At 45.1% G+C, this 121,896-nt stretch overlaps 1 protein-coding gene across 1 annotated transcript; it reads right to left on the reverse strand.

The window, feature by feature from the left end:
* Positions 1–37,004: 37,004 nt before the first annotated feature.
* On the reverse strand, positions 37,005–119,178 carry PLPP3 (phospholipid phosphatase 3). The gene is made up of 6 exons (XM_055305404.1): positions 118,692–119,178; positions 77,293–77,450; positions 62,983–63,263; positions 62,473–62,530; positions 51,519–51,695; positions 37,005–38,940 (listed from the first exon to the last, which is right to left on the reverse strand). Exons 1-6 carry the CDS (start codon positions 118,828–118,830, stop codon positions 38,815–38,817), a joined length of 939 nt encoding a protein of 312 aa, XP_055161379.1. The 5' UTR covers positions 118,831–119,178; the 3' UTR covers positions 37,005–38,814.
* Between the last annotated feature and the right edge of the window lie 2,718 nt (positions 119,179–121,896).

The raw sequence follows: 121,896 nt of genomic DNA on the forward strand, positions 1-121,896 counted from the left end.
CCCCCAAGGGTTTCCTTGGTGAGAAGCCTCCTCTCCCAGGGAGTCCTGAAGAGACAGATCTGGGCATAAAGTCATCTTCCCACTGGCACAGGAAGCCTAGTGCACTGTCGGGGGCCCCCGCAGACCTGCGATCCCAGCAGTGACACATCTGCTCTACCCATCCTCTGAAACGGAGGGCACTGCCTGCTGTGGGATGGGTGATAATCACAGTAGCTGTTTATACCTGTAGGGCATTTACTTTGTTTTAGGCCAGGCACTGTTTGAAAGACTTTCCATATATCATCACAAAACCCCATGTGGTGTCCTCTGTGAATATTCCCATTTACCAGATGAGAAAACAGAGGCGCAGACGGTTTAAATAAACTACCTAAGAATACTAGGACAGTGAGCAGCAAGGCTGGGTCAGAACTCAGGTGGCAGGTGGCTCCTGAAACCACTCACTTAATCTCCTCATTTCATTTCTGCCTGAGCTGGAAAGCCCCAAACTACATCCCCTACTACCCCTCATTTTGAAAACGAAGACACCGAGGCCCAGGGAGTGGGAGTAGCTGGCCCCCTCGAACTCTGACTCCCAGCCCAGTGCCTCTCCCACCTCTGTCACTACACCCCCTCTACTCTTCCACAGAACTCCCTCCCTGGCTGGAAAGAGGCTGGGTTTCTTGCTAACAGCTCGATTATGCTAGGGTGAGCACTCCACTCCAGGAAGCCAGTTTACGGGACATTAAAGTCTCTTGCTAATGACCTATGTTCCTCACATTCAAACTGGAGCTTGGCCAGGTGCTCCAGGCAACCCCTTGTAGGAGTCGTGAAGCTTTTGGCTGGGGAATAACCAAAGTCAAATATTTCCAGAGACAGGAAAACCCCTAGGGCCCCATTCCTCAGCTCCTCCACAGCCCACAAGGAGGTTGCTCCGAAACCAATGGAAGATACTTTCTTTTCCTTCTGACATTCTCATGGATGACACCTGGTTAGCCCAGGCTCCATGACCTCCTAGTCGCTCTCACCCTGCACTTACTCTGTAGGTGAAAACCATTACGAGCTTTTGGAGAGGAGATGTTTTTATCCAAACTCCACACTGAACCCATGGGGAAACAGGCCAGCAAGGACACTGGGCCAGCTCCCACCCAACAACAACCAGAGGCAGACTGGAAAACCAACCAGTTCGCTCTGAATCCTACTTCACATCACGCTGTGTAGGGTCCTCCCAGCCCTGCGCCCAGGAGTAAACACTTGCTAAAGGCATCTTATATTATCCTTAAAATCCTAAACAGTTGTAGATATCTGTTCAAAAAAAATGTATTTGTAGGGACACCTGGGTGGCTCAGAGTTTGAGCGTCTGCCTTTGGCTCAGGTCATTATCCTGGGGTCCTGGGATCAAGTCCTGTATCAGGCTCCCTGCATGGAGCCTGCTTCTCCCTCTACCTGTGTCTCTGCCTCTCTCTGGGTCTCTCATGAATAAATAAATAAAATCTTTTTTAAAGATTTGTAGAAATAAAGGAAAAAAGTCATTCAGGGAATAACTTGTCTCCCTCCTCCCTCACCTAATTTGTTTACTCAGGATGACTGGGCCAGTCACCAACCTGTCCCCTTCCCTCTCCTGGGGGCTTGCAGGAGGTCATGTAGGATCTACCAGTGAGTTCAATGAACTTTTGTTTGTGAGTCTTCAGCTTACACAATGTTTCACATTACATTTTCCAACAACCTTGTGAGGTAAACACAAGCCTCTTGCAAGGGACAGTAGGGCCTGTAGTGTCTCCACGGGACACCGGAGTGAGATAAGCCAAGAGCTGGAGCCCAGACCCAACACACACAAGCTGTGGGAGCTCAGCTCACTTATTCAGCTTCTCTAAGCCTCTATTTTCCTCATTTATTAAACGCACATTATACCCACCTCACAAATGTGTGGGGGGACTGAATGAAATAAAGCGCCCAAAACACAACAGCACTCATGAGATGTTAATGATGAATACCCTCACATCCTCTGTGGCCAAGGACCACATTACCAAAAAGGTAGTTAACCCCGGGGTTTGATAACCCTGGGGTTTAAGATGAGCGTCAGATGGGTCTGATGGATTCCAGTCTTAGTGGGAGCTGGATATGTTCAGGCTTGGCACATCACTCTGATTAATCTGAGTGAAGCCAGGTCTTGTGAGGGGGCTACTGGGAAGATGTATGATTTTTTTCTGTCAGGTGTGAATGCAGAGAATGCAGATGTGGAGGTGCCAGGGGCCATGTTGGCACTATATGGAAACTGAGAATGAAGCCAGCAGGGAGAAAAGGCGGCCCAGGAAGGGAATACAGGTGGGGTCCTGATGACATCCTCTGAGTCGTCCCTATACAGCAAGTTCTCCCCCAGGGCATTGAAACTGTATGAACCCATGTATTATTTTTGGGTGGGAGAGAAGGTCTACAGATTCACCAGATCCTTTCAGAGAACCCTACGGATTCACCCACTGGCCCCCAGGGTTGGTGAAAGATCAAGAGAGGCTTCAGCCTGCTGAAAGAGAAGGGTTGGATGATGTCACTGGAATGAGATACACAGGGTACTTTAGGGAACTGTGGAAAAGCTGGACTTCTTAAATTGGATAGTGAGGAGGTAGGTGTTTTTGGTGCTATTCTTTGTGCTTTCCAAGTATGAAAAATTTCACCAAAAAAAATTTTTTTTAACTCTATCTAAAGAAGTATATTGTTCAGAACAACTTTTCTGGAGAGGATGTGGCAACACATACCAATTACAATGCACCAATTTATTTATCAGTTTCATTAATTACATTACCAACTCAAGATGCACAAACATTTTAGCCCTAAAATCCCTCTTCTTATCCTAAGAAAATATTAAAATGTGCACAAAGATTTATGTTTATCATTTGAATAGACAAGAAATTGAAAAGAACTTCTGAGATTATCAATAAGAAACTAAGTAAATTATGGTAAATCCTCACGACAGAGTATTTATGTAGTCATGAAAAAAGAGTAGAGTAGATTTTCAATGTACCGACAGAGAAAAATATCTATACTATAAAGTTAAGTGGAAGGGGTAGGAGAGAACGGTGTGTCATTGAGAAATTGCAGAAGACCTCGTCATAGTAGCTTAAAATCACAGGGAATTATGCTCCTATATGAAAGAAAGCCTGAAGGACAGTCCAAAGTGGTATGGCTTTTCCTTTAAGTTGTCAATAATTCAGACACTTTTTTGTGCTTTCCAGTGTGTGGCTCCCAGCAGCAGAGTCCCCTTGAGGTCTCAGATGACTGCTGGAACTTTACCTTCACATCTGTTTTGTAGGCCAGAAGGAAGCAGGAAAAGAGCAAAGAGCCATGCCTCCCACCTGAATTAGCCTCTTTTTTTTTTTAATTTATTTATTTATGATATTCACAGAGAGAGAGAGAGAGAGAGGCAGAGACACAGGCAGAGGGAGAAGCAGGCTCCATGCACCGGAGCCCAATATGGGATTCGATCCCGGGTCTCCAGGATCGCGCCCTGAGCCAAAGGCAGGCGCCAAACCGCTGCACCACCCAGGGATCCCTGAATTAGCCTCTTTTAAGCGACCTTCTTGGTGTTACACAATCTGCCTGCTTCTCTGCTATTGGATGGAATTGGGCACATGTACACACCCTGGCTGGAACGGAGACTGGAAAATGTAGTTATTCCAGGTGACAATTTGCTCAGCTAAAATTCATAAATAAATAAATAAATAAATAAATCTTTTAAAAATATTAAAATTCAAGGTTCTGTAGTAGGGGTGTGTGTGTGTCTACATGTGTATGTAGAATGCAACATACATGTTTACATGAATAGAGAATAAAGTCTGGAAACATATACATAAAACGAAACATGACTATGTCTGGGAAGTCAAATTAGAGAGTATTCTTTCCCTTGCTACTTCATATCACCCTGAATTAATAAATTATTTTCAACCAACTTAAGTTTAGAATCAGGAAAAAAAAAAAAAACAATGAAGATACCTCAATACCGGGAAAAAAAGAAGAAATGGTGTTAAAGTCCCATAATGTGAACTTGAGAGTGCACTATGTAATTAGCAACAATATTTTATGCCAGGATTTGAGTATATACATTTATAGTCATGCACTTATTAACCATTCTTAGAGCCCTTAGCTAATCGTACACCTGCTTAAGAGAAAGACCAAACAGTGTAGACATCTTAGAAAATCTCTTTTCTGAGCTGAAGAAATTAGACTCTACTGGTGATATTCTCATCATGACTGAATGAAGATTTCCTTTTATCAACATTTCATCTCCCCAGGAGATTCATTCAATGAACATTAGTTGAGTGCCTACCGGGGGTCAGGCAATTTAGCGGGCTCTTTCAACTTGTCTTACTTCATCCTTCACAAAAACTGCCGGGTAGAAACTCTTATTCCATTTTATAGATGAGAAAACCAAGCCTGAGAGAGAAGACTTGATCTTATGTGGCTCAACACTAGGTCTAGCTGACCTCGAAGCTGGTCTTTTTTCTGCTCACTGGGGAGTTCCTCGGAGCTAAATCAGCCCCAGTTGCTCCCCCTAGAGACCCATGGATGACCAAGGACAAGTAATCCTCACTGAGCTCCTTGTCTCCTACCTTAGGAGCCTCAGAGTGGGAGGCTTTCTAAAATTAGGCTGATCGCTTCCTTCCCTACCGCCAGCCAGTTTTAAATATAGGCTCTCCTATCCATCTTCCTTACTCACCATGTTTCCTCCAAACTTCATGGACCATCAGGCCAGCAGTATTTTTCCAACTGCCCTTTTAACTTCCTCTGGCACTCTGGCTTGTTACTCATTTTGGACCCAATGTCTTGTGAACACATCAGTGGTCTCCCTTACCTAACTGTCAGCCCTGACACAAGTCAGAAAGAGTCTCCCTATATTAGTCACCCCTTAGGGATGGGGCTGTTCATGTCATGTAGCCCATTCCATGTCAATGTGAGTGAATTTCCTGGAGGCAGCAGGTATGGTAGACAGAGCTTAGGCTTTGGGTCCAGAGACACCTGGGTTTGAATCTACTCTGTTCGATATTTCAGTCCCGGTTTATTTATGTCTAAAAGGCAACTAGGCAATATATCGTTTCCAGGCTGCGTGTGAGGCCTATTTGAGCTAAGTATTTTATCACCTGGCCCCTGGAAACTGCTTGATAACTTTTGTTGTTTCTTCCTTCCAGTTTTCTTGATTGAAAATGCCCCCAAATTCTCACTTTATAGCTAAAGAATATCAACACCAATTATAATTATGTCAATAATTATATAGCATAACAGTCAAAAGCACACGCTCCAGGACAGACTGCCGTCTGAATCTCAGCTTCATCACCAGGTAGCAAGGTGAGTGTGGACATTTACTTAAACCATTTGAACCTCAACTGCAAAATGAGTTTTATGACCAAACCTACGTTGGGAGGTTAAATTGCTTAGAATAATGCCTCACTCATGTGTAAGCACTCAGTTTCCGTAAGCTATTATTATAGTTCTCCAGCACTGAGCTCTTGCTAAATGCCAGCCTCTGTGTTCAAGCCCCACGTATTTGCTCTCATTTCGACAACACCATACATCATATCATCCCCAGCTTTGGGCTGGGGAAACGAGACTCACAGGAGGAGGATGACTTCCCCTGGATCCCACGACTGGTAGGTGGCAGAGGCTGCATTCGTGTCGGGGCCCTTTTCACTGCACTATGACTTTATCTCCCTCTGACTTCCAGCTCATTCTCCAAGGAGCCCCCGTGGCTCCTTTGCAGTTTCCTCTCCTGATATCTCAGGGATTTTTCCACATTAATCTTGGTTTCCTATGCTATTTATGTTCTGTTACCTTGCCATGCTGTATCAGAAGAGTTGATTAATCAGAAATTGTGTCTCAGTGGTTATGACCCTGAAGGAAATGTTCCAGAACACCCGCCAACCCATCACTGATCTGAGTTCATGAAGGACAGGCTGTTTATCAGAGGGCAGAAGGCAGCCTATTGTTGAGATGTAAAGGAAAGATGACCCAGTTAGAGCGCCTCATCCAAGACTTGGCCTCCGAGACCTGCTGAGTAAGCAGCTGCCCATGTGGCCCTCTGTACCCTCTGTAAACAGGATGGTGCTAGACCAAACTGCTGACATGTAGCTCCCCTGCTCTATGAAGGGGGTCTTCCAGGGGCACAATGCATCGACCTAACAACCTGTAGAAATTAAGATGACAGAAGCTACTTCTGATGAGTGTTTCCCACATGCCAAAGAGGAGGTACGCATACCTCCTGGGTGTTAGCTCTCACCAGACCCTTCCTCGCTCTTGAAGCTCCAAGAAGCCCAAGCAAGCCAGAGCTCCCTACCCACTGCCTCCCACTGCCCTCCGGGTCCCCAGCAAGCTAATTCTTGCCTCTGTGCCTTTATCCAACCATTCCTTCGTTTGACAAATACATTTTGACTCTCTACTATGTGTCTTTTGTGGGTTGAATTATACTCACCTAAAATTGATATCTTGAAGTCCTAATCTCCAGTATCTCAGAATATGATCTTATTTGGAAATAGGGTCATTGCAACTATAACTCGTTAAGACGAGGTCACCTTGAAATAGCATGGACTCCTAATCCTATATGAACTGTACCCTCATAAAAAGGGAAAACTTGAACATAGATGCACATGGGGTAATGTCGAACAAAGATGAAGGCAGGGGGCAGGGTGATATATTTACAAGACAAGAAACACCAAAGACTGCCCACGAACCACCAGAAACTATGGAAAAGACATGCAACTAATTCCTCCTCACAGGCCTCGAAAGAACCAGCACTGCCTATGTCTGAATCTAAGACCACTAGCCTTCAGAAACATGAGAAAAATAAGCTTCTGCCACTTGAGCCATCAAGCCTGTAGTATCTTGTTATAGCAGCCCAAGCAGACTAGTCTAGCATCAAGCTCAAGGCAATGGGAAACCAGGCTGAACAAGACAGAGGAGTCCCTGCCCACATCGGGCTTACATTCCAACGCAGAGGTTAGACTGTAAATCCACAAAAATACATTTCAGGTCATGACAAGTGATGTTAAGGAAACTAAAGTAGGGTAAAGGGATAGAGAGTGACCAAGGTGCTCAGCATTAAATGCCTGTGAGGAGGCAACATTTTGAGCATAAGCCTGGAAGAAGTGTGGGAGCAAGCAATGAGAAATTATGAGGAAAGAACATTCCATGCAGCCCCTCTGTAGGGTGGTCCACCTCTGCTGTGCACCTCTAAAATTCACAGCCAACTGACTTATCCTACAAGACTCCATTCTAGTGCCATCTCCTCCAAAGTGACTCGGCTGACCTGCAGGCTAAATAGGATGTGCTCCCATTGGGGCTCCCAGGTACCTCAAGTAAAGGGCTCTCCCACATGGTTTTATAATTAGGGGGTATAGTTTGTGTGTCCCTAGAGAGTTGGTGTCATCCCTGTGCCTGCATTGAGCTTTCAGGGAGAACAGAGCCATCCATGCATTATTCATTGCTGCCTCTCTACACTCAGCACAGAAACGGTGAAGACATTTGCTTCGACATGGATGGAACTGGAGGGTACTATGTCGAGTGAAATAAGTCAATCGGAGAAGGACAAACATTATATGGTCTCATTCATTTGGGGAATATAAAAAATAGTGAAAGGGAATAAAGGGGAAAGGAGAAAAAATGAATGGGAAATATCAGGGAGGGAGACGGAACGTGAGAGACTCCTAACTCTGGGAAATGAACTAGGGGTGGTAGAAGGGGAGGTGGGCGGGGGATGGGAGTGACTGGGGGTGATGGGCACTGAGGGGGGCACTTGATGGGATGAGCACTGGGTGTTACTTTATATGTTGGCAAATTGAACACCAATAAAAAATAAATTTATTTTTAAAAATTAAAAAAAAATAAAAAGAAACGGTGAAGAACAGGTGTGCAGTACAAGTTTGCTGGATGGATGAATGGATGGAAGAACAGGTGTGTGGAATCCTGTCCTTATGTCACTAGGGCCTTACAAGATAGTTACTACTATACTCATGGAGCAGATGAGCAAATCTGGGTGTCCCTGAGGAGGGACCCTGCCTATTCATACCAACGGCACAGCAGGCTGCCATTCAACTGACCTGAATTGGTGAAACAGCAGCCTGGGCAAAGCCACCAGTGAGGCCCATGCTCCTTAAAAGTGCACAGCCTTGTATAGTTTACACTTTGATAGTTGCACTTAATCCTCACAACTGCCTGAAAAGTATGCAAACCGACGGTCTTTATCTGACAGGCAGGATGGGAGATGTACAGGGTTACCCAGGGTCTCACAGCCAGTGAGTAAGGACTCCTGACCCCCTGCTCTTTCTATTCCTGGTGCAGTTTCCACAACTGACTGACCACGGGAACCGTACCTTATGTGCTCAATCACAAGAGGACCTGCATCCAGTCCAGCCTCTTTGTGGATGGGGAAGATGGGGCTCCAGGCTCACCATCCTCACCCTCAGGGCCAACCTCATTCCCTTTATTCCCAATAAATACCAGGGGGACACTCCTCTGTTCCAAGACAGCAGGAAACACCCGCCCTTTAAAACAAAATATACAAAAAGCAAAACAAAGAAAGAAAAAGGAAAATCATTATCTAGGCATAACCCTAAAATCCATTTTTCCCTGAGAACCGCACTTTATTTGTCAAGGCCCCTTTCCCTGGAAGACCTTAGCTCTCCTGAAGGATGGCATTGGAGGAGAGCAGACTGAGGATGGACCCACCAACTACAGCAGCCCCTTCCACCACCCCTCTCATGACAAACATGTAGAGGTGGACAGAAGTAACTGCGGGAATGGCCAGAGTTCGAGAAACTCCTGGCTCTCTGACATGGATAGGGGGTTTGCCTCATGTCCCAAATGGCCCAGCATTCCCTGCAGGAGATGGCAGAGAGTGAATCAGCGAAGGTCACTAAGGTGTCTCCTCAGTCTGAAGATCACCATGACTTCAATCTTTGCTGCCCGTGTGGCTAAACAGCCCTCTGTTCTATCCTGGGCCTCTGGGCCCACGTCAAGGGTATGGTTTCCACCTGGAGAGGTCAAGGTGAGGTCCCAGAGCTTCAGTCACCTCCAGTCCCCATGTAAAAAAAAAAAAAAAATCTTGTAATCTTAAAAAGCATTTGGAGGTATAATATCTCAAAACTGGTCTAAAATTGACTGTTCTTATCACCTGCAAACTTACTTCCACTCCTGTGTGCTCAGTAAACATCAATATTTACCTATCCCTAACCTAGGAAAACAACTCAGCATCTTCAATTCATCTCTGCATCATTATCATGTTCAAGTGATGAACAAAGGCAGCTGACTCTACTGGAGCATGTCTCCCCAGTGTCCCTTCCTGTCCGTTCCACATCAGGTAGAGACTTTGCTAGGCAGTTGGGTCTACGTACCCTTCTGGAGTTCAGGAAAGCACTTGTCTGGATAAGAAATATCATTTGGCAAATCACTGCAATGGGAAAGTTCCCCAGAGTGTGGTCTAGGGTGAGATAAGTAGTGGAGGAAACCTTGAGCAACACTGGCATTAAAAGGTGGGCAGAGAAAGACAACCCCATGCAAGTGACAGAGGCGGAGTTGCCAGAGAGGTAGGAGCTGCTTCTTCAGAGAATGATATCAACCAAATCAAGGGAAGACTGCATTTCCAGAAGAGTGACATGGTTTCCCAATTCAGCAGTCATGATCACATTTCTTCAGGGATGGGCAAGGCCCTTTATAATCTTGCCTCTGCCTACATTTCCCACCTCATCGCCTCACACTGTACATCCCAGTTTGCCTGCATGTTCTACAATTCCCTGACCAGGGGTGCCTGGGTAGCCCAGTCAGTTAGGCATCAGCCTTTGGCCCAGGCCATGGGATGGAATCCTGCATCAGGCTTCCTGCTCAGCAACAAGTCTGCTTCTCCCTCTGCCCCTTGCCCCACTCGTGCTCTCTCCTTCTCTCTCTCTCAAATAAATAAAAACTTTAAATCAATCAATAAATCTACCAATCAATCCCTGACTATGTCTTGCTATTTCACCCTCCCTCACCACCACTCCCCCATTATCTTTGCTCAATCATCCCCTCTACCTATGAGGTCCACATCTACTCACTGAAATGGTCATCAATCAAGTGCTATCTTGTGCTTTTCCTCCTGTAAAGCCTTCCCCTTGCCTGTACCACGCCAGCAGAATGAGGTCACACTCCCTTCTGTAGGCCTCCATTCTTCTGTGAACCTGGCTTTTATATATTACCTTTAATGCTATATTTTTATTCCCATGCTTGAGTTGTCTAGGGGCATGGGCTCTCTTATTGATTTCGCTAATGCCAAGACCAGGTCACGTAGTCTGGCATAAAGTGAGAAGCCCATACATTTTAGTGAATGAGAAAGAATGAAGGACTTTGCAAATCAACATCACTCAGGGAATAAATCAAGAGAAGTGCAAAAATCAAAGTATGCTTAATTAAAGGTTCTCCTTGGTTGGGATCTGGTTAACTCAGGTTTTTCTTAAGAAATACCTTAGTTAAATAGTGCACAGGATGCACTAAGTGAGTTTTGCCCTGGCCCTATATAAACTCCTGAACATTGTTGCAAATGAACCAATCTGGGTGGGAGGGAGCACCTTTGTAGAGAAACATCCGTTTGTGTTGAGGCTGCCAAACTGCGTTTCCCTTGCCCCGGTGCACCGAGGGTGTCTCATAAATGTTAAGTAATCATAATGACCATGCTCAAGGGGTGTCAGTGGTCATAAAATCTAACTTTTATGGATGATTCCCTGAGTCTCCTGGTGGGTGGTTAGAAATCGAGCAGGCCTGATGGCCAGAGGTCTCCATACAGGCTGCATCTGAGAGACCTATAAGCTTGGGTGGCAGGAAGGGGATCCAATCACAAGCTGGGACGCCCAACCATTGATTGATTGAGGAAGGCCACCCACACTGAGCCTTCTGGAATCCATTGGTGAGTCATGGGCCAAAGGATTATGTCTTCAATATGGGCCATTGGGCCTGATATCGAGGCATTTCCTGCTTACAGCTTAGGGGAGCTATCCTTAATGAGGGTGATGACCTGTGGGTCCAAGAAATAGCTAGATGAGAGGAAAACCCTCGTCTCACTTACCCCTCATGGGGCATAGCTTCCTAAGCTTTTTCTGATTGTATACTCTCCCGTGGACCTTAGTTTACTTTCTTTCATTCATGACACCATTATTTATCTGTTGTATTCATTCTTTCCATGGACATGAACTAAGTACCTGGGCTCGATGTTAGAAGTATAGAGATAAATAAGACATGGTTCCTGCCCCTATTGGATCAACTATAGGAGATAAGAAAGATACCAATTTTCCTGTAACGTATTCACTATATATAGCCATAGAGGTATATTCAGAGGGAACAATGGTGACCAGAGAGGGGATATTTGTAAAGGATGAACAGTGTTCCACCAGACAGGTAAAGGGGAGGAAGAAGGGGTACCAGGTATCCAGGAGGGTGGGGAGGCATTTGAAACAGATATTAGAGTGAAAATAGGTGTCAAAATAGGGGTCATGAGCAGGACCTCCACGTGCATAATTCCAGGTGCTACCATTCATATCAGCTCCTACAGTCATGTGGTATATGATCAGCTCCCCACACCTCAAAGCAGGAAACCTGAATTCAATTCCTGGCTCTGCTTCTAACTAGCTATATGATGCTCTGAGACAGTGTCCTTCCTGCTTCTCAGTCTCTTCGAGTTCAGAATAAAGAAGCTGGACTGGATAGCTTCCAAGTATCCTCCTCCCTCTAGAGTCCTCTATGAATCTATGAGTCCAAGCAGAGCTGAAATGACTTGGGGGTTAAAGCTTGTCCTTTGGGACTGAATGAGGTACTGTCCTTGGAAATGAGACTTTAATCTTCCCCCAAGTCTTGATTTGTATATAGGTTGATTAAACACTGTTGCGTAGACTATTCACACTAAATGGAAAAGTAAGGATCACTTAACTCAAGTGGTCCCTTTTTGAAAAGGTGAGACAAAGGACCAGAGATAGCAAATGATTCACCCAGAGGTAAACAGCACATTGGATCAGGACCAAGAATCAGGTCCAGAGTGTTCTCTGCACCAAGCTTGACCCTGACTCCCTCTGTAATGGAAGAGCACCCAGTTGATCAAACCTATAGATCTAGGGCCATAGCACACCTCCACCTGACATTTCTTTGAAATATGAGACTTCCAAATCCTTTTCCTCAGAAGTAAATTCAAATCTATGTATATATCTGAGTTACTTTAGACATGGCCAAAATATTTCAAACACCATCCATCCCAACACTCAAACAAGAACTCAAGTGTGATCCTAGCTCCTCCCTCTCTCTCCTATAGTCTCTTGCCAGATCCAAAACATGTCCCATCATTGACCTGTTCCAGAGCCACACCCTCTCTTCCCTGAGCTACTACATTAGCTGGCTAATTAGTCTCCCACTCTCCCATGCAACTTCCTCCATGCAGCCACCGTGACCGTGGTGACTCTTCTCTGCGCTGGGAAAGCCAGGGACACTCCCATACCTGCCAGATATAATCCAAACTCTGTAGCGTGGCATACCACACCTTTTGTGATTTCCTACCCCCTCCTGTCTTCATACTCCACAAGGTGCATGAATATTACTTAGGGGTCTGCAGCTATGCCATGCTTTGTCTGGTCTTTGTACTTTTCCTCAGACTGTTTCCTATGCCCAGAAAGCTTCCCCCTCCTCAAATCCAACTGCCTGGTATACCCCTCCTATACTAGTCTGCTCCAGGTGCAAAATATCACAGACTGAGAGATACAAAAAAACAAACTTTTATCTCCTCACCGCTTTGAAGACTAAAATCCACGATCAAGATGTAGGCAAATTCAGTTTCTGATGAGAGCTCTCTTCTTGCTCAGGGACAGCCACCTTGTGACCTCACGTGACCTTTCCTCTGTGTGTGCCTGGGAAGAGAGCTCCGCAGGATCTCTGCCTCTTCTTACAAGAACACCAATCCTATTGGAGTAGGGTCCTACCCTTATGAACCTCATTTAACCTAATTACCTCCCTAAAGGTCAGACCTCCAAACACAGTTGCATTTAGGGTTAGGAATTCAATATATGAGCTTAGGGGAGGAGGATAAAATTCAGTCCATAGCACCTCCTTATAGCTCTTATCTCTATGAATTAGCATGATTTATTTTCACATCTCTCTCCTCCACTGGCTTCTGAGTTCTCATGGAAACTTAGGACGGTCTCTGAATCCTTATGTCAGAGAGGACTGATCCAGGTTTTGTGAGACCTGAGGCTTATAAGATGTGATGGGCCCTCACTAAGAAAAGGAGGAAAAATTAGGTACAAAGTGAATTTAGAAAGAGCCCGTGCAAGTGAGGGACCCCAGAATTAAGCTTTATGGCTTCACAGTGTGTCTGCCTCTGGGCTTATGATACAAAGCCTCACTGGGTGCTAGAAAGACCACAGGTTGGGCTGCGTTCCAACTTCTCCTTTCTTTTTGGGAAGATAGGTTCATTATCTGCACCTCGGTATTTCTGCACATCTAAAATGGGTCTGTAATACCCACTGTGTGAGGTCTTTTGAAAACGTAATTAGATAATCTGAAAGGATCTTAAATATTTATGTGCTTACTGCCTGTGTTCCCAACTGCAACATGTGCTCTGTGAAGAAGGGGTCTTGCCCTGGTCACTGCTGAATCCCAGCATTCCATGATGGTGCCCTGAAACGGCTAGATGCATGACAACATTGTTGACAGCAAGAATGTGGTACTTGGTAGTCCCTAAAAGACTGGTGCCTGGTACCCACCGGTAAGTTTTCCCCATTGAGGCTATTGCTATTATTTGTGAATCTTAGTTAAATGAATAAGGAAGACACAGAACATACCAGTGCTCAGAAGACAAAAATCACTCTATGCCAGACTCTGGGGAGCATTATGATTCAAAATTTTTTACTGCCCTATATGTTTTTAAAGCTAGAATAATAAAATATCCGGAAGGAAGAAAAGGGAGGGAGGGGAAAAAGGAAGGGAGAGAGAAAGTGAGGGTGGGGGAGAAAGGAGAGAGACAGGCAGAACGACACAGAAAACCCTCTAGGCAGTGGGCAGAATCAAAATAGGAAAGCCCCAGAAATTTGACATGGTTTCTCTGGAGACTAAGGGCATATTTATTCCTTGTGCAGCAGCTACCTCTGCACCCTCCAGGGAGTAGAAGGTGCTGATGGGTACTCTCCAGTGGGTTGATGAAGTGGGGGCAGGAGCAGCCTCATCAGACAACCTTGAATCCTGCCAAGCTCCAGTCTCTTGCAGCTTGGAGCTGAAAAGCCAATCCTCCAGCTTAGCTCTGAACTCTTCACCCCAATCAATTAGGAGAAATCCCATCAAAAACCCCAAGCAAGTCTGCTTGGCCTGACCTTCAGGATTCAAGCTAAAGAGACATTGCTGCCCCTGAAGAATCTGTTGTTTTTAAATGGCTCACGTTTCCGGTTGAGGAATTCAGAGAGAGGTAGACTGAATCCCAGCACTCAAGAGCTGAGAGGGACTTAGCACTCATGGAGCACACAGCCTGTCAGGGTCACAGAGCCTCACTAGCGTTGTAGGGAGAAATCTAAAGCAATCTGGCTTCCTACACAGACCATTTAATTCTCACACTTGACCGTGTCAGTAACTCTGACTCACAGTTCAAGAACAAGAATGCGGCCTTGGCCTCACAGACCTTGTTTCATTTCTCACTCCACTTCCCAGGCACCGTGTGAATCTGAACAAGTGGCTTCACCTTTCTCGGGCTCCATTTCCATTTCACCCTCTGCAGGACGGACAATGGTATTTATCGCACACTCCAGTTGTTTAGATGAAGCAGGATGGCATATACTTAAAAGTAGGTACTTTTAGTGCTGAATCAGTGGTGATTTCTCGCCTCCTATCTTCCTCCCCCTTCCCTCTACTCCTTTCCCACTTTGTTCCCAGCAGGAACCATGCTGGACATAGAGTGGGTGCTGGGTCCTTGCTCAAAGGAGTTTCCATGTCTAGAAAACATGAAGGTGGGAACACAGGGCCTCCCCAGACCTCTGCTCCCTGACCTACTTCTCAGCCAGCACACGACTGTCTGTGTAGCCAGGCCGTGGGCCACACTGCAGGAACACCCAGATAGATGTCCCTTCCCTGTCCTCTAGGAGCTCACAGAAGACTCTAGCTGAAGACAAGGAAGAAAAAAACCCACAGTAAGCATGAAAACACTGTAAAGAGTTCAGAAGTCATGCAGAGGCAGGGGAAACAGCCACCTCAGGGTCCCACGATGAGAAGGTCCAGTGGCGGGGGGGGAACCCAAGAACTGCAGTTCTCCTTGTCTGACCAAAAAATTAAAAAAAAAAAAATGGTAAAAGGAAGTAGAAGTTCACCAGTCAGGGCATACTATTTCTAGGCACCACATATTCTGAAGAGAACCTGGTACATACCAACCCCAATGTGTATTTAGTGCTCTGGATCCTGGGATTATTTGGGCTGGTGGGAAGGAGAATAAAATCAAAGGAGATCGAAAAAAAGAAAAAAGAAAGAAAGAGGAGAAGGAAAGAGAAAGGAAGAAAAGAAGCAAAGCTACCTTTGGTTTCACTTCTATGTACTCAGTCCCAGACCAGGTCCCTTCACTTATTCACACCATGAATGCAAGTAGAGAGAGGGATGGAGGAGGAAGAGGGAAGGGCAGACGGAAGGAAGAAACCTGTAAGGTAGATAATGTTTTCTTTGTAAACATGAGGGTAGCAAAGCCGGGAGATAAAATGCCTTGCTTAATATCACACAGCAATAAGCAGCGGAAGCAGGACTGAAAGCCAACGAGGCCTGACTCCAACGCTCCTGTTCCTGTCAGGGTGTGCTGATGCCTGGGGCAGAGTCTATCATATCCCCCCACTGAGGGCATAAATGTAAAGGGACAGTCTCAAAAGCCAGGACATCATGAGTATAGGAATATAAGGAACAGAGACAAGAGCCCTTCTATGTGCCCAAGGAATCCCACCACTCCTATGACTGACTTCTCCCCTCGCTACAGAGTTAATCCTGGGCAAACTGTCTAACCTCTCTGGCCCTGTGGTTGCCTGTAAAGTCATCCGATGAAGGAGACTGGATTAGCTAAACTCTTGAGTTCCCTTACAACTTGGAGTCCTTAGAGTCTACTCACAGAATTTCATACCTAGAAAGGACTGTAGAAATTAGTTTTTCTCAAGCTTGAGAAATGGCTAGATCTGTGGCAGCAATCTCCATTTGGCCCCTTTATCTGTTTTTTTGTTTTGTTTTGTTTTTGCATAGTGAAAAAAATTTTAGGTGGCCACAAGGGATGCCCAGCTAAAGAGATTTCTTGGCCTCCCCTGAAGGTAGGGATGGACACATGACTGAATTATGGGCAGGAGATGTGAAGAGAAGTGATGTGTGCAACTTCTTCCCTTAAAAGGAAATGGTAGGCTCTTGCCTTTCCTCCTTTCCTCCTTCCTGCTGTTTGGAATATATATTTGATGGCAGGAATTAGGGCTTCCATCTTGGATCAAAAAATGGAAGCCATGTGTCAAGGAATACAGAGCAACATATGGAAAAAGCGGAGGTCCTGATGCTTAAAAGCCATCATTCTAGTCCTGGGGCATCTATCTGAAATTTATAGATAAGAGAAATAAATCTCTACTTGTGCATGCTACTATCTTCTAACAAATACATCCCTTTTTAAAGAAAAAAAAATCATAGATTACCCAATTTGGGAAACACATTGCGTAGAAAGAGAAACAGGGAACATTTTAGATGTTTTTAGAGTGCCATATATGCCATATCACACATATAAACACCCAGGGGGCCACTGAAATCTCATGTGAATAGACAAAAAGGGGTGAGGGAGGGTTATCTAGATAATCCAGATTATGTTTATATTGAATGGAGAGAGGGTTGGCTCTTCATTTCATGTATATGTGCAATTATAAAAATGACCACAAGACTTTTTAATTGCCCTCATTTAATTGCCCTACGTTAAGCCCAGGGACCAGAGGAGCCAATTTAGAGGGAAAATGTTCAATCCAACTGTTTCAAATGGAATTCCGCTATGACTCTGAGGCAATATCTGGTAGTGCCAGGAATCCTGAGAGAATGAGAAAGGACAAGGAACGGTTGAACCAGCAGAACTTCAGGCCCCCAAACCTGCCTCAACCATAGCACCACTGCTTTTATCTGGTTTATATATATTGGGGTTCCACAGAAGAGTTCAAAGGGCTCTGTTGTTCACATTTCAATAAGTGAAACCTTCTGGTTGATAGAGAAAGGAACTAGTATCCAGAAAGAGGAAGTGACTTGCCCACAACCGCACAGTGAGGAAGAAGCCAAGTTCCCAAGCCTCACGATCAATCTCTCTCACCTGAATCAGACCCACTGAGCAGACCACACAGCTTCTAACCTGGGGACAACCTGACAAGACCTCCTCAAGTTCCTCAGCCCACTCTTACCCCAGAGATAGAGCTTCCCATTTGTTCATAATTTTCAAGTGACTCTCTCATCTCCACTGGTATTTCAGCCAGAAGAGAGGGAGTCTTTGATCGCAGCAGGTGGTCACAGTCTGAGGATGAGTTGGTGAATTCCCATACAGACCCCAGCAAGTCACAAGTCACCCAGCCTGCTCAGTTGACCCAGAGAGAGATTTCTTTCCTGGTCAGGATGGGTGGTAACAGCAGATGGAGGAAGGTGTCACAGTCCCTGCACCATTGGTATCGTGACCAAAGGTCACTTCTGTCCCAAAGGTAGGATTAGGTAGGTGCCTGGCTGGTGTCAGGAACAGGCCTCCAAATGCTTGGGCCACACAGATTAAGATTAAAAGTGTTTATTCATTGAACGATCCATGAGTTCCCAGTTCTTAAATGGCTCTTACACACACTATCTCATCATATGCAATGCTAGAGGGAAGGTCCCATATGATATTGTCATAGATAACCAGAGGCCCATCAGGATCTCACTAGAATGTAAATTCCTCCAGGGCAGGGGACTGGGTAGACCTGGTTCGCTATTACTTCCCTCATGTTTAAACATTAAATTTAGAGTGACTACTCACTGATTGTTTGCTTCATGAGTGAATAAGTGGCTCTGCCAATCCTTCCAACCTAGTCTCTTCAACTTCCCTGGGGCTCCACTCACTCTCCCTTCTAGTCACACAGAACACATGCAGGTCCGCAAAGTGAAGGAAGCCTTTTCCCAAGCCTGCAGCTTTTATACGTGCTCATTCCTCAGCCTGAAATGGACTCTTCCACCTTTACCTTCTACTGGACCTTTACACGTCAGTCTCGACATTCAGGGCTGCAGTGGTCAGATCTACAAGCTGTTGACAAGGCAGGAGTGACCAGCCCAGGGGGTGGCTGGAAGCACAAATATCTGCTTGGGCTGTTTACCAAGCTGTGCACTCTGGCATGGGGCTGCCATTTGCCCAGAAAAAAAAGGTGAGAGGCACCTTTTTCAAATGTTCATGAAGGTTCCATAAAGGTTGTCATGGCCCTGTTGACACGAGTTCCTCCAGGGGGCCTTTCCCCACACCCCAGAGTAGTTTAGGGCCCACTCACAATGTCTGGTCTTGTCTGTTTTCCCCTTGAGGCTGTGAGTTCTTCCACTGTAGGGCTGTCTTGTTAGTTGTCTCATCCATTAGGACCGTGCCAGGCCCACCGTCGGGGTTCAAGAAATGTTTATTGAATGACTGAATGAATAATGACTGAGCTCTAGAGAAGGAAGCCTTTTGCAAGGTCACACAGCCAGGAATTGGCAGAGGTGGCTTAAGGTCCCCAGACCTCCTGGAATCTAGTCGAGAGCTGCCTTCCACAGTAGAAGCCCTCCTTCTAAATATCCCTTCTAGAAGCCAAGCCTTCAGAGACACCTAAGTTAGCAGTGAAGACAAGCCAGAGGAGCTAAATTAATTTTGAAAGGTCTCATGCATCTTATTCACTAGGTCAGTGAGGGTTACTCGTGAAGAGAAATACTTGGCGAGGGAGGGGGCTCATTTTTCCACCCCCAATTCATAACTCTATTCGTCACTCTTCACCCAGATTTAAGAGGTGCTAACTGAGTTCCAGCAGGCCCCATGCCTCCAGTGCAGACTGTCCTGACCGGGCTTTGCCCCTTTGATTCTTAACCTGTAAACCTAAACCAAAGTTGCTTTACCAACTTGCTTCTCTAAAGGGCCCCAGAGCTAAAAGCATCTCACACTTAGGTTTTCGCGGATAATGTGATCCAGATCCCCTGAGCACTTGCAGCAAGGAGAAAGTAAGGAGGAATGCAGAAAATTACCACATTGGCAGCCAGGACACCCAGGTCCCTGTCTTGTTTGGGCAGGAAATTCCTCATGGGAAAAGCGATATTTGACCACATAACTGGGCCAGGAATAGAGCTATTTTGCCTCCAGAGGCCCATATCCCCAAGGCAGAGAGTCGGAAAGATGTGAGTCAAGGGAAGGAGGGCTGTGATTGCCTCTCTAGCTCAGGTGGGACTGTGCTAGTTGGAGCAGAGAGACCTCAGGCCTGGTCTCCTGTGCAGGCTCCATCACCTTCTCCCTCTGACCTTGGGCAAGTCATGGAACATCTCTGAGCCTCAGGCCCCCCTCTGAATACATATTTCTACCTTGAAAGGTTTTTGCTTGTTTTGTCATGCCCGTCTTTCCTTATCTACTTCACTTATCTCTACAGACAAGAGTAGTCAAGAACCTGGGCTCTGGGCTGAGATTTGCAGTGATTTTGGGTAAGTCACTTCTGTCTCAATTTTCTCCATTGCAAAGCAGTTGTAAAAAATATTGCATTTTGCCCAAATACCTCGTGGAGTTGTTCCCAGAAATAAAAGAAACTCAGATACATAAAGTACTTATCTAGTGTGTGAGCTACTTTTATAGGGTAAGTCTGACCATTAAGTTATTACGAAACCTAGAGCACAGTGTAAAGGGCAGAGAACCTGCATTCTAGGCCTACTTTTGTCGCTTTTGTTCTGTGAACCTAAATAATTCCTTGCCCTCTCTGGGCCTCCATGTATTTCCTCAGTGAAATGAAAGGGTGGAGGCTCCCTCAGGATCTTCTAGTCATTCCATTCTGTGGGGCCTGATATCAGGCCCTTGGAACCTGCTGCTCCCTGGGCCTGAAGCATCCTCTCTGCTGTGTAATTCCCTACTCATCCTCAGTGACCAGGTTCCACTTCACTCGCCTGAGGATACTTCGCTGAGTCACGAAGAAACCATCAAGTACACAAAAATGACCGCTGGCATCTTCCCTGGCCTCCAGCATGCACCAGATAGAGTACTTACTACTTTGCTAATCATCGGTTTCTCTCCCCTCCCCACCCAGTAGAGTTGGTACCCCCTGGAGGGCACTGGCGCAGGTGCCCAGGCCATGACAGCAGACCTGCATCAACCCGAAATCTGTCCCTACCACCTAGAGGATGGTGCATCACTTCAACCCTTATCTTAGAAAAAGCAGACTAATATCTAATCATAGGGTTGTGAGGATTCCCTGCAGGAACTGCTACGAGCTGGGGCACCACAGAGTCACTTCAAAGGGCTGGAAAGTTGCCTTTCCCTCCAGAAAGGTCCCACGGGTGCAGCCTGGAAATCCAAAGCCTCCCGCCGCCACGCCTCCCCGACGGATAATCCACCGCCGCTAAGACTTGGTGTTCAGGGATCCCTGGGTGGCGCAGCGGTTTGGCGCCAGCCTTTGGCCCGGGGCGCAATCCTGGAGACCCGGGATCGAGTCCCACGTCGGGCTCCCGGTGCATGGAGCCTGCTTCTCCCTCTGCCTGTGTCTCTGCCTCTCTCTCTCTCTGTATGACTATCGTAAATAAAAAAAAAAAAAAAAAAAAAAAAAGATTTAAGACTTGGTGTTCAACCACCCTCCCGAGCCCGGTCCTCTCAAAACCGAGGCCTGGCTGGAAGCGCCGGGCCGCTCCCCGGGGCCCGTGCCTGCCCCGCCCTCCTCTGCCCCCCGGAGGTCCTGCGGTGACCGGTCCCCGCGGCTGCACGCGGCCGTCCGCACTGGGGTCCAGGAATCCGCACGCGGCCTCCCGCACTCGGGTCTAAACCGTGTGCGGGGGATAAAAAGCAGGGAATTGGGACCCAGCAGGCCCGGGAGGGGGGCGCGCTAGGAGCTCCCCGCGGGTCCCCCCCACCCCGGGCTCCCAGTCACCGCCTCCTTCGACCTCCCACCCGCTGAGCGCACGGTCCCCGGGGGCCTGGGAAAGAGGGCAGAGGAGGTCGCCCCTATAGTGCCACTATTTTATATATATATATATATATATATATATATATATATATATATATAATTATAAAATATAGTTATATATTATATGATCTATATATAATATATATAGATTTATTATTAATATATATAGAATTATATTAATATATAGAGAATATATAGAATTATATATTAATATATATAGAATTATATTAATATATAGAATTATATTATATAATTATATAATCTATAATCTTTATATTATATGTAACATATAATCTATAGTGCCACTCACGTCCCCCCGAAGTCAGAGATCCTCCACACGGGAAAACGACGGCAGGGCCTATTACACAAAGGAAAAGGAGAACTGGATCATCACAAAGTGCTCTTGGGAGGGAAAAAAATGTATTCATATGTATATTCTATAAAAACCCATACTCCACCCTGAGAGGTCCAGTGGTGCGCTGTGGTCCTCACTCAGCCGTGAGCCGCCTTGGCTCCTTCCGCAGCTCCGAGGCCAGGCTCCATCACCTTCAGGGCCCGCCCCAAGCGCAAGGCCACTGCCACCCCCCAGGCTGGTTAGAGCCCACCTCCCTCCCGCCCTGACCCGCGGCGGCCCCAGGAACGCGGCTCCGGCTCGGAGCACGCCGCCTTGCTGACCCATACGTTCCTGTCCCGAGCTGCCAGGTCCTACCTCCTTTCCCGAGGGGCTGCTGCTTCCCTCTCCCTCTCACCAGCCCGGCACGGCCTCCCGCACTCTCACAGCGGCTCTTCCAGCCCGGGCTTGACCGCGGAGGTAGACGCAGGGGGTGCCCCCCGGGGGTCTGCAGGGGGCCTGGCCCTTTCCTAGGCCTCGCCTGCTCTGGGACTCCCTGGCCTCTGGTACTGTCACCCGCACCCGCAGCTGGGCCTCACTGTCTCAATCCTTCCCGCGGGCACACACGTTTTCTCGTCTTTAGAAACAAAAGCAAACTAAAGCCAAACCAGAAATCAAAATCTTTTCTGGTTCCCTATCTTCTTCCAGCTTCCTACCCATTTCTCCACACCCTTCCCCTTTATTTAAAAAAGATTTTATTTATTCATTTGAGAGAGAGAGAGAGACAGAGAGAGGTAGAAGCAGAGTCCTTGCTGAGCTGGGAGCTTAATCCAAGAAACTAGAGAAAATGACCCCAGCCCAAGGCAGGTGCTTAACCATCTGAGCCCCCCCCAGGTGCCCCATCTGCACCCTTTACAGATTAACTCATCAAGCACGGTCTCTGCCAGTAGTATTCAAGTTTGTTTGCTTCACCTACCCCCGAAAGAATATGAAAAAAATTATGGAATCTAAAGCACATTTTTTTTTAAAGCACATTTTTAAGTTAGAATCTAAAATTGTTCATTGTAGGACAGCCCGGGTGGCTTAGAGGTTTAGCCCCGCCTTCAGCCCAGGGCAGAATCCTGGAGACCTGGGATGAGTCCCATGCCGGGCTCCCTGCATGGAGTCTGCTTCTATCTCTGCCTCTGTGTGTGTGTGTGTGTGTGTGTGTGTGTGTGTGTCTCATGAATAAATAAAATCTTTAAAAAAATTGTTCATTGTATGTTTATGATCTCATCCACCCCTGAATCCCAGTCAGGTAGATATATGCAGATATATATATGCCATGCATAGCTTTTAGTTTACATGAATGGCCACCAGGAATTTCCCAGCACTCTCTCAATGTCATTCGCTTTTAATTATTTTAATTAAGAGAATTCTGTAATTGCACGATAGAATCTGATGTTTATGCAGTCATATGAACTTTCTCATAAATAAATTCACAAATCTGGAAAAAATATTCATTTTAAGTTTAAATAGTTGCAGACATGGTAATTAATGGCGATTTGTAGATATTGAAATTATAAAAGTATTTTTTAGGTGTATCCAGCTGAATTTAAATATAGCATTCTGATGCTACATTTATTTGAAAAATAGATGAAAGAGCAGAAGAATCAGAAATTTAAAAAATAAAAATAAAAAGAAATTTTATATACTTCCTTTCATTCCTTGAACTCACGTTTTTATTCCATTTACCTCCACTCCAGAATCTTAGCCTAGTGCAGATTATTTGACTGAAAGTCTTTTATTTATCACTATACCATGTATCTAACAAAAATGTGGATATTAATAGAAATGTAAAATGTTCTTTTTCCTGTATCCATGTAATTCTAAATATTAAAAAATTCCATCTGAATTATAATAATTATGAATAGTGCACAATTGACCAGACAACAAATACATAATGGATTTTTAAAAATCTTAAACATATAAAGTAAAATTTTATTAGAAATGAATCTCAAAATGAGATATATAAGGATTTTCTTTACTCAGTTCATGTACCCATTGACGTATATTTATTGCTAAAATGGAACAAGGCTAAGCATCAATTCTGTCCCTATTTTTCATGTTTGCAGATGTTAGCACTGAGAAGGCTTACTCTCAAAAATAAGTACGTGGGGAAAGAGTTTGTTATAGGAATGTGACTCAATTCTTTGAATTCCTTCTAAGGCATATTCCAAAAACCACATAGTGAACTATCATCAAAAATTATTTTCAGAAGTATATCATTGGGTAACAAATCACAGGCTCAGTTTAGGGCAATGTGAGGCTCCTATTAGACACTTAGCCAGAGATGTCAAGGGAATGCACTTTCTGTCTGCTGTGGTGAAAACAGTGGAACTCTTGGCAGCCTTAGGATGTGAGAGGTGGCTGCAGAGGCTCACTCTGACCCTGACCTGACCCTGACCCTGACCCTGGCCCTGACCCTGGCCCTGGCCCTGATCTTGACTGCCAGTGGAATGGGAAGAGCACTGAACTGGAGTTAAAAGACTTGGATTCTAGTCACAGAACCTTGTCTCTGTAGGCAGTGTGAGCTTGCACAAGTTATACAACCTCTCTGAGCCTCAGCTTCCTTTCTCCCTTCGTGGGAGTCCACAAAATCTGGAAGCAGGAGGAACTATCACTGGGAATAGACTTTTATGAGATCTTTAACTTCTCGGGAGAACAAAATAACACAGATCCAGGTATGGCTGAATCACCAGCCACACACTCTGAATTTTATTATTAATATTTTTTTAAACTTTTAAATGTAGTAAGATATACATAATATAAAGTATATCATCTTAACCATTAAAATTTTTTTTAAAAATTTTATCTATTTATTTGAGAGAGAGAGAGAGAGCACATGCAGGAGGAGCAGGCTCCCCTCTGAGCTGGGAGCCCCATGAAGGAATCAATCCCAGGACCCTGGGATCATGACCTGAGCCAAAGGTAGATGCTTAACCGACTGAGCCACCCTGATGCCCCTCATCTTAACCGTTTTTAAGTGTACAATTCAGTAGTGTTGAGTATATTCACAGTACTGTACAACCAGTTGCCCGAACTTTTTCATCTTGCAAAACTGAAATTCTATACCCATTAAACAATTTTCCGTTCTTTCCTCTCTCAGACCCTGACAACCACCATTCTACTTCTTTCTGTTACTTTGACTATTTTATATAACTTATATAAGTGAAATCATACTTTGTCCTTTTCTGATTGTTTTATTTCATGTAGCATGATGTCCTCAAGGTTCATTCATTTGTAGCATGTGTCAGAATTTACTTCCTTGTTAAGGCTGAATAATAGGTATGTACCAACTCTGACCAACTCTCCAACTCTGACTGAGATAGGATTTTTTTCTTTTCATTTTTTTAAATATTTATTAATTTATTTGAGAGAGAGAGAGAGCAGGAGGAGGGGCAGAGGGAGAGAGAGAGAAAATGTCCAGCAGACTCTCCAATGAGCATGGAGCCCACACAGGGCTCAATCTCATGACCCTGAGATCATGACTCAAGCTGAAATCAAGAGTCAGATGCTTAACTGACTGAGCCACCCAGGCGCCCCAGAGATAGGATTTTTTCAATTCAAAGAACACTTACTGATCACCTACTACATTTCTGTATACACATCTGTATATGATATACTAGACAGATATAAAGTTCACAGTCTACTATAGACTTGAAAGTTGACCTATTCTCCTATCTTATCTTCCATCAGTGAAGCCTATGAGCCAGAATATCAAGTTGATACCACAATCTTAGTATTCTAATTTGGGGCCCTGAGACTACCTAGTTCCATCCTCAGCATACGATACATCTCCAGATCCTTCCTCACATTAACTCAAACCTCTGCCAATCTTTATTCACTATCTTATATTAGCTGCATAAGTGTCTGTATCTCCCATGAGATTGTAAACATGTTTGCAAATAAGGAGTAAATAAGAGGGGATCCCTGGGTGGCTCAGTGGTTTAGCATCTGCCTTCGGCCCAGGGTGTGCCTGGAATCCCAGGATCAGGTCCCACATCGGGGTCCCTGCATGGAGCCTGCTTCTCCCCCTGCCTGTGACTCTGCCTCTCTCTCTGTGTGTCTCTCATGAATAAATAAATAAAATCTTAAAAAGAAGAAGAAGAAGAAGAAGAAGAAGAGAGAAGAAGAAGAAGAAGAAGAAAAGAAGAAGAGAAGAAAGAAGAAGAAGAAGAAGAAGAAGAAGAAGAAGAAGAAGAAGAAGAAGAAGAAGAAGAAAATACTATTTTAGTTTGCATCTCCAGCACTTTACGTGGCACATAGAAATATTTAATAATTGTTTTTTGTTTACTCCTATAGTTGGAAAATCCCTTACTTATTTGTTCTAAATTATTCAACTAATTCAAGATAATTCAAAAACTACTGCTTGCCTTTTTGAGCCAGGCTCTGTTCTAGATGGACTGTCATCAAGAACAAGACAAGCTTGATCCACACTTTTTTTTTTAAGGTTTTATTTATTTTTTTCATGAGAGACACAGAGAGAGGCAGAGACATAGGCAGAGAGAGAAGCAGGCTCTACACAGGGAGCCTGATGCAGGACTTAATCCCAGGATCATGACCTGAGCCAAAGGCAGACGCTCAACCACTGAGCCACCCAGGTGCCCCTCGATCCGTACTTTCATGGCACATTCTGGTTGGGGTGTGGGAGAACCAACAATCAGTACAATACCAGGCCCTGATTAGAAAAGAGTGCTAGAATAGCAATGGCCTGGCTTTATACTGACTTATACTGTTGGGGTCAGGAAAGTTGATTCTGCAGAAATGTTAGTTAGGCAGAGACCTGAATGACAAGAAAGAGCCAAGCAGGGGAAGAACATAAGGAAGGCCATTCTGGCAGAAGGAACAGAGAGTGCAGAGGTCCTGAAGCAGGCAAGTTATATTGATGCAGGTTAAAGTCATATCACTACTATTTTAGAGACAAGACAACCAAATCTATGAGAGAGACAGTAATTTGTCCCCCTCTCACAGAAGTGGCGGCTACGTTGGAAGTTAAGTACAGACAGAAAAATCATATTTAAGGGGTTTTCAGACATTTATCAAAGCAGTTCAATCCCTAAACTATGAAAAAGAAGTAGCCTGACAGACCTTGATCCCCCGTAAGCCTACTTCTCACTCCACACTCCCCCACGGGCCATGCATCCCATTCACTGCTTGTGGCTTTCTCCACCTCCACTATGCCCAGATGGTTGTCCATCATCTGCACCAGTTGTTGACTTCAAAAAGTCTATATCCAGCCCAGATGTCTGCTCTGAGATAGAGATTCTAGCCCCCAACAGGAATGCAAGCTCTATTTTGTTTTGTACATTGCTACATGCCAAAAACCAAAACATCGTCTGGCACTATTGTAGATACTCACTGAATGTTTGTTGAAGGAATGAATGAATGAACAACCACACTGCAGAACCTATTTTTCTGTTATTCATTGCATGTGATCACTCACCCTCCCATAAACACCTGAAGTTCCACATATCCAAAGCAGACTTTCTGATCTCTGCTACTCTGTCCTCCAAACTGCCCTCTCCCTGTCTTGTCTCTCTTGGAGATCAGTACACATTCCACCTGATTGCCCAAGTCAGAAACCTGATTTCTTCTCTGTGATTTCACCCATATCTAATAGGCAGTGAGATCCTCTCAGTTCTAGCTCTTGATATTTCTAGAATCTTTCCCTGCTTATACATATCCCTTCTGGGTATGTCTTGACAAACAAAATCTTATCCTTCTCTCTTGGATTAATATAAGAACCAACCAATTGTCTCATTTTTTTTCTTTCTCTCCTACATAAATCTCTATTCTGTACAATGTCTATAAGAGTGATAATCTTAAAAATATTTTTAAATATAAAAAATATTTTAAATATAAAAAATATTTTTAAAATGTAAAAGCTACATAGTCACTCTAAAGATATGGAAGGTATGGAAAAACAAAAAACAGAACGGAAATTACCAATAACTCCACTACACAGAGATAAAATCTATCTATCTATCTATTTATTTATTTATTTATTTAGGTATAGTTTCTTCCTTCCTCCTTTCTTTCTTTCTTTTCCTCTCTCTTTCTTTTAAACCAAAACCAGAACCATTGAATTTAAGCTCTGAATTCTTCTTTTTGTGTTGCCATTTTATTATGAATGTTTCCTATACCTTTCACTGTTGTCAAATACATTTGAATGCTTTAAAATATTATATCAGTTGGATGTATCATGTTGTATTTTTTTAAAGATTTTATTTATTTATTCATGAGAGACACAGAGAAAGGCAGAGACATAGGCAGAGATAGAAGCAGACTCCCTGCAGGGACCCTGATGTAGAACTCAGTCCCAGAACCCCAAGATCATGACCTGAGCCAAAGGCAGATATTCAACCTCTGAGCCACCCAGGTGCCCTATCATAATGTATTTAATCATTTTTCAATTATTTAACATTTAGGTTGTTTCTAATCTTGTTATTATAAACAGTCTTCAATATGCATCTCACACATAAATTTTTGCCTTTATCTCAGATTACTTCCTTAATGATAAATTCCTAGAAGTAAAATAATTCGATCAAATTATATGAATGTACTTAAGGTTCTTGACACTTTTATCAAGTTGCCTCAGAGTAACTTTAAAAAAATACAAATCTAATCATATTATTCTCTTTATTTCTTAAGGTTTTATTTTATTTTTTTAAAAAGATTTTATTTATTTGAGAGAGGCAAAGACACAGGCAGAGGGAGAAGCAGGCGCCATGCAGGAAGCCCGACATGGGACTGATCCCGGGTCTCCAGGATCACACCCTGGGCCGAAGGCAGGCTCTAAACCGCTGAGCCACCCAGGGATCCCCCATTTCTTAAGGTTTTAAAAAACGATTTATTTATTTGGGGCAAGGGGAGAGGGGCAAAGGGAGAGGGAGAGAGAATCTCCAGCAGATTCCCTGCTGAGTGTAGAGCCTGATGCAGGGCTTGATCTCACAACCTTAGGATCATGACTTGAGCCAAGACCAAGAGTCTGACGCTTAACCAACTGAGCTACTCAGGTGCCCCTTAAGATTTTATTTTTAAGTAATCTCTATACCCAATGTGGGGCTCCAACCTACAACCCTGAGATCAAGATTTGTATGCTTTATCAACTGAACCAGCCAGGTGCCCCATGTTACTCTTTTTCTTAAATCTCTAAAGCTGGAGTTCAGAAAATGGTTCAGACTTCTTAGGTAGGTATACAGTACTGCATGATTTGGCCTCTACTTACCTCTCTTACTTCAGCTTCCACTACTTTCATGAATGAATCCTTCATTTCAATCATATCAAATGGTGTAACAGCTCATTACATGTGTCAGACCTCTGGACAAGGTTGTCTGTGTTCTCTGCCTAGAACACCACTAAAACGCTTTTCTTCTAGCTACCTCCTACATGTTGTTTCAAATATTAGCATTAAGCACCACGTCTATAAGATATAACAAAATATCTTCCACTTGGGGTGCCACTTGGGGCTCTACTGGAAGAGTGTGTGGCTCCCGATCTCAGGGTCATGAGTTCCAGCCCCACATTGGGTGTAGAGATTGCTAAAAAAAATAAAATAGAATCTTCACTTAAATGCTTGCACCAAATCAGACCTTATGCTAAAAACTCATGTCATTTAATCAGCCCATTCCACATAGCTATATTGTCAGCAGCATCCAACTGAAGAAATGGAGGGTCCATTAGTGGGTGGCTTCTACTGTTGAGTGGAAGAATGGAGACTCAGTCCCAAGTCTCCCTGCTTCTAAGTCTATGTTCTTTATCACTGTGTGTGATTTGCTTCCTCTCTGAACTTTTTGCCTTTTAGATTCCTCTCCTCTGGGTTTCCATAGTATCCTGGGCTTATGTCTCTTTCTGTTTGTCCATATATCTATCTCTCTCACTAGACTGTGAATTCCTTGAGGGCAGGAACTATGTCTAAGTCACAGGGTAGGAGCTCAATGAATAGTCCTTGAATGAATGAGGAATGAATCAACAAACACTGGTTGTACTCTTATAACTCTGACCTTGGTTTTCCTTAATTTCCTTTGCTGTCACTGATGATGACTTTATGAGCTTGTCTCCTTGGGGGATCACCACTCATTTCCTCTGATGTCTTGATTCATGCTGGGGTCCCCCAACCGAGCAGAGGTGACATCATGGTCATGGAACTCCTGTGCCAATAACGGTGGACCCCCAGACAGCGTCCCATGAATCAAGCCAAAGGAGAAAGATGTCGAGTGGCAGTGCTGGTAGAAAGTTTCTGTTTGCCCACACATGCCAGAGTAATGAGAGGAAAAGAAGCACAGAAATAGAAGGCAGAGGCTTAATGGGATGGAAAGAGGCCCCTGCATGTGGCAGGAACTGGCCTCAGAGGATTACAAAGAAAATGAAAAGTGAATATTTGGCACATCAGCTTCAACTGGCAGGAAAGAGATCAAATCCACAGGGACCACTGTCCATTGAGGCTGTCCCATTGATGTCAAAATTCATTCCACTCCTCCTCCCAACACCCTAGATGCAAAAGCAATACAATGTTTCCTTAGGTAGAATGGATTCCACAACACCCCCCAGCCCCAAACAGGCACCTTCCATAGGGAGAGTTTCTGACTGAGTGCTGTTTGGACCACATTTTCCACAGTTTGGTCACCAGAGTGGCAATTATCCTTTATTTCCCCTCTCCACTGTCACCGCAAACATCACAGCATCTCCACAAATGCCACCTAACAGTTTGTATCTCCCACTCAGCAGGAACAGAGTGAACATGGACGTACGTATATTTGGATGCGCTCACACATACTTGTATGCATATCCAGAGAAACACAATCATGCATTTGCAAATACATATAAGTACTTGCACATATAATCACACACACACACAAGTTCCATATAAATAAGCTGCAAGAGGGACTCTCTAGTCATCTATTGGATTAAAAAAATATTTAGGGAGTTTCTACTCTGAAAATATTCTCTCTCTCTCTCCATTGAATAAAGTATAATAGTTCCATGCCCCCATTAATCCATGGACCAGATCAATAGAAGTTCCCTAAATCTGAAATGAAAGAAAAGTATAAAACCAAGGTAATACCTTGAGGCTGAGGTTGATGTTGGAGAGGTAGGTAGAGGTCAAACCATGCAGTCTTGTGTATCTAAGAAATCTCAACTCTTTCCTGAAACCCTTTCTTAGAAATTTTGAAAAGAGAATATAATTAGATTTGCATAGCCCAAGGCCTATGAAATCCCTGGGACTCCCTCCTGGCAGGAGCAAAGACAAAACTACTTTTATTTTTAAAGATTTTATTTATTTGTTCATGAGAGATACAGAGAGAGAGAGGCAGAGACACAGGCAGAGAGAGAAGCAGAGAGAGAGAAGCAGGCTCCATGCAGGGAATCTGACATGGGACTCGATTCTGGGTCTCCAGGATCCCGCCCTGGGCTGATCCTAGGCTCCAAACCACTAAGCCACCCAGGCGTCCTGACAAAACTACTTTTAAAAGACCAAGACACATGGGATTCCTACAGAAAATACAAGCCCCACTATATAGATAATCTCTGGATAAAAAATTATAAACAACACATGTTCCTTCACGTAGATACTGCAAAATCACAATGTTGAGTATTTAGAGATTATAAAAATACGTACTATTTGATAATTTTAACATATATACATATTTAAAACTCATAAAACAGTTCTATACACTACTCAGGAATGCATCCATATAATGGGCCAACTAAGGTCTGACTTGAAAGGACTAGCATTCAGGATAATGGTTAACCTTTGGGACAGACTGTGGAATAGAGAGACTGAACTTAAATTGTATCTTAATAGTTTATTTTTAAATTATAATAGTATTTAATCTGGAATAGGGAAAAATGCAAATTTGTTATATCTGAGGAGTAGGCCCATGATTTCTGTATTTTGTGCTTTGGGAAGCTCCCCCTGGCTCTGTGCGGAGGAATTTTTATGAGAATGTAGGTGGAGGAAGGACTATTGCAGGAGACTAAGAAAGAGTTAATGAGGGCACTTGATGGGATGAGCACTGGGTGTTATGCTATATGTTGGCAAATTGAACTCCAATAATAAAAAAAAATAAAGAAAGAAAGAGAAGAAAGAAGAAAGAAAAAAGAAAGAAAGAAAGAAAGAAAGAAAGAAAGAAAGAAAGAAAGAAAGAAAGAAAGAAAGGAGTTAATGAGGCCTGGCCTACAGCCTACGTTCATAGGAGTGAAAGGAAGGGATGAGTTTGAAAGCTATTTAGGAAATAAAATTGCCAATATACCACCAGACTTTCTCTTTTTCCTTTGGTCTTTACTTTTTTTTTTTTTACAAACTTTCCTTTTTCCCTTTTCAGAAGTATGACATAGCAAGAGACAAATGCATAAATCATAAGTATACTGCTTAATAAATTTTCACAAAGTGACCACCACCCAGGTCAAGTCGTCTCCAAGCAGTATATTCACAAAGGTAATCACAAATCTGACTTCTGTCACCAGATGAGTTTCATTTGTTTTGTTTTGTTTTTTAAACACTGAGTTAAATTTATTAAAACAACAGAGACATTTAGTTACCACACATCATAAGAGTCTAGATCCAGCTGGTTTCAGAACTGATCCATCCAGGGCATTGGGTCAATGGCTCTGTGAGGTTCTGGCTTTTTCCTTAGGGCTGGCAAAGTGGCGGCCATAACCCCAACCATTGTACCCTCACTAGACAATGCTGGAAGGAAGCAGCAATAACCAGGCTAATGAATGTCTCCTTAAATGCCTTCCTGTTTTCTCAAATACGTTAGAACATGAGCAGCTGCAAGTTGGCTCGGAAAGCCAGTGACCCTCTTTTTTAGACTCTATGATGGAAGATAGGTTAACAACGACCTTCTTAGGTTGGGTGCCACTATGACAGTCAAATAATTTCCTTGGTTCCCAACTAGGCCAAATCAATGTTATTTCACTCAGCCTAAAGCCCTCAAGGTACAACTACGTTTTTACAAATGACAGAATTTCCTCCTTTTCCATGGCTGGATAATATTCCATAATATATATATTCCATATATATAATATTCCATATGTATTCCACAACTTCTTCATCCACTGACAGACACTTAGGTTGTTTCCATGTCTTGGTTATTGTAAATATTGCTGCAGTGACCTGAGGGTGCAGATATCTCCTTGACATAGTGTTTTTGCTTCCTTCAGATATCTTCCCAGAAGTGGAATTGCTGGATCATATGGTATTTATTTTTATTTTTGTGAAGAACCTCCATGCTGTCTTCCACAGTGGCTGCACCATGTTGCATTCCCACCAACAGTGCACAGGGGTTCCTTTACTCCACATCCTCGACATAAGAAACAAGTGTTTCCTATCTCTTGTTTTTTGGAAGCCAATCTAATAGGTGTGAGGTAGTATACCACTGTTTGCATTTCCCTGATGATGAGTGATGCTGAGCATCTTTTCATGGACCTGTTGGCCATTCATATATCTTCTTTGGGTAAATGTCTAGTCAGGTCCTTTGGCCATTTTTTAATTGGGTTATTTGGTTTTTTACTATTGAGTTGTGTGACTTCTTTATCTATTTTGAATATTTATCCCTTAACAAATAGAGGATTTGTAAATATGTTTTCCTATTTCATTGGTTGCTTTTTCATTTTATTGATAATTTCCTTTGCTGTTTTGAACTTCGTAAAAATGAACTCACAGTGTGTTTTCTGCTGGGCCTGGTTTCATTGACTCTTTAGTCTTTCTGTGAAATTTACTCATAATGCTGTGCATAATAGGGGTTTGTTTCCATTGTTAAATAGGATTCTTCATGTGATAATTTAATTATCCCCGACTGTTGAAGAGAATTTGAGTTGTCTACAATCCTAGACAGTGCATTTGTGAGCATTCTTGTACATGTCTTTTGGTGAGCCTACATACATCCTTCTGCTGGGTGTATATTTAGGAGAGGAATTTCTGGGGGACAGGATATGTGTATCACTGGCTTTCATAGATGCTGCCAACATTTTCCAAAATGGTTGTACCATTTTACCTCCCCACTTGCTGTGCATGAGAATTCCAGTTTTCTTGTGTCTTCACCACTTTGTACTATTAGGTTGCTTTTTTTGAAAAAAAAAATATAAGTTAAAAAAGGATGTCACAAGTATGTAGTGATATCTGATTGTGATTTTAATGTGCATTTCCCCATGACTAATGGAGTTCAGTATGCTTTTATGTTTATCTCTCATTTGCATATCTTCTGTTATGAAGTTGTAAAAAATAAAGATTTTACTTATTTGAGAGAAATAATGAGATAGGGAGCAGCAGGCAGAGGGAGAGGGAGAAGCAGGCTCCCCACTGAGCAGGGAACCTGGTGCAGGGCTCTATCCCAGGACTCCGGGATCATGACCTGAGCTGAAGGCAGACACTTAACTGACTGAGCTACCCAGGTGACCCTTCTTTTTCTCTTTTTAAAGATTCACTTTTTTAAAATTATTTTGAAAGAGAGAGTGTGTATGCTTTTGTACACATGTGCATGAATGCAAGCACAGGGAAGGGGGATAGGAGCAGAGTGAGAGGGAGAGAATCTTAAGCAGTCTCCTCACTGAGCATGGAGCCTGACAGAGAGCTTGATCCCAGGACCCTGAGATCATGATCTGAGCCAAAACCAAGCATCAGGCACCCAACTGACTGAACCACCCAGGCACCCCTCTTTTTCTTATTATTATCTACAAATTGTAATGGTGTCAAAACTACCAAGGCCCCCCTGTTACTAACATTCATCTGTCATCTCTGGGGCTATTCCTTCCACATCTTCATTTAGAAAGATGTGGGGAATCCAAATGTGATTGTGTGCACTCAAGTGCTTTTGAACACTTGCAAAGTGCTGTTAAAGGCATGATTACCATCACTGGAAAGATTCTCAGAAGTTGGCATTTTTTTTTCAGGACTGGATATTCTAGAAGGGATATTTATATGAGGTGGGGAGAAGGTCCATATGGAGGGCCTCAAAATCTTTCTGATTCATTCATGTTCCCAGAACACTTTATACAAGTCCTTCCTCCCCCTATCACACCGCCATTATTTGCCACTCATTTGTCTCTTCTTCTAGACCAGCATTTGGCAGGGCTCTTCGTTGATTTTTTTGGAGTAGGGGAGTGATGCAAATAGGCTTCAGCCCAAGGTAGCTCCTTAGGGAGACCACTCTCTGATAGGACAGGTTCTCCTGCTGACACCTCTCATAGCTTCCTCTTTCTTCATAACACTCTTCTTGGGGTGCATAGGGGCTTAGTCAGTTGAGCATCCAACTCTTGATTTCAGCTCAGGTCATGGCCTTAGGGGCGGGAGAGCGAGCCCCATGTCAGGCTTCATGCTGGGTGTGGAGCCTGCCTAAGAGTCTCTCTCTTCTCCTCTCTCTGTTCCCCACCCCACTCTCTGTCTCTAAAAAACAAAACCAGAAACACTTATCTTAGTTTTTAATTACAAATGTGTGTGATTATTTGATTTTATACTTTCTCCCCTACCCTATAAGCCCCTTAAAACTGAGACCCTGTTCCTTGTGTCCACTACCCTACCTTAAGTGTTTACTTGTGCTCAGCACAGTAGGTAATCAACTCTAGTCAAAAAGGAATTGAAATGGTTTGGATCTGAATCTGAGTTGCCCCGTACCATGGCTTGGCTCCAACTTCCTTAAGTCTCTAGGAAATGGGGTTATTTTTTCTTGAGACCAGTTGAGTCTGTCAAGTGCTACTGGAAAGTCATGATGGGAAGACTGAGGAATTAACAGTATGGGGACACTTGGGGTTTGTTCTTGGGTCCCTCCCCTAAATCTGCTATGTGTTCTCCTTCACCCCCAGCAAGTTATTTTGTCTATCTGGACCTCTGTTCCCCTCGATTTGAAGGGAAAATCTGGACTCTGACCTCGAGGATCTCCCTTGCTGCATCCTGGGACCCAAAGGCACATTTCAGGTTACAGGAATATGCTGGCAAAGAACTGAGTTAGTATCAGGGCCTGAGTGGGCTTGCCTGAGTGAAGAGCAGACTGACCGGGGTCTGGGTGGCAGGAGCTATGACGCACACCAGTTTATTCCCAGGCCCTGAAACCAAATGAAGTTTGCCTAGTTGGACTTTGAAATCGTGTGTTATCCACGGCTCCTTTTGTCCTTTCATTTTCTCTTTCGAACAAGAATGTCTGTGTTATTCTATGCCTGTCCCACACCGAAGTTTGGGAGCAGCTGACTTGTTTCACAGGCTTACGGATGGAGAGCAATTATGCCTCAGGATGGATTAAACCCAGAATCTCATTCTTACCTGGCTTAGGTGATTTAGTTTAGATGATGAGATTCGAGTCTCTGAAATTAGAATTTAGATAAGATTTGGGGTTGGAGTTGATGCTGTACTGTGTTGAAACGTTGTGGGATGTTGGGATCCGGTGAATGTATTTTGTGTGTATGCTGGATGTGAATCTTTGGAGCCTGGAGGGGGAGCTGTGGTAGGCAGCATGATCCCCACCCGCCAAGAAGTCCGTGATCTAATCCACGGGGCCTGTGCATCTGTTACACGACATGCCAAAGGGGAATTAAGGAGCAGATGGAATGAAGGTTGCTAACCAGCTGAACTTAACACAGGTAGAGAGAAGCCCTGATTATCCAGGTGGGCCAAACATAATCACCAGGGCCCTAAATGAGGAAGCAGTGGCAGAAGCAGAGGACCAGAGACAGTGGAGTGAGAAGGACCTGGCCCAACACTGCTGGCTTTGAAGATGGAGAAAGAAGGCCACAAACCAAGGGAGGCAGATGACCTCTCGAGGCTGGAAAAAACCCGGAAACAGCTTCGGCCCATAGAGCCTCCAAAACTGTCAGATAATATAAATCTGTGCTGTTTTAAGCCACTACATTTGTGGTAACTTGCTACAGCAGCAATGGGAAATGAATACAAGTCCCAGCCAGCAATTTACTCCTCTAGGATCTTAGGTCGTTTCATCTTTGCATTCTTTTGCCTTCCTCATTTCTCAAAATAAGAACTGCCATCAGGATCGAAAGTGACAGGCAGAAGGGCCTGGCACACAGGTGCATGATGAATTTGACAGTTCTAGCGTCCCCTCTTCCCCCAGGCAGGGCAGACACAGGGAGAGAAAGCAAGGGCCAACTGGCCTTCCCCGGGAGCACCCTCTACCCTCCACCCTCCTTCCTTTGATGTGTAAAGGGCTCCCTTGGGAGGTCCCCAAGCACACCTTATCTGGAGCAGTGCTCCTTATCTGCCTTTGGGGTACCCACAGCTCCTCCCTCATTGACAAAACCCCTTTAGAATACAAAAGCTCTTTAGAAAGGCCTGAGACAGAGCAGAGCCAGAGCCTCTCTGGGCAAACAGGCTTTCATAGATGAAAGAGCAACTCAGACAGCTTTGGCTATCCAATGGTCACTGGAAGTATCGGGAAGGGTGCCCCGAGGTGAGGCTGGCCCATTCAAAGAACTCCGATCACTGATCACCCGTGATCCCACTTCCTCCTACCACACATCCGAGACGGCACATCCCTCGAACATTCCAGGATTCGGGCTCCTTTAAATAGTTGTGTTATGAGCTTTTATTTAAAAAGCACATTTAATACAAGTATAGTTTCGCAGATACAAGTTTTCACTTTGTATTCTACAAAAGTCTTTGAATATTATTCTCTTTACAAAATGGAACCTTACAAAAATACTGACAATTTAATGTTTTTATACAGTCTTCTCTAGTTGTAGTTATTTCTCTCATTGTAAAACAATGTCTACCACAGAACTACGATATTTTAGTTGATATTAAAAAAAAATTAACTCAATGCTTTTTTAAGCAGCTAATGTAAATAACACAGGTCGAGACACAGTTTATAATCATAGTGGATATAGCTAAAATTGTTTCAGAAATAATATCTTACATAGTTAACTTTTAATGTTTTATACATTATTTATATAATATTTATATATAAAAAATCATAGCTTGCTAGGAGTTGAAATGAAAGGACGGCTTCTGTGGTAAGGATGTGCATGTGGTTGATCCTTGTGGTTACATTTAGCCCTTTGAAAGGTCTGCATCCGCGATCGGAAAGCCTTTCTTCCTTCCCCCTTTCCTCAAAGGTTCAGTAGAAAGGATCCCTGTCTACTGCCTAGAGTGGGGCCTGGCTCGGAAGGACACTTACAGATAGAGGATGAGAAAAACTCTACGGAGATTCCGCCCCCGTGTTCTGCCCAGCAGAACCTACCAAGAACTGCCCTAGAGATCAACCCCAAGACAATAGTGTTTTACACAGTTGAGCAAGAGCAGCCCCCACAGAGACCCCAGTGAGCTCCGTGAACTGGAGGGGCAGCCTCTCAGGCAGGAGACCGTCCCCTACTCTGGCTCATCCTGACTTCGAGTAGCCAAAAGCTTGGGGAGTTTTTCACTCTTGCCCCTTTGCTCCCACGTCTCTTGTGCGTAAGGCTGCTTTCCATCAGCTGGCGGCAGAGCACGCCTTTGCTCCCATTGGGGAGCCTCCCGGGAAACCCTGGTGGGCACACAGCAAGGGCTTCGGGGGAGGAGCAGTGAGCGAAGCTATCGTTGCCGAGAACATGCAGGTGCCGGGGGCTGGAGACCACAGCGGCGGCCTCCTGCAGCTGACGTTCCCGCACCATGGCATGATGCAGCAGAAGACACGTGAGGGCCGGCACCCTCATCTCCTCCGAAATTGTGCTATTTGTGAAATTCCCTCATCCACAAAGAGGCTCCTAATCACTAAAGCTGAGGGGCTGTGGTTGCTGGCCTGCGGGCCACGGGGAGGGAGGGCTACGGAAGGCCTCAGGACTGGAACTTGGACTCAGGATCTAATCACCTGGCTTAGAAAACTTGCTCTTTCTTCCTTGTGTTGAACTTCCTGAACCAAAGTCACAGTATGGAGTAGAGTGGTGTGGACAGAGACACAAGAGAGGCGCCCCGCGATGGCTATTTTCTTGATTCAGTGCTATTTCTGGCATCGTGTGCTACAATGGGAATTTGAGCTTTTCTCACAGGCCTGGGGTTCCTCGGGTCACAAGGGTGACTGGCAGGCTCTATGCAAATCATTTTAGTGTTTGTTCCAGAACAAGCCCGTGTTCACTAGAACATGAACACTTAAACCAATTGCACATCCAGGATTTCGGCACTTGGTGTTAGTTTGCTGTTGTTTCCACATAGGTGAACACTACCTATTTTGGAAGGCCACAAAGTAAGACTTGTTTTTGTGTTGGTTTTTTTTTTTTTTCCTTTTTAAAATCAGTTGGGCAAAAAGTTTTTCCCTACATTCTACTGTCTGATGAGATTGAAGACCAGCAAGAACTTGCTGTCAGCAGTCATTTCCATAAAACAGCTCAGGAGCTGGGCGGCACCTACACCATGTTGTGGTGATTGTTCCTGTCAATAATGTCCACAGGTGAAAGGATTTCCTTCCGGATAGTAGGGGGAGGCAGGGAGAGTGTCGTCTTGGTCTTGAAGAGGTCGGACACAAAGAAAACCTAGAAGCACAAAATCAGACATCCAAATCAATAACTGACATCCGGGGTCTGGGGAAGAGGCAAAAGGAAGGTTAGAGGAGCATAGACTGGGGAAAGGGGACCCCAAACCGTAGATCTTTGAATGGGGAAGGATCATATAAAGATCATATATATATATTCCAACTTGTGTTATACAGATAGGGAAACTGAAGCCCAGAGAGGGACAGTGACATGCACCAGGGTTGCACAGCCATGGCAGGAGTAGAACTCAGTTCTCTGGACTCTCAGCCCAGTGTTCCCTATCCCAAAGCCTACTTCCTGATTTTTCAAGGCAAATGTGTAGCGATGAAAAACAAGTTCCTAAACAAGGAAGCAAGTCATAATTATGTCACACTCATTAATCCACGACACTTTCCCTTTCCTCAGAAAGAAATCAAGGGTGTGACCACAAGAGATCAGCCAACATGAATTCCTATCAGCGGGATTGGAGAAGGAAGCAGTTGTGGCCACGTTTTCCTAAAAGCCCGGTGATCTCAACAATTTGATGGGGGTGAAGAAGCCGGGGGATTTTATTGCTGAGGGAGTCAGCAACTGACCCGGGGGAGAGGTCAATGAAAACTCCTATCGCTCCTTCCCAAAACCCTTCCTCCTATTGAGCACGAGACCTCACCCAGTCTTAGAGTCTCCGAGGAACACTTACTGAACACCCAACTTGCAAGGCTACGGGGATGGCTCCAGTGTAGTTCCTGTCTCCATTAGCTTACGATGACAGATTCAAGAACTTGATGAGTTAGCGGAGCAAGAAAACTTTGTGCTTTGTATCAGTTGGCAAAATAAACATACACACATCCATTTGAGCCACTCAGCAATAGGAGTTTGTATTGAGTAAACCCTAAGAGGCAGCTATCAGGCATGCCACGTAATAGGAAACACATGGCTGGGTTTCAGAATGGAGACTAGAACACGCTTTCAAATTTCCTTATGTTTAGCAGCTTTCTGGATTGAAAAGTCCTTGGCCTGCAGCGGGTCATGTGCTCACTAACAAGGATGGTACTATGATTTCATTCTGGACACAGTACAGGCTAGCAAGTGAAGTTCTTAATTTAATAAGACTTCAGCAACACCAAGGCTCATGCAGCCAAGGCCTGGCCATCATAGGGACTTGGATCACCTGTTGAACCAATTTCCAAAATGTCCTTTCTGTAGTAAGACAGCAGTCAACAAATGTGCAACAAAAATCACAGCAAGAAACTGGTGATGCAAGGCAGCACAGGTGGCTCAGCGGTTTAGCGCCACCGTGATTCCGGAGACCCAGGATCAAGTCCCACATCGGGCTCCCTGCATGGAGCCTGCTTCTCCCTTTGCCTGTGTCTCTGCCTCTGTGTGTGTGTGTGTGTGCGCGTGCGTGAGTGTGTGTGTATCTCATGAATAAATAAATAAAATCTTAAAAAAAAAAAGAAACTGGTGATGCTGGTTAGTCAGGAGATCAAGTGACTAGAAGACAAACGGGAAACAGACTTAACCAACTATTACAAAACACTGACACCTTCTGAATTTTGTGCCCATTCCATAGATCACCTACTCAAACATTTAAATTTTTTTTTTAAGATTTTATTTATTCATGAGAGACACACACAGAGAGAGGGGGGCAGAGAGACACAGGCAGAGGGAGAAGCAGGCTCCACGCAGGGAGCCTGATGCAGGACTCAATCCGGTGACTCCCGGATCATGCCCCGCGCTGAAGGGAGGTGCTAAACCACTGAGTCACTTGGGTATCCCCCAAACATTTAATTATTATCTTTTTGTAAAAAAGTAATAAGAAAAGATGGCTGGGATATTTCTATGCTACCATAATAAAGTCAAATATTTCAAGAAAGGTAACATTTTAATGTTTGCAGCCCAAGGGCTACTGAATATGCTATTTTGCAAAGGAAAAAAATTAAGCCTTCTGTCCCTTTCTTTTCCAAGGAGGTATAAATGGTGAGAGACTTGAGAACCAAGTCAAGAAAAGATTTGTACCCAACCCTGCTGGGAGGTTCTAGGCCCCCTAGCCAGGAATCCTTTATACACGCCGTCATTGAAGGGGCTTTCAAGTGCTCCTAGTATAAGGATATATTAAATGAACTTGATTAAAGTTAAATGTGGAGATAATTGAACTTTTCAACTCTTCTCTGACAGGTGCAGAGCCATTGTCCCCATCTCTACCCTGGAAACTATCTACCCCTTCCTCCGCAACTGTACTTACTCCTGCCCAGCAGCTGGCTACACCCAACAAGGGTTTTTACTGCTCTCGTTTCTTGGAAATCTTTCTCCTAGCTTCATCCCACCTGCCGAAGACAGTCCCCCAAGCCCCAGTAAACATCATCCCTTCGAGATTCTGACACCACCTTAATCTACTGGCTTATTTCCCAGTTTATTTTTCTGAGCTCATAATTAGGGTTTCCATTTCCCAGCTGCAAGATAGGGATAATGTAGAGCTTCAAAGCAATCATGTACTGAGGAGACCTAAACCTGTGTCTGGAACACAGCTAGATTAAACAAAAAAAAAGTTCCTTTCTGTAATGCTCTGGACCCCAAAGTAATGACCTACGAAGCCTAGAGTAAGCCGTGCCTCTCATATGTCCCAAACCTTGTCAGCCTTTCTTCCTAGGTGGGAGGCCTCTTGGAGGTGGAATCTGGGCTCTGCTGATCCTACATCACTTGAAACACTTAGGGTTGAGTCTTGCCCACCTGAGGGGCTCAGTACATGTTTCTTGTTGAATTTCTAAACTCCTCTCTACTGGAAGCGAGCACTCTGGCCTTTGACCTTATCGGCACAGGCAAATCCCCTGGACTTCAGGGGAACCACACGCTCATACGCTGCACATACGTGGCCAGGCGGCAGGATGAAAAGTTGAGTCAGGTCCAGCAGCATCCCCCTTTACACTGCGTTTCACTTTCAGCGTGGCTTGAGCTTACAGAAACACTTTTTTTGGGGGGGGGGGAGGGGATCATGAAACATGATGCTGTCAAGACTCAAACAGGGCTCAGTCTTTCTAACGCTTGAACAGCAGAACACAAAAAGGACCAAAGTGAACATTTCACTCGGAGCAGTTCCATTTCCTGCAGAAGGTGATCTCCACCCAAAAAGAAAACCCAGAGGCCCAGGCAGGGAAGGGTCTATACAAATTAGGTAGCTATCTGATGTCCAGGGAAACGCTCCCAGCCCGGAGCCCCACTTCCCCGGATCTTCGCGTCTGAAAGAGCACAGTAGAGAATCAACAACGGTGTCAGCAAGCCAGAAATCTATACCCTCAGCAGCAAGGAAAGTTCTTGTTTACACTGCCTGAAGCATTTGTTTTCAATTCCATTTCTCTGATTCTTTGCATTTTATAAATAGCTTTTTTTCACATTGAACATCTGCTCTGTGCCAAGCCCTCAGATTACAAAGATAAGGACATATGAGAGTGCTTTGCCCTCCCAAAGCTCAATGAGGTAAGAGATCCAGGTAAACAGACGACCACATTAACAGTGTCTTAAAGATCACGATAGTGGGAAGCCAGGGTATTGAAGGCGCACAGAGAACACGGCCTCTAACCCACACTGAAGGGAAGCGAGGGCACCTTAGAAGGCTTTCCCCAAAGGAGGTATATCTGAGCTTGGCTCAGTGAGCATAGGTAGGAGTTAGCTGGGTGGTGAATGCCAGGAATGTGGTTCTAGGCAGAGGGGCAGGGAGTAGGAAGACATAGGAGCAGGACAGGACAACACATTTAGGAGCTGTGGGAAGGAAGCTCAGAGCGGCGATGGCCAAGCAGTGAGTAAGGCTGGAGACGGGAGAGCCAGATCTCGAGAAGCCTCCTAGGACATGGCAAGGAGTTCAGATCTTGTCCTCTTGGGCCTCAGGAGCCACTGTCAAGGCCGTAGCAGGGAAGCAGCATGCTGAGAAGGCTATATCTGAGAGGCAGGAGTGGAAAAGGGAGCAGGGAACCTGACAGCAAGGGCACCAGGCAGGACCTGCAGAATCTAGGGGAGGATGAGTCCATGGCAGGAGCCTAGGCAAAGACATGGATTTCTGAAACTCTCCGAACAGACGGCAGTTGATACAGGTGGTGTGCATGTGTGCAGGGGAGGCAGAGCTCTCCTCTCTGGTTCTGCATTCAGCTCTAGAAATCTCTGCACTTGTTCCCACCGAAACTCTTCAGCTTTGGGTAACCACACCAGAGGAAAAAAAATTCCAGCTCTGCTTTCCTCTGCCTTCTAATATTTGGCGTCCCTCGGGTAGTATCCTGGGGAAGTGGTTCTGACCTTCTGAGTCAGAATGGCAGGCTATTCTGTGACCTGAAGGTGCAAGATGACTTCAGGACAGTGGAGTCCTCTGAGAGCAACACTACATACAAACAAGGCAATTCCAGGACGAGGAACCCATTCACGGTTAGGAGGAGGTAAGAAGCATACGGGGAGTCTCCTTGCAAACACTGACTGTCTTTACTGGACTGCTGCATCTGGCAACAAGCAGCACCGGCAACCAGCTTTGCCCATTAGAGCAAGACAGACTTGTCTTCAAATCCAGGCTTTGCCATTTTCAGTAAGATATCTAAATGAGGGACACGGTACCCACGTCTGAGGGTAACTCTAAGGATGTGATGTAACAAAAGGCACAAGGGTGACAATGCACCTGGTGTCCTTTAAGAGGTTAATAAATGGGAGTCACCATCAATGGCTCATGGCTTCAGTGCCTACCTATACAAAGTCCCATCTCCTCCCCTGCCCCTCGTGGAGGAAAGCAAGAAACAAGAGAACAAACTAGAAAAAATGAGAAGGAGAAAGGAGGGGCAAAGAAGAATGATTCAGAATATAAGCCCAGAGGTAAACGTCAAGCCGGACAGGAAGACCATATGCAGGTGGGAGTTTTCTGCAGGACAGATACAATCTGATCTCCAAGTCCTATAATTTGTGAGGCTATTTTGGGGGATGAGTCAACACAATCAAACAGGAAGATGCCTCTGATGTCTTGTTGGAGGCACTCACCCGCTCTAGAGATGCCAGGCCCCTGGAGTGCAGACAGTCCAGCACTGCTGGGTGCTGCCTGGCTGGGGATCCCTGAGAACCACACCAGCCAGAAACGAGAAGCCTGGTCTATAGTCTAGCCAGGTTTCCACTCCCACTGCTGTGAATGGCCAAGTCAGCAAATCCTGAGGGTCATTTTGTGAAGGGTATAACATGACGACAAAATTGTTCTCTAAATATTTCTGGAGTCCTTGAGTGTGTCAACTTCTGAGAATGTGTAAGTTAACTCCTTGAAAAGAGGAACCACATCCTCATACATTGAGATTTTTATAATCCCCCCTACCCCTCCTGCCACGAGCTTAGATGACAGCACAGAGGCAGATACATATAAAAGGAAAAGAATGCTGGAATCTTACAAGAAGAAGAAAACGGCAAGGCGTCCACTCTGGTATCTCTCTGAGTGTAGTCCTCAGATCATCTATTTCAGAATCAGCTGAGTGCCTCTTGAAAAAGCAGATTCCTGGGCCTGCCCAAGACCTACCAGAAGTGTGGCCTGGAATCTGCATTCAACAGCCCTACAGGTGTCTTCAAGTGAGAAGCATTAGAGGACACTGCGTCGAGATGAACAGGTGGGCTCAAATCCCACATCTGCCATTTAATGGCTGAATGCCTCACACATTGCATAACTACTTTGAGAGCAGCTCCTTTCATGGTACTGGATACTGGATTTCATGGTACCTTCCCTAGTATCTTCTCTTTGCTATCCACACAACTTTTAACAGCCTTCCTCTTAGCACTAGGCATAGACTTTTAGGTACAATGCTGTACCATATTCCCACTTTAGCCTATGACCTACTCAGAGCCCAACAACTGTAGCCCTCAATAAATTCTAATCCATCCCCATGTGAGGATAGAGACCATGTGCTGCTCCTTTTTTGTTTAAGATTTTTTTTTAAAGTAATCCCTATACTGTGGGGCTTGAACCTATAAACCCGAGATCAAGAGTCACATGCTCCATCAACTAAGCCACCCAGGTGCCCCTGTGCTGCTCCTTTCACAGACATCCCCATGCCTTGGCCCCTGGATTTCCTTTTGGCATCCTGCTCTACCATAATAAACAATCTCATAGATTAAAGGAATCATTTTCTTTGCAGGAGAAAGCCTTGGGACCTGGCTCACCCTCATGCCCTAAGTGTAAGTGCTATCTAAAGAAAAGTCATCCTTGGCAGCCCTGTCTTTTGACTAAATGAGAGTTACTCAATTGCAATCATCACTTTTTGACCTCAAAAAAAAGGGCTTCCCAGTGGCTTTTGGCACTGGGAACTGGCCAGCGTCTCTGTTGAATGATTTCCTGGTATATCTGAGAGGGAACTTGATGGGGTGGAAAGCGTGTCACACTAGGAGTCAGACAGCAAGATCTAGTCTCAAAATTGCTCCTGCTCTGTCAACCCAGGCTAAATCACATTCCTGTCAGGGCTTGAATTTACACGAAACGAAGAGGTCTGTGATTTCAGGTGACGGACCTGCCCTGTACTTGTGTGCAAATGTTATTTAAAAATTCATCTTTCCATAATGATTGTCAGGCTTTAACAGAACCATTTATATGAAAACACATCCTACCAATAAAGGGCCATTTGAATGCGACCTCTGTTACCATCGTGCATGGCCATCACTGCTACTGAGGAATGTAGAGGACATTAGTCCCATAAAAACAAGGAGGGCTCGGAGCAGCAGAGGAGAGACAGCTGGGGGCCATTCTAGAGGAGAATATGGATCTGGGCCTGCCCAGGGGCCTTCCAGCTCTGCTAGTGGGGTGCTAGGTCCAGCAGGAGCCGGGAGTCAGGAACACAGAGCTAAAGGATGACAGAGGTGGAAGAGGCAGCACCTGCCCCCCACCTTCCAGAAGTCCTACATTCTGATGCTTTCTAGGATCAGAAGACACACTGTGTTCTCACTGTTCTCATCCATCCCCATGTCTCCTCTGTGTGAAATGTCTTTCCTTCCCTTTTGTAGCTCACAGAAAATGTCCACTCATCAAGATTCCATCTCCTGGAGGGATTCTTTCTAGCCTTCCAACACCCTCAGGAAGAACTAACTACTCTGTCTCTCATGCCCCAGCTTCCCCACTAGATCAGTGTTTTTCAAACTGCATGTCACAAATCAGTAGTAAGTTACAAAATCCACTTACTGCGTGGTCACTACCAGCCTTTGTAAGGGTTGAATAGAAAATGTTGGGATGTATCACACACAGTAAGGGTAAATCTTATTTTATGAAATTTTTCAGTTACATATGGGTGCCTCTGTTGGGTTATGATGGGAAATGTTCTAATCACGGATCATGGCCAAGTCTGGGGAAGCTCCTGCACAAAAGCTCTTTAAGGACCAACTCTTTTTAGCTCCAAATCTTTCAAATAAAGCATAGTACCTCCCCATGACACACATTCAACCTGTATTGCACATGTGCCAAGCTTGAGCATCTTTTATTCATTGACTCCTCAATCCAAAGATTGTGGGAGGTACTACGATCCCCACATCCCACGATGCGGAGAGGTAGCTGAGAGGAAGTGACGTGCACACCATGCCTAGTCAGCAGGTGGTTAGTGAGACTCCTCTTTTGGAGTCTCTGCCTCACCATTCATCCCATTCATCTCAGCAGTGGAATGACAAAGGAGATTTGAGAAGGACACTGCAGATGGTGGAGCAGAGAGTCAACATATGTTGGGGACAAAGTCTGTCTCCACCTTTGCTTCTTTCTCTCATCCATCTCCATGGTCCTGGCACCCCTATCCACTGGAGAGTCGTGGCCCAGAGGAGGCAAGGTCAGACCCAGGGCCTACTGGGCAAAGAGCTAGACTTCTGCTGGGCTAGAAGAGACTGCAGGGTCATATCATCCATGTCCCTGTGTTTGGGCAGCAGTAGGACAAATCCAATGAGGATAGATGGGGATCTTCCATTAGAGAAGGAGGAGATCTCAGATCCCTGGCACAGACCAAGCATGTTTGGAGTTCACTGTCTTAGTCCTGTGAGATAGAATTAGGAGAGCCAGGATCTGGTCCAAACTCTGCCACAATGTGTCCTTGGGAGTGTCACACCCTCTCTGCACCCATTTCCTCTTGAGGGATGTCACCACCGAGCTCTTCTTCACACTCATGTTCTTGCTTGTTTCTTCTCCCAAGGTCACCTCACTGGGGCAGAGACAAAGAACACCCTCGCCCTTCCCTACATCCTGGAGGAAGACAGCAGCACACAAAAGAGCGACTGCTAGCTGAGCTACACCCCCAGGGAAGAGGAAAACCAGGAAAGAGTCTGCTGTGTGTTTATGACATTCGAGAGCAGCTGCTTCCTCTGCCGAACCCATAGCAATGGCGGCCTGGCCCTGCCCTGACCCCTCCCAGGGCCCCATAATTTGCCATCTGCGAGAGGGTCAGGGAGGAAGGTGACCAGATAGGCAAGTTGTCACCAGACAGGAAATGAACTGATGTTTGTTGCTTCGTCTGAGTCCCTGGGTTACTCCAGGGGTGGGTCTGGTAAGCCCAGCTGTAAAGCTCCTATGTTGGTAGGGATGACTGTGTGTGTGTGTGTGTGTGTGTGTGTGTGTGTGTGTGCGCGCACGCGTGTGCGTGTGGGTGTTTGTGTAGATAGGCAGGAGGGGCACTGTGAAGGTCACTATGTGCCTGTGTTTGCATTGGCTTGTCTGTGCATTTCTGTGGTTCTCTGTGCTGGTGAGAAAGAGAGAGAGGATGGATGTCTATGTGTCTGGGTACTACTGGGTCTGTCTGTGTGCCTCTGAGTCTCTCTACGTCCATCCACACGTATGAAGATGTCCATCAGTAAGCAGGCCTATCTGACCCTCCATGCCCATATCTCTGTGTTCAGTCCATGATGCCACGTGGGCTTTCTGTTCGTGATGAGAACCATCATCTTCCTTATCTGGAAAGGGTTCAACGAGTGAGAGGTAGGAGGAGGAAACTGAATCTGCTCCTGCTTGGTATGTGGTTCTTGTCCAGACACATCTGCTGTGATAGGTCTTACTCTCAACAGACCGGGGTCAAAATGCTAAGCTGTCGTGGACTGTTGCCCAAGGCTCTGCAGTGACTCAGCCAACAGTCTAGGGTGATGCACTGCACCCACTGGGGACCTAAAGACAAGTCCCCTCCCCAAATAGAAGCCACCTTCATGGACACTGCAGAGAGACGGCTCCCTCTGAGAAGGCAGTTCCAGCTTAGTCACTACGAAGTTGGCTATGCCTTTGAACTTCTGTGGGAGAAGGTCACAGAGCCACGGGGCCTGCAACATCCATTCACCGGATGAGGAAACTAGGCGCAGAGGGGAAGTGTCTGGCCCGGGGTCATAAGCTCACTCAGCACTCGTTCTTTTTCCAACCCTAATCAAGCACCTATTGTGCCAGCCACTGCACTCAGCCTGGGAATGAAAAACCAGAAGGTAAAGCCATGGATTTTCTCATTAAGACACTGGCAGTCTAGTTGGGGAGACAGGCGTCTGAGCAACAAAACCAGGCTGAAGGCCACGGCAGGAAAAATACGCACAGGGCCCCGGCAGTAAGAAGGGAAGACAGAGGGAAAGGTGTGGTAGGTTAACAATACCACCTCCCCACTCCGCAAAGGTGTCTGTATCCTAATCCCCAGGACCTGCTAATAGGTCACCTCCCATGGCCAAACAGACTTTGCAGATGTGATGAAGTTAAAGACCTCAAGATGAGGAGATTCTCCTGGATTAACCGGGCGGACCCAATGAATCATCAGAGCCCTCCTGAGAGGGAGGCAGAGAGTCAGAATCACAGAAGATGTGGTGGTGACAGAAGCAGCGGCCAGAGAAAACGAGAGAAATATCTGAAGAAGGAGGAAGGGGCCATTGGCTAAAGAATGCAGGCAGCCTGCAGGAGCTGGAACAGTCAAGGAAACAATTTCTTCCTCAAGCCTCCAGAAGGAAGGCAGCCCAACAACACCCTGACCTTAGCCTGGTGACACTATATTGATTAGACTCATTGACTGATATATTGATTGATAGGACTATATTGATTCCCAACTCAAGAAATGCCAAGAAAGTAAATCTGGGTTGTTTTAAGCCACTAGGTTTGAGGTAATTTGTTGCAGCAACAACTTGGGAAACTAACACAGAAGGTCCTACCAGCGATGGGGTGAAAGCAGAGCCATGCTCCATCAAAGGGGGGAAAGCCATCTAGGACAGGAGCTCAGGGTGTAGGAAATGTTACAAAATCTGGTGTGCTTGGAGGTGAGGGGTGTGGACAGGAGACCTGGCCCTTGGGTGTCACAGTCCTGGCTCCAAAGACCACCTGCAGATCACCCTGGCTTCTCTACCTTCTCTCTGTGGTACTCAATCTTTCGCGTCCCTTGGGTCATCTCTCTGGAGTCTCAGTGATCTCATCAGTAAAATGACCCCATGTGCCTAAAAAGAGCCAATGGGTAAAAGATCTGGAATGGTGCCAGCACAGAGCAGGGGCTTTACAAACATTAGCACCAAACTCCTATCCTGCACTACAGTCAGCCAGAGCCAAACAGGATAAAGTCAGAGCCCTTACTTCCCTTCTTGAAAATAATCCCTGGTCCCCCAGGATACCATCTCATTGCTCTAGGATGTGCATGAGGGAGGTTACCAAGGATCCCCGTGCCTTTTTAAACTGAGGGTGCAGGAAACTCAACTAAGGCAGCGGCACAGAGAAAGAAGCAGAGCAGCAGGCCAGAGGGCTCAGAAGGGCAAAGTCAACACAGGGTCACCCCTCCCTGTTACCCCTCCCCGCAAATACCCGGCCCAGGTTGTCACTTCACATTAAAGAGCCAGGCATTAGAGAACAAGGTGGCCAGTTTATTAATGGTTTGTTAGGGCTGCTCATTAATGGTTTGCTCCTGCAATTTCTCTCCTCTCTGGCCTTGACTGGGAAAAAAAAAAAAAGTAGAATGAAAGTAATGAATAAAGCCATCAAAACAGGCTGTCCCTTGGCCAGCAGCTCAGATGTGACTTTCTCCATGGCACCCACTCTGATTGCCCCAGTCCCCTGTCCCCTTCCCTCCTGTACACGGTGTCTGGCCTTGCCCGCAGTGGGGGGCACCTTGTGTGATGCCCCATCACAGCACTGTGCCGTGTTCTAACTCCTACGCTGGCCCAGTGGGGGTGGAAGCAACTAGAGTGGCATTTCCTTGGGAGCAAGGGTCCTGCCGCCTTCATCCCTCTGCCTTTAAGAGAATGTCCCTTGTAGTGTTCTCAGGGAAGAGAGCCACCCACTGATTCTAGCTTTTTGGGTTTTTGTTGTTGTTGTTTAAATGTTTTATTTATTTATTCATGAGAGACAGAGAGAGAGAGAGGTAGAGACACAGGCAGAGGGAGAAGCAGGTTTCCAGTGGGGAGCCTGATGTGGGACTTGATCCCATGACTCTGGGATCACGGCCTGAGCAGAAGACAGATGCTCAACCACTGAGCCACCCAGGTGCCTCTGGCTCCTTGTTGATTAAAAAACACACGTATATGTTTACTAACTCTGAGCTAGATTCCATGAGAGGCGTGGTGAGCCAGGGAGCACAACACATGTCACCTATGGTCCCTGCCCCCGGGGAAACTCTAAAGGCTCAAGGGAGACACATGTCAGCAACTTCAGTACAGAGCAACGATGCCATCAGAGGAGAGCAGGAGAGGCTGTGGTCGGGAGACCCGGGGCAGCAGCCAGGCTTAGAAAGGGGGAAAGGCAAGGGCTCATCTAGATCTCTGTACTGTTGGTGGGTCTTACCATGAGTGGGGCAAGGATTATACCAACCACACCATGCACATGTGTGATGCCAAAACATCCAGCCACGACTATGCTCTGGGATTGCTGCTGGCCTGCAGTAAACTCCCCTGAGTGTGGCCCAGGAAGGCACAGTATCAGAGCAGGTGCTCCATCACTTTTGCCTTATGCCACACTCGCTGAGAGCCAGGGAAGAAGTGTGGGAAAAGGGTAACCGGGTCACCTGGGGCAAATAAAAACCTGGCCTATCCCAAGGCCATTCTCTAAGTCTTTCTCCCAACAGACAAGGCCCTTCGGGCTGGTGAGGAGACTGCTTAGCCTTGACTAGACCCTCTCTTCTTTAGCCAACATCAAATTTATAGTCTGACCAAGTCGCCCCAAAGATCACAATGGGAAGGGTAGATGTTTTCCAAGAAGCTGACTTCTACGGAATTATAAGTTTCCACCAAAGCAGCATGTGAGCACGAAATGAGTCAGGGACCCAGACTCCACTAGTAACTGGCATGTGACCCAGGAAAAATCTCTTCCTCTCTCAAACCCTAAATGTCCTCATCAGCAGAGTGAGCAAGGTGGACAATATCTAAGATCTCTTCCAGCTGCAACGTTCTATGAGCCCAAAACTTCCATGGTTACAGAGAAGAGGGCTTATGGATTCTGCTGAATTCAAACTCACAGGCTGGAAAGAAAGAGAAAATGTTTTCCTTTTACTGCAGGGGTCCTGGGGTGGGATGACTCTTTATACACCAAGCAGAGAAAAGGATCAAGAGCTCCCTAGCTTTGGTCACTGGGCCGGAAACATTTAACAAGCAAGCAGCCTGGGGCTTTGCTCGTGCACTGAGAACAAGATGCTACTCACTATGCAGCAGGCCACCAGGGCTCCTTGAGCAAATCCTGCCAGCACATCACTGGGATGGTGCTTGTGGTCGGACACACGCGACAGTCCTGTGTAAAAGGCCATCATGATCAAGGTGAACTGCAGGAGCGGCCGGAGCAGACGGGCCCCTCGCCAAGTGAAGCGGGCCTGCAGGTACAGCTGGAGAGAGGAGAGAAAACGAACAGACGCTCAGTGCGTTAGAACACCAGGCCGACACACACCGCGTTCCCGCGAGATGGAACCATCTGGACCTTAGGCGGCAGGTTGCACCCAAAGAGCATTCAACGGGGATGTGACCTCAAGTCTGTTACTGACACCTGGAGCCTTAGTTTCCATAAAAAAAAAAGAAAAAAGAAAAAAAGAAAGAAAAAGAAAGAAAGAAAGAAAGAAAGAAAGAAAGAAAGAAAGAAAGAAAGAAAGAAAAAGAGGAGAAATGGAAAAGCTGAGGAATACCTTCAAGTCCACTGCCTGGCACATACTAGAGACTTCCTAAACGTTTGTCCCCTTTTATCTTCTTCATGACTGAAGCTAATGAAAGAATGGTAAGCAGGGGAGGAAAGGTGTCTTTTCTGCAATCCGTGATGACTCACAAATGGCATCTGTGTGTCTCCCTGGAGACCTGGGCCGTCCAGTCCCTACACTACTTGCCGCTCAGGACTGTCTTGGAAATAAAAACGCAGGATTGATAAGAGAGGTACCATGACAGTCACAAGGGAAGGTTCCTGCCTCAACAGGAAGCACCTCCACCCAAGAACATTTTTTTTTTTTAAGATTTTATCTTATTTATTCATGAGAGATACAGACAGAAAGGCAGAGACACAGGCAGAGGGAGAAGCAGGTTCCCTGCAGGGAGCCCGATGTGGGACTCGATCCCAGGACCCCAGGATCATACCTGGGCCAAAGGCAGACGCTCAACCACTGAACCACTGGGGTGCCCCCAAAAAACAAATTTGTAAGTCACAACTCCAAACTCTGGATTTTGAGTTGGAATATAAGGAAACATAAAACCACCCGGACAATGCCGGAGAGCTTTCAGACAGAGGCTGACAGACACTGGACTGGGTGGAGTTCGAGAGTAACCTGAAGAAAAATGGAAGGAAAAAAAAAAAACCACCTCTGGCCGAAGCAAAGAAGTTGAAATGACGTCAACTGAGCATTGTCCCTCAGAGTTATCTTACTGCAGTTTCCGTTCTAACCTCTGGGCACAACCTACTTCCCAGGTTCCTGTGGGAACTTGGGAAATGAGGGGGAAAAGGCAACGGGACAGGGGGAGCTTCCGACGACAAATCAAAGGCAGGCCCTGGGGAAGAAGGGGAGCAAGGGGCAGAGAGAGAGAGCGGAGGGAGGAGTTGAGGGCGAGGGCCCCAACTGGGACAGGGGCAGAGGTGGGACTCAGCCCTTCCTGAAACTGTCCTTTGACAGCTTCCTTCAGGCTCCCAGGAAGGAGCAAGCCAGTGGCTGGCCCTGAGGAGAAAAACGAGTGGAAGTTTCCGGAGCCACCCCTGCCAGGGTGGGCAGGTAGGAAGATTGCCTAGCCCTAAGTCCTCAACTACCTGGAAGACAATTTCGAAACCCAGGCCTGGACCACAGCAGACAACTTTATAATCGTTATGAAATTCTCTGAACTTTAGAATCATTATGAATTCTCTGAATGCATTCCTGGGCAATCTAAGAACAACAAATGAAGAATAATAACGAATGTGCTGATGTTGGCTGCTGAGTGATAAAGTTCAACAGTTTCTCATATGTAAAAAATAACCAGTTAAAAAATCCAAAAGAAGTAGAATCATCACAGCAACAAAGGTGATTACGTAAACCGTAATTAGCTGTCAGAGAACCACGTAGGCCTCTAGGAAGGAAGGGATAGAAAGGACAATTTGAATAGACAGCGTTTTTATTTACACACACTCTACTAAGGAGCTCACAAGTTGGTACGTACGTTCCATCAGATTCCTATGGACATCCTAAGAAGATTTAGAGAAAAACACCCAAAAGCAGTGATTCCAAAAAGCACCTAAAAGTCCTCAACTGTACAACTAGCCAGAAAACAAATAAGCCAGGCACTCCAATAGGTGCTAAGGACACAGAAATGGGAAGTTGTAACTGCTGCCCTACAGAGCATTCCCTAGTTGGGGGAATCCATGAACACATGCAGGTGGACTTACAGGTTTCCTAGGAATTATGGGAAACATTGGGGACCCAAGGCAAGGGCACTTGACTTGAATCCTAAAGATGAATATGCATTTGCTAAGAGTTGAGGGGATAGTGGTGAGGGGTGTGTGTTCCAGGCAGAGTGATGGCTTAGAAGCCAGGGTTCTGGAGAACCTCAGAGCTTTTTGTACAGCCAAAGAGGGTGTAAAGGTGGGGATGGAGGGGCTGATGAGCAACAGGGCTACAGAGGCAAAGAGGGGCCGTTCATGTAGGGTGTAGCTGTCAAACTAAGGAACCTGGCTTCTACTTAGTAGGTCGGTCTTTCTCAAACCATACTCTGTAAGATTCTAAGGGTCTTTTAACTAAAGATGGTAATTAGGCTCTATAGGAAATCCTTACTTTCATTACTGACCATACTTAATTACATTTACAGAGTATCTACTGAGTCACAACTGGGAAACGTTACTGTAAGCAAATGGTAAAAAATTAAAGGATTTTGGGGATCCCTGGGTGTCTCAGTGGTTTAGCGCCTGCCTTTGGCCCTGGGCTGGAGACCTGGGATCGAGTCCCACGTCAGGCTCCCTGCATGGAGCCTGTTTCTCCCTCTGCCTGTGTCTCTGCGCCTCTCTCTCTCTCTCTCTCTCTCTCTCTCTCTCTCTCACAAATAAAATCTTAAAAAAAAAAATTAAAGGATTTTAAGCAAGGTCCTCAGTACTAGAAAAAATAACCTGCAGGTCAAAGGCTACCCCCTAGCTTCTGCAGAAATGAGCTAGTCATTGCAGAAGTGATTCTGTAATCATGAATCAAAAGATCCTTTCCTTCCAGGAGCGGGGATAGGATGATGCTGGTGTAGCTCCCACTTAACAAAAGTCTCAGGGAAAAAGCAACAGTCCATTTGCATCATGCCTGCCATGATCTGGCCTTCCTCCAGCATTCTGGCGGTGGAAGGGGGGACAGAAAGAACAGCAGGTATTCATCGGAAAAATCTCACCGAGCCTTAGGTTTTCTCACACAAAATAATCTGCAGATCCTCAGAAAATGCTGGTTCAAAATCCTCCAACTTTCCCCCACCCCTCCACACAGAGGGGTCAAGGGCCTTGGAAATCAGGGTGGGGCAGAGGAAGGGTGGGTTTCCCAACCGGACATGGCACACATCTCCCCTTCCATTGACTCAGATGCTTAAGGCTGGAGCTCGAGAAAAGAAAAAAATAAATACACAAGAGGAACTTGAAGAGGGAGGAAGAGACCAGTCATCAGACGAGCTTCAGGAAGGCAGTGCTTATGAATGGGAAAGGAGCAGGGGCCATGGGAAGAGAATCCCTTGGGGACTGGCCCCAGAGCACTGAAGCTTGCTCCTCTGATTCCATCAGCAACTGACACATTTAATCAAGCTCAAGGTCTCAGGATTGATCCTGGCATCTGCCCAACTGGGGCTTCAGGGAAAGCACAGCAGCAAGGGTAGCATGAATTTTGGGGTGAAGCAGCCCTGACTCCATTTCTGGCTCCATTATTTCATAAGTGGGTGGTCCCTCAACTTCCCAACTGTGAAACAAGTACAAGAGGATCTCCCTCTCAGGGTTGCCAGGGTCAAATGAAACACTCAGGACCCTGCCTGGTGTAAGATGGGCACTCAAGGAGCTCTTCAGAAATCTGTGTCACCACCCTCTGCCTTGGTGAATGAGGTTTACTCAATGACTATGGTTGATTTCACCACCACAAGTTGATCACTAAAGCAAAAGATTGCAAAAGATCTTCCTCCTAGTGATTTGAGAAGCTGGTCCCAACATGTTTTGAGGTTGACCAAAGGATTTGATAGGTCCATCCGTGCCCCACCAATCCTACAGCTAATTTGCTGGTTCATAGCCCAGTTCTCATGAGGTACTCCATACCAGAGGCTTGGGCCTCACCATGACCAGAGGAACTTTCTGGAGCACCCTACCCCCTTGGAAACCTGAGCTGGGGACAGGGCAAGGGGCAGGAGGCTGCATTCATTCCCATTCCACAGGAGGAAGCCACACTACTGACCACAGTGATACTGTGGCCCTTGTCCTGGACCAAGCAGTAAAGGAGACTCGCCCAGAAGCAGAGCCAGACTGACATCAGAAGGGCTGAATCACCTTGACCTCTCACAGAGGCCAACCGCCCTGAGGTCCTGTCTTTACTTCCTCAACTGTGTGAAGGTCTCCAGGCGGGCCAAACCCACTTCTAAGCATCAGCATGACATTGCAGAAAAGTGTCTGATTTGCAATCAGAGCAAAACTAAATTTGAATCTTTTCTCTGCTCCATGCCACCTGTAGGAGCCTGAACAAGTCACTCTGCTTCTCTCAATTTCTGCTGTCTCTTACATACGGAGATCTGTTCACTTAAGAAACAAACACCTGCCACGAGCATCTATTCTGCTCGAAATTGTGAAAGGCACAAACACGAATAAAGCAAGTTCCTCCCTGAAGAAAAAAAAAAAAAAAGAAAAAAGAATACGCTAAAATGAAAGATTAAGTCATGTTCTCGTGCTAAGATGTTTTTTCTTCTAGTTGCTAAAAAACAAAACTGCTGATCATAGATAAAAGGGTTATAACAGAGAGCTATAGGCCTGCTTGCGAACCCCCACCCCAAAATGATGTATGTGAAAGTCCTGAGCACACAGAACTCACTCCATAAATGGAGTTCTCTTCTCCTTCCCGGTCAGTCCCAGCTTCAGAACTGGGGTCCCGTGGAATTCCAACAAAACCTCTTTAGAGACGTCTGGCTGAACTCAAGCTGGCTCCTCTGGTCTGAACCAGCAGTCAAAAGCAGGGTTGAGTCACACTGGGTTCTCCCTAAGTCATTTGTGTTTCATTACATGATTTGCATACTGGTGGAACAGGTCTGTACTGTCCTCTCACTTCATTTCCATTGCTCTTGGGACTCTCTGCTCCAAGTGAGAAGGAGGCTTTTGTCCTTCCTGAGGTCCCTGCCTGCTTTCTTCCTGGAAGTCTGTCCAGATCACTGACACCCACAGGGAGAAACTTTCTCCCTCCTCTCATCTCTGCCATGGCTCACGCTTGGCTCTGCTTCATGTGCCTGGTGACTCGTCCACGTGGTGCAAGAACTGAAATTTCTCTCTAGGAAGTTATTCAACTGCTTTCAGGACAAAAAAAAAAAAAAAAAGAATGTTTAGTTGACTATTCTCGAATCTCCCTCAGAAGGGAGTCACCTCTTGTTTTCTGAGTCTTTCAGGGGGAGAAAAAGAAACTACCAGTTTGTCGAGCACCGTTCCAGACACGGTGCCAGGCGCTTTACATGACCTTACCTGCAATGATCACAATCGTCCTATTGGGGAGACACCACTGTGCCTATCATACAGATGAAGAGATCAAGGCTGAGAGGCCCAGTCACTTGCTCACGGGAATAGCCGTGATTTCCACTGAGTGAGGTGTGTGTGTCTTTTTCTAAGTGCAAGCTCTAATCACAGAACCCGGCTTCCTCGTAGGGAATCAGTGCTCTGCACACAGTGCTCTCTTGTACTGGACTTCTGTCCGAGGAGAAAAGCAACGTGGCTGTCGTGAGCTAAAGGACAGCCTATGGGGGACATCTGGAAACATGTGCTCCCACCATTCACCTGTCACATACTTTTATAAGGCCCATGTCTAAAATCAAGTGTGTAGTTTTCCAAAGAGTGAGAGTATTATAATCCCTGACCCAACTGTAAGCTAAGGAGAGCCTCGGGACCATGCAGTCAGTGCACCTCGGGGTGGAGTTAACAGCCCTCTCCTCTAGGCCCTGAACCTCAGTCTACTTGAATCAGACACCTCATCCACCTATTCTGAGACTATTTACTTTTCAGGCTTTCCACACCAAAAAGGACATCGTCTGAGTCCCCAGATGCTCACACATGGTCTTACTGCTAGATGGGGCACCTGCGTGGCTCAGTGGTTGAGCGTCTGCCTTCGGCTCAGCTTGTGATCCCAGGGTCCTGGGGCCTACTTCTCCCTCTGCCTATGTCTCTGCCTCTCTCTGTGTCTCTCACGAATAACTAAATAAAATCTTTAAAAAAAAAAAAAGAAAGAAACTGCCAGATGGATGGATGGACAAATGTACGGGTGGGTGGATAGATGGATACAGGTGGGGGAAAACATCTGATATGGTGGTTTATTCCCCATAGAAACAACAATCTTGTCCCTGCAAGGGGTTTTGCCAGACACTCCCTAGATCTGTGGGCATGTCTCATGGGTGTACCAGACCCCACTGCTCCAGGATTCTAAACATATTGAACAAAACCTCAATGACTAACAACCACAGGCCAGAGTACATGACTGTCAGAGGACAAACCGCTTCCCTGTTTCCTTGGGATTCAACCCTTTGACACACAGACACTTCTCACGGGCACCCCAGGAAAGAGTCAATATGTCAACAGTGCAGCAAAGAGGCATCAAAGGCCATCCCTACACCAGCCAGGTCCTTTACGATCTACCAGTGTAGTGAGGAGGGGATGAATAAAATTCTGACTGGAATGGAGAGGAGCATGGCTTGGGAATGTAGAAGACCTGGGATTGAGTCATCCATTCATTTGTTCATTCATTCACTCATCAAATATTCATTGCAACCTTAACTAAGCTTCAGACACTGCTTGGGACAGTGGAATACGGTAGTGAAACAAGAGACAAAAACGTCTCCCTGGTGAAGCTTACAATTTATCTAGTTGAGATAGAAACAAAGAAGTGAATATAGATGTCAGATGGTGAGAAACTGGGCGGGGGCGTAGGGGGTGGTGGTTAACGCTGCAAAGGGAGTCAAGGAGTACCACAGGAGAGGCCAGGGAAGGATTCTCTGACAAAGCACCCTGAAGGAGGCACTGAGGCAAGGTGCTGGGTACTCATTCGCAGAGGGAGGCACAGCAGCAAGGCAAAGGCCTCGCCACCAACTTGCTGCTGCTTGATCTGAGCTGCAGGAGGAGGGGCTGGGGCGGCTGGTCCCAAAGGTCCTCCCAGCTCTCACTGCACCCTCCACCCCCTGCTTCATCCCAGCCATCACAATTGGACTGAACTGAACACCTGCAGCTCACAAATCACTGTCCCCTTTTTCACCTGAACACAGGCAGTTCTTCCAATCAGCCCATCTGTACCCTACGGGCAGCCTTCCCCAGCTTCTGCCGCCCTCCACTCCAGGCTGGCTTGGGTGCCACAACTCTAAGCTTCTGTAAGAACCTATACCCACCCACCCACCCCCGCTCCCCAGGCCCAGCACAGTGCACCAAACTGCTGTCCTTGTCTACTTGCTTCCCTACACTGAACTCCCCAAGGGCTGTGCCCGTGACTTACCAATGTCTAGATCCCTACGCCTAGCATGCTGTTGCGTCTATCACAGTCACCCATTATATATTTGCTGATCTGTCGAATGTTGAGCCCACGTTGAGCTCCTCTGAGGGCAGGGCCCAGGTCTGATTCATGTTGGCAACCCTGGGAGGTAGCAGAGTGCCTGGCACAACAGAAGAAACACCAGGTATGCCACACAGATTGGTGCCTACGCTGGTGTTGGCACTTTATTCCAGAAAGCCAAGTCATCCTCGATCCCTGACTGTGGAGGTACAGGGCCTGTCCAGATGTGGTTCTCTAGGGTTTAGGGCAGGACTCAGGGTTAGAAAAGTATCATGTATGCTTATATACACTGTGGGTTTTTCTTATTAGAATCTGCATTAATCACTAACATGCCTTACCCTCATCTGTTAGCTTCTATAGCCAGAGATAATGTGGTGTTTGCGGCATGGTTTTTTCCAAGCCAACCATTTTACAAATCAAAACCTAATATGGAGTGTCCTTCAAAGCCATGGGAGGCTTCAGATGGCAGCTGCTGCCCACAGGCCTGGAGTAGGGGTGGCTGGTGCTTCCCATCCTCACCCCCTCTTTGAATGCCAGGTAATGAGGCATAAGTCTGTCCCTGAGGATTCCCATCTTTTCTATAGTGCTTAGGGTAGTTCAAACTTCTTCCAAATAGAACCACAGAGATTGAGAAATAAGTAGACACCATCTAATTCCACTCTTTTCATTTGACAGATGGAGAAAGTAGGGTCTAGGGATGAAAAGTATCAGCAATCCTGCAAAAGAGACATTATCTACACTTTACAGAGGAGTATACCGAGGACAAAGCTTAGGTAAGCAACTCCTGGTTCCAGAGCTAATCATGACAGGGTACAATCATCCAGGCCTGCCAGACCCTGAGGGCAAACTGGCTACATCCAACTGGTTCAAAGGTGATTGTCCCCAAGGCCCCAGGGGGAGGCCAGGGTCTCCGTCTGCCCACTTCTACTTCCTGAAGCTCAACAGAAAAGCACTGGGGGATGGGCAGAGGGCTGTTCAGATTGCAGCATTTCCCTCTCACCCTAAGAGGCAGCCACAGTGCTCTACCTTGCTCTAGAAAGCTTTGCAAATTGGACATTCGGAAGGTTGGGATTTCTGTGTAGCATCACGGAGAAATGAGCCTTGGCAAAGAGCACTATCCATATACCCTTGGAATTTAGCCTCAGGGGTTGTTGTTGTTGTTGTTGTTAGGGCAAGATAACCTTAGAGCTAAAAACAGAGCCCTTCATTTATATGTCGTCTACATGGATATCGGTGAGTTGTGAATGTTAAAATGTGTGTACATTTGCAAGCCTTCTTTAGTGTGTGGTGTGTACAGTAAGATGTTATGGAATCGGAGGTCAAGGAGACTCTTCTTTTTCTCCCTCTCTCTTCCCTGCCTCTTTTTCTTCCTTCTTTCCAGAAACACAAAGGCACTGTAATTTTTTCCTCCCTCAAAGATGCAAACAAACATTAGGTCGGAATCTACCCCCTCACTCCTCACCCCTGCAGAGAAGGTCTCTCTGGCTGTAATCACAGCTGGTGGGTGGTGGAGGGGGGGCAAGGAGGGCATCTCATCCACTAAAGCAGACCTGAAGAAAGGCAAGTTGCCTTCAGGTGAAATGGAAATTAGAGTTGGGAACTTATATTCCTTAATTTATCCTGGCGAGGTTGTTTCTGTGTTTTGAAGAGCAGTACCAAGAAAAGAACAGACAGTGATCCTGGTGTCATCAGGGCAAAGACCAGCCTTCAAATCCATTTTCTCCCTTTTACTGGAGATGGAACTTCTATTACTAAAATTCTTAAGATTTGGGTTGGTTGGTTGGTTTTCAACCGAAAACGAGGTAATGGAAATGCATCTCATGGAGTTACTGAGAGATCGGAATGCTGTGGTGTGAGCTTGCCCCAGTGCCTGGCGCACAGAAGGCACCAGAAACATGTCAGCACCTTTATCTTCTGGGCGGCTGTAGAGCACACAGGGCGCAGAGTTGGTTTCAAAATTACCCCATACTTTTCTCTTGGAAGAAAATGAAGGAATAGGAGAAAAATGAATACAGACCCACTCCTCCAAGCACCTTTGCAAAGCACTGAAATTACATTTGTAAAATTGCTTCCAGACTTGCGTAAAATATTGAAAAAATGACATTGGAAACTAAGTATTTTCGCTAAATGAGCTTTCTAAAAGCAAAGCAAAAGCATAACAACAACAACAAATGAAGAAAGGAGGGGAGCACGATGCATGATGACGCAAAATCCACCTTTGAGGTTTTCATAGGTTGGGGCCCACCTTTCAGCTCTGTATCCCAGGTAATGGGAAGCCCGGAAGCCTCCGGGCTTGGAAAGGATTGCGAGGGAAAACAAAACAAAACAAAACAGAAAAAACCTTCTGCTAGTTTTTCCAAATCCTAATTATGTTTTTTAAATAAGCTAAAATCAAAACGTTCTTTCTGCAAACAGCTTATGCTCCCCTGAGATACGTCTGACCTCTCAGCGCCTTCTTGCTCTTCATCAAAGGGGCCGAAAGCAGGAAGTGCCTTGGCACAGGGACCTCATTCAAGAGGAGAGGAGAGGCAGGGGACCGTATTTAACTCACAAAGAGAAACAGACTGGCTGCTGTCTGTGCAGCAGCTGGAGAGGAGCAGGGCGTGCTGCCTACACTGCCCCAGAGCCTCTAGAAGTCAGAGCAGACATGGCCATGGGAAGGGCAACATGGGGGTTCACATCGTGGCCCCACCACTAGCTGAGGGACCCCCCCTCAACATGCTGCTAGGCCTCCCTGGGCCTTGGTCTCTGGATCCAAGCAGCAGGGATACACATCTCGTACTTCACCATGTTATTATGAGATCACGTGTGCTCATGGAGGTAGAATTATTCTATAAAACTTGAAATTACTCTATGTAGTCAGATAATAATAATTTTTAAAGTCTTTCCCTCAGTAGAGGATGGAGAAGCACTGGGACTGGCATGGTGACACCACAAGAAATCTGATGACAGGCCTTGGATTTGAGCCATCGTGCCAGTATCTGTATAAATTTTGACAGTTCACTTAAATCCTCTAAGTCTTACTTAGTAATCCCTTCCCACAGAAGAGATAATATTACTTATAACCTAGGGTGCCTGTAAGGGTCAACGGAGTTAAATGGATGTTCAGGTAACAGTACTTGTTACCCTAAAATGTGATGAGTGTCTTCATCAGTTTATAATTTCAAAAATGGGTACACGACCTTTATCAAACAGCCATGATAAATATTAGTTTTATTTGAAAAATGGGGAAAAAAACCTAGAAAGTAAAATAACTTCTACTGGCGCCATGGCAGTGCTCAAAACAGAACCTAATTTTTCTAGCTAACTTCTCTTTCAAGGATTTCACAGTGAAGTCTATCCCTAACCATACTGAGTGCTCTCTGCACAGAAGAGATGTAAGGTGGGGCTGGACGCTGTACTCTATTGGAATCAGAAGGAAGGTACTTACCACCAAATACAGCATAGTGTACATGGAGAAGGAGGCGTGGCCAGAGAAGAAGGATTTCCTGCAAGAGCAAGAGAGGGCCATGAAAGGGCCATATTCACATCCCTGATACATGTCTGCCTGTCTGTCTTTCCTCCCTAGACTGTGACCTTGAGAGTAGCACTATCTTGTTTGGTTTTGCATCTTTGGTAGTGCTTTGGACACGTTGTCTAGAACATAGCAGCCACCGATGGATGCATGAGTAAGCAAAAGAATGGATGGATGGATGGATGGATGGATGGACGGACGGACGGACTTACTGGTGTTCAACCATGATTGTTTATTTATCTATGTATCTAAATCATTTGATCCCAAGTTCCTTAAGAATAGGGGCTATGTCTTATTCACCCCTTGAAATCAAAGCCTATTACTGAGCCTGTTACCTCAGATAGTAGGTGCCTCATAAAGTAAATGCTCTCTGAACTGCCTGCGTCAAAGCTGTGCACACTGTGGCCACGGCAGGTGGTGACTCACCTGGCCTCCTGGACTTTGCTGTCATCACCTCTGCATTTGTAGTTTTGGATGTAGCCCTCGGAGCAGTTGATCTGGCTGAAATCAGGGTTGCAGACATTCAGGAAGTGAGGACGCAGGCGCCCTATGGAAACTTTGGCAATGTCTGTGAAGGACTGGCTGATGGCACAGCCAAAGAGGAAGCAGCCCACCTGCTTATAGAGGGCCGCCACGTAGGGATTCTGAATCGTTGACCGGGACTTCTCCTTCAGGTAGTATATACGATAGAACTCCCCAGTGATGATCTGAAAGGAAACCCACATGGGAATTAGGCAGTATCCATCAGAACTGATGTTGTAAAGGATATTTAGCGACGACATAAGGGAATGTTCTTATATGTAAATGCACACTGTAATCTAGAAAATCTCAATTTTCTATTTGAAAAATATATGGACAGAAATATTCATGGGAGGAAACATCAGAGGGCTAACATGGTTATTTTCTCCTTTTTAAAAAAGTCCCACATGGCCAAATAGTACCTTTGTAACAACAAAAATATACAATCAAATATATTTGTTTGTAAATATATATAATGTTAAAAATATATATAAATATTCTATATAATAGTTCAACGTATTTTTTTAAACAAAGAAAGAGACAAATAAAGATCCAGATGTACAGGGACACCTGGGTGGCTCAGTGGTTGGGCATCTGCCTTCGGCCCAGGGTGTGATCCTGGAGACCCGGGATCGAGTCCCACATCGGGCTCCCTGCATGGAGCCTGCTTCTCCCTCTGCTTATGTCTCTGCCTCTCTCTCTGTCTCTCATGAAAAAATAAATAAAATCTTAAAAAAAATCCAGATACAGAAAAATATTAGATGAACGTTCAATCAAGGACATGGGTAAGCGTGGCCAGGACATCAGAGGATCTGAGCCAATCTCAGGGTTCTGGGCTTCAGAGTCAGGGATCACCAGCCTTGTGTTAATACTGAGCCATGGTGGGGGTTTCTGTAGGAGGGTGAATGCCTAAGACTATGTTTTGGGTTTTTGTCCCAGCTCTGCCACCTGCCTGGTGTCTCTCAGCCATGACGAGCTCTCCAAGCTTATTTCCTTCTCCACAAAAGGAGGCTGCACCCCCTGCGGAGTCATTGGCTTAAATCTGGTAACATGGATGGGAAATGGCCTGGGTCATAGAAAGTGATTCTTTCATTTTCTTTCTTAGAAAAATGCTGTGATGAGGACACTAGCCTACAAACCACAGAACCTTTAGCACAATGCCCTCCAGTGTGCAACTTTCCAAGTCTGCGGGCATCATCTCCCATCTCCTCTATCCTAAAGGGCAGCCAGTGAGTCTCGGGCTTTCCTACCCTTCCTCCAGCCCAAGGTGTTCACTCCTAACACTTAGGGGAGGTTTCTCACTCCTGGGAAAAGAAAAGCCACCAGTTACTGGTTACCCACTGCATCCCAGGTGGTGTCCCGTGGGCTTTATTTCATGAAATCCTGACAACGACCATGAGAGAAGTATGGCTAAAGCTCAGCCAGGGGGAGCAGCTCAACACAAACTGCCCTTGTTTTACATTAAGAACGGGAGCCCCACTTGTCCTCCGTAAGGCAAATGCCTGTGATACCTACACAGCAGAGGACCGATTCCGCTTTGGTCATGCCCAACTACACAGCCGGCTGCTCTGGTCTTAACTCCACAGCACAGCCCCGGCCACTTCCTGACTGTAACCACAGTCCAGGGATAGCCACGTTCAACTTATCACGCGACACAAAGCTCCTTTAACAGCTCCTCACAGGGCAGAATGATGAGCCACACTTGCTCTTTCAGGGAGCACAGAGCGTGTTCACAACCACAAGGGAAGCAATAGACTGACATATCTGGCACTCCTTTTCAAAGTCTCCCATTACTTTTTTTTTCAGCTGGGGAATGGGTCAAGGCATGGGGTCTGATCCAAGTTCTCAAGGGCTCCTAACTCTGAGGGGTGGCTGGGATGGCCAGGTGGAAGGGAGATGCCAGCTGGGCCCAGGGGCCAGCAGGTGTGGCAGTGAGAAGAGCCACTGGCCCTGCTACTGTTTGTACAGCCATTCTGTGTTTATAAAGACTTGATTATTTCTAAGTTGCTACACTTTGGTTCCCAGATCACGCTGATTGTGATTCTCCACTAGAGAGGGATGGTCAGAGGTCAGTGCAGTGCAAAATCCTGGCTTAGCTCTCCTCTGGAAGAGCAGGATTAATACCTTACCTGGCAGACATGCTCAGAGACCACTGGCTGAATGAGGGAATGAAAGGGAGCAGGACCATAGTCTTCACGTTGTTTTATTACAAAACTGGAAATATCCCCTAAATATTACCAAAAGTCCTCCGATAACATGTTGCAGAGATTAAAACTTGAGAAGCATAGCAAGTCAGAAATGAAAGGGTCCATTATACATGGAAGAAACTGAGGTCCAAATTAACTCGCAACGAAAGACTGCACCCAGGTGTTCTAGCTCCCCACCCAGCATTCTTTCCTACCATTCCTGGTCTAATTCCCCTTTGAACCTGTTTATACTCTTACCCTGTGTAACCTTACAGGCTAACAGCTTCCAGATGTTCACTACCACCATCATGCCCTTTCTTCTTTATTTATAAATCATACTCGCAAGGCTTTGGATGCAAGGCAAGGAACACTCATTGAGGTGTCAGTGGCCAGGGTTCAAGTCCCTACTCATTGAGTGAATTTGAGATAAGCCAGAGTCTCCATCTACAAAATGAGGGTGCTAGACTCCTTCATTTATCACTACATTATTACAATGACATTTATTTTCAACTCTCCTGCGCTACCTCCACCATTAGCCTTCCAACCAAGCAAAGGTAATGAGCAATAGCAGAGGAAAGTACTTCCTCTGAGATGATGCCAAGGGCATGGGGCAGAACCAAGGTCCCATGCACCGTCCCTGCCCTTGGATGGTTCCTGAGATCCTCGAACCACACCACTGCCACAAATTAAGAAACTCTACACTGGCTAGGCTTAAGCCTGACTTCCTATTTGATGCTGAAAAAGAACACGTGGCTTTTCACTGCAAATCAGCATCTCATACATGAATTTACTGATTAATCTCAGGCAAGTCACCTCTGGGCTCCAGCCACCTTAGGGAGAAAGGACTTGGTTACAACTCAAGGGCTCCTTTACAGCCCTAACATCCCTTCATCCTAAAACTTCGGTTTCAGTCCCACAGGCATGCACACAGCAAACTGCCAGTTAAAGTGCCTCCTCCTCTCACAAAAGGCGAAAGCGGTAAAGGAGGCATTTCATGGCACCTCAAATTCCTAATAATAAAGCTATTAAGAGCAGCAACCTTGTACATTTCTTTCATACTTTACGGTTCCATTTGACCTGTGACTCTATGAAGAACCGATACCCACTGTACAGCTGAGGATGGTAAGGCACCGAGGGATAGGTACTTGCCTGAGGAGCTGAGGCTTCTAAGTGACAGAGCTAAAAGTAGAGCCCAGATATGCGGACTTTTAAGCCTCACAACAGACTACATGGACAGAATTTTTTTGTTAAAGATCTTCCCTGGCTTACGATGGTGTTACCTCCTGATAACGCATCCTAAGTGGAAAATATCGTTAAGTCAAAAATGCATCGAATACACCTGACCTACTACTGAACATCATAGCTTCGCCTAGCCTACCTTATACATGCTCAGCACACTTATGTTAGCCTACAGTTGGGCACCATCAATGGCCACAAAGCCTATTTTACAAGTAATTGTAGAAGAGCTCATGTAATTTATTGACTACCTCACCGGAGGTGAGAATGGTTGCACGGGTACAGAATGGTGTAAGCATATGGGCTGTCTACCCTCGTCATCACAGGGCTTGACTGGCAGCCGTGGCTCACTGCTGCTGTTACCCAGCATCACGAGAAAGCACTATACTGCACATCGGTAGCCCAGGGGAAAAAGAAAAATCAAAATTCAAAATCAAACTATGACTTCTACTGAATGTGTATTGCTTGTGCACCACCCTAAAGTCGAAAAATCTGTCATACCACCAGAAGTTGGGGATCAGCCGTACTTCTATCATTATTAAAAACGATTTCTACCCCAGAATAGCAAATGCATATTTTCAAGGACAGGGCCAGGCTGAAGCCATTTAGCAGACACATGACTCCAGGACCACATGGCTTCTGGGGCAGCCCTGACAGATCTTGCAGTTAATGAGCAACAAATTATGTATTTTCTCTATCCCCTCATACAGAAGGGTCGGGGAGTCGACAACACAGCCATAAATCATCATTATGAACCAGCCGGACTTGGCTTCTTGTAATCCTAACCCTTAAAAGACCATTGAATGAAATTCGGGCTGGGACAGGCAGTCCGAATACCTCACCTCTGCCGAAGAGGCGAAGGCTTAAATTGTTCTCTGACACGCTACACACCTAACTCTGGAGTTCCAGATTTACTGCTTTCGGACCTTATTCATTACTCACAATGTTTTTATTCCTAGGTAATAAAATAAGCTCTTCCCTCCCCCTACAAAGGCTCGGTCCCCACCCCCGACTCCAGCCCCTGGAGCCCTCATTTCTGCTTCAGTCAGCAAGGTTGTGATATGCCCAGAAGAATGCCTTCAATGTTGATCCCTTTCTGAAGCAGCAAGCAGCAGATTCGGAGGGGAATGGCAAGCTGCCAGGCAGCAGAGGAGACTTCTCCCCTACCTGCCTTTTAAAGCACTTGGCACAGAACCTGGAAACTAATAAAGCAGGAAAGCATTGCAATTAAGCTACAAGGGGACAGAAAGAGATCATTCCCTGCCTGAGAACGGTAACAGTTTGTCCCCAGCTCCAGGACAGCTCCTCTCTGTCTATCCTTTCTGGCGTAAAAGAGCTCCACTGCACACATGTTCACAAATACCAATGTGTTCCGCAGAGGAACTTTGGAGAACACTGACTTTTTGAAAAGGAGGGAGGACAGGGCGGTCAAAGAGGCACTGACTTTGGAGCCAGATAAACCTCAGTCTGAACCCCATCTCTTACCTTAGTCAAGGGGCTTCACCTCTCTGGCCTTAGGTCTCCTCATCTATAAAAGTAAGATTAATGACATCTCCCTGGTAGGATCGCCAAGGGATACCACAGGTGATATGTCCCATGCCTGGCACCTAGAAGCAGAGCCCTCCAAAAGTTAGTTTCTTCCCCCTCTTTCCCTTAGAGAAGAGGAAAGAAAAAATTAACACCTGTTTGTAGAAAATATATTTTCTAAGATCCCCCCAAAAGCTCCTTGGAAAAGAACATTACAAATTGAAGAGTTTGGAAGCACCACCCCTCCAGAGTAGAATGAGAAAATATGTGCATGGATAGAGTAGTTTTGACCATTTCATCTATAGGATCCTTTTATCAGGGGAACAAACAGGAAAGAAGTCTAAACCCCAGGCAGCCAAGGAAAGCCTCCTGTACTGTGTGTCATTTGTCACGTTCCGCTCTTTATATAAATTATCCCAAGAAAAGTTAAGACTTTTGTGCAGTGTCCCAACAATCCCTTTTAGAGACTGCTGAGTTTGAAGAGTTGGAAGGACAAACTTCCCTATTTTCTGATCTGCTTGAATAATATTTGTGTAGTACTTTACACCTTACAACTTATTTTCACATCCACTACATTATCTGCTTCTTAAAATGCCCTATGAATTACGAAATTATTATCACCACTTTCTAGGTTAAGTATGAGGAAGGCCAGAGAACCATCCTTGGTCAGAAATTCGGTGAAGGCAGGGCTGTCCTGGCAGCCTGGACTTTGTTCTGCTTCTTGTACCCTGCCCCACAGCATCAAGCCCGCTCTCTCTTAGAAGTCCTAACAGGCAGCAGGATCTGTGAGGCCAGTGAGACAGATGCTCCTAGAGCACCTGGTAAGGTGGCATATTCTTGGCAGGCATTTGCACACCTCAGATCCTGGTGCCAAGCTGTTCTTCTGCATCTCCATTTATGCGGACTAATGAACCTCTTTCTGTCCAGAAGAGATTCAGCCAACACACAACTGGATGATGGACAATAAAGGAGGGAGAATCATTTTTCTCAGTCCCAAGCGAAAGGAAAAATGTAATGTATCTGGGTCCTGCTTCTAAGGATGGAGACAGAGTATATTTTCTTTGAAGCTGGATGGTCCATCTAGGACAAGAGAATGCAGTATCTTTAGTGACTAGAAATAATTGATGAGAAATTTAATCTTTGCTGCTTGTCCTGCTTGGTTGTCTTCAGCCTCTTGGCAGGAGATCAGTGCCTTGCAGACTGGGAGAGGCCATGAGGACAGAGCTCTATCCAAGGCCACCAGTGGAGTTCCTGGCTCTGTGGGTAAGTCAAAACGCCAATATCGAGAATATAGGCAGCAAAGAGGCTAGAGAGAACCTGGTCATGGCTGAAATGAGTGGTGGTAGCTGCCTAAAGCCCATAAGCTTTATGAAGAAGGCAGTCTGAAGCATGAAACATCATTATTTCCCCAAACATCGGGGACTCGCAGCCACAGGACTCCTAGAGGACTAGCTCTGCCTGTCTGTGCAAGGGTCTCCTCAATGTATTTTCTGCAGTACTGCCTGCTGCCCATCTCTTACTCTTGACACTGAGTTCCCTAAACTGCCTGAATATCACATCACTGTGCTTTTCTTCCTATTTCTCAAACACCTTTCTCCTTCCAGTGGACCCCCTTCAGAGTTCTACCAAGATAAATGTGAGTCTTCCTGGGGATGAAGTCTTGCCTTTCTGGTGTGATCTCTGCTGCTTCAACAGTCACCTCTGTGAAGATGACCACCCATCTTCTCAGAATGGGGCATCTCTCTCTCTCTCTTTCTCGCTCTCTCTCTCATTTCAACTTACCCCTTATTCCAATCAGTCATCTTCCCATCTTCTGCCAAGTTTCCCAACTAGCTATCAACCAGTGACACTAGCATGTCAACCTAACCCAGTCTCAGACCATACTCCTTCCAACTTCTGTCTCAAACCTCACTGCTCTTCCCTTCATCTCTGTTCGAGTCACCACCATAGAGCTGTAAGGACATGACCCTATAGATTCCTCACCTCCTTATCCCACCATCATCTAATTCTGGTCATCCTATTTCCACAAGCTGTCTGTCATCCATCTCTCCCCATTGTATCCCCTTGAATTATCCCTACCAAGATTCAGGCCTCATCCTCACCCTGGCTGCAAAATTGATGAAGCTGGCTTCACATACTTTCACCAATCTCTAGCCAATTAATTTGGGTAAAAATTCCTCACCAGTCAAGGAATTTCAGGATCTCACTGTGATCCTTTTCTCCCTTATCTCTATCTACTTCCTGATACTCTCTTTCTCCAGCCAAATAGGTTTGCTTTACATATCCTGAAAACACTCCATTGTTTCAGCCTCTCATCCCTGAAGCAACCCCTTCTGCCTGGAAAGCCAGGCTATCCGATGATAAAAGTCCTATTCGCCCTTCAAAATAGACTCCTAGTGTCAACTCGTGGACGGGGTTAAAGTTCTGGCTCTTTTAACTTATGGGTCTTGGATGACTGAGTGCTGTAACTCTCAGTTCCCTTATGTGTAAAGAGAGGATGATGCCAGTACCAAGAGCTCCAGGGCCATTATGATAATTAACTGGACTAGTACTTGATGAATGATGACAATGGCAATAATGATGAAATCTTCACCAATGAAAATAAAACTTCAGTGGTCTTCTGAATTCCCACAGCAGCACTTTATTTGTATCTCATCCCGTCCACTGCCTTTGGCCTATTTTGTCCTTGAAGCTCTCAGCTCTGGCTCCCCTCATGTTCTCTGACCAACTTCTCAATCTGCCTGAGAATAATCAGTCATTCTTGTATTTAGACCATCAGCTCCCAGGGTAGTACTTGTGTCTTCTATACCAGCTGTAGGCTGAGGAATCTACCACAATGTCTGCTTGTTCTAAAGGAGGCCTCACCAAGCAGCCACCTACAGCAAGCTACTGCCTTCTGCAAAACCCACTTTATACAAAACACTACTGCGCACTGCCGATCTTAGGATCCTTGCCAGTCATCTGCCCAGTGGCCTAAATGTTTTGTGCTCCTCCATATGCTGAGCTCTCCAAAGAAGCCCAGAAACTACAAGTCTTTATAGCTCATGAAATAAAGAGCACCCTGCATAGCACCTAGCACAGAACAGGCCTTCAACACATGTCAGTTCAAGCACTGGGCTTTGAAGCCTGAGAGCCCTGGGTTTTAACTCCTGCTCCCTCACATTCACTACACAGAGAGTAACCTTGCACTAGCCACTTCTCCCTCACAAGCCTCCTCACCCTCTCTCATTTGTAAAACAAGGTAAATAATACCTACCTCATCCAATTGTTAAAGAGGATTTAAGATAAGGCATTAGTCTCCTCCCACCCCATTAGATAGCTTGTAAATGTTATCAGATTCTCTACTCCATCCCCTAATATACACTGACTCACAGAATGGATTTCTCAGCCTCCAGAGCATTATCACTTAAAATGGATAAAGTAAGAACCATTTTCATACTGGATACATTTTCCAAGTAGTCATTAAGCCCTTAGAGCTACATAGAACTGAGAGGAACTGGTGCAGCTCTTTCTTCTCCCAGGGGCTGGATGTCTTTTGTGTGTGTGTGTGTGTGTGTGTGTGTGTGTGTGTGACCTAGATCCTAATCCCAAAGCCTGTGTTTTAAAATGGCAAATAGATGCCCCCTCCCTCCATCCCCTCGGGGATAAAAAGGTCTCAGAAGAACTCTGTGGCCATTTGATCAGGGAACGAATGGCACAGTTGAAGGATTCATGTGGCCCCTCTCCGTGGGTGGTCCTGGTAATTGCACAGATGTAGTGGATTGTAAACTGGGGGACGGGGTCTCCTACCAAGGCACCACTGGGCCAGCCCCACTTCACTTTTTTCAGAGTTGAAAACTGGCCTAACCTTTAATGAGGAGGTAATCTTGGGGAACCTTGTTTTCTTGGCAGTGCTCTCTCAGATAAAGGGGGCTGGGGCCGGGGGGGTTGAGGAGGAAGTAATGAAGTCCAGATGTGGGCACACTGAAGCCCGATCCTGAATAAACAAGCCTTGGAGGTATTAAACTCTTCTTGTCTCTCCAGCAAGAAATCTGCGTGTGCTACACAGCATGGTCCCATGTGCACCATGGACCCTATTTAAGATCTTAGGGAAGCAAATGGGATACGTTTCCCTGCCGCGTAGGTTCTCTGACATCTCCTGGCCTAACGCTTTTGATTTTCTGCCCAAACTGTATGGCTTGTGATTCTTACAAATACATATTGAGCACCCCAGTCTGTGCCTTGCACTCGCAATTCAAAATCAGACCAGACAGGTCCCCGGCCCTGCTGCAGCTCACGGAGTAACTGAGAACAGATAAGCAAACAAAACAGGGCAGTTCCACACAGTAACTGCAAAGTCAGAGGTGGGCCCAGGGAAGGTAGGGCCCTTCGGAAGGTAGGGGAGGAGGCAACCAAGGAATGTTTCCTGGAGAGAGAGAGGTCTGCTGGGGTTTATTTAGTACCTACCACGGGCAAGAGGAAAAGCCTGGTCTCAGCCTTCTAGGAACCTGTTATCTGACTGGGGAGACAAGAGCCGGACACAGATCATGTTGCCAGGACAGAAGTATGGAAGGTACTATTTGTCTGCTTGAGATGAAACTAGGACAGAGGTGTACCATCGGGTCCCCAGCACCTGCTACCTCAGAGGTGCTTGATAAGTCACTGTGAAAGGCAGGCAGGAAGGCTTTACAAGGCAGCAGTGGTGCCATTATTGAGGGGGGGAAAAAAAAAGAAAGAAAAAAGAAAAGCCTTGCCTTTGAATCAGAGGACCCCTCGTCTGGCCCTGCCACTAATTAGTTATGGGAAAGTCACTTAATATCCTTGATCCTATTGCCTTAGCTATAACAACCCACCTCCCAGAATCACCACCAGGTGCAAGTCAGGGAATGTGCACATGACGCAGACTTTGTTGACTGTAGGACACGAGGGAAATGAAAAGGATGATTCTTGCCGATGACACACATAATGTCACTTGATGTGACCTCTAGAAAAAGAGCCTACAGGGTTTGTGAGCTCCTGTCACCAATTAACAGAAAAGGTACGGTTCTTTTCCAAGGGGGAGGGGCAATGAATGAGCACAAAAGTTAGGGACATGAACCTGAACCAGATGATGCCGAAGCCTGAGCTTCTTCTCTAGTTAGGAATATTTATTATGAAGTTACATTCAACAGATCTTTGAGAAGTAGAACTTATATGGCCAGAGGGAGAAGGGGATGCACCCATAACTCATCCACACTTCAACTCCTAGATATTAAGAATCTATATAAACCACTTTCAGGGGCTGACCAAGGCAAGCACTGAGCCCATGTTTATTTGAATTGAATACTGCACATTTTTTCCATATTAAAATCTTCACCCATAATACTCTTCACAGTCCAGTATAAGGCAAAGTGAGTGGAGGCTAGGTAGGGGGTGATGCTTTACTGGTTTTGCTCCTAATCTCACTGCTGCTAGAGTCATTAAACCTTTACAAGGCAGGATAGGAACCACTGCTTTGTGGATTTGGAAAGAATTCCTATTATGCTATAATTCCAGAATCTGAGATACAGCTGAAAAAGAAGTCAAAACGACTAGATTTTTCCATATCTCCTGCCATAGAAAGGTGTCTGCTTTCTCCATAACTTCTGATGATCTGCATATCCACATCACACTCTAAACGGCCCCAGCACCCCACTCCTTTGTTGTGGGGACGCTCAAACCAGAGCAAGGGTATCCACATCGGGCAAGGCTTCGCTTGTTGTTTTAAACAAACTTGAGGTCGGCAGGAGAAGGCCTGAGCAGCAAGTAGCAGGATGATTAGATTTCCAGCCTGGGAGCCCCCTCCACCCTCCCTGTCATTCACGCCCTCTGATCAGAAGCAGATCCGGGATGGAGCCAGCCAGGCTCTATGACCAGTCATAATGGGAAAGTGGGAAATGTGTTGTTGTTGTTTAATTTAGGCCGTATATAGCTTTTCCAGAATTGAGTACACTACAGTGAATTACTCATTTTTCCTGAGGCCTCTGCTTCTGCTTATTTCCATGAGTACTCTAATATTTGACGGCAGGTAAGTGGGTAAGCAGAGCTCATTATGAGCCCACATCTCACACGTGCCTCCAGTCAAAATGCAGGAGTTGCTGGATCTGGAGATGAAGTCCTCTTGCAAAGAGCACTGGAGTGAGAGTCAAGAGATGTGGGTTTTACTTAACTAACTAGAAGAAAAGAGTGGGAGATAGGATGGGTCCCAAAGCTAGAGCTCCTTTCCTGATTCAATTTTAATTAGACATGAGGTCTTGGCAAAGTCATTTCACCACTTTTTGATTGTTTACTTAATCATTTATGATGAAAACAGTGAACATTCATTGAGTATACTGTAAGTGCCAAGTGCTGGGTTACTTTACATATATCATCTCCATTTAACACATGAGCCTGCTGAAGCTCAATGGGGCTCATTAACTTGCTACACATTCCACAGCAGGAGTTCAGATATGCTCCGGGGTTTCTACCTTCAACCTCCATGCTACACCGAGACCTTTAAGATTACCTAGCTGTTGGGGTTTCTGCAAGGGTGAATTGCTTGAATGTGGTTCATAGGCTTCTATGGCACATAGGGGCACCTAACAAAGGACACCGATTATTTTGGTATTTTCTTGCCTGCTTTTCTTTCTTTCTTTCTTTTTCTTTTCTTTCTTTTCTTTCTTTCTTTTTCTTTCTTTCTTTCTTTCTTTCTTTCCTTTTCTTTCTCTTCTTTCTTCTCTCTCTCTCTCTCTCTTTTTTTTTTTTTTTTGGAACTATAGGAAAGCACGATCCAAACCTATTTTGCTGACATTGTATGGGATAAGGAAGCAATGCTGTGGCTCATCCTATAACCAAGGCCACGGCACATGACTATTTCAAGGAAACCTGAGAGGTCAAGGAGCATTTTAATTAAAACACCAACATGACATGAGGAGAAAAGCCAGCCAAACTAAACCCCTCAAAGCAGATTTTTCTCAGAAATGCTAGCATTTCAAGAGGAAGAAGGGGCTGGTCTTGGCCAACAGCAAGGAATGAGCTGCTGATCAGGAGTTTTGCTTGAGGAAGGAAGAACAGGCCAGAAGCACAGCTCTCAGAAGTTTCTTTAGCACCCTATGTCCACTTAGCCCAGTGCTACAAAGCTTGTTCCCACAAGTAATGGCATTTGATTCTCAGAGCAATCCCCATGAGTGAATTCAAACACAGATGAGGAAACTAAGGGCTGGAAAGAGCTGTGATTCACTCGGTTCACGTGGCTGAGGGTGCCATTGCCTCTGAACGGTCCCTCTCCACTGTGCTGTGCCAGGCAAGCCCATATTAATTGCAAGTAGAGAGAGCAAAGGGCACGTGACATCCCTGTCCCTATGCTATTTTTATAACCACTCCTGAGTTATAGTCAGCTTCCTAGAAGCACTCAATGAACTGATCCTCCAAGTGTCAAAAACACCTGTTCAAACCTTAGTACAAGATACTGTACAACTATTTGCCTTCCATTACAAACTTCTTTTCCATGGAAAGCCATTCTTCCTGGAGCACTCAGCCCCACACTGTCAATGTGGAGCAAATAGTAAAATTAGATTTTATATCTCTCAGTTTCTGAACACAAAGATCCTCAGTCCACCTTTAAGAAACTCCTAGAGTTGCCAAATGGACTGTTTTCATTTTAAAGGTTGGAAAGAATTCTACTAGGCCCCATCCCCCTTCCCAATTTCAAACTGTTGATTGTGTGCCTGGTTTACGATGTTTTTAAAAAACAAAGAGGGGTCTCAGAGTTTACAACCCACCCCCAGAGTGGGGAAGTCAAAAGAAAAATTTCATGAAATGTGGTTCAGTACCATCAGCAGCTTGCATCTGATCCAGAATAGGCAAGAGTAGCCAACTGCCAAAACCTTGAGCAGTTAATTTGGATAGGACAGCCACTCTCAATTTGAAATCAAGTCTGCAAAATGGAAAAGAGGGCTTTGGAATAAGCTAGGAATAAGCTAGGCTCGAGCCCCTGTTTTTACTTGCTGTAGACTTTGAGCATATCATTTAACCCCCTTGAGCTTCTGGTTTTCCATTTGTATAATGAGGGTACTAGCACTTAACTTGCATGTAGTATTCTTAACTTCAGCTTCCTTCCTTCTTGGTTTCTAATATAGGCCAAAGATAAGCTTCTAGGTTCTGGCTAATACAAACATGACTCAAGGATCTGAGAAAGAATTTATGATCTTGGTGGACATGACGCCTATCCCTTATGCCCACGTGGCTGGAGTTCAAGGGCAGAGAACAAACAGAAAATTCTGGAGGTGTAGAATGGACAGCTGTGAAAATGCAGAACTCACAAATTACAAGACTGGATTCCCATCAGCTACTCTCTCCCCCAACCCCGCTGCCCCACGTGGACACATCTAAAACAGAGTGCTGACATTCCAAGTAAAGCCCAAGTGGGCCATACCCCATTTTCCATGAGGCGACCATTGCTCAAAATAACTCTGAACTTTGTCTCAAAGTCTGTGGCACATTTTTGCATCCTCAGTGAGGACTTTTCCTTTAAGGGAAGATCTGTATGTTTATACTTGCACCTAAGCAACCTGTTCAGCAACTGGGAGTTTGTGAAGAATTTCAATATTCATGACCTCTTTTACTCTTCATTGCAATACCTGTGAAGCAAGATGGTCATCCCTGGTTTGAAGGATGTACAGCTTGTCAGTGGAGTGCCAGGTCTAGAACCTCGGTCTCTTGATTCCAAGTCCCATTTTATTTTCACTTTGCCACCACAGCCCCTGGATGTGAGAAGTGAACGATATGCCAGAGAATACTAGTGGCATGTGCTGTTATAGCAGCACACCATGGTGTGAAGACAGCCCAGAAAATGCCTGTGACACCTGATGGCAACTCTCTCTCCTCTGGGGCTTAGCCTCATGGCTCAGGGCTGAGTCTCTGGGGAAAGGGGCAGCTGGGTTCAAATACTAACTCTGCTGCTCCGCAGACCTCAGTTTCTTAATTTGTAGAAGAAAGGTAAGAACAGTATCTAGAATTCACCAGATGGTCGTGAGGATCATGTATACAAAGTATGTTAGAGAGGTGCTTCACGTACTTTCATAATACTCTTAGTATAGACGTGCATATATAGATTATACTTACAGTGTACACATGTATATTATTTGAAAATGCTTTTAGTAATAATACTAACCACATGAAAAACAGTATTAATCAAATTCTACTTGATCTGCCAACCTGTGCTGGCTTGGATATTCTGAAATACGATCCAGGGGCGGTGAGCCAGGTTGAGCAAGGCAGCCCGGATGCTTACCGCGAGGATGGCGATGACAATCCCCACAGCACAGAGCACGGCATCGTTTATCGTCTCACCGATTTTCAGGGGATACTTGATGCTCTCGTCATTGCAATAAAACCCTCGGTGGTAAGGCTTGATGGTGCTTGTCTCAATGATGAGGAAGGGCAAGCCAGCTGCTCAGGATGGAACCGCCACATGGACCATGAAAAAAAAAAAAAGGGGAGACAAAGGGAAAAGATCAATAAAAGGAGACAGCACTGACGGACAGCAAAGACCACTCCCAAATAACAGCATTGACAGTGACAGTAATTCTGTGCATTTGTAGTGACTTTTGGGCCACAGAGAGCGCTCAGTACATGCATGCCCGATGCCTGGTCCTTCCTGGTCACCCCCAATAGGAGCACAGCATGATCCTCTAGTCTTGTCCAGGAACGCCGAGGGGGACAATGGAAGAGCCAGGCCAGGAGCCTTCCCACTGTGCCACACCCCTTGCTGAGACATAAGCCTAGTTTGTAATAATTATCCACAGAGCCTCAGGTCTAATGATGTCTGGTTCTCCAAGTGTGTTAGTTATCACCACTCCCCCCTTGGAGAAGCTCATCCTAAGGCTCTGTTGCTTGGAGCAGGGAAGGGCCCGGGAGTCAGATAACCTGAATTTGAATCTCAGATCCACCACTTCCTAGCAATGTTCTAATTCCAGCTTCCGGAGCCTCAGTTTCCTCACAAATGAGTCATGGGGACAAGGGGAGGAGAACCATACAACTTCTAGCATGATGCAGCCTGGCACATCATAGCTGCTCAGTGGTGCCCTTTTCAACCCTTTTCTTCCACAAAGGGTCACTAACAAGGCTAGGCAGCTGAGTGGGGCCCTGCTGCCTGTAGCCCTGGAGCAGAGCCCAAGGGCATCTGGGAGCATCAGGCAGCTGCTGCTGGTTTATCAGGGCTAGCTCAGATGCCATTCTCTTAAAGGTCATGGCAAATGGATTCCATCACCTGCCAGGAAAAGCTCCTCCTAAGGCTGAGGCAAAAAGCGAAGGCCTACAATATCTTTTGCCTGGTCACTGCCAACAGCCTCCACATCAGTCTCCTGGCCTTCATTGCCTCACACACGTATCAACCAGTTCACTTCCTGACCAAGAGCACGTCCCTGCCTTGCTTAGGCCTCATCAACGACTCCCCACTGTGCAAGACGAGATAAAGTCCCTAAGTATGACCTCAGGAGTTCCCCAGGGCCTGGACCTCCCCCTCTCCCGACTCACAGTCTGCTGCCCTCCTGCACACCGCTTCCAAGGAAACAGTGCACAGGGACTCTGTCTTGGTTCACAGTCTCTTCTCAGACTGGAAGACCTCTTCTTCCCCTTGCCACCCAAGGTCAACACTGAGCTGCAATGCCACTGCACAAAGTAAAAGGTGGGCCACCAAATGTTAGGACCAGGGAAGATCACGGAAACTATCATTAACAGCCAGCATTAACGTAACAGCCACCAGCAATGTGAAAGATGCTTTATATCCATTTTTGAGTTGAGTCTTCCAACAACCTGAAGACGTCCTGTTAAATCATCCTTTAAGCAGGCCTCATTCATCTTCAAGTGAAGAGAACAGAGACTAAAGAGAATATTTAGCTCATTCAGAGTCTCTTAGGTTATGCTCAAATGCTCGAATCCCCTAATTGAACTTGCAAATTGGTTTCATCCAACTGTGAATTGCATTTGCTGAAAAATCCCAAGTGGTTGTTTAAAAGATAAAATTCCATTTTCATGTTTTTCAAAAAAGAATTAAATTCCCGTCATGTTGCTCGAAGGCCCAGCCTACCTCCAAAAAAAAAAAAAAATGTACCATGAACTCCACAATTTTTCAATTACTTTGGTCCAGACCAGCAGCGATAAAAATGCTCACTTTCTAAAAAAGTGTATTTATGTATCACTGTGCATACACACATGGATTTATTTGGTTTTATTCTTTGGATTTATTTGAATTCTACGGCTATTTATTTTGTGACCCCTAACTGCTTCCTGCTAGAACAACAATTTACTTTATCAAATTCATACTGGTGCTTTGAAAAGAAAGAAACAGCAACACACCACAGCATTGTGCCTGACCTTCTCAAAGTAAACACAGAGGGGCCCTGGAAGGCAGGAACCATTAGCTCTTGAGACTGTCTCTGCAAAGGAGTGGAGTGGGCAAGGGGAGGCAGTGTGTAAACGTGGTGGGGTAGAAAGGACAAGAGTAGTCAGCTGATCTTTGGGCGAGGGGACTGGGAGAGAGAAAATATCCTATGAGCCCGAACCATCTTCGTTCTCCCACTCAACATTCTGAAATGTGGCCAAGTTGGCTATGGAAAGTAGCCGAGAAGCCAGGAGTATGATATTAATAGTCCGCTTTTAAAGTTCCACACGTCGTGATAAAACGTGGAGCTCCATGCCTGAGCCTGGCCACAGCCTCCGTGGTGCCTGGGAGCCAAAGCGTTGCTAATAAACTCAGGAAGGGAACAGACCCCAAGTGCCTTACATTTGTGCTACACTCTTAGGCCCCAGCTTCTATTTTTAATAGTGTTCACATGATAGGCCTGTAAAACATATGTTTCTAAGGACAATAAAACACATATAAAAGAGCTGTGGAGTTAGACAGAACTGGGTTAATGATCTCGATTCTGCTCCCTGCTACTTGAGCAAGTTATTTCCCATCTCCAAAATGCCCTTCTCACCTGTGCAATGGGAAGAAGGAGACCCAGCTTGGGGACTGCTGGGACGATGTGATACGCTGCTACATTAATCTATTCATTTATTCAACAAACATTTATTCAGTCTTCACTACATACACAAAGTACAAGGAATACAAAGATGGCATAAACCATGCCCTCAGGGAGCTTATAGTCTAGTAGGGGAAGGTGTAATGGGAGAAAATGAGTGCAGGAAGTTGCTTAGTTAAAAGAAATCAAGCAATAGCACTGGGTCACATCAACACGGAGTCTGGCACACACTATGGACACTCAATAAATGTTAAAAGGATGAAGGGGGTGGGGACAATCCCACAGAGAAGGCTAGTAAAGAAAATCTGTTTATTCTGTTTCTTTGCCCTCTCTTAATCTGGGAGCAATCCAAATCCTTTCTTTTCCTCCTTTGCCTAAGGCTTGGGGAGTTTCCGGTTCTGATTATATGGATGATGACCACAAACAGACAAGAGGTTGGATCTGAATTATGTTCTGTTTATTTGCTTGAAAAGCATGGAGATAGCATTTGGAAAACCCAATGGCTTTTTCTGTCTCCCCTACAAACTTGTGGTATGATTGGGGGGGATGCCAGTCTAGGCTTGACTTTGCTCCAGAAGAGAGTAACCTCAGATTCCCTTCAGTTGGTTGGAAAAGCGTAAGCATTTTCTCAACAGGACAGCTAGTCCTCAAGAGACAGAGCACCATGCCTTGCCTCTCCAGGGCACAGGAAAGAAGCTGTTTTTTTTCCGGAGTGGGGTCTCCAACCGGGCACCATCTTTATTACCAACCACCATGGTCCCTGATCACTTCATTTCAAGAAAATTTTCAGTGCGAGTGCCTGGGAATCTACAGGTGACAACATCATAGTAACTGTCCTCAACAGGCTCATGGTATTTTAAGAAAATTACAAAAACAAGTGCACTAAAATATTTCTAAACATGAGGACTGACATATGTATAGAGCATAGGGAACACTAAAGATGGCCCACAGAGGGTGGGATGGGAGGCTGGAGGGAATTACAAGAGGTTTCCGGGGTCCAGGGACCAAGTACACTCAAGAGACTCAGTGTAGTTTCAGGATTTCAATAAAGCAGTCAACAAAACCAATGGCTACTACCAGAATATGATTTTTTATTTGGCTTACAAAGCTAGAAGAGACATGTAAGTAGACGATGAAAGGAAGAAAGGGAAAGCTAACACAGACAACAACAGTAGCTAACATTTATTAGAAGATTTGTAGTTATTTATTCATGAGAGACACAGAGAGAGAGAGAGAGAGAGGCAAGGACACAGGCAGAGGGAGAAGGAGGCTCCCTGCTGAGCATGGGACCTGACGCAGGATTCAATCCCAGGACCCCAGGATCATGACCTGAGCCGAAGGCAGGCGCTCAATCACTGAGCCACCCAGGCGTCCCAATAGCAGCTAACATTTACCAAACGACCATTACGTGCCCAAACTGTGCTAAGGAATCCCCCACAGAAATGTCTGCCGTCTGACAAACCCACATGTCTATTATGTTCTCAGGACTGACTGGGCCACTGTGCCGAGGGAAGTTCCAACCTCCAAGTGGTCCAAGGGCTGCTAGGAGAACAGTCATAACAACGAGCACATTCAGGCACCCTAAGATTCTGAGGGATTAGAAGTGACTTACTGGAGCCACTCGGACTTTCGGGTGCTTTCTAAAGTTGAGCAAGTCACTTAAAACAGAGCAGGAAGCCTGTATGAGTATTGACAAATTAGTTACAGCTCAGCAAATGTCATGGCCTTTGAAGAAGATGCTTTATACGGAACAGTCCAGGCAATAGCACAGGTGATTATTCATTGAATATTCACCACGTAGCACACATGTGCTCAGTATCTAATTTAACCAACACTCTGAAGCCAATATCCTAGACTTTAGATTTATCTCTAATGAAAGGTGCATTACCAGCTTCTTGCAAAGCAGAACCAAAAAGTGTGTGTGTGTGTGTGTGTGTGTGTGTGTGTGTGTGTACATATCATCTGGTGATTCTAGACCCCAACTCAAAGAATTTCTCCTTCTTTTAATCAAGGATCAATTAACTTCCTATACCTGCAGGGACCTCTTGGGATGTGTAAGCTGCAGAGGAGGCGAAATACGAACTCAATGACAAACACTTAATGGGCAGAAAATCAAAGCATGAAGAAAGGCCCCTGTGTTGGGTTCGGGCCTTTGAAACTCCTTGGGCTTTGAAAAACTAACACTCGAGCAGGTTGGGTGGTTTGGGGGGTGGGGTGTAAAAAAACACAGGATAAGTTTCTGTGGCCCACCCATTGATAAAGTCATGTGGGAAGTGTTACCAAAGTGACCCAGCCCCAGAGCCTTGCTCCTTTCAGCCACAGCTTCACATTTGCACAAAATTAAATACAGCCTCCTGCTCTCAAAGTGCTTTTTAGAGAGCCCGTGGTGTGCGTCAGGGAAAGAGTTGGGGTGGGAGACTGAATAAGAAATTTTCGTGCTTTGGCAGGACCCAACTCAGAGCATCAGGGAGGGGCTGCTCATGGCTCCTTAACACCAAGTCCTTCAAGCGTCTTGCCCAGAGTTGTCCAGCTTTCTACTTCATCCAATCTGTAGTTACCTTAAAATAAGCAGAGTCCAGAATCTGTGAGAGTAATAAATAAATGAATATCTGCAGAAAGCCTACACACCTACCCACAGAAGAACAGTGGGTGCAGAAAACGTGTGTGGGTCTCAAGCACAGACTCACTGCTCCAATCAGGCAGCGAGCAGAACCCCACAACAGGACTTTAGACATCTTACCTACAGTACAGACTCTACTGTTCTGCTCATTTTACAAATGACAGACTGAGGCTCAGAAAGCAAGCTCTGAAGCAGCTCATCCAAAGCACAAAGCTAGCAAATGGTGCCAATACGGACCAGATGTTAGAAATATAGATGGAAGGCATGGGGCTTCTGATTTCAAGCTTAGAGTCCAACTAGGAATTAATGTATCTGAACTTCCACGTTCTTATTTTCATTTGTATCCAACGGATAGCTGAGGCCAGAAGTTTTGTAATGTGTCCAGGGTTCTCACATGAGTCAGTTGGTCACTGGGACTTGAACCCAGGTCTGTCTGTCTTTTGGTTCATGTTTTCTTACTCCATGACCTGACCCTCCCTTTCTTTATAAATGTATTCCCTGTTAAAATATGACCAACTGCTTTTTTTTTTTTTTAAATCACTTAAGGCCAGAATGGTCAACCCAACTACTACTTAGAGGTTCAAAATACAAATATTTATGTTGCTTGTAAGTGACAGGGTTTCTATTTAAAGTAATTAATTGCTACTGGTCTTAGAAGTGTGCAAACTTTCTTTGGTTTACGATATTTGTCCAGATTTTTATACTGGATACAATCCAGAAGAGACAAAACTAAGTTTACTATGAAGGCGTTTCCCACCTTTGAAACGGGCTGCCATGAAAAACACTTGCTGTTGGCCGCTGTGAACAGGCAATATTCGGGGTCTAGGGGTTTTTCTTTGACAAACGCTCATTCTTCAAAACTAGAAAGTCTAGGTCCCTTCTTTACAAAAAGAAGGTTGTCAGCATCGAAAGCAACTCCGTGGCGGAAGAAATCAGTGGCAGATCTAGTCCTGGTGCCTGAGTCTCCAGGGCCTTGAGTGCAATTCCACAAACATGCAGGGACAGTTTGTGAGTACAGGGCACTATTGGGTGCTGGGGACACACAATATCAAGATACTGCACTGTTTCTGAGTTTCTCAACTTTGGAAAGTCTCAGGTTCCATGACAAAGGGACACCTGTCTTTAGTCTAATCGTGGGTGTAGGAAAGAACTTTGGATGGCCTTTCTTATTTGAAAGTGCTTAAAGAGAAAACATTTTACTCTCCAAAATAGCATGGACCACCTTAAAACTCTAGGTCCTGCCCGTTTTTGGCCTTTCCAGTTGGATTTTGAAAGGGCTGTCAGATCCACCAGGGACTAAAGAACAAACCAGCCAGCCGCACATGATTCAGACCTTCCACGAAGAGAGCCCCAGCCCTCTTTTGTAGCCATGATATGTCTAGTAATACACAACTACCAGAGCTAATAGGACTTACAATTCCTCTACCTCAAGTCAAACTGGGTCACCTACCTTCCTCTTTTGACCCCTTTTTTTTTTTTAATTTTTAAAAAAGATTTTATTCATTTATTCATGAGACACGCAGAGAGGCAGAGACACAGGCAGAGGGAGAAGCAGGCTCCCTGCAGGGAGCCTGATGCAACACTTGATCCCAGGACCCCAGGATCACGACCTGAGCCAAAGATGCTCAAACACTGAGCCACCCAGGCGTCCCCTTGACCTCTCTTTTAAATAAGGATGAGCAAATTTGCATTCATTGGGTACCTACTATGTAGGTGCCAGGAGCTCTGGATACATCAAATGATGTAACTCTCAAAACAATCCTCTAAAATAATTAGTATACGGCCCAAGAAGAGAGAGTCAGAGAGATGATCTATCACTGCTGCTGCTAAGAGCAGTGTAACCAGGATAGATAATAGAATACTGAGAACCTTGAAGTTCACTCAGAGATGGTGCCAGTTAGGCTTTCTTGCTAAGTACATGCAGTAACCAGGTCTATGCAGATATTAGCAAAGCTACAAAGCTCTGGGAAAGTGTACTCGGACCTTGAACAAGGATAAAAAGCTTCTCCTTAGATGTTGAGATGGATTTATATAGATGCAGCTACTCTCCTGTCTCAGTCTCCCTGATGACCCAAATGTTGTTTATTTCCAATACGGCAGCCCAAAGCTAGGACGCAGCAAGAATCCCAATGTGTGCATTGGGTTTTATAGCTCTTACATAAATAATCACATTCAATTTTCCTAACAACTCCATGGAATGTCTTAATATCTAGATTGAAGTACCACTGGCAAACTCCTATCTGTCTTTCAAGACATAAATATCTCCTACAAAGGACTCACTGAGCCATGTTAGCCACTCTGGCAGAGTTACTTTTTTTTTTTACTTATCCATGAACTTCAGCGTCAGGGAGATAGGATTATATGTCCTGCTTCTATCACCTGCCACGCTTACTGTATGACCTTAGGCAAGTCACCTTACCTCTCTGAGTTTCATCAACGTACAACAGGACTTTGTACAGTGATTCCCAAGGTACAGAGTTGATTGTGAGTGAGACACAGTTTATAAAATACCCAATTACCTGGCTCCGTAAATATTAGCTCCTGTTCCTGTATGTGACAGGAAGCCACTGAAAGCTTTTAAGCAGGTATAAGATGTGATGAGAGTTCAGTCAAAAGCTCACTCAAGCAGCTGAGGCCTGCCAACTCCTTCCCAAATGCAATCTGATCCCACAGGGGAAGCACGCTCATAAAATCCTATAATTCGAGGGACTTCTTGGGATTGTATAAATAGAAGGGGCTTCAACAGTGGTTAGCAGGACCTGGCACCCTGCGTAGAGAAGAAATATCATGGCAGGAATCCTTCCATGCATTGTCAAAAGATCATATAAGGCTGATGGGAGGTAAGTCTGTAAGGGGGAACAATTTTTTCTTTTCATTTTCCCTAAGAGTTAAACATACATCCGTCAGCGTGCATGGTCCACCCAAGCTATGCCGCCCAGGTGTACACAAACACCACATTCACATGGCGGCAAAATAAACAACACGCGGACGGGCAGGACATCAGATACCACGGAAGGCCAAAGTTCAAGATAGTCAAAAGGCAAGACTGGAGCCAGACACGGTGCCAAAAATGAAGAGCTGGAACGTTACTGGAGATGCTGTGAGAACAAAATCATGCTGGTACACAGTCCAAGGCCACCAGGGCACCCCAAGGTAACCTACTGGGCTGCATGGGCCGATCTAGGTCAAAGGCCAAACGCTCACACACAACCTAGCTCACAAAGACGTTCTATTTGGCCATCCACTGCTTATAGTTCTTAACATTGGTTGTTACCATTTAATGACAGGGAATCTCACATAGCATCTAGTTTTCCGGTTCTTGAACCGGTTCTAACGCTATTTGGCAATGCAGGCAGTACAAACTATGGCTATATGCGTTCTGCACCATTCCCTGTCATCACCCTGACCTCCAGGCTGCAGGTCAGTTATCACTGTCACTGAGCATGTACTGTTGATTTTCCTATGCCTGGTGTGCTTCCATCATTTATGTTACCTACCTGGCCCCTGTAGACATTTTGCTTTTTTCACCACTGCTCTAGAAAATAGGGAAATCCTTGGATGAACCCATCAAAATTGAAATAACCAACTCTTGCTTCAACAATGTCCTCTGTGGTAGGTAATGGCCTCATGGGACATGTGTATATGTGTATGAGTATATGCATGAGTATATGTATTTGTTTTAACCTTAAGCCTACCTGTGTTCAACTATAAATCCAAGGACTTATCCATCATACCCTAGCACTGTATATACCTTTTTCTGTAAGTCCTCTACACTAACTGATAGTCTCTTCAGAAAAGGGTCCATATTTTATACATATCTGGGTGTCCAGCACAAAGAGTAATTCCTAGGACTAAGTGGGTACCCCACAAATGGATATTGGATAAATGTATACAAGAAACAAACTAAAATCCAGACAATGTGGCTCTGCCCCAAATACAGCCAGTGTACGGCTTATTACGATCTTCCTCCATCCCCCACCTTCCTGAGTTTTAATCTGAACTCTCTCATGTCTCAACTTGTTTTTTTCTTCTTTTTTTTCTTTTTCTTTTTAAGATTTGTTCATTCATGAGAGATACACACACACAGAGAGAGAGAGAGAGAGAGAGAGAGAGAGGCAGAGGGAGAAGCAGACTCCATGCAGGGAGCCCTATGTGGGACTCGATGCTGGGACTCCAGGATCAGGCCTTGGGCCAAAGGCAGGCGCTAAACTGCTGAGCCACCCAGGGATCCCCTCAACTCCTGTTTTCCTAACACAATACCCCAAAGCAACGCACCACCACACATCTCACAAAGAGCAGACGAATCCATGAAGAACTATTTACAGGGCACCTAGCCAGTTTCAAGTCTCAGATGGGCGCTGTTGTGCTGGATGACTGCTGAGACTCTGAATTCTCAGTTTCCCAATCTTTTTCATGTAGTGAAACCATCGGCAAGTCCTTTGTAGGGCCCCCCTAGGTACGCTGAGCAGGCTGCTGCTCAGTGCTTCAGCTATCCCAAGGGCTAAGAGATCCATTTCGCCACGGCCCTGACCCACTTCCTGCGATCCTCTGGGGAACCGCTGCCCAGGGGAAAGCTCCCAGGCAGAGGAAGAGCACAAATCTCAAGAAGGCAACTTTGATCTGGGTTTGAAAACCAGTTTTGCCACTTAACATCTATGCAACCATCAGCTTAACTTCTCAGAGAGCCTCCCCTTGATAAAGAGGACACCAAATATCCACTTTGATGAGCTGCGGGGATGACCTATCACAGGGCAGGGATTTAACCAAGGTTAGTTCTCTGCCCTCCCACTCTGAAAATCTACTCTCCAGCTATTCACATGATGCCAATCAGCCGGCTTGACTGGTTTCCTCTAGAAACTGGCCAAACTCACCTGGACATGGCTGTGTCGGCTCAGATGAGGGCTGTCACTCGAGCTAAGTAAAGCTGGGGCAGTTCCAGCGGGCCGGGGACAAGACAACCCCCACGCCAGGAGCAGACTCCCCATCCCCAGCCTGTCAAGGGTCTTTTTGTAAAACCCAGAAACCTTCTTCAAATCTGACCGCTGCCACCTGCACAAATAATTCGGGGATGCAATTTTGTAACTGAATACAAGCCCTGAAAGCTGGCAAGTTTGAAGTCCAAAATAATCCCTTTGACCTTCTGCCTAAATGCTCACTAATCACTTTTTAATTTGTAGTATATTTCCTCTCTAGGTGCTGTACTTGCAGGCTACATTTTCGTTTTAGGAGTATCCAGGGAGTGAATGGCATTACAAAATACCTGATTAAAGTACAAGTCAAACTTCTCTCCCCAACATCTGAGGCTTGGTGTATGCCCCACCGAGTTTTCCAAGTTGCATTGCGTGGCAAGAAAGTGAAGGAGTAAAAGACCGCTTTGAAGGAGAGTCCTCACTGGGAGAATTAGGGGCTACAGGAATTTATAGATGTGGTCCCTGCCCTCTAAGAACACAGACTCTGGGGACAGCTACCCATGATGTAGCGCGACAGGACCATCCAGGGAGGCATTTCAAAAATGCTCAGGGAGCACTGAGGATGCGTGTTAGCGCATGACTGGGCCACCAGCAGGGATGTAGTGGCAGTTTATGAACTAACCCAGCAAATGCATTTCAAAGATTCCTTGCAATCATTTGAATGCCAACAACGTAGTTAAGGCTACACAAAAAAATTTTTACAAATAAAAGCAGTAAAATAAAAATCCAGACCTGGAAAGATTTCCCCTAAAAAGCAGTTCACAAAAGTGCTCCTGTAGCCCACCCTCATCCCCTACCCAACTTTTAGCCCTAAGGAAAAGGAGAAAAGTTTGAGGGAGCCCATCCACCTCCTAATGCTGAAAAGATGCTAAAATGGGCAAACTGGCAGCTAAAACTGTTGTTCACTCCATAAGAAACGCCTTCCCTGGTGACAAAGGTTTCCAGTTTAATCATCACTAGGATTACTACAAACTGAAATAAGCTTAATCCAAGTAGATGTGTTAGGATCATTCCACAGTGTGTGTGTGTTTATCCCAGTGAATCAGGCAACCTTTCACCTACTGAATAATGAAGTCTCAGGTAGCCCGAGCTGGGTCAGTTCAGCCAATGTCCTGGAGAAGAAAATGATTTCCACACTAGTTTCTGATTCAGTGAAGAGATGCCTGCTATCACGAAGAACACAATACAAGCAAGTGTGGGAGTGTTAGTGGAGTTTCTTTTGGCAAGGCAACCTAAAAAACAAATACCAACCAACACTAACTGACAATACTAATGACTCGTATTCATCAGTGTTAGTTCCGTGGCAAACTAACCATATAGTCACACTTCTGTTCTCTCGGGCTCCGTTTCTTCATGTGCAAAATGAAAGGGGCGGTTTTATCAGGTGCCTTGTGAATGTCTCTACTTTAGGAGTTTTCGCCTTTAGCCTCGGCATTTTATAAACAAACTGCAGGGGCAGCCCGGTGGCTCAGTGGTTTAGCGCTGCCTTCAGCCCAGGGCGTGATCCTGGAGACCGAGGATCGAGTCCCACGTCGGGCTCCCTGCATGGAGCCTGCTTCTCCCTCTGCCTGTGTCTCTGCCTCTCTCTCTCTCTGTGTGTGTCTCTCAGGAATAAATAAATAAATAAAATCTTTAAACAAAAAAAACTGCAGGCTCATTCCCAGGGCGTCCTCATAGAGCAGACGGATGGGCATCGCCACCTGCCTGCTCTCCCCACTGGGGGAACTGAGCAGCACACTAGGTTCTTTTAAGCCTGGGAAGAGAGATGGCCAAGCAGAGCCCTCCAGAAGTCAAAGGTGCTCATTTATAAAGAACAGCTTTGGAAACATCCCTGAATCTGCAGACCTGCAGATACAAACTAAATTAGTGATCAGCAGCTCTTGGCTCTGTCAAAGAAGTCGGTTAACAGCAAAAACGTGGTGTGGGTTGGAGGCAGGTGGGAATTAGCATCAGCTGCTGCAGCAAACCAGACACTATTCTAGGTGCTTTACAGCAGGGCCTCTTTTATTCCTCCTGCTGATCCTTTCCAGGTAAGCAGTACAGCTAGATTCTGCAAAGGCCTAGGCTGAAGATCAGAGGTAAGGCCGCAGAGCAGAGCTGCCACTGGGTCGGGCTGACTCTCCACAGGTCTGGGCAGCACGGTGTTGCCTCTATCTGTAGATGTTTGCCTGGACGGAGAAGGGGTGCCTCTGGTAAACTGGCTGGCTCTCTGTAGTTAGAAATCCCGATGCTCTGGGGCCACCCTCAGTTGCTCTGGGAGCCCTCCCCTTCCCCCCACCAGGATGGGGATAACAAAATCTGGGCATTCAGATACAGGAGAACGAGCTGCAGGGAAAAAAGAAAAAAAAAAAGAAAAAAAAAACTAGGTGGTTTGCTATAGGAACCCTATTGTTCCAGAGGGAAACTCTTTTGCCAAAACTCTCCAGGAAGCCACTGCTCTGTGATGCATTTTTCAGCTGTTGAGAGAAAAGGGTAGTTCCTGGGATGTTTTCTTCAATGGTACTGGAAGCCAGGCCCTTAATCCTTGCAAAGCAGCAAGGAGCCAGCTTCCCTCAGAGGGACAAAATGTCTAGAGGCCTTCTTCCAAATAAAAACATAAAAAACTCCTCAACTTTCCCCTCACGACCTCTCTGAATGTGTGAATCAGGCATTGGAGGAGAAGGTAGCAGGGGCCCAAGGGGGGGTTCAGGCCTTCTCTGCACCCCGCCTCCCCTGCTGGCCCAGCCCACCTGACCTCTCCAGAGCGGTAAATTACAAAGCCCCCACTGTTCTCTTTGCCCATCCTCCCCACATCCTCCCTACCCACCCCACCCCCCACACACATACATTTTTTTTAAGGGCGAAATGCCAAATAACATTATTCCCCTTCACCATGGTATTGCCATGAGAGCTGCCTGGTATGTTTGCCTGAAAACTGGAAGGTTTTCATGGAAATCTCGGCCTCCAACTACAGCTCTCCCTTTGTGGAAATGGACTTGGAGAGAAGTAGAAGGCCCCTCACTGGAACCTAACTGGGCAGACAAGAGCAGAGAGGGAGGCCCCAGGGATGGCTCAGAGGCCTGGGGATACCGGACTGTGCCTTTGGCAGCCTGGAACAGGCCCCCGGGCACCCTTGCACAGCTACCTTCTCCAGCAGCTCACCCCCCTGCACGAGGTGGCTGTCTGTAATGGGCAGCCTCACCCCAGAGTAGAGATCCTGTTCTAGAATTTCAGGGGGCAGGGGAGCGCTCGCAATGTTTATGTTACCCACGGGTGCAAACACGTTTGTTTCCCTGGCACATGATGTCAACAGCAGAAAACCGTTTCCCAACTCATCTTAATCATCTGAGCTCCAAGGAAAATCAAAACTTTGATTTTTGAGGTTTGGTCGCGTTTTGTGACCGTTTGGAATTAGCTGACCTAGCATGAGTTCCTCCCTTCTCTGGTTGTGGCCGTGGGACCCCAAGACTCATGAATCCTAAGGACCTCAGTGTCCTCCTAGGCCAAACGAGGCCCAGTGTGGAAGAAGGGCTGTGATGATTTCCTGAGACAGGGTGTATGGGGGTGTCAAAGAGCTGCGCCCTGCCCGGCACACATGCACTCTCAGGTCTTTCCACACCCCCTGCCCCCCAGCCTAAAGGGAGGGTACAGACTGCGCCGAGTGCAGGAAAATAATCTCTCCTATCCTGCTCCCTGTACCGCTGAGAGCAAAACTGTGGATGGGCTCCTGCTTGTCCATCAAGATGACAGAATGGGTCTCAGGGAATTAATTATTCAACAAACTGGCCCTTCACAAATCCCATCCAAAGGAATGGTTTGATGCCTTTCAGTACACTGACTATACAAAATCCTGAAAGACCAGTGCACTTCAAAAGCCTCACAAAAACCCAGGCCTGGGTTTGGCAGGAGTTCCTCAGCCACTGGGTTTTTCTGTGTGTGGTTTATAATAACATGCAAGCCCGATGCCAACTCCTAATCTATTAAGGGACTGCCAATTAGCAGGGGGCTTAGAGCTGCAGGTTTGAGAACTGGGGAGCAGGTCTAATTAGGGTTCCAAATCATTTCTATCTCCCCCTCTCAATCTGACACCAGGTATAGTAGCCCATTTTTCTGTATATAACCTGTCCCTATTTCTCAGCACACTTTGTTTCAAGGTTCGAGGCCTGAAGGCTAGTGCTTATTTTCATGTCTGTCTTTAAGGGTAAAATTGGGCATTGAACGAGGATTATTCTCTGGATAGTGACTTTTGGATTTGGCCAATCATGAAAATCATCAGGGGCACTCATTAAAAAAAACACATACCAGGCACTACCCAGACCTGCTTTAATAACTCAATCAGAATTCCCAGGACAAGGGCCTGAGAATTCTCCATCTCAACAAGCCTTTTAAAATGATTCTATTCCCTGGAGATTTGGGAGTCACTGTTCTAAAAAGTAAACATAATTTCAGTTTTGAATTCAAGGGCTTTTAAAAAAATGGATGCATAATATACATAACATGAAACTTACATATACATCCACCAAATTAACCTGATTTTACACCACACTGAATGTCAAATGTTTACTGTCACACCTATTGTGTGCTAGAGACAGGAAATGCTGAGACGAGGAAAACAGGGTTCCTTCCCTCAGAAGAGCTCCCTGTCTAGGGATGCAGCAACATCCCAGCAGAAAAGCTGGTCTTTCTTACCTATGGATCCCATGAGATTGCAAACCTGCAGCTCTTCCTTCCTCATTTCTCTTCTGCCTTATGGTGGACTTCACTTTACAGTATCTTTGCCAAGATGGGCACCCAATAGGAAACAGAAGGATTTCAGACACCCAACGTCAGAGGCCTATCTTAAAATGGGAAAAAAAAGCCGGAGAAACATATGGTTTCAAGATACAGGAGAAAATATGGGCCTTAGGACGGCCAAGACTGAAGCCAGAAACAGGGTGGGTCCCTGTGCAGCAGACAAAGCCCTAGGCTGGGTTTCGGAGCCCAAGCCTGGATAATGTTCTCCACTTAAAGTCCCTGTTCTTCACTGAGCCTCCTTATCTATAAAAGAGAGGAAATTGGACTGTGTGGTCATATCCCAAAGCATGCGTAGCATGAACCCTTTCCCTGGAGACTCCATCAAAGTTCACTGCTGAGTTTCAAAGGGAGATGAACAAGCTGGAAGAACCAGAGTTCTCCAGAACACTTTCTGCAGAAAAGTCAGCCTAAGTGATTTCTAACGGGCTCTAACATTATGTTTCATGTCTACGGCTTTCAAACAAGACTTGCTTCTTAGCCAGCAGAAAACAGCATTTTTTATTTACCCTCGGCAGTGCTGGCTATACAGCAGAGACTCAAAATAAAGGACTATGTCTAGGGTAGATGGTGGCAAAGGACCCACAGAAATAAAGCTCCCTGCTAACTGAGGTGTGACCAACCACCTTCCCGAGGAAAAGCCCTTCTGCATTTTTTAGACACATCCCCATCAACCCTGAATAAGATGTATTAAGGCCTCCCACAGCCTTGACGCCACGCTAGGCCCTGGCCCGCACAACTCAAATAAACACTACCCGCACTCCAGGAGAGTCTGGGGCTACTTCCCTCCTTGCTTGAACCACCTCTCTGAAACCGATCACTGCAGCCTGCCTGTTCAGACTCTTGGCTATCCTAATACACAGCACTCTCAGGGGGCACACCTCCAGGTGGATGAGAAGCACTCCATCCATGGGCAGATGAAGTACCAATGGCTTGGTGTAGCTCTAGCCACGTGGATTTTAGAGTCAGCCCCACCTGGGTCTCGTCTCCACCTTAACCAAGTAAGTTCACCTCTCGGGTGATGTGAGAAGAACGAGATCCCAGGAGCAAAGATTCTAATACAATACCCAGCACACACACATGCTCGGTAACTGTTATTATTATGACGATGGGATGGGGTGTCTTCTGTAGGAAGGAGAGAGACAGATGTTCTCTTGGCCCACAAAGAAATGCATCGTTTACCTCATGTCTGGTTACTGAAATGGACCATGAAAGTTACCGAGGCTTTGGCTTTTTTATGAGACACCAGTGTGTGACAGTATGGACTGTCAGAAAAAGCACAGGCCTGGGGGTTGATTCAGTTTGATTTTGAGGCTTGCATCTGGCTCTTTTTGGTCCTGTGACACTGGGCAAGCTGCTAACGTCTCTAAGGCCATCTGTAAAATGGAGGTAGCTAAGCCAATCTTGAGGGCTTAACTGTGACGTTGAGAGAGACATAAAGTGTGCTCAATTCATGCAAGCAGTTGTTGGTCATGGTCCTCCCTCCAAAATACATCAGAATGAAGAAAGATGATTAGGGTAGCTCTTTGCCCCCGTGTGGGAGCTCTTCATTTCCTTTAAAGCAGCCAAGGGCAACAATATATGTAGAGTTTTCTAAAACAGCAGTGTCTTTTCAATGTTTGATTATTTCCAGCTAAAGGAAAGTTAAGCCGGGATTTTCTTAGCATTTCATGGTGGGCTAAACGGGGTGTCCCTCGGGATTTCCTTGGACCTTCACTTCATAGTGACAGCTTCCATCTCCATGGAGACTATCTGTCCACTTTCTCATCATTCACTTTTTCCCAATAAATATTTATTGTGTGCCCACCATGGACAAAGTACAGACGTGACAGCAATAGGAGATACACAGTGATTGCAGGTCAAACCCTTTTTAAAATTTCAAGCAAGGAAGTTAAGAAAAAGAGTAGTAGTCTGCCAGAGTGCACTCAGTAAGACAGGGACACAAGTATCTACGTACTGCACAACCCCAGAGGTCACTACATACAGGCCTCAGTTTCAGGCAGGCCTGAAACTAAGTGCCATTTCCACTCCTGCTTCTTGGAGAAGGCTGAGCGGGTACCACACAACCCCCTCTGCTCAAGAGCTCCAACAGGCCTTTGTATTTCTTGTCCACATCATACCCTAGGGACCATGGCCCAGCTGACTATGTTAGCTGGGTATCGTTATACCAGCTCTGGCCTTCCCTGGGCTGGTGTGTATGTGGTATTCATGCCAAACTTGCCTAACTAAATTAGTAATAAGGAAACAGAAAAACCCAAAGTATGGGACATTCTGTAAAACAATTGGCTAGAACCCTTCAATAAACTCAACATTTTATATATTTACACATGAGAATCGGTTGCAGATAAAGGAGACTAAAGACACAATATCAAATACAATGAGTGGAACTTGATTAGATCCTGGATCAAAAAAATCTATAAAAGAGATATTGGGACAACTATGCAATTTTGAGTATGAACCACATATTAGATATCACTGAATGTTATTTTTCTTGTAAAAAAATGTGTGGGGGGTGTGTAGTATGCACGCACATGTACACATAGCTTGCCATTGTACCACAGGAGGAGAACAAAAAACTAAAGGGAATTTACATAAAAGATAAAGAAACAAGATAAAAACCGAGGACTAATATGTAATATCGATTGGTTTTACTCTGAAACATGACCCAACCAGTAGAGAATCACTGGGACACCCCAGAGCCTAGAGGGTGCTATATTCCCGGGTACTTCAAATAAGAATGCAACCGGCTTAACAAACACTGTAGAACAATACAAAGTTTTAACAAAGCAGAGTGTACTGTACTTCATTTTTAAGTGATTACACAGGTTTCAACTGGCCAGTTAAATTTAGCAATTAATAACCATCATCAAATATTGTCTCACACTAATCATATTCAAATCAAGGAAGTAATTTTTTTTTCTTTGTTCACGGTATTTTCAATTCATGGGTAGAAAACAGGATGTGATAAGGCACATTTCAGAGTCACAGAAGCCTAAGTTCAAATCTCAAGCTACTTGACTTGGGCCTCCCTCATTTTCTCTGCATCTAAGTGGAGGGATGCTATGGCTTGGAGTGTCCCTTTCCCTCCCCCAAATTCATAGTTGAAGTTCTGGCCCTAGCACCTCAGGGTGTGACCTTACTTAGAGATGGGATCTTTACAGAGGTAACTAAGTTACAATGATGTCATTAGGGTGGATCCTAATCCAATGTGACAAGTGACCCTCTAAAAGGGGATATTTGGACATAGAGACACACATATAGGATGTACAGAATGGACACCATGTTCACATGAGGACCACTATCTTCAGCCAGGAAGAGAAACATGGAACATCTCCCTTACAACCTTCAGAAGGAACCGTCCTGCATCATTTTGGTCTTGGACTTGTAGGCACCAGAGTTGTAAGATAATATGTTTTTGCTGTTGAAGCCACTGACTTTGCAATATTTTGTTACAGCAGCCTTAGCAAGCAGGGGCAACAGTACCTGCCCTAGAAACTTCAAATCTGGGGGAGTAAGACAAGGAAAGCAAAAGGGAATGAAGAGAATGTGATTAAAGGGTAATTCTTAATTCTGAATGACTGTAAAGAGAAATAACTCTAAGGCAATTTTCAGCAACAAAGAAAATCATACACACACACATACACACACACATATGTATCTATACCTAAATAATTGAAAGAAAATGAAAAAAAGATAATTAAAAGGAAATATACCCAAATGGTAATAACATTTGGGTAGGTAATGGATTATGGGTGATTTTCTCCCTTTTCCCCAAATTTTGGGTAGTTTCAAACATCAGTAGTAAAAACAAACCCATAGACTTAGAAAAAGGAGCTAAAGGATTTATGCAAATGTTAAAATACTTGAGTTTTTCAATTTTTTCCTTTTTTACTGAACAACTTCTATAGATCAAGCCCCAAGTTGGGCATTAGGAATATGAAAATAAACAGAATGCCCCTGCCTCAGTTTCACTGTCAAGGTTCTATATAAGGCTATGCTTATCCTCTACACCTCTCCAAATGCATATAGGAGTGTAGTATTTTCTCCAAATTTTAATCTGTGCAAAATCCTCTAATTCAAAGAGGAAAAGAAAAGTTGCCTCTGGGGTCCAGAGGCCTATAAGCACATCAGAAACTTTTCTTCTAAATGTCATTGTTCAAAAAACCAATCAGCTGTTATTACTTCTCTGATTAACCCCAGTTGTCAAAAACACCACCTGCAGTGAGAATTGAAAGAGGGAGACAAGCTGTCCCCACATCTCATGACCACATCTAGCTAATGCTAGGATCGCCTAACCTGTATGCAGATTCAAGGCTCTGGCACCTCTGAATTCCATCCAGTGTGTTTGCATTTGCTCGTTGGGCCTGTCTGTAAAACTACTATGTAGGAACAACGGTAGTTAACTGCCCCATAAACAATGCTACAAGGCAGAGGATGGACAAGCTTAGATCTTGACTCTCAAAATGGCACTCGGCATGGGCTACATTACTGATGCACATTTGGGGGTCCAAAGGAAACATTAAAGATCACCAGTCTATGAAAAACCTGTCCCTTCTTGCTCACAGCTCTGGGCCCCATCTGTTCCAGAAAACTCAGTTTTCCAAATGTGTGACCTAGAGCCACCAAACCTCTTCTAGATGATGGTCCCAGGAGACCTAGGCCCTCCCAGAATCACTTCTGTTGCCAATGGTTCTACTAAACCCACTCATTTCCTTTTGCTGTTCCCACTGTTGTATACCAAACCCCATCCCCCAACCTCCTCCCCCAATCTTACCAAGCAGTTGACAGGAAGGTCTTTACTACTCACGGAAGTTTTTGCTTAGTAGGTACAGTTGAGACACATAAAAATGAAGGATGGGGGGAAAATGGAGCCTAGAATCCACCAGAACCTATTTTCTCTTCTTTGAGTTACCTCCCTGAGTCTTCTCCACGTTTCCAACTCTCCTCTAACTGATCTGTCCCAGCGGGGCTCAATCTGTTGGTCAGTTTGCTGCTGTGAATCTGTGAAGATGAGTACTAGAAGTGTTAGCTCAGGGAAGGGCAAGTGTAAAAACCTGTTTGGGTGGAGCGGGAAGGAGGGTCATGGTCGAGTCTGTGTGTGCCTTCATGGATCATTTCCCTTTTTTTGCTAAAAGACATATAATGGTATTAAGTCCACATTTTACAGGCACGTTGATTTAGCTGACGGGCAAGATAACAGCTTCTGAGACCAACTTTCGAGGGTTTTGGAATAAACTCTCACTGTATGGAGAAAGTTTATACTTCCTCCATCGATCTCATAGTCCCTCTTCTCCTCGGCAAGTCCCGGGGCGCTGTTCCAATCCCACACTGCTCTGTGCCCAAGCCAAAGCCCCGTTTCCTGCCTCAAAAGGCCCTTTGTTTGGGCCCTCTTTCCAAATCAGCGTATCCTGAGCTTGAACCCTCTTGCTTTTGAGAGCTCCGATGCCTTGGCAGCAGAAGGCCTTGCCAGCAGGTTTGTAGTCCTAACAGCTTTCAAAAACCTCAATGTGAGGGCACGTCTATAGCTAAGGAACTCTTTTCATGGGAGGGCGGGGGGAGAGAGGGAGTATTATTTTAAGAGTTGCAAAAACAACTTCAAATTGACTCTTTAGTCTTTAATTGCTACCAGAAGACTGAGAACTTCTTGTTCTCTTGTATTTAATTAAGATGATAGTTTTAATCAACTTTAAATGATATTGGTTAATATGCTCAGCTTAATCTCTCAGGCAAGTTTTGCCTCAGAACACTGGAATGCATTAAAGATGAATTCCCAGCGCGCGCTCTCCCAACTGGAAAACACCTTCCTTCAGCTTCGGGGTGAGCATGCCCGTGGAAAAGGAGCTACATCTGTGCAGCTGCCAGAGGATTCTCTGGAAGGACTCCAAAGCTCCTTTTCAAAGATCAGATAAACTACATCTAATCCATACTTTGTATACTACACACGCTATAAATCCAGGTAGCACTCTTACACGCTTATTTGTTCTAAAGCTTGCCAATTATCTGGGACAGATAACAGTTTCCACACAAAAAGTTTAAGGGGCCGGACAGAGATGAATGTGGGAGAGTCTACTGTCTGCCAGGCACCTTCCAATCCTGGGACAACCTCTAAGATACAAATAACTGTCCCCATTTTACAGATGAGGAAACTGAATTTCTGAAAGGTTATGACCCTTGCCTCAAGTTGTGAGCTAGCCAATGGCGGACCAGGATTTGAGCCCAGAGCTGCCCCCAAGACACACATCCTTTTTCTACTGTGCCACACTGCTTCTTAAAGTCTAATACTTCAGGCAAGAGTTAAGTGCGAGGAACTTGTCTGATGAATCTCTTCATCTCTCCCCTTATGTTAAATCCTGTGACAGGATTCAGCCATTCAATAGAGTCAAGATTCCCAACTAACTAAAGCACTATGCTAGGTGTCAATATGAAATCTATCCTCCTCTAATTTTAACCCAGCATCAGCTATGTTTGGTAGTATCATTATTAGTACCATTATTAATATTAATGTTTTATCATTAAAAGCTCCAGAATGGTCATGAGGTGTCATTCAACAAATCTTTTTTTTTTTCAAGATTTTATTTATTCATGAGAGACACAGAGAGAGACACAGAGGGAGAAGCAGCTTCCCCGTGGGGAGCCTGATGCAGGACTCCATCCCAGGACCCCAGGATCACGACCTGAACTGAAGAAAGATGTTCAACCACTGAGCCACCCAGGCGTCCCCAGGTGCAGTCTTTTATGTTTTATGACCTCAGCAGATCCTAAGTTGACCATCCAATTCAACTGCCCCATTATTTAGGTGAGGAATATTAGACCAACAGAGCATAAGTATTCTGCCTAAGGTCACTAACTAGTGTCAGAGCTGAGATGACTTGCGATGAGGGTGGGGGGTGAAAGTACCCCAAGGTAGGTGTAGTGAGGGAGTGGGCTGAGCAGACACCAGCCATCAGAATGGATACTTTCCCACAGGCAGAGAGGAAGGGGAGGGTGCTTTAAAGAGGGAAGACATAATAAAAGCCCAGAAGGCAGACATCTGTGGGGTGTATCTAGAAAACAGTGAGAGAATATATGGCTGAAGGTGGATGTCACTAAGAATACCTGCACATTCAAAATAAGGCTGGTGGGAACTAGAAACTTAAACAGTAGATGCCTCTGGGGATTCGAATTTAGAGGGCTAATGGATGAGAGGGTTATTCCCTTATAGCATAATCGTATTTTTGGAATTTTTTTTTTTTTACCATAGAACATATTACTATGTTTTGGGATGTTGTGTTAAGGTTTAAAAGGCTTTGCAGATTACTGACACATGGGGCCAATATCTGGTTTGCAGAATAATCAAAAAAAGCATCCAGGGATGCTTTAAAATATGGTTACTAAATAAGTAAGCAAAATATGGTACTTACTGGATTTAAACTTGAATTTGCACACGGTAAGGGTTTTATTTCTTCTGGATTTTGCCCATTTTCCAAAAACAGTTAACTTCTCTTAGCCTAGTTTTCCTATCCATAAGATAAAGGTAGGCAGGGGAAAAACCCTTGATGTTTGGGCCCTCCCACCTCCTGCATTCTAAGATTTTTCTAAAGCATAGTTATAAGGACTAGTCAGAGCCAAGACAGAACCACTCTGCTGGCATAAGGCCTTATTTGACAACAGTGCCCAACAGCATTCTCTCAATTCACCATCCAAACAACTGTGATATGACTGTGTTCAGCCTCCCAAATCAATCTGCTACCTCTGTGCAATGTCCACGTTGTACTTCTAGAGTTGTATCTACCAGTGTCCACTCTAGAAGACTCACGGGCAGGGACCACATGCAATTCATCATTAGATCTTGACACCAAGCACGGTACCTGGCATGTTAAAGATGCTCAAGGAATATTTGTTGAAATGACACATCATGACCATTTATTCTGGAGCTTTTAATGATAAAGCTTATTAATATTATTAATAATGGTACTAATTACTAAAGAACACAGTATCAAACATAGCTGATACTGGGTTAAAATTAGAGGATAGATTTCATATTGATATAACCTTTAAGGCAACGGTTACAGATAGAGAAAGTTACCTGGCGAAGGTAACCCTAGGACATAAATGCAGATTTCGTATCCCCAGTTTGGGCAACTTTCCTCTGTAGAAGGCTTCTGCTCTCTTCATGCAAAACCGTACCTAAAGCAGGACCAGATGAGAAAAATCTCATTCTAAAAACAGCCCGAGCTTTTAAGGTAAGTTAAATTTTTCTTTCTTTCTTTCTTTTCTTTTCTTTTTCTTTTCTTTTTCTTTTTTAAAGGAAGCTATCATCATTAGTACAAATTCATTCTGTCGACCAAGTTCAAAACACTGTACAAATGCAAAATTGAACTCAAAATATCTAGCTGATTTAATTTCATTACTCCATTCTCTCAAGTTAGTTAGTACTTGATGATGGGCTGTTACAGATTCTAGCCACAAAGGCTTTTTTTTTTTCCATTTCATCACACTCCCTTGCAGGAAGTCCATACTAAGTAATCCACTATTAGGCTTTATAATTATACTTAATAATAACGTAGCTATTTATAGAAAGAAGACTGTACTCTGCCAATGGTTACCTTACCATGTGGTAGTAGAGGCAGCAAAAGTGTTGTTTTTCTTCTTGCTTCTTGTCTCTATTTTCTAAAATAACTTTTTGTTGACATCTTTAATTTTTTTGAATGCATCTTTCTTTAAAAAAAATTTTTTTTAATTTACATTCAATCTAGTTAACACATAGTGTAGTATTAGTTACTGGGGTAGAATTTAGTGATTCACCAGTTGCATATAACATCTAGTGCTCATTACATCACGTGCCCTCCCTAATGCCCATCACCTAGTTACCCCTTTCCCCTCCTACATCCCCCATTTTCTTTACTTTTTTTAAATAAGTTTTTTTTAAGATTTTATTTATTTATTCATGAGAGACACAGAGAGAGAGAGAGAGACAGGCAGAGACACAGGCAGAGGGAGAAGCAGGCTCAACGCAGGGAGCCTGACGTGGGACTCGATCCCGGGTCTCTAGGATCACGCCCTGGGCTAAAGGCGGCACTAAACCACTGAACCACCCGGGCTGTCCCCCCATTTTCTTTAATAAAAAAATTTTAAACATCTATTATACACCAGGAAGTAATATCCTATTAAGATGGAACTGCACAAAATTGAAAACAAATCAAAATTTTCTACCTAAGAAAGATCAACACAAAGTGCTATGAGGGCCCAAAGAAGGTTTAATTCTGTCCAGAGGAAATCAAGAAAGGCTTCCCAAAAGGGGCTGCATGTGAACTGAATGTGTATTGTGAGGTAAGTAGCACCTATAGAACAGAGAGAAAGAGTGACAGTGGGAAAAGTACCTGGATTGGCCACAGAATGGAGATGTGTGCACAAGGGTATGGAACAGTGGAGAAGGGAATAAAGGAAAAGCAGGAAAGGTTGGCTGGGTTCTGATTTAGAAAGGTCTCAAATATACTTAAAAGTTTATTTGTAGTCAATAAAAGGTTCTAAAAGTCCTGGTCTGCAGAGAAGGACTCATCAGAATTGCAGTTTTAAGAAATGACTCCTGTGGGGCACCTGGGTGGCTCAGTGGTTGAACGTCTGCCTTCAGCTCAGGTTGTGATCCTGGGGTCCTGGGATCACGTCCCATATCAGGCTCCCTGCATGGAGTCTGCTTCTCCCTCTGCCTGTGTCTCTGCCTTTCTCTATGTCTCTCATGAATAAATAAATAAAATCTTAAAAAAAAAAAAAAAGAAATGACTCCTGTATGCTTAATGCATAAAGGAAATATGGGAGAGGAGACACTATCAGCCTAGAAACTAAACCTCTAAAGAAATACATTCAGCCACAGGTATGTGACAGGATGCACCTAAAATGAGAAACAAGGCAAATGGAGAAGAGAGAACAAATTCAGAAAATACAAATACAAAATATATTATATATTCATTGCACAACACAGATATGGCTTTACAGCCAAAAGCATTTTCCTATATATTGTGACACCATAGCCTGTGGTCTCAATAGCCCTAGGAGGTAGGCAGGGAATGTACAGTTCCCCCACTGTATTATTCCTAAAGTAGCAGTGATTTGCCAGGGTCCCCCAGCCAATACAGCAAAGCGGGGAACAGAGCCCAAGATTAGCACAGAGCTGCCCCTAGACTCCATGCTATAAGTTTTTCATTTAATTTTCTATTCAACTTCAAATAATATTAATTATATAATATAATAACATAATATAATAATTTTATTATTATTATTATTATTATTATTATTATTATTTTCCATTCAAGACACCCAGCTGTTTTCTCCATCAACAGACTGTGTGTGTCTCTCTCATCTTCTCACCTGCCCCTCCAGGGCAGGATCTACTTCTTATAATTCTTTGTACCTCTTTCAGCCTTTGCATTTATCTCAATAAATACTGAAGGATAGATAAGACAGAGAGAGTCCCAGGAATGTCTTCATCTGTAGTTTTGGTCAATAGCCAAGAATGCACTTTCCCATTGGTCCTGTGGGTTATTTCCCATCCATCACTGGTCCACAGTAGAGCAACAGCCCTTGCTATGACTCTATGAGCCGAGGTGCCTCCCGGCTGCTTCGCTGCTCTGCATTCTAAGTGCGAAGGATCTGTACAAAATGGGTCTGCGCTAAGTCCTATTTAACTTTTCCATGGGTCTGTGTTTGTCAAAGCTTCATGCCAACTCTGTCAGAAAAAGAAATGCCACAAAACCTCTTTTAGGAAAAGGAGAAAAAGACCTACTTTATACACTTGCTCTCATGCTAATCACACCACCATTCAAATCCCAGATGAATAGGAAACCTACAATAGCCTGGGAAATACACAGAGCCCGTAACCAAAGTGTAGGCTACTTCACTCAAAATGTTGCATTTCCCTGCCTTTTTAACTCCTTTGGAGAAGACTGATGAGAAGAAGCAACAATAGAATGAGAAGTTGCTATCCCTCCCCATTTCAATATCTGTTTCTATATGAAATCAGCAAAATAAAAATAAATAAATAAATAAAAAATCGGCAAAATATCCTTCGGCCATGGCCTGTCCTCGTCTGATGCTCTACAGAACTGGAGCTGAGCTGCTCCCACATATTTCCAGCAAAAGTGGACGCATGGCAGGAGTGACCAGTTCAAAGTAGATTTCAGCAAAGCACCTGCCCTGGAATCTTAGTAAATGATCTCTGCTAGTGATTAACTAGTTGAATTATTAATGCAGTGTGTCACCAAAAGGAGTTAAGACAGGCATTGCTGGCTAAGTTCAGAGAAAACTAAAATGAACTCCAATCTCCTCCTTCACAGGGTTGTTGTGAAATTCAAGTCAGTTAATAATGCCCGTAAAGCCCCTTGCATTACTGCCTGCCAGAGAAAAATACTCAGCAAAATTCATGCCCTTCCCCCTTGCAGCCTGAAGGTTTTGAGTCTAATCTCTGTCCTCCAGGAATTTTACAAAGAAACAGGCAAAACTGAAATGGGCGAAAGGCTTTAAATCCCAAATCACACTTGGAACACTTTACAAGGCCTGATAATTTCATTTTAAAACTTTCTGGCTGGCTTAGTTGCTTCATAAGCTTATTATTGAAAATAGAAGTCAGTACAAAGTCCAATGCCAGTCTTCACTGTTGGAAGAAAGAGCCTAGGTGTTGACTGGTTCTCATCCCAGGCACTCGACCACTTTCCAGCAGCAGAATCCCCAGCAAGCCTGTCGACCCCTCTGAAGGGCAACTGCTTCTTCTGTAAAAACCAGTTACAGCAGTATCTCCTCTTCGGCATTATACAATTTGATGAGATACAAGAATATGCCCTATACCATAGGGCTCAAAAATGCTCTTTTCCTAGCCCTTTTCCAGTTGGCATTTGGACAATGATATCTTGGGTGTAGTGGTATTTGTGCTTTATTAGCTTTCAGGGTTTAGGCAGCTAGAGATCAAAATGAGAGAAACTGAGGCAAAAACGGATATCTACATTCTAGTTTTCAGATGTACACGTTATCATTTGACGGAGCCATTCACTGAAATAGATTATTAACTAATAATCACTGGATTTCATAGCTGAGGCCAACAGAATTGCTGCAAACATCCAATTCAAGGCAAAATCTTTTTTTTTTTTTTCAAAATCTTAATTAAAGGTTCATCAACCATCAATGGCCCTAGGAAAATTAAACCAAAAATCAAGATGGCTATTTCTCCATGGGATTGAAAGCACCCAGTATTTTTAATGTTTTGACCCAAGAAGTATATTTTAATTTTCCAGCCAGCTCCTGAGAATCATGCATTCACCCAATGCCTATGATACAGATCTTCCAGAGCAATGGTTTACTTGTTTGAGTAGAGCCCATCATCCCTCCTGCCTAGTTACAGGAGTCACTCTCCAAAGAGATTTAAGCGTGAAGCCCACTAAACAAAAGACTCTGATGTAAGTTGATAACACCCTTGGAAATATTTTTAAAATCTCAGCCTGCTGGAAATAATTCCCTCTAATCATATTACGTGCAGTTGCTTCAAAAGATAACACTATGTATTTAATCATAACGTCCATCAAGGCCAAGAGCATAGCAAGACAAATGCAATGATGAGAACTAATGTATTAGGTCATTCTTCCCCACAAACCTATGCAGCCCGAACTGACCAAAACAGCTACTTTGGGCAAGTGTCTAATGAAATCTACTGTGTGGCTGACAAGCATTTCTGCCACTTACTGTTAGTGGTTGCCAACTCTACAACAATGTGGGTCATTTGTGGGGAAGAGGCTACCAGTAGAAGTTCTATTTGCCACATTTAATGAAGGTGCTGTGCCCACAGCCACTAACCAGAGAAGCTCACAATTTCTCAGTGTGACCCAAGGGCTATGCAAAACCACAAGGACAGCAGATCAAGTCCATGGTACAAAAAAGGTCACTAATGGAGCAACCCATTACTGCTGCCTGATGTGAGTGATACGGTCTAGTTCAAGTCCCTCTTCCCGTCAGGCCATCTTCCTGTGACCCGGTGTCTTCCTCTCTAAATTCACGGAGTGGCTTATCTCTTCTAGGATGGCCAACCTTTTTACTACCAAAGATACCTACCCCTTCCTTCTTGACCATCAGTGATGTCTGAAAGAGGTCTTCACTTATCAAGTAAACTATATTTTAAGTCATTTCTCTACTTTTGTTAATCAAAGCATAGAAAGTGCCAATCTCATCTCCTGTTTAGTGGAAACAACCGACAAGACCTGAGTGAGCGAACAGATGTCCTTCCACATTTAAGTCACAGCACAGAATGCCAATGCTTTGACTAGTCTAGGCAGGGCCTGATGCTCTGAGTTAGTCTAGACTAGTTGCACACTGGTAAACCTATAGCACATGTTAGCTATTTTTGAAGTACTGAAAATAGGGTAAGATGCCCCATAATTGTTCTAATAAACCTTAACAGGTTCAGAGAGTTCAGGGTGAGAATCCCAAGTCTAATTCATTTTGGGCAAATCGTCATGTGTCACCAATGTGAAAGCAGCATGGAGCAGTGTGGACAAAAGGGGCTTCAGAAGCACCAGAAAGCTGTAGAGCCTGGTGGTGAAGGATGGCCCAACAGGTCACACTGCTTAGGTCTGACCCCCACACTGCAAGTCACTTGCCACAGAAACTCTGAGAAGTGATCTTTTAACGTCTCTGAACCTCATTTCTATAAAATGAAGGTAACAGGGGTGTCTGGGTAGCTCAGTGGTTGAGCAATTGCCTTTGGCTCAGGTAGTGATCCCGAGGTCCTGGGATAGAGTCCCATATGGGGCTCCCCACGGGGCAGCCTGCTTCTCCCTCTGCCTATGTCTCTGCCTCCCTCTCTGTGCCTCTCATGAATAAAAAAAAAAAAAAAAAAGAAAGAAAGAAAAGAAACTACGGTTCCATTTCATGGTCTTAAAAAATATTTAAAACAGATCGTAGGAATATGAAGGTCTTAATATTAATATCTGCACTTTTAACTGTTTTCAAGAGACTGAGGATCCAAGGCTTGTTTTCATGTTGCTGAGGCAGGAATCTGCTAGTGACATCCCCATCTGTGGAAGTATGTTACTCAGCGGGTGAGCGGGTTTAGCTGACCACCCAGCATCTTTTTCTCAATCAGCTTTATTGTTCTCTGCTCACTCATCTTAAACCCAGTGACAGTAGTGAACTGATTAAAAACTTTGCTTCTTTGTGGAAAATGGCTCAAAGAACAAAGCAACACCAGAGTGGTTTCATGAATATGTTAATTCCAAGGACTTTGGTAAAACTTTTGTGTTTTCTCCTTACATATTTTAATTAATCTTAAGATATTTCTAAAATGGCACAGCTGCCACTATGGAAAATAGTTTGGCAGTTTCCTTAAGAAGTTAAACACAGAGTCACCATTCCTAGGTATAGATACCCAAGAGAACTGAAAATGTATGTCCACACACACACAAAAATCTGTAAATGAATGTTCATAGCAGCATTATTCACAGTGGCCAGAAACTGGAAAAAATCCAGACGTCTATAGACTGATAAATGTATAAACTAAATGTGGTATGTCCATACAAGGGAATATTAGTTGGCAGTAAAGCCAAATAAAGTACAGGTACATGCTCAATGAACATGCTATCCATAGGTGATACATTATGGATGAACCTTGCAAACATGATCTCGAGTGAAAGAAGCCATTCACAAAGACCACATATTATATGATTTCACTTACATGAATGTCAAGAACAGGCAACTATGTAGACCCAAAGAGTTGATCAGTGGTTGCTATGGGATGGCAGGACCAGAAGGGGGAATGGAGAGTGATTGCTAACTGGTACGAGTTTCGTTTTGCAGTGATGAAAATGTTCTAAAATCAGTAGTGGTGGGCAGCCGGGGTGGCTCAGCGGTTTAGCGCCGCCTTCAGCCCAGGGTGTGATCCTGGAGACCCGGGATCAAGTCCCATGTCAGGCTCTCTGCAGGGAGCCTGCTTTTCCCTCTACCTGTGTCTCTGCCTCTTTCTCTGTCTCTCATGAATCAATAAATAAAATCTTATAAAATAAAATAAAATAAAGTAAAATAAAATAAAATCAGTAGTGGTGGTGGTTGCCCAACTCTGTAGAATATATCAAAAGCCAGTGAACTGTACTTTTTAAATGGGTGAATTATATGGTGCCTGAATTATATCTCAACAACACTGTTTTTAAAATACCATTACAACTCAAGAAAAATTGTTTCTCTAAACCAGGAGGATTTCCAATGGCCCATTTATTCTAAGGGGCATTTGAGAAACTAAGAAATTCCAGAGTGTGCGTGTGTGTGTGGGGGGGGGGGTTGGTGGTGGAAGAGAACATATAGCTTCATCTGCCTAGTAAGGCCATGACCATGAAGCATTTCAGTAATCCTACAAGATGGATTTCATTAAGCCTTCTATAAACACTGCATTGGAAGTGTTTGTGGAGGGGATGAATGGCAGCACCACTCTTCCGAGGTTCCCACTCAGGAGATCTGGAGCTACCTGTCATCCTTCTTACCCATCCTTCTCTTCTCTGTCTCCAACGCTTACGGTCCAGCTCTGCCTCCCTGTTACTGGTCCCCTCCTCCCTCTCCCGTTTCCCTCTCCCCAAACGCAGCGATCTCGAACACAACTGAGTAGATGAACCCTCTCTTAAAAACTGTTCATGAATATGTTAATTCCAAATGTTGTCCATAAAACTTTTTTTTTCCTTACATATTTCAACTAATGTCACGCTATTTCTAAAATATGGGGCAGCCGCTATGGAAAAACAATTTGGCAGTTCCTCAAAAAAAGTGAAACATGGACTTAGCATATGACCTGGCAATTCCACTCCTAGGTATACACGGTGTTTGGTTTCTATATGACATTTTCCATAATAAAAAGGAAAACGAAAACAAAAATAAAATTTCATTTGCTCGGCTGGTCCTCCAAAATAAAGTTCAAGTTCCTCAGCTGCCTGCCTTTTGCAGCGCCCCCCCCCCGCCCCTTCATAATCTGGCTCCAATCTATCTCACCAGCCTTATCTCCAACATCCTCCACACAATGCAAACACACAAGGCTGTACTCCAGCGTCTCATACTCACCCTTTCCAGATCTGTTCGTGTTTGCATGGCTCAGCACCTGTTGCTCCCTTTGCTGGATTACCCTCTCCCCTCTCCTGGCATGTGAGCTAAGATTTCTCTGGCAGGACCCAGCTCCATGCCTGCCCTCAGGCAAACTTCCCCACTCTTCCCTTTGCTGCTACAGCCCCTTTACCATTCCACATCAGCAACACTTCGTTGATTTAACTATGCAAGTCTGTTTCCCACTGGCCAGCCTGAGAATTCTTAAAGGTCAAGAATCCCTGGGGGCCCAGCACATAGTAGGTGCTCAAGAAACATCCACGGAAGACCAGACTGATACTTGAAAGACAAGTACAAACTTAGACTTAATTAAATAGGCTCTCTAGAAATTACATTGATTGATACCACAAACTAATTTGGGGGCCAGATATAAAGAAACCATCAATGAGAACAGCTTCCTTCGTGTCAATGTAATTATGTATATTATGTGCTTTGGGGATAGGTAAACAGGAACCAAAGCATACTGCTTATTATGACAAGGCGCTTATACTGATTTGCATTTCTCTGCAAAACTCTCTAAGCATATAATTTTGTTAATTTGTGACAAACCTCAAAAACACACTTACCACCAATATTCTGATTGCAACATATACTTTCAAAGCACACAGAAATCAACAAGTTCCTTTCAAAAGCTTCCAACTGAATCGTGTGTATGTTGTTTGGTTTGGTCTGAAATTGGGGAATTTTAATGCAGATTCTAACTTATAAACCTCGGTCTAAAGGAAGGATAGTTCCACAAGGATGTTTGAGAACCTGACCTAGCCTTCTTTTGAATGTTGGCACCGCCAATTAATGAATGACCTTGAGAAAATTATTTAATCTGAGACTCTGTTTCCTCCTCGGTCAAATGAGAATATTTTCTACCTCAAGAGGCTTTTAAAAAGCAAAAACTTTGAAACCTTGGGTTTCTCTTTCTTCTCTCCTGCGATACATCATTGGCAAAAGCGAGTGCCCGTTCAAACTCAAATCAGTCAGCAGGGATCTTTGGTAAGAAGCACTTCTAGAACAAGTGCCGGTTTGAAGAACAGTGGTATCAAGAAACTGCCTCGTCCTTCAAATTTGCCTCATGTATCTCTGGTCTCACCGAACTCTTACCCGACAATCTGGATTAAAAGTTAACTTGTTTGTCTTGTTCTTTTTTAAGTAACACAGCCAAGAGAAAGAAGAGATTATAACTGGACCTTATGGATGGTACCAGTTTCAAACTGCCAAGTAAACAGCACTAGAAAAGCAAAATGGTATAGAGGCAAGACACTGGTAGTAGGCCCTGCTCTTTCAGGATCATGGGACCATCACCACCCAGTTCAGGCTTCGGGCTCCTCATATCAATTCGAGGGCACAGAGTAACATATGGTGACAAGGGTGACAGCAGCTGCCCTTATCTGTTAAGTGGCCAGCACCACGCACCATACCTGGCATAGCCTCACACCCCCACCACGCCCATACTCTCCAGTTTACAAATGAGAAAACAGCGGCCTCAGAGACATTCAGTGACTTGCCTAAGTGCACCTCGCCAATAACAGCAGGCAAGCTCCCCCATCTGTCTGAGTCTAAAGCCTGAGCCCCCACCATCCACTCCAACCTCTTGACCTGCCCCACACAAGAGTGCCCCCCCACACTATGTTCCTGAGTTAAAATATGACCCTGATATTGTTGATAACATCAACTCCAATCTACTTTATTATTCTAAAGATTCCATGAATCTAGGCAGTGAAGAACTATTCCAAAAGCACTTTCTCTATGCTGTTCGCAGAAAGGCTCATTAAACATGCCCCAAGCTGTTGTGCAACGATTTATGTATACCTAGCTCCTCACTGCCCAACACGATCCTTAACACTCATATCTGTGTTGGGGAACCTGGGTGGCTCAATTGGTTAAGTATCCGACTCTTGATTTAAGCGCAGATCATGATCTCGGGGTTGTGAGGTCGAGCCCCATGTCAGGCTCCACACTCAGGGCAGAGTCTGCTTGAGATATCCTTTCCTTCTCCCTCTGCCCCTCCCCCCACTTCCTGTGCTCCTGCATAGGTGCACGCACTCTCAAATAAATAAATAAATCTTAAAAAAAAAAGACTCCTATTTGTGTCCTATAAAATATATTGTACACATTTGGACTCAATAAAATCGAAATGGGAACACCTGGGTGGCTCAGTAGTTGAGCATCTGCCTTAGCTCAGGCCCGGATCCCGGGGTCCTAGGATTGAATCCTGCATCCAGCTCCCTGGAGGGAGCCTGCTCCTCCCTCTACCTATGTCTCTGCCTCTCTCTCTCTCTGTGTCTCTCATGAATAAATAAAATCTTTTTTATAAATAAGTAAATAATTGAAATTAATAAAATGGAAAGAACTAGAAAAGAGAGAGAGTCTTAGCTGCATTAACTGCATTGAAAAGTGAGCAGCAAGACAGATTAAGGGTGACAAGAGCTCTGGAAAACTGAATGATTACTGAACACTGGGGACCTGTAGGCAAGTTCCTTAACCTCTCTAGGCTGCAGTTTCCTTGTCTTTGAAAGGAGTCTGGTACCAATACCAACCACATGGTTGGCCTGAATAATCAGTATGGTAATGAGCACAGCTACTCCCTCCCTAGCTCAAGAAATGCAGACAGGGCCCTGGAGAATGTGTATTTTGGTCATTTTCAATCCGGACTGTTCTTTTCAGCTAGATTTTTCCCTGGGCTGTCAAAAGACACAGATAAGAGTTGACCCTAAGTCAGACAATTTGTCCCAAATCCCTCCCGCCTTTCCTAAGGTGGATGTGTCCTTCTCTTAAAGATGACAATGCCACGTCCCTTTCAAAGGGGAAGAAGAAAGCAACCACCAAAGACTACCAAGGTTCCTGCTTTGTGACTTTCCCAGATGGGGTCAGAAAACCTGCCACTGCTTTTCTTCGGCTAATGGAAAACATTTGCGCTCCCTCTGCCTGGTTTTTTCTTAGGATTCTCTTCACAATTTTTTCCCCTAATATATTTCAGGCAACTTTGCTGCCAAAAAAAAAATGAGAGGATTTCATAGCACCATCAAGGAGTAAGAACACTGGGATGGAAAGGAAAATACTACTATTACTCTGAGTAATAATAGCAACATGATACCTGATAATCATAATAGAATACTTTTTAACTTCCCAGAGCATTTTCAGATTCATGATCAAAGCTGAGCATCACCATACTAGGTCTCTTGCTTCTTTTCTGGATGAGGACACTGAATCCTAAAAAGGTGAAATACTTTTTGCCCAAGTCACACCCAGATCCAAGGGAATCCAAAGCTGGTATTGTTTCCACAATACTTTGCCAGGCTAACTTTGATCTTTTAAAGGCTCTATTCAGAATCTCATTTATTCATTTCACTTTTCACTCAGACACAAATTTTAATATCTCAAAAGAAAATATTTACTGAGCTAACACCTCATTTTTCCAAAGTGATCACTGGGTGGTCAACTTCCACTACACAGAACTCGGTTTAAGACCGAGAAACAAATAAAAATCCCAGCCTCTCAGCAATTAGGAGACACCACCAAGTCCCTTCTCTAAAAATCACCAGAGACCTTCAGGCCTGCACCCAGAAGTAATTTCTCCTTTTGAAAGAATTCTAACAAGCTTCATTATCTTTGCTGAAAGACAGGTGTGCTGGCCCCAAACCGGGTGGCGGGGGCCGGGGCGAGGTGGGGGGGGGGGACGTGGAGGCAGGAACAAACCCTAACAATGTGAAAAGAGCCAGAACATTCAGTCCAGGGACAAAAAGCCTCAGGACATAGCCAATTGCCCTTAAGACGCCAGCTGTTAAACAACATAGCAATTCTCTGATTGGCCTGATGAGAATCACCAGAAGCTTATGAAATCCAGAATCCCAGGCCCTGACCCAAAGCCTGCTGAATTTGAATCTCCTGAGAAGGAGCCTGAGAATCTCTATTTCACTCTAGATGGGTTTCTTAAAATGTTGAAATAGTAGAAATCCCCCCAAGTAAGTTATGACTCCTCAAATACTATGTACTGGTTGAACTGACACAGTAGGTAGGGTGTCTCCATAAATACAACTGCCTACACAGAGCAGAAGTCCTTGACTATGGTCTCATTAGCATCATGATGTGACCACCTGGGCTTGCGAGCCCAAACCACACAAGATGACAAAAGTTAAGAATCGAAAATTGACAGGAAATCACAAAGGGCTAAACGTGGGAAAGTCTCCCACCAGAGACAGCTATACCCCCATGGTATATCTCAAGTAAGAGAGGAAGCTGGGGAAGAAGGAGCTAAGCGGGGGCGGGAGGGCGGGGAAGAAAAACCCAAACCCAAAACCTAAAACAAAAAGACTTTAGGCCTTTCGGACGATGAGGAAATAGAAGTTTGCAGCCATTCTGGAAAAGTCAGCATGGCTTACTGATCCTTCTGTAGGCCAAGCCATGCAAGGTGCTTGGCTGGACAGTTTACCAGTTACTGAATGAAAATCTGTTTCTGCATTCTGTGGTTCACAGGGTAGATTAAATTATCAAAACTGAGTTATTAAAAACACATATTTAGTGAATATAACAAAAGACTAATAAAAAGGGGGAAAGTTACCTGTTGGGCTTGTTTGTTTGTGGTTACAGGTGAACTTTGAACAACACAGATTTGAACCACACGGGTCCACTCACACAGATTTTTTTCGATAAAATACAGCAGTATTATAAATGCTTATTCTCTTCCCTAGGATTTGTCTAAGAATGTTTTCTTTTCTCGAGCTCACTTTATTGTAAGAACAGTTTCTAATACATACAACATACAAAATACGTGGTAAATTGATGTTTACGTTATCAACAAGGCTTCTGGTCAACGGCAGGCTCTTAGGTTTTTGGGAAGTCAGAAGTCATATGCATTGTTCAATGATCAACTGTACTATACATTTCAAGAGGCAGGTTAAAGGACACATCAGGCCAAGGAAAAATCTAGCTAGTTTCTTAGCATATTGGGTTAACTTTAGTAAGAGCATTTACTTTCCCTCCAGAATGAATACCAATATAAGCTAATTGTCAGCATTAATTCTTTGGTCAAAAAAAAAAAATCTAACAATCATGATGAATAGTCTAACAGAAGGAATGATGGAATGACTGGGTTTCTACATCACAGGATGTCTACCAGCACAGAATCATAAAGCTGTTAGTGCCAGAAGAGGTCTAAGAAGATGATTGTGTACCTTCCCTCTATTGCAATAATAATAATAATAACCCAGGCCCAGAAAAGTCCAGCAAATTTCTTCAAAGTTATGCAGTGACAAAGTGGCACTCCAAGGCCAGAACTCCCGTTTGTAAGCTCATCACTTTTGCGGTGACTCACGGAGGTAATGTACAATGAAGAGCTAAGCAAAGTGCATGCATAAGGGAGACACTCAACAAACGTGTCATTCCTCTCTGCCAGAAATCTGTCACAGAATGCTGGGTGGCAGCTTTACACATTAGATGTGATCCTGCCCAACCAGTCATTTTACCAATGGAAAAAAAAAAAAAAAAAAGACTCAGATCCACAGAAAACCAACTGGTCCACAAGCACACCACCAGATGGTGGCATTGGTCAACCTGGAACCTGAAGCTTCTGGCTATAAGAGTCCTGTTCTCTTCACTATACCACACTGCCTCTCTTCCACAGTGAAAAGTGAGTAATTTAACAATAACACAAGATGATGTTATGTAGCCCATATACGGAACCAGTTCTAGGATTTTATCCATTTAACTGAAAATCAGAAAAGGCCAAGAAGGGGACCCCTGGGTGGTTCAGCAGTTTAGCACCTGCCTTCAGCCCAGGGAGTGGTCCTGGAGTCCCGGGATGGAGCCTGCTTCTCCCTCTGCCTATGGCTCTGCCCCTCTCTCTCTCTTTCTCTGTGTGTCTCTCATGAATGAATAAATAAAATATTTAAAAAAAGAAAGAAAGGCCAAGAACATTCTAGAACCACTAAATTACACAGCATGGATGCTGAGCATCCAAATTCTAATTTTTTTACCTGCCTGAACTTCTTTCCCTGTTTCATCATATTCTACCCATTGACTGTCTTTCCTGGTTGGGAATGGCACATGAGTCCGGCCTTTCAGACTGAAGCACCTGCTTCTTCAAATACCTCCCACCCCTCTTGGTATAAGTTCAGCTCACCTACCTTCTGGTATCAAAAACCAAATGAGGAACAGTTTTTTTGAACACAAGAACCTTCCCTAAAGAGGGCTTAGGGTACACTGTGAAGACCAGTTGGCTCAAGACGTCTGCTTAGTTTTAGGGGCTGCCTTCTCAGCTAGAGTCAAAATGAATGGAAATCATCCGTCTTCAATTTACTGGGCAAATGTGACATTCTCCTATTTGAAGGGCAGCTCTATGGTCTTCACTGTATTATTACTGAATATTAATTTCATGGTCTCATCTACCTATGATCCTGAGACATGATATACAAAGATAACCACAAAACCTTCTTAAAGGGCTTCAGGTTATAAATCCGTTGCATTTATTTGCCCAAGTCTTGACAGATTAAAAACAAACCTTTCACATCCAAGACTTTTTCTGATCCCTACAGCAACAGAGCGAAGTGGTCATTCTGCTAACCGTTTTGCAGATGAGCTAACTGAACCCAAAGGATGAAGGACCTTGAGCAAAGTCCACACAGGAAAAGCTGGACCTGCCTAAAACTGCTTAGCCCTCCAAGTGCAAGGGTTGGAAGGAGGCACTCGGTAAATATCTGGGATGAGCGACAGGAAAGAGGGAAAGCAGGGACATAGAAGCTCAGCTCGGGTTTACCAAATCCCTGCATTTTGCTACAGCCATGTACTGCCGGTGTTCTTTCTATGGAACTGCTGGCCCATGGGGTAAAACAGTGCCCTCAAAAATCTGTGCATTACTTAGTCTCAGAACCAGTTCCAAATCCAAACAACACTGTGGAGCAACAAGACCATATCACTGACCAGGAGAGTTCAACCACCTTTATCCATTTGCTTTGGCGCAAATGGGTAACTTGGAAATGCAGAGAGGCAGGGCCTTCTGCAAACAGCCTCGGGATTTTCTGATAAGAATCTTGAGTTTGAAAGGGAGATGGACTCCAGTCCTGCTCACTGAGAATGAGGCATCGACCCAAATCCCAAATCGACTTCAGGGTGCATCTCAGGGCCTCCCCTCTCTGACACATGGTTTTCTCACCTATGAAATGGAGATAATCTCTTCATAAAGATTATAGCAAAGAGAACACACATTTATATTAAGAAGGGGCTAAAAGAGCTTAGAAAGACAGTAGATGCTCCTCCCTTCTTGCCTGGGAACATCCTCTGCTGCTCTCCTGTCACCTGGTACACCAGAACCAATGCATACTATGGAGGCGGTACATACTATGTAATTGAAAGGAAAACAAAATCGGTTTCAAAAGGAATGTCACACAAAGATTCTTAACTGTATTTATAAAAGCAATTAGTTGGCAAAGACAGCTGTTCATCAGGAGGTAAACTCCCTTCGGTGTTCTCGGTCACCAGATTCCTTGGGCATTCAAACAAGAGTGGACTTTTATTTTTTGCTAAGAATTTAACATTCCAAGAAGGTACATGAAACAAGTTCAACTGCCTGCATATTTCCACTCACATAACACTTAATGCAGCACATCAGCTTTTATTTTTTCCAGATACAAGGGAGATGAAGCTTGGTATATATTTCTGTGAGAGAATAAACAGAAAACTATGTTTCTCTTTTTTAATATATTAGTGCCCTGTAATCCAGACCATATGATCAATAAACTGTATAAAAATTAAATCATACTGACAGTGTTAGGCAAAAAGTGAACCAAGAAGAAACAGTTTTTTGAGACTGTTGTATAGGAGATATTAAAATCACATGTCGTGTTATTAATTTTCTTTTGGAAACCAAACAGAGTTCTTCTGCATATATTTCTCAAGTATTTACCTTACAGTTTTTCCTACTAAAGGCAAGTTAGGCATTAAATTAGTGATGTTGTTTTTTTGGTCTATGCATAGAGAAGACACTGATAATAAGTTACTTGGAAAATGACTTTGTTGACTTTTTTTTTAATGGCAAGGATATACCCCTAAAAGAGATAGCTATAACGTGCATCATAATAAAATGCAGGGTCCAGTTACCACCTTTTTGAGGTAAACAGAATCATTTATTCAAACAGACCAACAGTGAGTAAATGTAATAAATAGCTAGGGGGGGATAGAATGTCAGTTTTCAGGGGAAACAGAGGGAGAGTGGGGGCAGATGACCTGAAGTGTGCAAACATAAACGTTACTTGCACCTTCAATGCACAACAGTGTCCCTGGCTAAACTATAGCTGATAGGTGTGTCCTCCTGCAAATTCCTTCACACTTCTTTTCCCATTAATAAGAATGCACCATCTCTCGGGACTTCCTTCTGAAATCAGAAGAGTGGAAGAGGGGAGGAGAACAATGAAACTGTACAAAGGCTGTCAGGCGTGTTCTAGATTTGCTTTCCTAATCACAAAGTAGGAGGTAGGAGGGTACTCAGCACAGGCCTGGCCGGGAAGAGTTTACCTTACCACCAACAAAACACACCAGTAAACACTGGGAAGCTCCAGACAAGTTTACAGCAAACAGCTTCAATGTGTTTAGTGTTCTCCTTGTACTCCCCCAGGACCAGGGAGGGCCTTTTAAAAATTCAATAGCTTGGCAGCAGACTTTAAATACTAATCTTCCCACTGTGCAGGATAATAAGCCAGCGGCCCACAGGAAGGCAGGCCCCCCAGTGACAATTCCTTTACATAGCATCTTAATGTCCCATTTCTACGGAGAGGTGGGAGGGGGATTTGCCACCTGAACTAGTCACCTCTTCCCTTCCACAGAGCACAACTTCACCCACAGCTGTCTCTCTGCACCCAAAGGGGACCATTCCTACCTTTTTAATAATAATTCTAAGCGTCCCATCTTCCTTTGACTCCCAAACTTACTATGGACAGTGCAGCCGAGGGCAGAGGGACCTCAGTGAGGACCCTGCTGCAGAAAGACTCAAGAGGTACAAGAGGAGGGTACCCTCGAGCCCCCTACGTCGTCTCGGGTTGGCACAATCTGCAGGGACGAATCCATTTCAAAGGGGACTTAGGTCTCCATGCAGGAGTCTATTTTAAGGGAACTGAATTGGGAACACAGATGTTTCTTCAGTTAGCAGAGTTGGCAAAACAGCTCCTGGACCTAATCCGAGTTCTTAATGCAGGAAGGGGCCTTAGGAGAGCATCTAATTCAAGCCACTCACTCAACTGATGAGGAAACCGAGGCCCAGGAGGCAAGGAGGTGCACACCCTGCAAGCGGCAGAGTAGCAGGGCTCTAGAGGAGAAGTCCTGGGCGCTTTCCATTACACCATGAATCGCTTAAAAAATAATAATAACAATTCTACTCTGACTTCAACCTTGGAACTCCCGTAGATTCGTGTCAATAGCTTCCCCGCCCCGGGCAAGCTCATAAATGCTCCTCACGCCCCAGCCCCCCCCCTTTTTTTTAGAGCCCACCGGTTCTTCGGACGGGGGCATGCAACTAGTTTGGAAAAAGTTTCTGAGACCGCAGTTAATCGTGCGCCCCAGGCACGACCCTGATCTTGGGCTTCCAGTCGCAGCGCCTCAGTTTCCCAATCGGTGAAATGGGGCTCCTCGTCCATCCCGCACGGAGTCGGGCCGAGGGCTGCTAGAAACTACGTCCGAGACGCCGCCTACCACCGGCACACAGTAGGCGCCTAGCGCCGGCATCAGGGCGCACCTTCCAGCCCGCCACCTGCGGGGGGAGCCGGGGAAAGCCTAGCTGCAGCCCGGCCGGGCCGAGGCGGCGGGAGCGGAAGGCTGGGGTGTTTACGCACAGCAGGCAGCGGCCCGGCGCCCCGGGAGGTCCTCGCGGGCAGCGAGCTCCGCGCCGCCCCGGGTCACGGTTCCGCCCCCCGCACCTTCCGCGGGACCTTGCAGCGGGGCCGCGCGCCGGTGGCCCGGGGGAGCCTGAGCGCGCCCCCCCCCCCCACGCCCGCTCCCAGGCCTGCGGAAGGGCGGGCGCCGGGGCCGGAGCTGGGGCTGGAGCCGGAGCTGGAGCTGGAGCTGGAGCTGGAGCTGGGGCCGGAGCTGGGGCTGGAGCTGGGGCCGGAGCTGGAGCTGGGGCTGGGGCTGCAGCTGGAGCTGGGGCCGGAGCTGGGGCTGGGCCGGGCTGGAGCTGGGGCCGGAGCTGGGGCTGGGGCTCGGGGTGGGGGGTGGGGGTCGGGGGAGAGCTCACCCATAAAGAGGCAGAAGAGGTCGAGGCAGATGAGCAGCATCCGCTTGCTGCCGCCCTTCCTCGGGTTGTTGTTGAGCGCCGGGCTGCCGCCGTTCTTGCTCTCCGGGGCGATCGCCTTGTCGTACTTGTAGTTCTGCATGGCGCTGGCTGCGGCGCGAGCCTCGGGCCCCGCGAGGACGCCCGGCGGCGGCAGCCACACACCCGCGCGTCCGGCCCGGCCCGCCTCCCGGCCGCGGCTGCTCGGGCTGCTCGGGGGCGCTCCCCGCCGCTCCTCCGCGCTGCGCCGGCGGCCCCCGGGGCGTGCGCGGGGCCGGGGAGCGGGGACTCGCTGGGGGCGCGGGGGGCGCGGGGCGGGCGGCGGGCGAGCGCTCGGCCACCTTCCTCGGCGGCCGCGCACTTAATGAATGGGGAGCTGCTGCGAGCCCGGCCGCCGCGGAGCGCCTGCCCCAGCTCCCAGTTTGTTCTCCTCCCTCTTCCTCCTGCTGCTGCTGCTTGCTGCTGCTGCCCGCCGCGGCTGCTGTTGTTGTGGTCGCCTGGGTTTGTTTCTGCACTTTTATTGCACGAGGTCCTCTTAAAAAGAGAGAGACAGAGAGACAGAGGGAAAGAGAGGGACCTCCTTACTTGGCTCCGAGGAGATCCCGAAAGCACAGCCCCTTCCTTAAGCAGCCTAAGACGTAGGATAATTAAGGCCACATTTTTCCCCCACCCCCTTCCAAAAAAAAAAAAAAAATCCTAAAAGGAAAAGTTACTCTCAAACCAGAGAATCCGGGAGCCCCTAGCGTTCAGAAACACCAAGTTGTCCCAGAAGGAAAACTATGTAAATAAAAAGAAACCTTTTCTTGCTGGCCTTGGGGTCGGACCAAAGTGGAGGCTGGAGACCGAGCATGCATTTCTCCTCCCTTACAGATCTGGGGCTTTCGAGTATTTATTTCGCTTTGAACCGTATTATCCTGAAAATACCTCGGGAAACGCCCAGCACCAGATTCTGAGGATGTGAACTTGAGACACACACGCTGGAGGCAGACCCTGTGGATTTGAATCCTGGCTGTGGCTCTGTGCCTCAGTTTCCCTATATGTAAATGGAGATATTGGGATATACTCTTTCTCCCAAATACAGTAGTTGTGAAAACTAAGTTAGTTAATCCATGTGAGCATCTAGACCTTGAGACACATACTCTGGAGCCAGACCCTGTAGATTTGAATCCTGGCTGTGGCTCTGTGCCTCAGTTTCCCTATATGTAAATGGAGATACCGGGATATACTCTTTCTCCCAAATATAGTAGTTGTGAAAACTGAGTTCGTTAATCCATGTGAGCAACTAGAACGGTGCCAGGCACATAGAAGTGCTATATATAAGGGTGAACCGTGAACTTTATTCCTGTTTCTGAGGTGAAGGCCTCCCAAGCCCTCAAGCCTCTCTGCTGGTTGAGCTGGCCTTAAGTCTGCATGTACCACTATGGGGGAGTGGAGGGTCGGGGGAAGTCCAGCCCAGCAGGAGGGCTCTCTGGAGGCATCCTCTTTAGCTTGGCTTCTGGGACAAACTAATGCTTTGCTTTGGAGGCTGTAGTATTATTTCACGTTATTTTATGTGAGTTCATCCTTCTTCCAGATAGAATGCCATATAAGTATCCCCAGGACATGGGTCTTCCGCTACATCTTCTATAGTGCTTACCAGAGAACTGGGCAGACAGTTGACGATAAATGGGTATTTATTCCAGGTGTCTCTTTTTGTGAATCCAGAAATAGAAATAGTTGTAGCTTTTTGATACATTTACACTGACTCGTTATGGGGTTCAGTAGCCCCCATATCCAGCCACCATCAACCACTTGGCCTTTCTGGGACAGTCCTTTGGCACTTCACACCCCTGCCCTCCTACTCCCTCTGGTTATGATGCACCTCTATCCCTTCTCTAGCTGGCAAAATGCTTCTCTTGCTCTAGAGTCCCCTGAAATGTCATCTTCCCTCTGAGCCCTTCCTTGACCCTCAGACAGAATTAACTTCACCTTCAATGCTTTGTTTATAACAGGCTTGTGGCACTGATCACAGTCTGATTTGGTGTTATAGTTAGTAAAACTAGTCAGCTCTATGGATTTTCAGCTCCACGGCCTCTCCTCAGTACCCGGCACAGGGTTTGGTGTCTGCTGAACTAAGTTCAAGTCCAGGCTGTGCAACAAATCCGGCTGGCAAAGAGAGGCAAAATTGCTGTCTTCTGGAATCTCCAAGACAGTTTTGGAGCGGGGAGCATCCAGGTGCCTGTCAAACACAGTATTCTCAATTTTAATAGCAGCAGGTAAAAGCCAGGATAACTAAGAATAAATTCCTTAGATAGCTTTTCAGTGAGAAACACCTCTCGAAATGTTAAAATAGCAGAAACAATGCAATGTGATTATTGACATTTTGAAAGGAATTCAGGGATTCTAGTGTCTTTCTCTTGCCCACCCAACCTTCTTTGTAATTAGTATAATCATCCTTGAAGTTCTAAGTCACCAAACTGTATCTCTGGGACTCCAACCTAAAAGTCAATGCAAATCTTCTGGAAACTGCAGATGCCTCTCCTTTCATTGCTCCCTCCTCCTTGGCACCTGTGTCACCCAGGTGGCTGATTTTAGGACATTCTATACTACTCTGTTGTATTATTTGAATTTTAGAGTTACTTCCCTTTACATTTCCTGTCTGCTTTTCCTTATCTGTGAAATGACTTTTATTAATTTAAGAATAAACATTTTAAAAGCCAGGCTTTTACTGTAGCTAAATGGTATTACAACTCCTCAGTCTTGTTGGTCTCTAAAGTCACTGGGTAACATTGTTAACTTTCACTGGCACTAGATTGAATGCTAGGAACCAAATATTCAGGTCCTTCCGATTGAACTCAGCCACTTACTAAGAAGGCTAAAAGTCTGGTGTTCCAGGAGCAGATAAGAGGGAAAATTAATGGATGTTTAAGTAAGTTTTATATTTCCATTTACAGAGCTCTGTGGGCTATTTTTTTTTCATAACAAAAAGATTATAGTGTTAATTGATGCATATAGTTGTATGCAAACAAGTATTATATTTGGATTAATCTTCAAGGGAAGAGAATACTATAGATACTCATTAAAAATGACTTGAACAAGTCATAAGCACAGTGTCAATATCATTCTTTAGGTAACTGAAAGTCAAACCACCTAACCAGACCCATAAACCTGAAAGCCTCTTTGCTTTAAC

This window comes from Nyctereutes procyonoides, unplaced genomic scaffold (assembly GCF_905146905.1).
Source record: "Nyctereutes procyonoides isolate TBG_1078 unplaced genomic scaffold, NYPRO_anot_genome, whole genome shotgun sequence".
Taxonomy (NCBI): Eukaryota; Metazoa; Chordata; class Mammalia; order Carnivora; family Canidae; genus Nyctereutes; species Nyctereutes procyonoides.

Excerpts from the sequence above, each read along its gene's own strand:
- PLPP3 (XM_055305404.1), bottom strand. The coding sequence starts at position 118,830 with ATGCAGAACTACAAGTACGACAAGGCGATCGCCCCGGAGAGCAAGAAC. Across the intron at positions 77,451-118,691 it reads CCTCTTCTGCCTCTTTATGG|CTGGCTTGCCCTTCCTCATC; the intron begins GTGAGCTCTCCC and ends CATCCTGAGCAG. Across the intron at positions 62,531-62,982 it reads AGCAAAGTCCAGGAGGCCAG|GAAATCCTTCTTCTCTGGCC; the intron begins GTGAGTCACCAC and ends TTGCTCTTGCAG.